The 134,249-nt window shown below is 42.0% G+C and overlaps 1 protein-coding gene across 1 annotated transcript; it reads right to left on the bottom strand.

Moving 5' to 3' along the window:
- Positions 1-18,550: 18,550 nt before the first annotated feature.
- Enpp3 (ectonucleotide pyrophosphatase/phosphodiesterase 3) lies at positions 18,551-98,411 on the bottom strand. Its single transcript, XM_006986696.4, has 25 exons — positions 98,243-98,411; positions 93,944-94,019; positions 89,698-89,820; positions 87,870-87,995; positions 81,872-81,932; positions 75,534-75,631; positions 67,752-67,831; positions 66,273-66,392; positions 65,645-65,754; positions 63,444-63,509; positions 61,775-61,847; positions 55,355-55,463; positions 54,151-54,279; positions 53,752-53,783; positions 50,574-50,701; positions 47,940-48,006; positions 43,034-43,121; positions 39,273-39,451; positions 37,817-37,868; positions 36,165-36,319; positions 24,464-24,599; positions 23,555-23,632; positions 22,538-22,670; positions 20,539-20,695; positions 18,551-18,804 (listed from the first exon to the last, which is right to left on the bottom strand). The coding sequence occupies exons 1-25, from the start codon at positions 98,318-98,320 to the stop codon at positions 18,634-18,636; spliced, it is 2,625 nt and encodes an 874-aa protein (XP_006986758.1). The 5' UTR covers positions 98,321-98,411; the 3' UTR covers positions 18,551-18,633.
- Between the last annotated feature and the right edge of the window lie 35,838 nt (positions 98,412-134,249).

Here is a 134,249-nt window from a genome sequence, read left to right as displayed (position 1 = left end):
GCTGCTTGACTGGAATGGGCATCGCCCCAGATGTTAGTTGCACTATGATGGGTAGTGCATGTTTTGCCAAGCTAGGAGGATTATCCTCTATCCAAACTAGGTATTTCCTGGATCAGCAACTTTTTCTATTCCCCTTCAAGGGAATGGGTTGGATTTTGGAGGAGCAGATATTCCTCACTTATTGGTCAGGTTATACTTAAAGCTTTAGCAGGGCCTCCCAGTTGCAACCTAGGAGAGTCTCCTGAAAATGATATTGTTGCCTGGAGCTTGTTCAAGAGGTCCTCTTCCAGTAAAGTGTTATTCAGGAATAACAATAAAAAGATGAGTTATAGTTCCTTGTCCTAGGTTAGCAACAGTCCAGTCACTGGTCCATTTGTATTATTTGACACCCCCTGTTGCCCCCTGTACTTCCATTGTTTTTTTGGTAAGGGGTCCCAGGGACTCCTATAATACCAAATGAACAGCCCCTGTGTCCACCAGAAATTTTATAGTTTGCCTTCCTATGGCAAAGATTACCATGGGCTCCTGGAGACCCAGTTAGAAGGAGCCTGGGCCTCACTAATCCTCCATAGTTAGGATTGTCTTGGGTTTGGAGGAGGGGTACCTGTTTCTCATATGGACATTCATTTTTCCAATGACCTATTTCTTTGCAGCAAGTACACTGGTCCTTTTGTAAAAGGTCTCCTCCTTCCATCATGGTGTGCGGGGGTGGGGTGGGGGGGTGGTGCGGGAGTGCGGGGGGGAGTGGCTGGGGCTTGCAGTGCAGCCACAGTGGCACCCCCCATCTTCTTTATCAGATCTTCTTTGCTGTCAAACACTGTCTGGGCTCTCTCTAGTGCCTCTGACCTGTTCTTTCCTGCAAACCCATCCATCTTTTGTATCCTTCTAAGTACGACCCGGGCCAGCTGAGTAACAAAGCCTAGGTTAATCACTTTAAGATTTGCCAGGTTTTCTGAGTCTACAGGAGTGTGTAGTCAATAGGCATCCAGGAGGCACTCCTGAGAAGCTGAAGGTGATTCATCTGGACCCTGTTTCACATCTGTTACCTCAGATTGGTTAGTGGGCTTCTGGGCTTTCATTCCTCCTAGCAGAATCGGGTGGTATTCACTGAGTGACCTCCTACCTCTCTCTATACTGTAGACACATTAGGGTCTCCTTCTTGGCAGAGCACAATCACTTCTGCCCTCTGGTCACCAGCCATTGATGCTTTTCCGGGGAGCGTTTCAGCTGCTTTCCATGAGAATCTGTTCCCTTTCTTTGGTAGGGAAGAGAATATGGAGAATCTGCTGACAGTTGTCCAACATGGGGAGATGATTGAAAAAGATAGAATCAATTAGAGAAATTAAGGAATCAGTGTTGGTGCTGAAAGGGGGGGGGGGGGTTCTGGTTCTTCCAGTTTGTAGAGTTTGGTGGAGAAAGGGACATACAGGTAATGATCGTCAGGAAATGACCACAGGGGACCGAGGACTGAAGGAGGTGCCACCCCAGAACCAGAATCGGAGGAAATGTTGGGAGAGCCATATGGGACTCCCTGGTGGGTGTGGAGAGTGGGAGGGACAAGGGGAGGTAGAGAAGAACTGGAGGAGGGGGGCAAAGGTAGGTGGAGGTAGGGAAGAACTAGATGGTAGGATGGGGTAGACATGGACGGGGAGCAGAGTGAGACCTTGGTGGTGGTGACTTGGGTGGGAAAGTGGAGGTTGAGCTGAGGAGGGGAGAAGATGGTAAAGATGGTTATATGAGGGAGAAGGGGTTCTTCCTCCTGTGAGTCCCGCAGAACGGTCTTCAGAGGGGGCTCCTTGGTCACCCTTGAACAGTCCATCTGTTGACAACCAGGGATTGGCCACTTTGCCCATTTGTAGACCATACAGACCATTGGGGGGGGCAGGCTGGAAATTGCTTCAGCCCAAGGCAAGATGTATCCAGTTCAATCTGGGTGGCCGGTGAACCACTGCCCAGGCGATCTGAGAGTCAAAAATACCCTGGGAGTCAACCCAGAATGTGGGCCATTCAGTTTCGCAGAATGTTCAGAGGTGACTCTTGGTGATAGGATAATCATAATCCTTCTTAACTATGGCAGGAGGTAGGAGGCAGGGCCTGGGGGTGAAGTTTATCAAAATTCTTTAGAACACAGGTTAGAGGCCTATTAGACTTGCTAGTCTTACGACCCATACTGTCTGTCAGTTCAGTCACCCCAAGTCCAAAGTAAATCAATTAACACAGGAAGTATAAAAGGCAGAAAGAGAACAGTAAAAATGAAGCCAAGACAAGACGCACAAAGACAAGAGAAACTGGACATAAAAAACCAGACTAAGAACCTCAGGTGGGCAGTGCAACATCTTGCTTTTTGCCCTAGATGGGAGAATATTGGGGTCCCATCGAACCCTCTCCATATTCCAGATAGGGAACCCACAAAGCAGATCCAGACTGTCACTCACCAGGAGGCCTCAGTAGATGCTTGCTGCTTTTCTCAGCACGAAAGCTCACCCCAAAGGTCTGCAAACTGAAGGCAGCCCCAGCGGAACCTTGGAATGTTTCAAGGCATGTGCCTCCTGAGGCAGATCCCCAACCTCCCCACCCCGCTCCAGGAGTTCCAGAGCAAAGTTCTGGGTTTAGAATTTGGGTGCGTGGTGTGTATCTCCCTGGGGCTCTCAAGAAAATGCTAATCCCAACGGTAAGCAGAAGACGACTACCACATTTGGAGCCAAATTTGAAGCAAGCTTTATGTTTCTTATTGGGGTGCACCCAAGAGCTGGCCACCGACCGCCTCTTAAGTCATGTTGAAGAGAGGAGCCTAGAATCCATCTCTTGAGCCCCTTTTAAGGAGTAAAATCACAAGCAGTTTTGCAGAAGGGACACAGTGGGGTAATAAGGAATTTTTTTTTAAAAAAAAAATCTTTAAAAAATATTATGTGATTAGGGAAGGGTCAGGGAGGGTCAGTGTGTTCTCAAAAACAAATCAAAGTTACAGGTTGGGAAAGGTCAGGTTCCAGGAAACAGAGCTACTCTCAACTCTCACAGTACCTAGAAACTTACTTTTAAAAATACAGTTGAGGATTTAGCTCAGTGGTAGAGCGCTGGGTTCAGTCCTCAGCTCCGGGGGTGGGGGGTGGGGGTTGGGGGGAGGAATACAGCCTAATGACTCCTGCCTTCGAAATGGAGTCAGGCAGGTTCCTCAAAGACCCTGTATTTTTTTTTCTGAACTTTAGTCAGCGTCTTATCCGATGAGCAATAGAATATAGTCTTAAATGTCACCATATTCCAAGCTCTCTGGCTTCTTGTCTCTCTGCAGTTGATAGAGAAATTAAACCCATTGTTGCATTATTTATTTATTCATCTGCCCACTCACATCCGTGAACCTGTGCAGGCTTCTTCTATGCTGCTTACCAAAACAGCCTTGGGCTCTCTCAGTCTAAACACACACACACACATGTACATGCATGCACACGCATTCACACACACACACTCCCACCTCCCACACACACCTGTGCACCTACGCACACAACTACCATCTGCAATTCTGCATTCCTCTGGATTCCAGATGACAAAGTATCACCACGCCTGCTCATGTTCTTTAAACTCCTCGAGTGGTTGTGTTTTTAGGATCTGAATGTCGAATCCTCCAAAATTCAGATGTTAGAATCCTAACCTCCACAGTGATGTTCGAAGGTGGCGGTGTTGTGCTTGCACCGCTGGACACCCAAGCAAGACCACCACAGAGCCAATGTCCAATGCAAAACACAAGGGGGTTTATATAGGAAAGGTTTACATGCAGCTTGGGATTGGACAAGGGGGTGAGGAGGGAGATAGTTCTTTGAAGTTACTGGCTGAACTATAAGCATGAGGTTACTGATGGCTAACAGGATTCAGCGTATCTACAGAGACATACATTTTTACTCCCTATGTCCTGCTTTTGTTGAACCCAGGATAGATACATTCAGATTTATTGTTCCAGTCCTACTCTCTCCTGAGTTCAACTTCTGGTCAGCTGAGCCCATTAATCCCCATATCTTGTTTTGCCAAGCCCAGAATATATAGATTTATTGTTTCAGCCTTATCTTCCCATAAGTTCAACTTCTGGTCAGTTCTAAAACTGCTGGTCAGCAAATACCTTTAGCTCTGGGGTTACAGATGTATGCCACCATGCCTGGCCTACAAATGCATCTTTGACATTATCATCCATGTGAGCAAACAAAACTTAGCATGTTACTCCCCTTCTCAGTATGCTAGAAGTTGCCCCATTGGCCACGAGGTCCAATCGAAGTTCTTTGAGATGACATGCGAAGCCCTCTGGACCTGGCTAATCCCACCTTTGCAGTCCTCCCATCATTTGCTGGATTCTGGCTACAGAACTGCCCTTGGTCCTGGCATGCTTGGAGCTTATTCTGCCTGGGACATTGCTGGTCCCATCATTTCTGACCACTCTCCCAGATGCATGCATGGCTAGCCATCTAAGTCTTCATTTTTCAGGATTAACTGGATGTCTTCCTCTGATAGACCTACCCTGTGTGTTCTCTCTATAGGACCCCCAAATCTTCACCTTGTCCCTGTTTCTGCTCTTCACGTCACTTTCATAATTTCCATACACCTTGTTTATTTGCATATCAGTTTATCATCTAACTTTCCACTAAAATGTACTTTGTATGAGAGCAAGGCCTGCTTATCTACATACGGCCTTAACAGTTTCTGTTAGTGGTTGGTTGTTTTAAAAATATAAGAACAAAAGAAAGAAATGAATAAATGTCAGAGCAATTGAATAAACAAACCAATGAGCAACTAAGCCTGTAGGCATGAATTCCAACTTTTGCTTCTGCACTTTCTTAACTTTGCCACCACCACAAAACAACAGACTGGAAGCTTTTTTGTTTGTTTGTTTTTCTTGTTTTGTTTTGTTTTTTTCAAGACAGGGTTTCTCTGTGTAGCTTTGAAGCCTGTCCTGGAACTCACTCTGTAGACCAAGCTGGCCTCAAACTCACTGAGATCTGCCTGCCCCTGTCTCCCGAGTGCTGGGATTAAAGGTGTGTGCCACCACCTGGCCAGACTGGGTAGCTTAAGCAGCAGATCCCAAATTCTGGAAGTTTAAAGTCCTATTTCAAGGTGCTAGCATGATCAGTTTCTGATGAGGGACCTCTGTGTTCTCAATGCCAAGAATTTATTGATTTGTATAAAGCCATTGAATGCCATCTCAAAGACCCTACTCTCAGGACTCCATCCAATTCTGACTACCTTTGAAAAGCCTTTCTACAAATGCCATCACTTGAGGGGTGGAGCTTTAATGTATAAATTGAAGGAGTACAGTTTGTTTATCCCGTTCTCTTCCCTCTGTGGGCTCAAGAGCGATCATTTCTGTTTTCAATAAAGTACTCACTTCTTCCTTTGGTCCTTGCTACCATCCTGAGTACTTACAATCTTAAGCAGCAACTAGTTTCTTACATGGCTGCCTCCACAATCAACATTGTGAAGTCTCTGAGGACTGTGCCATCTCTTCATTGTGTTACATCTGGTACCATGACTGGCAGGTAGAGAGGATTCCAGAACTATACATTGATTGAACGTATTGAAAAAAATTGAACGATTGAAAAAAAAATCTTCAATGAATTCCAGCACCTAAGAAGGCACTAAAATACAACCCAGGCAGCTAATATTCATATTATAAAGCAAATAAGAACTACTCAGAGGAGATTAATATTTAAACTGTCCTACAAAGTCTGCTTATAGTACACTATCATGCATTAAGTTGTCATATGATTTCTAAGACAATTTACATTGGTGATGTAGGGCTATGATATTAAATCATCACGGACTGTGTTACCTATATAATAGAATTTTATTTTCTCACAATTCTGGAAGGCACTTTGAGATAAGCTGTTGGCAGGGTTGGTGTTTCCAGAGGGCTATAAAGCAAGAAACTGTTTCAGATCTGTCTCGTCAGATTATTCATGGCCATCTACTGCTTTATTGTCCGTCATTTCCCACCCCCATAATCATCTATGTCTAACTTCTCTCTGTAAGACAGTAGTTGCACTGGATTGGGACCTCCATAATGAGCTCATGGTCACTTATTACTCCTGCAAAGATCATGTATCTAAATACAGTCACAGGCTGGCATCCTGTGGATGAAGACTTTAACGTAGGAAATCAGATAGAGACTGTATTCAGTCTACAGCACAATGTTGTGAAGATGAGAAAAATAAAAGGCAAGGGATATAAGCAGTCACCAGAAAGCAAGGAAGGAAGAAACATGCAAAAACCAGAGTCAAGGACGGAACATACTTGCAGTAGTGAAATACAAAAAAAAGTTTATGCACGTGAAAAAAAAAGTAGAAGAAGACTAAACAAAGGGCAGAATAAACTCATGCTAATGAACAGGGGCTTTGGTAAATGCTTGGGTATATTTAGAACAGCCAATTTAAAGGAGCAGGAAAGGCTATAATACATTTTGTAAAGCACAGTCCTTCAATTGTGGCCACGTGGTTTTCCTGATTGCTTCTAAGAAGGGAAGCCTCTAGGCACATGATAAACTTTAACTACTTAAGAAGACTCAGTTTCTATTGGTTCTGGTGGCTTCTGACTGATGGCTTATATTGCAGAGTGAGCTATCCCCCACAGAGGAGAAAATGAAGATATACTAGGAAGTTCGAAAAATTAATAAAAGAGCAGGAATTCTTTTTCATTCAATTTTGGTTCTTCCTCCCATGTTTTCCTCTTTGCCACCCATCTTCTAGGGTACCCAGTTGGCTCTCCAGGAAGAGTGACTCGCCATGTGTAAGGAACCCCAGGGGATGGGGATGGAGGTGGCTTAGGGGTAGACTAAGAGGAAAGACTGGCTTCGAAGGTGACTCATACTTCCTAGATTGTTGCCAGTAATGATTTTATTTGGCAAAAACCTCTCATCACACTTTGTGAATATGCTGGATGTCTGTTAAAATTTAAATTAGCATGTTTTTAAACGGTGAAGAAGCACACAGCTCGTTTAAGCTGCAAGATTTACATCTCACAGTGTTCTTACAGTGACAGAGCAGGAAGATGTGCCTGCTGCTCTTGGTAAGGGCCTGCTGTGATTTTGTGATATTATGAGTGCTTGTTTCCTTTGCCTATTTCTGGTTTATAATAATAATTTAAAAATAATGTTAGTTTTAGATTTTAAGGTGATATTTTAAAATCAATCCAGGTGTCTAAATTCATGTCCTTTTAACTCTGATTCCCCCCCTGTTAGTTGGATTATCTAGCACCCCCCCCCATTTGTAGTGTGTATCATTTCCTCATAAGAAATTAAGTGTTTGAATTTTTGTTAATGACATGGATTTTTAAAAAAAAGCATGTGTGAGAAAGAATAACTAGGAAAGTAATCACCTCCTTTTTTGTTTCATTCCTAAAAATACAGAAAGAAAGTATGAATGGTAGATAGCCAGATAATTATAAGAGCATTTTTCAATTAGTAAGAATTGGAATGCTGCCGGGCAGTGGTGGTTCACGTCTTTAATCCCAGCACTTGGGAGGCAGAGGCAGGGGGATCTCTGTGAGTTCGAGGCTAGCCTGGTCTACAAAGCGAGTTCCAGGGAAGGCGCAAAGCTACACAGAGAAACCCTGTCTCGAAAAACCAAAAAAAAAAAAAAAAAAAGAATTGGGATGCTATCTTAACATCTAAGAAACTCAGACGTGCCTGAATTTCCCGGGTCACGTCTCTTCTCACCACGTGCTCATCCTAAAGTCAAACTCAGCATTTCGCTTCGTCTCTAAACGGATGCTACCATTCTGTGCATTTTTAAGTAACACCAGGAACTCCTAAGGAGTTCTAGGAGGGATGAGGGCAAGGCACATAAATCACATCAGGCATCACCCAGGAGAGTGTAAGAAAAGTTAAACTCCCTAGTCACCCCCAAACTCCTTATTCTCTTCTGCCCATCGGAAAAGAAAATCTTTTCTGTGGTGATAGAATTAAACCTATCACATTTGACTAACTCAAGTCTAACTCGAATGACTTGAGTTCCTCAGCTACCAGAAGGAAAGTCAACAGTATCTTTCACAAATAAGTCTCATCAAAACTGCAACAAAAACAGGCAACAACAACTGGCTAATGATTGTCTTTTTTCTCAATCAAGTCTGACCCGGGGGTCTATGTAAAAATGAATAGGGAAGGCGCCAAAATGAAGTAAAAATATTTGCTATAAAAATGTGTGTGGGTGTGGGTGTGTGGGTGTGGGTGTGTATGGGTGTGAGTGGGTAGATGGATGAGTACATGTGTGTTTTGTGTGTATGTATGTAGTATGCCTATGTACGTGGTGTATATGTGTGTCTGTCTGTCTGTCTGAGTCTGTATATATATATGTGTGTGTGTAATAGTGGTAATGGTGAAATCCTGAAGTTAAGAGAAAATTATTTTCACCAGCGAATACAGATGCTCATATACTCATAAAGATATGTGGACAGAATCCTGGAAGAGGCAAGGCAAGGACTCTTTCAGCCTGACCTTAGGCTGCCCTTGTCCTGAACTTTGGAGCTGGCGACTTTGGAGCTCCAGGTGATGAGACCAGGGGCTTTCTAAGCTAAGCCGCCTCTGCGTGGAAATATTCTGCTGTACAGCCTCTCAAAATTCAGGAGTTTTGTAAATAGGGGAGATTTTAGATACTTCTGCCATGAGAGACAATGAATATGCTTTCTTGACAATATAACATTTCCCCGTGTATACGTACATCAAAATATGCCACAGAACTTAACACAGAAGTTACATAATACAGTACAGTGTTTTTTTAAAGTACATTGCAATAGTGTTTCTTAGAACATGGGAAACCTTTCAAAACAATTTTTTTATAAAGAAAACCTAAAAACCAAATCCTATACTGCTGTATAACTCATTTGGCTGACCAAGATGAATTTTGGTTAGAAAGACAGATACAGTTTCCTTTCGTCTGTGACCACTCTAGGCCTAAACAGCATCTAAAACTATGTAGAGCAAAAGGGTAAAAAGATTTACCTTGATGGCTGTCAGGAATCCAAATTTGAGCTTTTTTCCAGCTGTTTACGCCATCCCTCGGCAACCATTTAGTAATTGCCCGGTTACTGTTTCCAAGCATGTGGGCCGTGGCTTGTAAAGTCAGGGTGGTAAGGGAGGAAAAGCCAGCCTGCAAAGTTTCCATCAAATACGTCTGAACTGCAGACGGGGAATGAGTCACGCTGACTCTCCTTGGTCATTGAAGTTATACGGAAATTTTCTTCCTCACCTTGGCACTGCTTGCTACCAGCTCCGATGACTGCTTCCAGTCTTTGGGTGCTCTGTGCTGCCTCCCCCAAACTGGTCCTTGAGACACAAGATAGCTTTGTTCCCCTCCCTTTGCTCTTGCTCTTTTCAAAGTATATGCTTTCAAAATATGTGCTTACAGATTATCTCTGTCGTTCTGATTTTAAAATAAAGACATATGTTAGATTTTGATACTTAATCTTGTAGTTAGTGATTGCCTCCCAAAACCAGTTCAGCTATGCCGTGTGAGTTGTCTGCTTGGCTGCTCCAGACCGTCTTGATGAGTACAACCATCCTGCCATGTTCCCTAAACAACTCTTTCCTGTTCCTCCCCTAAGTGTAGCATCTTGGCCTCACAGACTTTTCTGTGACTCTCAAGCAACTGTCATCCATTCTGACCTGGGGCGTGGGGTTAAGAACCAGAGAAATTAGTTTCTTAAAGGATGTATGTATTTCTGAAAGGCCACAAAGAACGAAAATGAATGTGGCAAACCTGTCTTATATGGGAACAGTTAAGAGTCCAGAGGACAAAGCTTTCAGGACAGTGGAATTAAGATGCTTGTTTGGACAATCCCCACACTGGGCAGAGGGGCCTGCACACTGGACCGTGGTCTGCTGTTTTCTGAGCATCGCTTAGGGCAATTGTACCATCTCTTGGGGGTTGTGTAGAAAAACTAGACTGTGTAAATGCTAAATATTGAAGCCTTGTGTGTGCATATAACAGCCAATGGCATCTGAACAAGGCCCATGGGACAGTTAACAGTACTGTGTCGTTTCTTGGGCTTGGTACTTCCCTAAAGGCACAGAAGATGTGGACATTGGGGAAGCTGGGCAAAGGACAACCTGGGCTTTCAAACTATTGTTTTTATTAACTTCGTGTCAACCTATAACAGTTTTAATACATTTTGAAAATTCCAGAAGACATTTAAAAATCTTCCCAGAAGTGTGTACACCACACTAAAGAAATAATATTAAAATGTAACTTGCCTCACTTCCAGTATATTTTTATGCCCCTAAGTACTATGGCTGTTATACTTTATTGAAAAATAAATGTTTTCATATCATAAATTCTGATCACAGATTTCCCTCCCCTAATCCCTCCCAGATCCTCTCACCTTCCCACACTGGCCATTTAGATCCCCTAGTGCCAGAATACAAAAGATTAAATAAACACTAAAAGAAGCAATGGACGCAATGAAATCTTGAATAGGCTAGACATGGCCCGAGGGACTGAAAGAGGCAGGTGGCCCCAGACAGGAAGGGGCAGAGAAGAGGACAGCGTGGAGTCTTTGGATGGATTTCCTCACATCAAAGCCATCAACTGGAGACTTGAGTCTAAATTGTTCTTGAGTTATGAAAGTTCGGTTTAAACACTGTGAGAGGCTGGAGTCAGAGCTCAAGGGGACAGCTGATGGAATCCTGGCAGAACAGTGTGTTTCCTGAGCTGTGGTCCAGATCATCTGAAGCATTTATCTAAACTGACTGCTGTGTCCAGTTTGTCTATCACAGAGTGTGGAGGATCAAATTGTCCTTAGAATTGAAGGATACACCAGTAAATAAGGATTGTCATTGACGGTGGCCAGAGTTAAAGCTCAGGGCAACCACAAACAGGATGGAGGATGCTTTTCATGTTCCTGACTCATCCTGCAGGAAATAAGAGAGTCAGGCTTCCATATCGGAGGCAACAAACAACAGACATGGTCCACAGACCTCCTGACACTGTGCCTCATTCAAGCAGAAGCAATTTCCTAGTTACTTCTGGGAACTTCATATGTCACCAAGAGTTCATAACGCTACCTTGTGGCACCCCGTCTGTATCTAGTAACGCATTCCCCTATGATGGAGGCACTAAGCAACCCCACCTTTTGTGGAAAGGAGAACATTCAGTTGTAGAATGTACAGAGTCTGTATGGGACACACCAGCAGGGAGATAGAATTAAACCCCACTCTACTGTCTACAACTTAAGAATGAAATCACAGCCTCTAGATCAGCAGTTCTCAACTGGTGGGTCACGACCCTTTCACAGGGATCATCCAAGACCCTCAGAAAGTGCAGATATTTACATTACGGTTCACAACTGTAGCACAACTACAGTTATGAAGTAGCAACAAAAATAGTTGTATGGCTGGAGGTCACCACAACATGAGGAACTGTATTATAGGGTGGGCAACATTAAGAAGGTTGAAAACCACTGCTCTAGACACCACTATCTTGTGGTACTCAAGGGAGGATGCTGTGTAGGTAAGTCTTTAGGAAAGTACCAGTAACAAATAGAGCAGGTATCATCTTACAGAAACAAAGCAGAAGGATTCACTGCAACAGTCAATAGGCGGGTTTCCTTAGCATTGAGAACAATAAACTAATTGTTCTATAGTCCTTCGTTGCTTCCAAAAATTGCTGTTATTGACATTTAAGCAATATAACTGGCCTCCCCAGACTTCTAAACCTATGAACCCTAATTTGCACATTAAGGAATCTAAAAATGTCAGAATAAAGGAGTTCCTTTAATCCCACATCCAGTGGCATACTTGACTGGTTGTTAGTCCAGCTACATTCATCCTGTGGGTTTGGGATGATTCTAAATTGCCCTGATTCTCTGTCATTGAAGGGCTGATGTTTATCCAAATCCTAGTCCCCTGATTGAGGGAGTGATTGTGGTCCACCAGGGACACGGTGTAAAAAGGAAGTCGTTTCCTCCAAGAGCCTTGTTTGTGTTTTTGACAACTGTTTTAGTTTATAACCTATTTCCACCCCCATCCCCTGCCCTCCAAAAGTAAACAGACCACAAGTCGTGGTGCTGTGGGGGTGTGGATGGAAGAGGAGGGAGGAAAGAGCTCTCCCCGGAGCAAGAGGGTTTTTCAGTGAACCAAAATTTAATTTGGAAACAAACTCAAGTGCCCAAACCAGATGGAGTCGACATGAAGATCGGTCCAGTTTCTAAACATAAACATAGTCTCCCGAAACTCCATTTGCTGGTACAAAATGGTCAGACACCAATGGGTACTCATATTAGATTCCTATAACGTTAGTGGCTAAAGATGCATTTCATCGTGTGAGCAGGCACACCTCTTTAGCCCACCTGGCCTCATCCGTCTACCCAACCATACGTAGCAGGGAGAGTCGTCTATACTGGACCAGGAGATGGCAGTTATTTCTGATTCTTTCTGGGAACAGACTCTTTTTTTTTTTTTTTTCTCTAACTGTGACACTGAAAACCCTTCCTGGAAGTTTTTTGGTTTTGTTTTTTGTTTTTGTTTTTTTTTTAGGATACAATTTCACTAAGAAAATACATTTTCAAAACTTGAACTAAGTTTAGAAAATAAGCCAACTTTTAGAGTTTCTCTTCCTTCCCACTCTGTTCCCAAGACCTTAGGTGACTTCTTTGTGTTACAACAATAGTTCATTGTAACAATGATAATTCATTGTAATTCTTGATTTGGTAAAAGAGGAATTCACATAAACATCCCTTTTCCATATGCCTGTTTATCAAACTACATATAACCAAAACTACCAGTAACATGTGGTCTGCCCATTCCATTGCAGGCATTTCAGTTAAATACCCATCTATATAAAAAGCCTACCAAGGGTGCTGGAGAGATGGCTCAGTGGTTAAGAGTACTGGCTGCTCTTCCAGAGGACCCTGTTCAATGTCCAGCACCTGCCTGGAAGCTCGCAACCATCTTTAACTCTAATTCCAAGTGATCTGATGCCTTCTTCTGACCACCACAGGTGCCAGGCATGCAAGTGGTGCACCAATGCATGCAAAAATCTGCAAAATAAAAATTTTAAGCCTTTTGAAATTTGTTTGATTACATATTTAACTATCAACAGGGGGAAAAAAGGAAAGTCACATTGTCTGAGATGACAGAATTCTATTATATAAAACACCAACTTGTAAAGACCAATGAATGGAGGACCTGTCCGCGGCACTTGAGCTGGCTTTTGGGACCTATTCCCTATGCTGGGTGCCTTGTCCAGCCTTGACGCAGGAGGAGAAGCTTGGTTCTGCCTCAAATTGATGTGCCATGCTTTGTTGACGTCCATGGGTGGCCTGCCCCTTTCTGAACAGAGATGAAGGAGGAGTGCATGGGGAGGGAGGTAGATGGGAGGCAGGAGGAGGAAACAGGAGGAGAGGTATAGCTAGAGTTTTCCTGGTCCTGCCTGACCCATGGTCAGGACAAATCTCTCTTACCCACCAGTCCCGTAGCTGCTCAGACCCAACCAAGTAAACACACAGAGACTTATATTACTTATAAACTGTATGGCCATGGCAGGCTTCTTGCTAACTATTCCTATATCTTAAATCAACCCATTTCTCTTCATCTATAAGTTGCCACGTGGCTCATGGTTTACAGGTACCTTACATCTTGCTTTTCATGGCGGTGGCTGGCAGCGTCTCTCTGCCTCAGCCTTCCACTTCCCAGAATTCTCCTCTCTCCTTGTCCTGCATATGCTTCCTGCCTGGCATCTGGCCAATCAGTGTTTTATTTATTAACCAATGAGAGCAACACAATTAACATACAGAACATGCCACAGCACTTCCCCTTTTCTTTTTTTAAGAAAGGAAGGTTTTAACTTTCACATAGTAAAATTACAGATAACAAAACAATTATCAAGCAAGAATTACAGTTACAATATCTAGTCTGTTTATAATATCTAGTCTATTTGTATTTGGCAAAATTAAAGAAGATATCCTATCTATCCTATAGTGTGAGTCTAAGGTTTCATATATAATTTATCTTTTATCATAACTAAGGAAATTTATAACTGTTTAGTCTTCAACTACATCAAAGACCTCAGAAGGATATAATATTACCTGAGAAATGGAAGGATGCAAGCAACTTTCAGGAGTCTTGCGAGATTAGACAGAAACAGCTAGCAGCCTGGACAGTCATCCAAAGTTTCTTTGTAAAGTTGGGGCATCTGTCTTCAACCCATAGGCTTAGAGTCTCTCAGTCATTTCTCTCTGTGTCCTGTAGAATGTCTGACAGTTTCCTCTGCAAAGCAGGAACCTGAAGGACCATTTCGCCAAGCAAAGTTCAATGGTTACCTTCTGATGGGTCCTGCATGTCCAGTCAATCAAGCAGTCCAGGCAAGAACAGTTTCTTGCCAAATGGATATTTTTGCCAAGAGGAAGATAAACTCCATATAGAGTGTCTTCAGTGCCCATCCTCCTCTCTGAAGTAAAATGGTGCTGCCAGGAGCAGATATGTCTCATTGTCCAGAAAGTCTAAATTTTTAAAAATATTGTAAATACCATATCCTGTAGGTCTTTGAAGTGTTTGAAGATTACCTACCTAACTGAATTATATCTATGTATACCTAGAAAACTTAACTAACATGACTACAAGTGTGAGTATCATAGATGACTAATTATTAATCTATTTCTTAATTATCCATTACAATTTAAATGAGTTATATAAACATAATACCTCAAACAAGAGTAGAAATATACATACAGTATAACAAATTTAACTTTAAGCCGGGCGGTGGTGGCGCACGCCTTTAATCCCAGCACTCGGGAGGCAGAGGCAGGCGGATCTTTGTGAGTTCGAGGCCAGCCTGGGCTACCAAGTGAGTTCCAGGAAAGGCGCAAAGCTACACAGAGAAACCCTGTCTCGAAAAACCAAAAAAAAAAAAAAAAAAAAAAAAAAAAAACAAATTTAACTTTAAATTTATATCAATAGACTAAAATCCATAGCAATGTAAAACATTTTTAAACAAGTTGTTACTCTTTAAAAGTAGGTTCAACAATTTACCCTTTTATCCTATCCTATATACCAAGTGAGCCACCATGTGGGTAATGGGAATTGAACTCAGGACCCTTGGAAGAACAACCAGTGCTGAGCCATCTCTCCAGTCTGCCGAGGGTGTCTCGCCCACCACGCCCCACCCAACCCGTCTTGAAACACAGACCAAGGAGTCTAACACATGCACTAGTCAGGGGCTCGTCCAAAAGCCACTGTGGAGTAATGAAGGTGAAGGGCCCCGCCTGGGGGCCTGAGGTGGGATCCCAAGGCCTGAGTGCACAGGGTTGGCGATGTATGCAGTTTTATCCAGTAAAGCGAATGATTAGAGGTCTTGGGGCCAAAACAATCTCAACCTATTCTCAAACTTTAAATGGGTAAGAAGCCCAGCTAGCTCAGTTGGTAGACACGAGATTCTTAATCCCAGGGTCATGGGTTCAAGCCCCACATTGGGTGCCAAATGTAGATGTAACAGTCTTATTAAATAAGAAACATGGAACCAAATGCAGAGTTAAAAGCCCAAGAGGTCAGATCAGTAGTTAAGAGCTGATACTAAAAAAACCTTTCTTACCCTTCTCTCCCACTATCGTCCTTCCCCTCAGAAAGAGACCTACTTCCTGTGTATCTGTCTTTTCATTGACTTTCTGTTCTGCCTTCTCATTGGTTGTAAACCCGACCACATGACCTCCTTGTCACTGCCTGTCTATACAGACCTCCAGGTCTTCTATGGTTGGTATTGAGATTAAAGGCATGTGTCTCCATGCTGGCTGTATCCTTGAACACACAGAGATCTGTCTGTCATATGATCATGATTAAAGGTGTATGCCACCACCACCCGGCTTCTGCTATGGCTTGCTATTAGCTCTGACCCCCAGGCAACTTTATTTATTAACATACAAATAAATTCACACTTCAGTACAAATAAAATATCACCATAGAGCAGAGGGAGGGGAAACTTGGTCAGTATGTAAAATAAGTAAGTAAATGTAATTAATAATTTAAAAGGTCGATGTATGATCATCTTGGATGCTCAGATTATTCTTTCTCACCATACCCGTGCCATGTACAGTGAATGATCAACCACACAGGTCGTGGGTACCAGACTACAAAGCACATGTCATTTATTGAAATGTCACACAGCAGTTGCCCTGCTTGCTCCAGTAATTTCCATTTTCTGATGGAAAGAGCTTTTTTGAATTTCTCCATGTCTTAAATGAGCATGTATTAGTTATATAGTGGGCTTTGTTATGTAATTTTGTGCATGTCTACAATGTATTTTGAGCGTATTTCCTCCATTACCCTCTCTTGTTCCCTCCTCTTCTGACTCATCTCTTCCTCCTCCCAACCAGTCCCTTTCTATTTTCATGTCTCTATTTTACTTTTTAAGAAAGGGATTTCTTAATCTTTAAAACATATTTTCCTAAAAATTAGAAATTACCCAAGGGGAAAAAAACAGTTGCATCTGAGCCACAGTAACATGAATGGACATTTCCCCAAATCCCATATTTAAAAACTATGCTTCAAAGGAGAGCCATGCCAAGGGTCATGGGTCAATAGGCTTTAATCATTGTAAACATTGATTGAGAAGATTACATATGAGTTTAATATTTATACATGCTAATGTATAATTATTTGTTATTTAACACATGACAGGTATGTTTATATTGCATGAGTAGTCATATAATAAATACATACTACTTTTAAAATGAAAATTTCCATTTTTGGTTGGATTGAAAACCCTGCTTCATTGAACTCAGAGCTAAAGAAACTGACCTGATAATTAAATCTGTACCAATATACTCTAGTTTTATTTTAAAATGTACACATACATATTCCTCATTTTAAGGAACTCACCTAGAAGATACACTTCCCAAAACATAAAACGTCATATTTACAGTGTTATTCATTGCTGTATCTTAGTAATTATGTTGGGAACAACGTAAACATAATATGTCTATGATCTCAATAGTTTCTGCACATACAGCATATATTCTAAAAGGAGACTACTGTGTTTATAGATCAGATATCTGTGACCACCAACTCAACCAAGTGAGCAGTGTGCTGTCAGTACCAACCACACAAATCAACAGTGTGTGTTTCTGCCAAATATAAAGTACTGAGGACAAATGTCACTGCCCAAAGTGGAGAGCAGGAGACTAATCGTGAGAAAATGTCCCACAAATCCTCATGGACAGGAAGCCAGGTTTCTTTCTTTCTTTCTTTCTTTCTTTCTTTCTTTCTTTCTTTCTTTCTTTCTTTCTTTCTTTCTTTCTTTCTTTCTTTCTTTCTTTCTTTTTTTCTGAGACAAGTAACCTCAAACAGAACAGAATGCTTGATGCAGTAAATGAATCTGCCTCAGATCCTGGACCAGAAAAGAAAATATTATAAAGAATATTATTCAAATATGAAATTTTGTCAGTCAATAAAGTGTATGTCCATATAGTCTTGACATTAAATTCCTGGTTGATTGTGTTAGTGCCCTTGATCTTAGAAAATATACACTGAAGGATTGGGAATAAATGGGTCAGATGACTGCAGTGCACTTTTATAAAGCTCTTTTAATACATTTATACAATATGTAATGTATACACACACACACACACACACACACACACATATATATACACATATGTAGTGCAAATGTTCACAATCGCTGAGGCTCTAGTGAAGGTGACACAAGGATACTTCAGGCTATTTTTGCAACTTTCCATGTGTTTAACAGTCTTTCTAAATAATAGCTTTACTGCCACTAACTTCAGTGTTTATATTTTTAGATTTAAAAGGCAAAATCTTATTGCAGAATAAAAATGAAATGCTGAAAATTATAGTTGCAATTCCCATTAAGTCCATGGCCCTTTAAATCATGACATTCATTCTTTCAGAATAGTCTTTCTCACAAACTTCTTTTTTTTTAGTTTTCTAAGCTTTTCTTTTTTCTCTTTTTCTGGCAGTGCTGGAGCCTGAACCCAGAGCCTTGCACATGCTAGGGAAGCATGCCCCCATCACAAAGCTACAGCCTAGCTTTTCATATTTCTAAGGTTTTTGTCTTATTTGTTTATGAGACAGGGTCTCACTGTGTAGCTTTGGCCGGCCTGGAACTCACTATACAGACCAGGATGGCCTCAAAGTCACAGTGATTCTCCTGCCTCCGCATCCCAAAGGCAGATTAAAGGTAACACCATGCCACCCTACATATTTCTTTATAATGAATAATGAGGTACAAAAAGAAGGTAAAGTTTTACATAATCTCTAGGTGAAACACTGCTTAACTTTTTATACTCAGGCTGGGAAGATGGCTTAGTGTTTAATACCACTCTGTGCTCTTGAAAAGGACCCAGGATCCTTTCCAAGCACCCACACCAGCAGCTCACAACCACCTGTAACTTCAGCTCCAGGGGACCCAACTCCCTCTTCTGGCCTTCTTGGTCACCAACACACATGTGTGTATATGAGGCAGGGGTGCATGGGGGGGATGAATAAAATTACATTCAAAAAGATTTTCTAACAACTGTTTACAGAAATGAAAAAGATAGATTAGAATGAAAATATGCAATAAGACTTTAAGGATTAAGGAAAAATAGAAAATTTTATTTTATGATTTTTTTTGGCAGAAAATTTCTTCATGTTGTCAAATTGCTTTATACATTCATTCAAATAACAGTTTCAAATGTGGGTAAATATGTCTTCAGTTGCAGAATCTCAGAGACAGGCTGTGTTTTTTCCTGATAAAAGTCAAGGCCAGCAAGGAGTTCCACATCACGGACCCGGGCAACGTGGGCTTTAAACCTCTCTTCCACCCAGAGGTCTTCTGCTTTGTTTTCCTGGAAAATGAAACACAAACCTGTTTTCCATGCTCCATCCCTTTTCATTAGCATAAAGATATTGTATTACTTAGGTAACAATCCTTTTGTGATTTTTTTTATTGCCATGGCTCTTCATTGATACAACTAAATTTTGTTTAATCAAGCAAAAGTACTAAAGTACTAAAAATTACTAACCACTGTAAACTCACACCCACAGTGTACTTGCTGCAGTCACAAGCTTGTGTGTGTGTGTGCATACATGGTCATGTGTGTGCATGTGGAGACCAGATGCTGATACTGTGTTAAGCTCCAGGGATCTTCTTGCCTCCGCCTTCCCAGGGTTGAGACTTCAGGTATGCAACACACCATTCAGTTTTTTCATGCCGGTGGTGAGGATCTGAACTCAGGTCTTCAAGCTTGCCTGGAAAGTACTTTATCAACTGGGCCTATTTCCCTAGCCCCTAGATGCAAATATTTTTAAAGACATGTATTTTAGGTATTGCTGCTTTGTTCGGAGCAAACATTACTAACTTACATGAGTCACTGAGAATCTAAACAGTTCTCTACCTGTTGCTACAGATCAGTATATGGTACACAGCATTGGTTTGGGTTTTTGAACTTACACCAAAGGCACTCTAAGTGCTATCTTCCAGTTACTTTTTCATTCAAGGCCAAGTTTATAATCTATCCATCATGATGGATCCAGATCTAGATGGGTCATATTTTTAGATGAAATCTCTGGTATTTCTTCGTCATAATTTAATGTAGCTTCTCAAAATTGCCAAGCTGATAGGAATGGGTATTTTCACTATTATAAATAATACTGTGATGAATAACTTGGAATGTTCTCCTTGTGTTTAAGAGCATAGATTTGAGGTTATATAAATGAAATTGCTAGATTATTGAACACGTGTAGTTATAACTCTACAAAATATTAAGCATAACATTCCTTAAAATGTTTATGTCAATTTATGCTCTTGTAGGTAGTGGAAGATGATCCCCATGTCACCATATCTTTATCCAGTTGTGAGTATGAAATAGTGGTTAATTGGTTCAAGTGTCTCATAATTACCATTATAAATGTCTCACCCATATTGCTATATTCCAAATTCTAATTCCCTCTACTTCCCACCCCCTGTGAGTGTGTGTGTACTTAACACTTTATGCTTCAACATGCTGGGATTTTTGTTTACATATTCTTTCATTCAGGGAAACATTAATTTAATGCCAGCCTCAGTGTAGAACTTCAATGCTTGTGTCCAGAGTAAAAAAACTAGTTATATTACCCTAGTGAGTGTTAACTATACACACACACAGACACACAGACACAAAGACATTCAGATATAAATACTTGTTTACATGTGCAGATTTAATGTTTGATATTAATTCTATAGCTCACACATCTACAGACAAGCAAAACTCTATCCATAAAGCACTAAGACATGTTTTAGATAGAATGCTTTTGTGGGGGCTGGAGAGATGGTTCAGCGGTTAAGAGCACTGACTGCTCTTCCAGGGGTCCTGAGTTCAATTCCCAGCAACCACATGGTGGCTCACAACCATCTGCAATGAGATCTGGCACACAGACAGAGCACTGTATACATAATAAATAAATAAATAAATAAATGAATGAATGAATGAATAAATGAATAAATAAACAAATAAATAAAAGAATGCTTTTGTGGTAGCCCGGATGAGATAGATATGAGTAATAATTTTCTGGGCCCCAGGCTCTCTCCCGGGCATACTCACAGGACAGCTTTCTATGTTGGTGGGTCGGTGAGGGATGATGAAAGGCAGGACGTCTAGCCCGTCAGGGCAGTTGTCGGGTGTGTAGGCATTGTTTTTACAGCTTGTCAGCACCACAAAGTAGTGTGTTGGGATAGGAACATCAGTGTCAGCTACATGTCTGGAAACACAAGTGAAATGATTTGACATCCTTACAAATGTCTTTTTTTTTTTTTTTTTTTTGCATAGCTCTAAGGAAATCCCCACGTGAAGACTTGCCAGAGGGAACAAGTGGAAAGCATGGATTGTATGGGAATTGTAGTTTTATCAGTCTTCCACTTCAGTGAGCCAGAAATCATTCTAGTCCAATGTTAAGTGTGATCATTGTAGCATTGTAGCAAAATATCAGAATACAAGGAAAGACTACACGGAATCCTGCCGTCTGTGTTTCTCAAGTCTGTTGGCCTCATCCTTCACAAGGGTATCTTCTGATGGAGGAGGTGCTAAAAACAAAGGAGCCCACTCCCTGTGCCTGTGCTCTCCACTGTGTGTGGACTCATCTTCTCCTCTAAGACTCTCATTTAATAACTTTAACATGGAGGTGTCCACAGGGTTTACCTGGGGATAAATCCACATAACTGGTGCACGGGTTGCCTTTCCAGTAACAAATAAGAAGGTACATTTTAAAGTTTTGAGTGAAAAATAAAGGTATTAGTTGAGTCCACTAGAAGAAATGTGTGAACTCGTATGCAGCAACATATTACTGATTCAGAGTCAGGCTGTCTGGATTCCCATTCTGGCTTTTCCAACTTATTTGGTGAAGAATCTATTAGACAAGTTACTTCATCTCTCTTAGCTCTAGTTTCTTCATTTCCAACTAGGGATTAAGGGAACCTAACATCAAGCTGTTTTGTAGATAAACCAAGTCTGTGTAAATGCTTAGAGAAGTACCTCCTATGTAGTAAAGAGCTCTCAAAATACTTGTTAGAGTATTTCGATGAGAATATCTGATGTTAGCAAATGATGAGTAGACTCAACTAAACAATAAAACACAAGTCAGGTATGGTGGCACACAGCCTATAACCTCAGCACTTGGGAGACAGAAGCAAGAGGATCAGGGACTCAAGTACATCTTCCGCAACATAGTGAATTCAAGGCCAGCCTGGGTTACGTTTGACCTTGTCTCAAAATCAAACAAATAAACAGCAGTGATATGAAAGAGCAGGAATCAACACAGGGGCTGGTTCCATCCTTAGCCTGGCTTTGCTTTATCAGAAGGCATAAGTGGAAACCGGAGCTTGGCGTATCTGGGCTGGGGTGCGGCGGTTATCTAGTTTTAACCTCCTGACATTTTGGTAGTAAAAGAAGCAGTGGATGGGACTTCTTTATGAAAGAGTCAAGCTCTAAAACACACTAAAGCACAGTAGTCATTCTTAACAGTCTATGATAATCAGGCGTGTGTACTTTGGTCCAGATGGTTTTCTAATGAAATCTATTTACATCCTCTGTTGAAAAATACTTTCGTAGATTGCCCACTGTATCTGTGAAATTTACTAAGGTAAACTTAGTCTTTATTTGATTTTTTTTCCAAATTACAATTGGGTCAAATCTATATTCATTGAAACTACACTGATTTGCTACATCTCTTTTACAAAAATCTCATTTTGTCTTGGCTCACAGTTTATAACTTTTTCAATGGAAATTTTTACTAAAGTTGGCCTGCAAACTTTTGCAGTGGCTATTAGTTTAAATTTTGGCTATATGATTTTTTTTTGCTAAATATTTAGGAAGTTTAAGTTGAAAATTGGCAGCTATTATGTATATACTCTATAATATTGAGATTATTATAGATTATACATAGATTATATTATATATATTATATATAGATATATATATATAGATTGTATATATTATGTATATACTCTATAATATTGAGATTATTATATAGATGATATAGTACCTGAAGTATTGAGATTTTCTCTTATAATACTCTATTACTAAATCAAGAAGTCAAATTACTTACTGTGTAATTTCATCTGGAGCATCAAAATGGCCATCATAATTATAATCAAATATTGGTCCACTAACTACATTCACTCCATTTCTCTCCACAGCATACTTTATAAGGAGAACCTCATGGAAGTAGTCCCACATTTCTTAAAAAAAAAAACAAAAATGAAAAAAAAATGAGGTATTTTAAAATATCTGCGTCTACTGAACACGTGGAAATATTTTCTATGATGGGTGCATTTAAACGGCATCACATTCTACTTCAGGAACCGGCAGTGGTGATTGGATGATTGCACACATGCAGCAAAAGGAAGCAGCCATGTTTATGACAACTCTTTATTGCTTTAGTTTCAGACTTGAAATTAGAGCAAAATATGCCTCCAAATTCCTTCAACTGTGGATGTTAACCATAGTCAGAACACACATGCTATCTTATTGATCATCATTCCGGGATACATTTACATTACTTATGTGATTGTTAGCAAAATTCAGCTTTATGAATAGCTCTTAACAGTTAAGAAATAAAACCAAAAATTTTTTAGTTATCAAATTCTAGCAGCAAGTCTGGTTGAAAAGAAACTACATCAAGAGTTTTGCACCCATATTTAAACTTAACAGAATGAAATGATTCAATATCAATAGCAAATTGCAGTAATAAAACATAGGTTCCATTTGGTAGTCCAAGGAGTCACTCTATTAGTTTAAGGTGACTATGTATGCACCACCAGGCCTGCAATCCCAGCTACTCTGTGGGATTAGGAAGAAAGATAACAAATTCAAGGGCTGACTAGACTACAAAGTGAGTTCAAGGTCAGCCTGGTCAATTGACCCAGACCCTATTCCAAAGTAAAGAATAACAACGGGCTGAGCTTCTGGGTCCAGGTACATAGGTCAGAGCGGACTTATAGGTCAGGAAGAGTGCTTGTACATAGGTCAGTGCGGACTTATGGGTCAGGAAGAGTGCTTGTCCAGTACGTGTGAGGCCCGGAGCCTAACGGCCCGTGTGGGGCTGGGAAGGCAAAACACTTACTTTTGAATTCTTCATACATTGGAACCAAATTACTTGTAATTAAAGCATCATATTGACTCTCAGAAGTTCTTTTGATTGCTGTAAAACAAACATATACATATGCTTTAATACAGGATTTCAGCTGACTTGTTTTCTTTTTTGCTTTCATGAAACCTCTTTCTACTATAACTCTCCAAATCTCTAAATCATGAATCTCTTAATCAACCATCTTTGTTCATGACTTAAAAAAAAAAAAAAAACTAGAGTCACATACCAGGAGTCAACCCATTCCCAGAAAGTGAAATTGTTAGAATTCTCATGAAAACTACGTTCCCTGACAAACAGAAAAAAAAAAAAAAAAAAAAAAAAAAAAAAAAAAAAAAAGACTTGAGTTTTAGAAAAATCCCACTGGCTTTCATGTGACCCCATGAGAGATCCTTTCTTTAAAAAAAAAAAAAAAAAAAAAAAAAGCAGTTTGCAATTCATTTGGCTGGTTAATCTCCAGTTCAAAACTCTCGAACCCAGAGCCAAGCTGACAGGCCAGGTTCCAGGCCCAGTTCTTTGCACTAAGAAGCAGCTGAGTTCTCTGCGAGAACCTTAGTGCGGGCATGATGCCAGAGATAATGTTTTCTTAGATGCTTGTGTCGCTTTCCAAATGCCCCTCAGTTGTAAAATTAAACTTAAACCTGATGAACTCTCTAAACATCTGGGCCTGATTAGAGCGAATGTGTGGTTCCCACAGAAAGAAAAATTTATTAATCTTTAAGGGAGCTTAAATCTTTAAGGAACCTCTGGCCAGCCCATGACCGCCAACGCCTCTTAGGCAGCCCAAGCAGATCCTTTGGGCAGGGAATATATGTTTAACACACACGCCACATCCAGCTGATTGAGGGCTTTCTAGCTGGTGCTCTAAAAAAGAGTCTCACTAACCAGGAGGATAGAGGAAGCCATGGACGATATTCTTGTCTGCTAAATAGAAGGAACATTTTTGGCTTTCAGAAGGAGGAACCCTGACATCAGCCCGCAGACAGTCTGGGACAGTGGGAGGAAGAGGCGATGTGTCTCCCTGTTGAAAGAGAGAAAAGGGGGGAAAATTTACACCCACAGTTGTGGCTGACCCATTGCCTTATTTGGTTTACGACTTCCCTGGGCTGTTTTTCATTTACCCTCTTCCTATTTTCTTAGTGAATCAGGTCTACGCCAGCCATGGGAATGGATGTATTCAGCTATGTTTTTTTGTGTGGTTCTCTTCTGGCTAGGGGACATTGGGAGGACAAATCAAATATACCTTGGAAAAGAACATTTGCAGAATAAAGCCTGAACTGAGAGCAAAGGAATAATGGGAACTATTGCTGAAAAAGAAAAAATCTTTTTGAGGATTGAACTTTTCTGTAGGGACATGTTGTGTACGCAAATAAGAAGTGGGTGGAAAGTGTTGGGACTGGAATGCTGGTTCCCTAGTTAACAGCATTGGCTGCCCCTTGGTGCAGTTCCCAGCATCCACATGGCAGCTCATAGCTGTCTGTAACTTCATTTCCAGGGAATTTGACACCCTGTTCTGGCCTTGTGGGCACCAGAAAGAGAGTTGGTGTACATCTGTACATGTAGGTAAGAATCAGCTACAGTTTTTCTAAACTGGGCAAGAAGTTCTAATCAGCCTACAAAGAGCTATAGTTATATAAACACACACACACACACACACACACACACACACACACACACACACACACACACTTACATATTATATATAACACATGTGTTAAAAACATATACAACTATGACTATGTATACCAGGTTGGCCTTGAACTTGCCATATAGCCAAGGACGACTTTTAATTCTTGATCCGCATACCTCTACCTTCCAAGGGATTACAGGTATGTTTCACCAAATCTTATTTTATATGGTGGTGGAGAATGAACCCAGAGTTTAACGCCTGCTGGGCAAGCACTCTACCAACTGACCTACATCCCCGGCTTCCAAACATTCTTATTTTTGAAGTAAAATAAGTTTGTGAAATAAATCACAAAGTAGATTTAAAAGATATCATTTCCCTTTTAATCACATTTGAAGACTAATACTGAACCTGGATTATTCTGCAAGTGTGATTGATGTGTGGGCTCCACATGGATAATGACAATACATTATGTGGTCATCACATCTGATGAATATATACTCATAAATAAGTGAAAAATATATACTATTTGTTTCCATTTTCAGAGGCCTTGATTGATTTATTCTGCCCTGTACTTGATGGACATTTTCCTGGAGAAAAAAAAAGAAAACTTGAAACAATACATTTAAAAAGAAAATTATGCTAAGGTTGTCCTGTTTCTTATTCAGTGTGCTGTGCTTACAGCAAATGTTAGCTATGTTGTCTCTCTGATACACGTGAGATCAAAGGCAGTGTTCTCTCAGGCAGAGGAGCACATGCCAAGGGTCTAGAGCAGGAGACAGCTGAAGGGAAGGGAAGTCGGGGGTGGGGTGGGGGGCAGGGACTGGAAATGCTGGCACACAGCAGTGCTTTCCTAGGAACTCAGCACAGTTCCCATCTTGATTAAATATACACCTTTATCTTTGCTTTCTTCTAAAGCTTGTGAAGAAACATTAATAACGAAGACACATAAGAAATTACAAGAGGCAGGCCGTGGTGGCGCACGCCTTTAATCCCAGCACTCGGGAGGCAAAGCCAGCTGAAATTCTCTGAGTTCGAGACCAGCCAGGTCTATAGAGCGAGATCTAGGACAGGCACCAAAACTACTCAGAGAAACCCTGTCTCATACCCCGACCCCCCAAAAAAGAAAAAAAAAAGAAATTACAAGAAATGTTCAGAAGTTGTTAATGAACAAGATGAAACTTCCTTTAAAAGACAACTAAAAGCTAGATTTACCATATATATGACTCTGCTCTATTCTTACGTGTCTACCTAAAGGACTCTTAGCCAACATATCACCCAGAGGGTTAAATTTTATGTTTACGACAGGATGATTCACTACAGCTGTGCAGAGGCATAGAGAAAGAAAACACACTACATATGCGCAATGGAATTCATTCAGTCATAAACAAAATAAAGGTATGGTGCAGCAAGAAAAACAGATGCAGCAAGAGATAATTAAGCAAATCCAGGCAGTCTCTGAAAGACGATATTGTATGTTTTCTCTTATGTGTGGCTGTTAGATTTACATAGATACATAAAATCATGTATGTATATATGACAAGAAAGTAGAGGCCCAACTGTCCAGGGCAGCAGCTCTTAACCTGTGGGTCATGACCCTTTTGGCGATGGCATATCAGATATACCACATATCAGATATTTACGATTCATAACAGTAGCAAAATGACAGTTATGAAATAGCAATGAGATGATTTGATGGTTGGGGGTCACCACAGCATGAAGAACTGTATTAAAGGGTCTCAGCATTAGGGAGGTTGAGAACCGCTGCTCTAAGGGGATGAAGGGACTAATAGGGATGGGGGAGACCTGAGGAAGAGGACAGAAGGAGGTGGGGGAAGAGGCTCTGTGGGGTGTGTGTGTGTGTGTGTGTGTGTGTGTGTGTGTGTGTGTGTGTGTGTGTGAAAATGTCTTCACGAACACAGCACCAAGAACAGTGACTATGTAAAGTGAAAAGGTAATTAAATGTGGCAGAGAGAAAAGCTATACAGAAGTTAGAAAGCATGTAAACAGTACGCAGACGCAGACAGAAGGGGGCCAGTGGAAAATGAGAGCCGACAACCTGCGCTTCGGGGAAGCACCGAACAACAGCGAGAGCGCAGAAGGGTAGAGTTTGATGTCTCCCAAAAATAGAGGACTGTGTAGGCCTGACTGAAAGCAAGAGGGGAGCTTAAACATATGTGAAGAGGGGGGGACAAACAGAACACTTACCTTCCGGGGAGCCTAGACTACAGACAGCCATGGCACAAGGCATGGCGAAGAGCAGACATGCCATACTAATAAGAAGATGGAACTCTGCCTGAGTGACAGACCCCCACCCGCATCCCATGACTCCATGTAGACTGTAGATGGTATACACCACCAGTGGTTTGGATTAGAAATGCCCTTTCTTCTAAGAAAGACACAGGGATCGCCCAATGACGGAGAAATAGCTGAGATCTACATGAACAACCTGGACATGAGTGGGAGTAATGAAGGGTGAGGGTCGAGGGAAAGAGAGCCTGTGGGAGTAGGAGCGGGAGATCCCAGCTGGATCAAAAACAGAGAGGGAGAACAAGGAATAGGAGACCATGGTAAATGAAGACCACATGAGAAAAGGAAGAAACAAAGTGCTAGAGAGGCCCACAGAAATCCACAAAGATGGCCCCACAATAGACTGCTGGTAATGGTCGAGAGACAGCTGAAACTGACCTACTCTGGTGATGGGATGGCCAAACACCCTAATTGTCATGCTAGAAACCCCGTCCAATGACTGAGGAATCTGGATGCAGACATCCACGGCCAGGCCCTGGGTGGAGCGCCAGGAGTCTAATTAGTGAGAAAGAGGAGGGTTTATATGAGCGAGAATTGTTGCAACCAAGGTTGGATAAAGCAAAGGGACAAATAGCCAAAGGTATGGAAACACATGAACTATGAACCAAAGGCTGAGGGGCCCCCAACTGGATCAGGCCCTCTGAATAGGTGAGACAGTTGATTGGCTTGATCTGTTTGGGAGGCATCTAGGCAGTGGTACCGGGTCCTGTGCTTATTGCATGAGTTGGCTGTTTGAAAACTGGGGCTTATGCAGGGACACTTGGCTCAGTCTGGGAGGAGGGGACTGGACCTGCCTGGACTGAGTCTACCAGGTTGATCTGAGTCCTCCAGGAAGGCTTTGCCCTGGAGGAGGTGGGAATGGGAGGTGTGCTGGGGGGGAAGGAAACGGGGGCAGGAGCGGGGAGAACAAGGGAATCCGTGGCTGATATGTAGAACTGAATGGTATTGTAAAATAAAATAAAAGGAAAAAAATGCCCTTTCTTGGGGAAACAAATTAGTCTGATAACAAAACTTAATATTTATAGTTAGCAGTACATGACAAGATGGCCGCTCCTCTTTTTAATCAAACTATGGAATCCTGTTAAGTCAGAAAGCACCAACCACATAGTTCGGTGCCTGGTACCTAAAAAGTGAGTGGACAGCCAAGGAAGGTCCAAAAGATATTTAGTGAGGGGGGAGAAAGAGGAATCAAAGAGATAATATAGAAAGCAGAAGAAAACCTTGAGACAGGTATGGGGATATACAGCATCTATATACTAAAAAAGAAAGAAAGAAAGAAAGAAAGAAAGAAAGAAAGAAAGAAAGAAAGAAAGAAAGAAAGAAAGAAAGAAAGAAAGAAAGAAAGAAAGAAAGAAAGAAAGAAAGAAAGAAAAAATGATATGTAGAAAAAAAGAAAGTAAAAATAGTATGCTCTAGAAGATGATGTTGAAGATATATCTCAAAAAGTAAAATAAAGACAAATAGGTGAGGAAAAGTAGGAAACTGCAATGTTGGCCCATTAATATAATATCCTATAAGTTTATAAAGAAAAAAAATTCAAAGATTCAAAAGCCTGCTAAACCACCAATTAAGTATAAAGCCAGAATAAAAACATTTTGAGAGCCGGTGGTGATGGCACACACCTTTAATCCCAGCACTCGGGGACAGAGACTGGCAGATCTCTGTGAGTTCAAGGTCAGCCTAGTCTACAAAGTGAGTTCCAGGACAGGCACCAAAACTACAGAGAAACCCTGTCTCAAAAAACAAAAACAAACAAAAAAACAAACAACAACAACAAAAAAAAACATTTTGAGATCTGCATAGTCTCCAAAACCGATCACCCTGAGCTAGGGATATAATACATTCAGTTGTGGAATGCTTGTCTAGTACAAATGAAGCCCTGGGTTCGGTTCCCATCACCTCCCCAAACGGGATGTGCTAGCACATGCCTGTAATCTCAGCATTCAGGAGGTGAAGACAGACAAGGAGGACAAGAATTCTGGGCTATATGAGACCCAATGTCAAAAAAAAAAGGGGGGTGCCTTTTCTTCTTCCTGTCTAAGAAAGCAGAAAGAAGCAGACCAAGAAACAGGAAGATGTTTGGATAAATGCAATAGATTAACAATAACCTTTTTTTTTTTTTTTTTTTTTTTTAACCCTACTTTAAGATACAGGGTCCGGAAAACTCATTTAATTTGCACTGTTTCAAAAGCATAAGAAAATGTTCCAAATGACTAGTCCCTTCACTTGGCTATGTCATGAACTAGGACAACCTCGATGCCTGAACCAGTCAGCTCCATAAACACCTGGGACATCGTGAGATTTTTAAATAGATTACATTTCATGATTTTATCCTAACATCTCCCATGGTTAGTAGGATTTTTTTTTCTTGAATAAAGCTATTAGAATGTTAATTGCCTACAGCTGCAATCATGAAAATGTTTAGGAGGGAAGGCTATCGTGATACAGAAAGAGACTGTAGCTTAAAAATTGTGCACTAGCGATTCGGTCAGCCCAAGTGTTCACAGTATTATGAAAGTGGAATTCACACTGGACTGAGGGAAATGGATCATGATGGCTGAAGCTCGAAAGTATTAAAACATAGTCACACACTTTCTGCTAACTGAAAAATTTCAGACTTATTTTTCATATATCAAACCTGAACCCATGAAGGGCCACACATTAAGTCTAGGAATGACAGGACACAGCCTGGTTTCTGAAGGAAGGATGAGGCAAGAGACAGCCCAGTCCCGGAAGGATGCAGAAAAGCTTGTCATGTCCTCCCACCCTGTCCTAGGAAAAGCGATGGTGACTGGTGACCCTCCTACCACTCACCATCTCCACCCCACCCCCACCCAGCACTCCTACATAGCTTCGACCCCACATCTTTCCAGAGACCCTGAGATTTCTGAACCCCAAAGAGAGGCAGGAAAAACAATAAAGAAAATGTTGTCAGAGACTCGAAGAAAATATAGACCTCCCACCTCTCAAAATCCTTCAAGAACAGTGAAAATGAGGCATGGACAACAAAGAGATGCTTTTCTTTCCATTCTGGTATGGGGACCAAACAGATCTTGATCAGCAAGTAAAAACAACTCCAGTAAAGTGATAGATGCCCCTTATCTGTGTGCTGCCCACAAAAGCTATAGTGTTGTAGAATATTATTTTAAGATGTGTTAACACTTGTTTGTTTATGCTGGGGAGTATTTGTTTAACGATGCAAAGATGTGTTGCATTTTTTTAGTGTTGCATTTGCTTAGCTCTGTGAAGCTGTGTTACTGTGTCTGTCTAAAACACCTGATGGTCTAATGAAGAGCTGAATGACCAATAGCAAGGCAGGAAAAAAGATAGGTGGGGCTGGCAGGCAGAGAGAATAAATAGGAGGGGAAATCTGGGAGAAAAAGACTGAGAAGCCAGAAAAGGAGAGGAAGACTCCAGGGGCCAGCCACCCAGCTACACAGCAAGCCATGGAGCAAGAAGTTAAGAAAGGTATATAGGATAAAGATAAAAGCCAAGAGGCAATAAGCAGATGAGATCATTTAAGTTAAGAAAAGCTGGCTAGAAATAAGCCAAGCTAAGGCCAGGCATTTATAAGTAAGAATGCGCCCTGTGTATGATTGGGAGCTGGGTAGCAGGCCCCTCAAAGAGCCAAAGAGTAATAAAACAACCAGCTACACTATAGTGTGTCTTGTGGTAAAGTCAACAACTGCACACAGCGGTTGATTATTTACCTGATTGTATCATTTCTTTTTCGATGGAAAAATGACTTGTAGTTCAAAAAATGTCTGGGACATGTATTATCCTTGGTTATTTAAAAACTTACAAAGAATAGCCAGAGAAACCCTGTCTCAAAAAACAAAAAAAAAAATAAAAATTAAAATTAAAAATCTTACAAACATGATTAGGTCATAGTTTATAGAACCCAAGGGCCTTTTTAATAGTTCCCACTCAGAGGCAGGGATTTGATTCAGTAGCAGGGACTTGCAGCAAGTGTAAAGCCCTGAGCTCGGATCCCCAGAATCCACACAGAGCCTAGCACTGTAGTGCAGGTCTGCAATCCCAGAGCTCCTGCAGCAAGATGGGTGGAGGCAGGAGAGACTCTGGAAGCTTCAGGTCCGATATCTTCACTTCCTCAGCCATGGACAGCAGTGGCTATGTCTCCAAAAAGGCAGAAGGTGAGGACCAATACCAATGACTTCCACATGTGCATCTACACTTAGATATATGAATATACAGACACACACATACACACACACATACAGAGAGATAGAGATAGAGAGATTTTAAAACTTCCCAAAGGTGTGGGAGATGTGTATGTGTGTGTATATATATATATATATATATATATATATATATATATATATATATATTAACAGTATATTATATATATAGTGCTTATGTATATATAGAGGAATATAATATTATAGAGTGATAGATTTATTTATTTATTTATTTATTTATTTATTTATTTATTTATTTATTTATTTTTTGGTTTTTTGAGACAGGGTTTCTCTTGTGTAGCTTTGCGCCTTTCCTGGAACTCACTTGGTAGCCCAGGCTGGCCTTGAACTCACAGAGATCCGCCTGCCTCTGCCTCCCAAGTTCTGGGATTAAAGGCATGCGCCACTACCGCCTGGCCTGAGTGATAGATATTTTTACTATTAACTTTTTAATCAATAAGAGTTTCAATTTCATACTAAAATTAATGGAGTAGCTCCTTTAAACAATCATCCCAATTTATTTTTTATCTAGTTAGACAAGTAACTCAGACTTTCCTACGGAGTAGGCCCAGAAGCAAACCCGAGTAAACCCTGACCAGATTTCATGCTTCCAGAAGCTGTTGTGGGAGGACCATGATTTCAAGTCACAGTTCCTCCCCCGGAACTCCTCTGCGATAACAAGCAGAATAACAACACCCACCCAAACCACAGAGAAACAAAGACGCCGTAAAACTGAAAGACAAACCGATTGCGCCCATGCTCCAGAAATGCTTATTTAGAGCCTGATTTCGCAGATGCAGAGCTGATCTACGACATTTTATGTGAAGCTCCAAACATCCTCCTGTGTAATTTTCTTGAACCACAACACACAGGCAGAGTAATTTCTGAATTAGAAAGCAGAAAATTGCTAGAAGCCCATCCTGTCACGTGTAGCGGGAAACACACACTCACCTTTGTGGGCTCAGAGAACGCACAGGGTCTTTTGGTAATGACGGTGACGACGTTAGTTTTAGAATATAACAAAGACCACCTAGCCTGAACCCAGTTACAATCTCTCTGCCTTTGGCATCCTCCACTGCTCTAGTAAATTCAGGAATGCCAGACAACAAGGGGAAGCATCAAAAACATAAACATCCCCTTAACTCCAAGCAAGCCCTGCCTGCCTGGACTTTTCATGGTTCAGGGACTAGACAAGGAGACTGACCTTGAACATGCTGTTGCTCTCAAAAGCAAACACAAACTAGAGATTATTCTAAGGCAAGCTGAAAACACACACACACACACAAACACCTGAATAGTGTGCCTATTAAGAGAGTAATGGGGCTACCAGCCCACATAGGAACTCAAGTAACTGTGAAATATTTACCCACCTTGGGAAACAAACATTAGCACCCTGTTAGTAATGGCCACAACTGAATCACTGTTGGCTGTGAAGCTGACTTTCAGAACCCAGACAGCTTTAATTGGTAGTAGAAAAATATGCTTATTTTTCTGCAAATGTCCCTAACTGGACCAAGAAGAGGAGATAAACTAGATGCAGCCAGTTACTTCCTCTCTAGAAAGGAAGTGGTGCCCTTAGCAAGACCAGTAATAGCTAGAGTTTGTCATAACTTTTTGGCTCATTAATACTATGATTTTTCTACACACACACACACACACACACACACACACACACACACACACACACGCACTCACGGTTTTCTGGTTATTTATTTGCCCTTCTGCTTGGTGGTATAGCTTTGTCCTTACAATGTTAAGACTAATTCACCCAATACACACCGTTCAGTTAGCAGTGCCCAGACAGTGCTGTTGTCCTGTAGACTTGAAATAAAACCCTTCCCTCCGCTAAAGAAGTTCATGGATAGATTTTGGGCAGACTTTGCTTTCATCTACAGTTCTCCAATTGCTAATGAGACTGAATCACTGGGATCAGTTTTACTGTGCATTTACTAAGATGTTTGCCTTTCTCTTGTTTATGTAGAGGGCTTGGTTAGACCCTTAGACCCTAATTACTACTCATGATATTCATGACATGTTTCTATATCCAGTGCAGATGTACTGTCCCGTCTATGATTTTTCCTTTCCATACACATTAACACGAATATAGTCTAACTCAATTCCCTTTTTAATTTTGTTAGTATTACCCCCCCCAAAGCCCCAAGGTCATAAAAATGTAAATGAAAAAAATATGGATTTGCTATTCTCATTTAGGCCTATAAGTCAGTCAGCAAGTTAAGTTTGTATAGAGCATGAGGCATGGATCTAATATTTTCTTCATGATGGGTACCCAACCATCCCAGCACCATTTAAAGGATCAGGAGTTTGCCAGGTAGTGGAGAGGGTGCTGCAAGCCACAGAAATATACCAAATAGGATTTCAGCTGATTATGACAAAGCTAATACCTGGAAGAAGCCAAGGGCCTTCCAGAGGTCAAGCTAAGGTCCAAGGAGCCTTGGTGATATTTGGCTTTTGATTATCAGCCGTTTCCTGCTATGAGTTTCTTGTGTGCTATTGTGGCTTTTCCATCATTTATTGGGCACCATTTCCCCTCTACTAAAGGAATATTTAGATAACCTTGTGTGCTGACAGCTATGCACAGCCAGAACCCCAGTTCAAGCCTCCCTGTAATTATCATCAATGGCAGCATCCAACCAGGACCATCCCCAGAAGGAAGAAAGTACCTTATCAGAGATACCTCTGTACTCTCTAAGAACAGATTTAAGCGTCCAGGCTACCTGTTTGAGAAGGCCTGGCGGATGTGCCAATTAAGCTTAACTACCTCCTTTCTCAAATCTTACCTCTAGTTCCAGATCTCCCTTTAACTATGACCAGAGGCATCTAGCTGTACACAGGTTGCCTAGCAACCGAGCACACTTTCCCCGACCCCGCAGTAAAAACAGCAGATAGCTTGGACAGATAGGAGCCACAGAAAAAAAGAAGACAGTTTTATTTTCTCCCATTGACCTAGCAACTTATAGATTCTATTTTTTTGTTTTGTTTTGTTTTTCGAGACAGGGTTTCTCTGTGTAGCTTTGGAGCCTGTCCTGGAACTCACTCTGTAGCCCAGGCTGACCTCAAACTCACAGAGATCTGCCTGCCTCTGCCTCCCGAGTGCTGGGATTAAAGGTATGAGCCAGCAACTTATAGATTCTTAACATTTTCTACCAATCATGATTAAGGTTATAGTTGAGCACATAAGATTCCTCTTCTTAGATATCACCCAAATTTAGTCTTTAGTTAATTAATTTCCCATTAGTCACTTCCCTTTGGGGTTGCAAATGATAATTAACAATTACTGCCTCTCTATGTGATTCTTATCACCCCTCCGTTTGACCCTGGAAGCCTGGCTTTGCACTGCTATGAGAATACTGCTTGTAAGTGTATATATACCAGGACTCCCAGGGCACAGGGAGACAGAGAAGAGAAAAGAGAATGGAAGAACTAGATGGGTAAGAACTTGAGAGGAACAAACTGAGATGGGAAGAACTAGGCTGAAGGGCTAGAAGAGAGGACTAGAGGAACGAGATGGAAGATAAACAAGAGCCAGTTGGGGAAGAACAAGATAAGAAAGAAACAGATGAGAGAGAAGGAGATGGGAGAGGAGATGATATGGGAAAGAACAAGATGGATGAGAACCTACAAGGGGCAGAACTAAGATGAAGGAATTAAGATAGAACCTAGAGGGGACTGCAGATAAGTGTAGAGAGAAATCAGGCAAGAAAAGAGCTAAAAATGAGAGCAGAATAGAAGCTGTGTAGACAGAGAACTGACACAGAATAATAAAGTATATGGACTAAGGAGTTTCGTGTATATAGATTCATTTCTTTTCATCAAAGATTAATTATCAGCTGGTTATAGATTCTTCCCAGAGCCTGGGAGGGGACTAACGAAGGGATGGACCCCCATATCCCCCAATAAGAGGGGAGGAGATTTACATCAGCAGGTTCTCAACTTCAGACTAAAGAGACCTGTGATGCAATGCATATATACATATAATATTCTAGAGTGCTAGACCGCTCAAGGGAGGATTGGATAGCATTTACATTGTGCCTTTCACAGCTCACAGCACACAGGAAAATGCTTATTAAATAATCAAAGAGACAAGAGCCTTATGTAAGTCACTATCACCTCTAAGGTGCACTGGCCGCCTACTCCAGGAAGTAGGCAGGCAAGATCGCATGATCCTCCTTTTGCTTCTGTTTGGAATGTCCTTGTCTCCCTCCTCACCACTTAGCAAACTGGCCAACATTGTTACTTCTAATTTCTCCAGGCAAACCCAATGTCTTCCTTCTCTGCACCCACACACCACCTATAGGGCCTTTAGGTCATAACTGCAGCATTTCCTTGTGAGTGACAGGGAGTCTGTACTCAGCAAAACCGAATCCAGCCTTTGCAGAGTTCAGAGTTAGAATCATTCCACCGTGGGCTGGCGGTGGGGCTAAAAGCTTACCGGCTTGGGAACTGTGTATGAGCTCCACATGGGCATCTTGATGGCTTTTCCAAACCCACTGATGTATCCCCTGTGGTAGAGGAGACAATGTTCTTTGTTCTCCTGGGTCACCCTGGGCCTTCCAAATGGCAAGTTTGCTTTCACTGTTCCTGCGACTAAAATAAAAAAGTGACATAAAACTTCTGGGACATCAGCAAAATGGCACACAGTAGCTACCATTCTCTGACGGTGGGTTCTATGTCAGGTCATTGGATTAGTATTTTGCAGCAGTCCTGTGAGATATATTGTTATCTCGTTACACCCACCACAAAAGTCAAGTTCAGATACGTCACTGGGCCACCCCAGGGGCTCAGCAAAGACCGGAGGAAGCCTTCCTTCCTTACCTCCCCATCATTGAAGAGCTCACAAGCTATAGCCTAAGAGAATTGTTAGAGAGATTCATTATCCATTTCTGCTATGTGAGGTTAGGATAAGGAAGCAGGGCCTGGGCTGACATGGAATCTGCTGGCACCTTTGCTTTAAACTCAGTTTCCAGAACTCAGTGAAGTGAACTTCTGTTGTTAGGTCATCATGTTTACAGTGTTTTAACATCCTGAAGAGCTGAAGAGAGTTTCTTTGATAAGTATGTATGTATGTATGTATGTATTTATGTGTTTGTACTTAGTATGTTGTTATAAACTCAACTGTAAAAACTTAATAATATCAGCCGGGTGGTGGTGGCAGTGGTGCACACCTTTAATCCCAGCACTCAGGAGGTAGAGGCAGGTGGATTTCTGTGAGCTCAAGGCCAGCCTGGTCTACAAAGCGAGTTCCAGGAAAGGCTCAAAACTACACAGAGAAACCCTGTCTCAAAAAACCAAAACAAAAAAAAAAACTTAATAATATCTAGAAAAATTATATTTGAACTGCACATATATGAGTTTTTTCTTATCATTCACCTCCAGATAATATACCACAATAACTATTCTCATAGCCTTGATGTCATTATTGGATATTATAAGTAATTCAAAAATGGTTTAAAGTTCATGCTGGGATATGAGGAAGTGACATGCACATACTACACCATCTTCTATAAGGGCTTCAGCATCCTCAGATCCAGGGTATCCACAAGGGGATCCAAGGACAACCCTCTATAGATATTAGGGATGACTGTATCCCTATTTTGTAACTGATGCAACTGAGCTACTGTGACTTTAATACTTACAAAATAATGCATCATGGTAATACTAATGCAAAAGACACTTGCAAATTCTCTCCATGGACTTAAAAAACAAACAAAAAACCTTTACAACTACATGAGGTCGATACAACTACTGTCGATGAAGACACAGAGGCATGACAAAATTAGATTTTCCCAGGCTAGACAGTAGGAAGGCTCCAAAGGACAGGTTCAAACTGAGCATTTCCATTTGTTCATAGCTTAGAAAGGGAATGGAAGACATGGATGAGGCACAACCATTTCAAGGGTGTTCCTGGGAACACTGTAGCTCCAGGCTGGCTACTCTGTTCCTAGAAGTCTATGTCTGTTTGCCTGCTCCTCTTGTATATTGTCCACAAAATCTACATTCAAAAGTCTTTCTGAGTTCAGTCTGGAAAATCATCCAAGGGCAGTGTTGTGTATTGTTGTTAGCTCTAAGTATCTACTGACTTACTTTCTCCTTCGGTGAGATTGAGCATTTGATTAGCTTGTTCTAGTTGAACATTCTGTAAGATGAGAGAGAGAAGGGAAGACATAAGTCAGAGTTAGAAAGAATGACCAAGAATATTTCTGTAAGCAATGGTACAAAATGTTTTACTACTGGACAATGAACCCAGACTAATCTGTGATTAAATTCCAATTATGTCGCTGCTTAGAAACACAGAGGTATTTCTGCCTGTGTGTGTGTGTGTGTGTGTGTGTGTGTGTGTGTGTGTGTGTGTGTATGTGTGTGTGTGTGTGTGTGTTTGCAAAGATATTGTTAATGCAGAAAAGCATCCTGATACCAGCTGGAATTAAGTCGGGATTACCACATCCAGATGCTTCTCAAACTTGGGTGTGGATACAGATGCCTGAAGGACTTGTTAAAGTTCAGATTCTGATTCAACAAGCCTGGGGGAAGGCCTGAGTTCCCACATGTCTTTCTGACTTAGAAGAGATGGTAAGCTAATTCTGAGGCCACATTTTGAACAACAGGTATTCTTTCCAGAGGAGGACTCTGGGGTTACAGTCAGAGTAGGATCGCAAGATTTTGAATAGTAGTATATCTAACTTCTCTTGGGCCCCTTTTATCTCTAAAATATGGAACTGATTACCTATTTTATATTATTAATGATTTTTCATGGCAGTTCCATTGAAGCTGTCTGGAACAGAAAGCAGGAAATTGCCATCTGAAGATAAATACACAAAAAAAGAACTCTATACCCCTCCTAGGATCTTTTCCTACAGACTTACCATTTTTGAGAAATTTTACTGGACTTCTATCCTTCAGAGTCTTCACCCATAGCAATGAGGAACAGTTCCTACCTATACCACTTACATTTTAAGTTACTCTTCTGATCCTTGTCCTTGGCTCTCCTAGTGAAGTTTCTCGTAGTGAAACTTTACCTTATCAACAGTCTCCTACAATCTGAAGCCTTCTGAACTCAGCCCAGAGCTTAATCTATTAAAAAGACCTTCTCTGTATATATTGCCAGTTTTCCAGTCTTCAACTGCCTCCTGACAGATTCTGCACTACTGTTCAGAAAATGCCACACAGCACACGCACACACTACTGAGTGTGTCTAAAGCCAGATTATAATTCCCTTTCCCTCTGTTCTAAATAGCCGAGGACACCATCTGATTCTTAAACTGTAAGAAAATGGTTTAAAAGAGAACTCAGAATGCCATGATTACTATGTTGAATGTCTAAGGTGAGTTCACCTGCAGTAAAATGAACAATTCCTTTCCAAACAATGCTGTCCAGTTCACAGAGTGTACTCACATACTTAACCTTATAGCATACGCACTATAATATCTCACTTCCAGATACAGGTCAGAGAAACAAGAGGTATGTACTCAATAAGCATCTAAGTCAGAATGTAAACCTGATGGCTCTTTACGTTCCTGTAAGGCACGAAGCTGTTACTTACAGAGTTCAGCTCAGGACATGAGCAGTTCAGTGTGTCTTCAGGCAATGGGGTGGTAAAGCCACAGCCGGAAGGTGTTGACAATTCCCTGGCATGAGATGGCTCATAAAACGGTGCCTTCAAAAGATGGTTTAGACTACCATGTGTACCATTGTTTGGTGCTGGTTGAATGCGTAGGAGATCTGTTATTTTTTTAAAAAAAATAACAATAATCAGTTCAAATTAGCTTGGACATGGAAGGCAACAACTCCTTTGTGGGGTATTGGGGGTGGGGGAGAGTCACCCAGAGTTTAATGGCTGTTATAAAGTCTGCTGCAGTGTAGTTATATTTTGCAGATATGACTTAGTTTCATGACTTCCATCCCTAAAGTCTCCAGCCTCTTGTCTATACTGGTGATGAACCACAGCAACTTCCATGAACTATTCCTCTAGAGAAAAGAGAAAAGCTGCATTGTTTAAATGATCTCTTTGCTCCTTAAACATACCATGATTGTGGAGTATATAAAGCTATACTCATTGTTGTTTATTTGTTTGTTGTTTTTGTTGTTATTGTTGAGACAGAATCACCGTGTAGCCCTGGCTGACTTGGAACTGGCTGTGTAGACCAGGCTGGCTTGGAACTCCAGAGATTCACCTGCCTCTGCCTCCCTAGTGTTGGGATTAGAGGTATGCGCTACCACGCTTGACAAAAACTATGTTCTTGGGGCAGAGAGATGGCTCAGTGGTTAGAAGCATTGGCTGCTGTTAGAGAAGACCCTAGTTTAACTTCCAGCATCGATATGGCAGCTCCCAGCTGCCTGTGACTCCGCTTCCAGGGGACCCAACACCCTGTGGCCTCTGCAGGTATCTGTACCTACACAGTGCACAAAAATTCATGTAGGCACATATATATACATAGAAAAAAATTTAATAAACTTTAGAAAACTATATTATTAATAAAAATACATTTCTGGAAAGTTAATTTAAAACCTTACAGTCTATTTATGTAATTATATAAAAATTCTCTAAGGATGAACATTTGTTTTTAAAACTTAAATTACAGGCCGGTGGGAGGACTCAGTAGGTAAAGGCAGTTGCTGCCAAGCCTGATCCCCAGGACCCACATAATTCCTGTAAGCTGTCCCTTGACTTCCACAGGTGCTCTGTGGCGCACAGACACACACACACACACACACACACACACACACACACACACACACACACGCACGCACATACACTTAGCTTAATAAAAAATTAAATAAGCAAAATTTGTTCTTTATTTGGAGAACTTTTTCTATTTTTCCTATAAAAATCATATCAAATATTTTACAGGCATCATCATTTTAGAAGCTCTGATGATAACAGGGTCATTTGGAACTGGGCCTGACTAACCCTTTGTGCTGGAGAGGCTCTTTCTCAGGGCTAGTTAACTATCTTTGGTGACACTTTCCCCTGAGGTACCAGGCAGGTATTAATATTGTCAAAGTTGTTAAAATCTATTAAAGATCACTATTAGTGTTGATAATAAATTCTTCATTTTCCTCTAAATGAACGAAGACATTGGGGAAGGGGGATTACAGCTCCCCATTTAGCAGCCTTTGGATTGTCTCTTGCTGTCCTTCCTGCCTTGAGTGAAAGGACGCCAGGACGCCATCTAACAGCCAGCACGAATGCTTTCGTGCTAACACCAGTTACCTCAAACACTTCACAGATGCCTTCCTGCCAAAGACTGTCGCGGATGTCCTCAGCTCCTGAAGGCAGAGCTGCAGCCAAGTTTCAAATACTTCCTAATGAACTTTGTTTGGTCAGAATCCACTCTGAACTGTAGCTGATTCTGCAGTCATACCCGCCTGGGTCAGAGAGAAGCCGATCCCCTGCCCCACCCCACCCCACCCCCTCCCCGGTCCCCCTATCTAGCTGTGACCAGGACTACAATTTGTAAGAAGCACAAGCCTCAAAAACTGTGATTGGTGCTAGGAGGCAAAGGTGTGATTGGCCCAAACAAAGGGCTGTGATTGGTCCAAACAGACTGCAGGTCACTGTGAGTGAGCTGGAAGGCAATCTCCAGCACTGCCTCCCCTGATGCTACAGTATCAGGCCCCCAAAAAGGCTTGTCTTGCATGAGTGGTCCTTTTGGTCTATGGTCAGTATTGCAGACCCAGCTGGTAGCACAAAGAACACAACCACAGAGACAATGGCGGAGACCGCAGAATACCAGAAGCAATAGAATAGAAATGGCAGCCAACGCTGAGCAGTCCACAAACCAAGCTGTGAAAGCCTCAAGGTAGAGGATTGCTTGACAGCTGAAGAGGGCAGCGGCAGTGGTACCCCAGCCTCCTGAGCGACCTGTCTAGATGCCCCCAAACAGTCCTGGCAGAGGCTGCCACCCTGAGTAGTCTGTCACTAACCAAGCTGAGGACGCAGTCTGGGCAGAGATAAAGGCAGTGGAAAGAGAAAAAGATACACACGGTGAGAAAGTGGACAGTCCACACTGACGAAAGATAAACAGCTCTGTGGAGTCAGAGAAGAGAACATGTAGACCTTGGCCACCAAATGAGCTCCAGAGGGCTGTCAAGTCTCACAGCCTAGGGTCTCAGACCCATGGCCACGAGCGGTAACACCCCCAGCTGCCAAAGGCCAAGAGGTCTCATACACAAGACCTGCTTGAGGACTGAACACCAGAGGGCGCCACTTGCCGCTGCTTTAACTGGTGCTGCGGCTGCTGCTCACCAAACTATGGTAGAAATAGAAATAGAAGCTGCCAAGAAGCCAGGGCTCTAAGCGCTCCTCCCTGCCTACCGGTGACTTCTGTCTGGGTAGAGCAAAGGGCCTGGCAGACAACTGACTCACACACGCACACACGCACATGATAGCAAAATCCGATGTCCACTATGGGGCTCTCATTAGAACAAAAAGCACAAGCTTCCTGGAATGAGTGAGATCACACGCAGCCACGCAGCGCACAGATTTCTGACCACTGTCTCTCTGGCCTCCCGCCTCTCCCTTCCTAGAAGCTCTTTGTAGCCTAAAGTCCCTGAGATACATGTAGAGAACTTTGTGTAATAAGAAGTGTCCAGCAAAATGAGACTCTGTTACCCTTTGTAGTTCCAGAGGACTTCTCCTTGTAATAATAGAAAAACATTTTTAGCTGAGTTTTTGTGCATACATATGTATGCATGTGTGTGTTTTTGTATATGTGTATGTGCATACACGTGCACATGTATATGTGTGCATATGAAGACCAGAAATTGATATCAGGTTTCTTCTTCAACCTCTTTCAACTTTATTTTTTGAGACATGGTTACTCAGTGAGACTGAGCCAATCCATTAGACTGGCTGGCCAGTGAGCCCCAGGGATCTGCTTGAGTCTGTTCCATCAATAACTGTGAGGAAACACTTTACCACAAGGACTGAGGATCTGAACTCAGGTCCCCATAATTGTGCCGCAAGCAATTTACTGACTGACATATCACCTTGGACTTAGGTATGTTTATCTTTTCAAAAATTAGAATTGTTTTATTTTTCTACATTTTATTAAATTATCATTTAGTAACTAAAATATTTAAAAAAATCTTGGCTTCCTAAGATATAAGATTATCATTATTAGTAAAACAAAAGAAGTTACATTTGTAACTGAAAAAATCTCAATAAGAAATTTTCCTTATCTTTCTGCTTCCCATCTTCCTAATACAGGGCATGTAGCCTTCAATTTATCCCCAACTTCAAATAAGAAATTTATTACAAACTCCTGCGCCCTTGCTGTGAGCTAACTTAAACATACTCACCACACAGTAGATTATAAACTTCAATGTTTTCAAATGGTTCAATTTCAGTGTTCTCTTTAAAGCTGGGTCCATGTGCCAAAAAGATTGCCTACATGATAAGAGTTACATTATTACTAGATGACATCTAACCTAACTGACAAAGTATATGAAGAGACATACATTTCTGTTGCAGAATATTTGTTTATACTATAAAGATGTGTCTTTGCCAAGGTACCTCCTGATTGGTTTAATAAAGAGCTAAATGGCCAATAGCTAGGCAGGAAGAGGTTAGGCAGGACTTTGGGGACAGAGAGGACTCTGGGAAGGAGAAAGGAGAGATGAGCCAGATGCAGAATGAGTTGGACACACAGAATGGGATAGATGTCAAAGCCACATGGTAGAATGTAGATTAATTTTACTAAAGTTATAAGAACTAGTTGAAAACAAGCCTAAGCTAAAGACCAAGCTTTCATAATTAGTAAGTCTCTGTGTCATTATTTGGGACCTGGATGGCAGGACAGAGAAAGACTCATTACATGTTTCCTTCTGGGACAACTCTCTATTTGTTCCTTAGACCTCTGTAAGAATTTCTTTTAGAGATGAGAAATGTTTTTTAAAACAATTTGCTGCCTTTTAATCCCAGTACTTGGGAGGCAGAGGCAGGTGGATCTCTGTGAGTGTGAGGCCAGCCTGGGCTACAGAGTGAGTTCCCAGAAAGGCTCCAAAGCTACACAGAGAAACCCTGTCTCAAAACAAACAAACAAACAAAAATTCCACTTGTGATCTTAACTTGCCCAGCTCCTCCCATGCAACAGATTAGAGGAAGCAAGCAACAGTAGGAAACCTATATAGGCATAATTCCTGGACATCTACAAGATACACATTAAAAGTTCATCATATCACACTATGCTCTTATGCTCTCTGCTTATTTCTTACATATCACTGCTCAAAGACTGCCATGCCTGAGGGGAAATGCTGATGCTTTGAGCATTAAGCATCGACACAAATTCCTAAACTCATCTCTTCTCTGACACCTCTTCATTTACTTGTGGGGTAGCGAGACCTAAATACGTTGATTCATATTTAATTAATCAATTCTAACTTGACATTGTTTGACAGATCTCATTATCTAAGATTGAAAACAACTAAGGTAAAGCAGCAAACACAGAATTTTTTTTTTTTTTTTTTGGTTAATGGAGTACCCCAAACAACTAATTTTCCAAAGGTAGGAGAACCAGGTTGCAGAGACCACAAGTCCGGTGAGGGTTTGTTACAGAGGAGTGTGAGCTGTGCCTTCTCCAGGGACCCTTCTTCACGGCTCCTTCCCTGGGCTTCAGAGCTCCACAAGCTCCTTGTTTTCTTCCTCATTATCACCTGCTTCTGTGTCTCTTTGCTTGTGAGTGTTTCCTCCACGGCTTCAAATAGAGATGCCCTGCGCTGAGTCCCTGGTCTTTCTCTGTGTCTGTACTCAACCCCCCAAGCGCAGCACCTGGATCTCTATGTTTTAAACAGTTTCTGTGCCTGAGACTTTCCAGCATAGACTCTCAACTGATCTTCAACATCTCTCCCTGAACATTTAATATGCACTGCAGACTTGCATGCCCAGCCTGTCTCTTGCTTCCTCCTTCCCAATCAGTGGCAGCCAGAGTCAAACACCTTCCAGTAGTTTGCCAAGGCTCCCTTGTCCACAACAAATGATGAACGCCAAACTAGGGTCTCTGTATTGGTTATTTCTTCTGCATAGGACACTCACTCTTCCCTTAAATATTGGAAAAATTGTTTCATCTTCGAGTTTCTGCTCAAATGTCACCCAGGATCTCTGACTCTGTCTCACAAAAGTTGCACACCACCCTCAAAGATACCCCAAACCTTACTGGGCTCTACGTTTTCTCTGTGCAACACAGCAGTTCACCCACCCTGCCAAACCACACATTCCTTCTTTATTTGTTAGTTATTTCTTATTGCACTGTTGATGTGTGCTGTGGATATTGTTCTATATAAATAAAACACTGGTGGCCAGTGACGAGGCAGGAAGTAGGTGGGACAAGGAGAGAGGAGAATTCTGGGAAGCGGAAGGCTGAGGAGAGAGACACTGCAGCCACCGCCAGGAGAAGCAGCTTGTGAAGACGCTGGGAAGCCACCAGCCACGTGGCAAGGTATAGATTTATAAAAATGGGTTAATTTAAGATAAAAGAACAGTTAACAAGAAGCCTGCCACGGCCATACAGTTTATAAGTGATATAAGCGTCTGAGTGATTATTTTATATGTGGATTGTGGGACTACGGGGCTTGGGGAACCTGGAGAGAAGCCCTCCAGCAACAAATGGCGCCCAACGGCTCGAGTTTCCACCTTAAACCTGAGAATATTTAATAACCAATTCTAAACAGAGCCAAAACCAGGTTCCTGCTTCTTGTCTCATATGAGCAGCTAGACGCCGCAAAACGCGGGTTTGAACACTGGCGGGTTCCTGGCATGTGCATTTGACCGGCAGTATGGCGGGAATGAGGGGTCTAAGACGCCAGAGGCACATTATGCTGTGTAGTAGATTTAGTCTTTACTAGTATTTAAAAAAAAAAAAAAAAGGTTTCTGGGCTACATGCTGCTTTGATAAAAGCTTAGACCCACTATTTCTGAGACTTGATGACTCCCAGAGCTGGCAGAAAACGTACCACTGCCATGTTGGGAAGCTGAAGTGGGCGGAGCCAGCAGCCACAGCGCTGTTTCAGGCTTAGAAGGATGCAGTTTAAAGCAATAGGCTCACAAAAAGACTGATTCAGATAAAATCGTTTACAATGTGTGTAAAATATACGTAGGCTTGAAAGAGACAAAAAAATTAATATAAAAAGCCACGTAAAGATGAATATTACACAGACAATCTGGATTGTGTTGTCTTTGGGATTTTTAACTACAAAAAAACATTTGATCAAAAAAGATGTTGAATTAAACCAATATGTATATTTTAAAGGTACCTTGACTTCAAAATTTGGATTTAAGGATATGTTGCTTTGGAAAAGAGGTTCTGCTTTTGTTTCCACAGAAAGCCAGAGGCTATGGATTTGTTCCAGATTAAGATACATCAGGTTTCAACAGCCAAGACCCCCTGAAAGGTCTCCGATGACACCATGGCCCAGATGATCCAGCATCCAGAGCGGTTTCAAGGCAACTGGTTCAAACAATACAGCCTCACGGACTACCCCATAGGTCTAAAATTTTCTTTGCATCCCCATAAGATACAGCGCCCCCCTCCAGCAGGAAGTAGTAAGAGATGCTACGCTCAAATTCCCAAATATACCAAGCTGGCTTTAGAGGTGGAATTGGCTCACTCCCCCTCTAAACCCAGACATATTGCTTTAAAAAAAAAATGGTTAGACAATTCTTGTGTCCCAAATCAGAAGAGCCCTCTGGTGTGGGACAGAGAAAGCCAATATTTTTATTTAAAACAGATTGATTATAAATGTGATCTCTTTCTAAAAAAGAAAAGGGGATATAATATAGATATATAGGAGGATATAGAGATGATAAGATAAAAGGATAGATTAATTAACCTACTTTTAAAGAACAACTTGTTTAAAATGTTTTACATTGGTATAGATTTTAGTTTATGTTTAAAATGTTTTACATTGGTATGGATTTTAGTTTATTGATACAAACTTAAAGTTAATATTGTTATACTGTGTATATATATATTTCTATTCTTGTTTGAGGTATTATGTTTATGTAACTCATTTAAAATTGTAATGGATAATTAAAAAATAGATTAATAATTAGTCATCTATGATAATCATATCTGTAGCCATGTTAGTTAAGTTTTCTAGGTATACATAGATATATTTCAGATAGATAGGTAATCTTCAAACACTTCATAGACCTAGAGAATATGGCATTTAAATAACTTGAAATTCTGTTGATGTGAGACACAATTGCTCCTGGCTGCACCAATTGATCCCGAGAGAATGTTGGGCTTCTAAGACATTTCCATTTGGAAGTTTGTCTTTTTGGCACAAAATGGCCTACTGGGCAAAGAACTGCCCTTGCCTTGATGGCTGACAGTACAAATGCAATGCTGTCCTTTCTGGACAAGCGGGACACAAGGAAAGTGACCACTGTACTCTGCCAAGACAGGGTAAGATGGTCTCTCAAAATTCCTGCTTCTGAAAATGGTCTGTCAGATATTCTAGGCCTGTAGCCAATCTGAATGCACCAACAATGCTGAGAAACATTAGGTGACTGTCCAGGCTGCCAGCTGTCTTGGTCTACTCTTGCAAGATTCCCGAAAGTTGCTTGCATCCATCTACCATTTCTCAGGTACCATTATGTTCCTTCTCAGGTCTTTGATGTGGTTGAAAACTAGATAGTTGTAATTTCCTCAGTTATGATAAAAGATAAGTTAGATATAAAACCTTAAACTCACAAATATAAGATAGATAGGACATCTTCTTTAATATTGTAACTATAATTCTTCCTCGGTAATTGTTTTGTTATATATAATTTTACCATGTTAAAGTTAAAACCTTCCTTTTTTAAAAAAAAAAAAAGAAAAAAGGGCAAGTGCTGTGGATATTGTTCTATATAAATAAAACACTGGTGGCCAGTGACGAGGCAGGAAGTAGATGGGACAAGGAGAGAGGAGAATTCTGGGAAGCGGAAGGCTGAGGAGAGAGACACTGCAGCCACCGCCAGGAGAAGCAGCTTGTGAAGACGCTGGGAAGCCACCAGCCACGTGGCAAGGTATAGATTTATAAAAATGGGTTAATTTAAGATAAAAGAACAGTTAACAAGAAGCCTGCCACGGCCATACAGTTTATAAGTGATATAAGCGTCTGAGTGATTATTTTATATGTGGATTGTGGGACTACGGGGCTTGGGGAACCTGGAGAGAAGCCCTCCGACAACAGATGTGTTTGTTCTTTAAAGCTGTAGTATTACCTCCATGCTTTTAAATTCATTGTTGTAGCCGTGTGTGCCTCCTCCACAGCTTGAACTTGTTGGGCTCCTGTGAAGAGGTAACATTATTACACACTGGTCAGTGGACTGATACAAGTTGTTATTCTAAGTCAAGCTTCCATGGCTATTTATATAGCTTCTGTGTTCGGAGTCACTTTTCTGATAACCAAATACACACCTTTTAATGGTCAAATCCATGCCATCGATAAACCAAAGAGCAGGACAGAAAGAATGAGGATTCTAGCTTTTACAAAGAGAACTTAAGGATTGCTACCTCTAGGACACTGACAAAGGAGCAATAGTAGTAAACACAGATTGGAAGGTTCCACCTTCAGGATGGCTCAACAGATGAAGGCACTTGCTATCAAACCTGATTGAACTCTGATCAATCTCCAGGACAAGCACAGTGGAAAGTGAGAACCAACTCCCGAAAACTGTCCTCTGCCTCCACATGCACACCATGGCACATGTGCCCCCACACACATACACATGTTTGCTTATGTTGGAGAATATCATTTTAAGATGTGTTACAGCCAGGCGGTGGTGGCGCACACCTTTAATCCCAGCACTCGGGAGGCAGAGCCAGGTGGATCTCTGTGAGTTCAAGGCCAGCCTCGTCTACAGAGCGAGTTCCAGGACAGGCACCAAAACTACACAGAGAAACCCTGTCTCAAAAAACCAAAAAACAAACAAACAAACAAACAAGCCCCCCCTCCAAAAAAAAGCCTGGCATAATTGTACACCTTGTATGTTCATGTTAGTGCTGGGTTGGGGGTTGGGGAGATATGCAGATCGCCAGAGCTTCCCAGCTGGTCAGCCTATAGCCAGTTGGTGAACCCCAGATCCAGTGAGAGTTCCTATTTCAAAACGTAAGTTAGAACGCAATAATGGAAGATATCCTCTGGCTTCCATCAACACTTGTGCACCCATGTGCACACAAATGCACCACACACACACACACACACACACACACACACACACACACATACACACACAGTTGCCAATGAAATTTATTCTACAAAAGAAAAACACTTGATAGGCAAAAGATTAGGGTTTTTTTTCCCCAGTCAGTCCCATAAGTAGCTACATGGGCAGGCAAGCCTTGAACGCACAGGCTGATACTGGCCAGACCTCATTGCCAGTTTTTGAAAAGGATACAAAGCCCGTCATTTGGAACTGGGCTTTGGCACATGGTACCTAGAGGCACTGTGGTGGTCGGACCCACCTTTTATAATCCTAGGTCATTATGTACCAATGGCTCCTGACTTCTTTGATTTTATACCCCAAACAGTAAATATTTAGAGACTGTACCTCCATTTAGATATATTAAATTACTAACATCTTATGTTTAATAGTGGTTTAATTTAAGGCAATACTTTTAGAGAATGTGGTCTTGAACCAGGATACCCAAGCAGAAGACACAAAGGACTAAGAAACCCATTCTCAAGGAGAGTCTATTGCCATCTAGTGACAAAGTGAGGAACTGCATATGCTCTGGTCAAACTGCATTTCCAGGTTAAGCTGCACTGATACCTACTAGGCCAGAAAATACAGAACAACACTGATTCTGCTGATATTCACTCATACATTAAAAAAAAAAATGCTAAAATAATATTTTAAAACTCAGGATCAGTCCAGGTGTGGTGGCACACACTTTTAATTCCAACACTCAGGGGGTAGAGGCAGGCTGCCTCCATATTGAGTTTCGGGCCAGCTAGAACTACATAGGGAAAACCCATGTCAAAAAAACAAAAAACAGCCGGGCGGTGGTGGCGCACGCCTTTAATCCCAGCACTCGGGAGGCAGAGCCAGGCGGATCTCTGTGAGTTCGAGGCCAGCCTGGGCTACCAAGTGAGTCCCAGGAAAGGCGCAAAGCTACACAGAGAAACCCTGTCTCGAAAAACCAAAAAAAAAAAAAAAAAACAAAAAACAAAAAACAAAAAACAAAAAAAACAAAAACAAAAATAAACAAAAAAAAAAAAAAACAAGGCCAGGCAGTGGTGGCACATGCTTTTAATCCCAGCACCCAGCACTCAGAGGCAGAGGCAGATGAATCTTTGTGAGTTTGAAGCCAGCCTGGTCTGCAAAGTGAGTTCCAGGACAGGCTCCAAAAGCTACACAAAGAAACCCTGTCTCAAAAAAAACAACAAAAATCGGAATCCCTTCATGACAAGAAAATAGATCTGTATTTGTTCTCTGGCTTATGTACTCAGATGTGTCGCCACCAATTAGTGGCCCGGGCCATCAAAAGACTATTTTATGGAAGCCAGGAAGACAATGGTCTTAAAGAGCCAGCTAACCATCCCGGCGATGGCCACCCTCAGCCTGGATGATGACAAATCCTTAGCTGTCTGTCTATCTGTCAGGGTAGAAATGTGCTGTCACTCATATCTCAGGAGCACTTGTAAGCATTTTCAACTCCCCCTTTATGTTTGATCTGTATTATGAAAATTAAGATGCTAAGAGCAACTGTCTAACAAAAGTATCAGCAAAGAGGAAGTCCTGGGTAGCATAAAAAGGTCAAGGCATTGTGGGTGGTCAGAGAAGTTCACCCCTAGTGGGAGGGGAAAGCTGAACAAGCACACCACCCAAGATCTCTGCTGGGAGTAGACAAACCTCATAGCCAGCCACTGCCGATCCACCATGAGATGAGCTTTGTCGATTCTGACATTGTTGGCATAGTGCAGTCGTTTCGGCAGATCAGGAGTCAGGTAGGGTTTGAAATGTTGAATGGGTTTCCGGCACTGGGAAAGAAAAAAAAAAAAAGATGAGCATTTCTCCATGACACCTCAAATACGCAGACTAACTTCTAAAACTTCAATTTAAGCCAGGCAGTGGTGGCGCACACCTTTAATCCCAGCACTCGGGAGGCAGAGGCAGGCAGATCTCTGTGAGTTCGAGGATAGCCTGGTCTATATAAAGTGAGTTCCAGGATGGGCAGAGCTGTTACACAGAGAAACCCTGTCCAAAAAAAACCTCAAGGCAATTTTTAACGATTTTTAGAAGTGGATTTGGTGCTGGAGCAAGAGCTCAGCTGTCAGAGCACTTGCTGTGCCTGCCAAAGACCGGGGTTCAGTTCCCGGCTCCCACGTGGTGGCTCACAATCACCTGTAGCTCCGGTTCCTGGGATCCCATCCCTTCTTCTGACTCCCTCAGGATCTTGCAAGCCCATGGGCACATAAACTCATTCAAACATACACATAAATTTTCAAAAATGAATATTTTCCAAGTAAGTGGCTTTAAGATTAACCAATAAGGTAGAAATGTTAACCCTCTTATCCACATAGCCAAATATAATAATCATGTTATATTTATCATTATGCAACATTACTGCAATCATTATGTTGAAATTGAAATTTTGTTTAAATGGTTAATGTCTGTCTTAAATTTGTATTCTTGGGTGTTGATCTTACATTACCACAAATTTCTCCTCCCTTTTTTTGACAGAAAATTAATTATGTGTAGATTTATAGTGACAACTTCAACTTTTGAGTCTAATTGTGTATGTTAATAGATATGGATACAAATATACAAGTCAGTTTAATTGTGCCCAAAAATCCCATCAAAATCGACTCATCTGACCTTATAATAACCATTCCCTTAGCTCACAAATCACTTAAATAGCTTTTGAAACTAAATACATTCTCCTATTTGTAAAAGTGCACAGGTTCATCACAAAGTAGTAAAATTTTATTTTAAAAAACTGTTCAATAATGATCATTTTAAAACTTTAAAAATGAAAATAACATTCGTGTCTGCTCATGCAAAGTAAACACGGAGAATTGAGAAACAGAATTACAAAGAAACTTTCATAACCTCTATGAGAAACAAAATTGGAAAAAAAATATACACATAAGTAAGAATATGAGGAAATGAAAATTCCTCTTTCTTATTCTCGTGAATTTTATTTTATTTTATTTGTTTTGTTTTCCGAGACAGGGTTTCTCTGTGTAGCTTTGCGCCTGTCCTGGGACTCACTTGGTAGCCCAGGCTGGCCTCGAACTCACAGAGATCCGCCTGGCTCTGCCTCCCGAGTGCTGGGATTAAAGGCGTGCGCCACCACCGCCCAGCTCTCGTGTATTTTAAACCATAGTATCTCATCTTAATTATCAAGCTTGTGTCACTCTTATCTCTTAGGCAACTTACAGGAGGAAAATGAGGGACTATGAGATATGACATAAAGACAAAATTTTAAAAAGGTGCCGGCAATGGGAGAGTAAGGAGACATGATCAAACCAAGGAGGAAAGTGAAGGGCCCTCTAACAGGCCCCGGCATTGCAAGCATGGCTCCAGCAGACTAGCCCTCCCTCCTCCCCTCTCCCTTGCTAAACTATTAGATGGCATACCTAAAGCTAGCCCCCAAGACCTAGTCCCTCATTTTACCACCGACTCAATCCTGAGACTGAACACCAACGTCCAGCAACCAAAATCCATCATTTGACCACACTGGCTAACTTGTCCAATCAGGACCTACCAACTCACCCTAGACTTAGCCCTTTCTCCTCAAGAAACACCTGCTGAGCCGGGTGGTGGTGGCGCACGCCTTTAATCCCAGCACTCAGGAGGCAGAGCCAGGGGGATCTCTGTGAGTTCAAGGCCAGCCTGGGCTACAGAGTGAGTTCCAGAAAAGAACAAAAGAAGGAACGAACGAAAGAAAAAAAGATGTCCGATCTAGATGCAGCATCCCTACCCCGTTCCCCACTTGCCCCTGGGGTAATAAATCTCCTTGGGGCTGAGAAGTTGGTGTCTGGACGTGTTCTGTACCCACTCCGAGGCCCCCTTACAGAGGGGAAGTATTTATTGCACACTTCTGCCAGGTTTCTGCTTCTTTGCTTTGTTTCTGTTCGGTTGCCTGTTTCGGTATCTTTTCTAGACTTCGTACTCTACATCAGTGTTTTTGTTACTTCCTGGCTGGCACGTGGCAATGCTGAGTACAGCTCCCCACAAGAGAACAGCGCACCGTCTCTGAGATCGGCAGGTAACTGGACCGATCACACGTTTTCTCTGGGTGTGCAGCTGAGGTTAAATCAGGAGAAGACAGGTTCTGAGGAAGCACCTGGTTATTCTTCGTGTTTTAGAATTTGGTGCACAGACATCAAGTTTAAGGTTAAAACGTGTCTCTGATCGTCGCTAGCACAGTGTGGAGGTTCCGCTTCAGGTCTGCTTGAGACTGCGCTACCACGGGTTTCCAGAAAAAGCAAACCACTTCGAGGAGAACTGCAGCCTGGTCCTCCCAGGCTATGCAGCTCCAACCAAGCCTGCACATGTGAAACCTTGGGAAGGACCTCAAAGCCTGCGTTCCTCAACTCTTTGCGCCTCTCGGATATCAGAGGTGCGCTCCTCTTCCCCAGGATAACTTCAGCTGCATGCAGATCACTGAGCGATGGGACACAAAGAAAACAAGTGTGTGTAGAGAAGCCTGAAGAAACTTTGAAGCACAAAGCCTTCCAGTATGAGCGCTGCATTACGCAGTTCACCGGTAGGGGGCGAGGTTGTTTATCAGTTCTGAAAGGATTACTGTGCTAGCATCTCTGAATTTGCAAGAGGTTACAGATGACATTAACCATGTATTCAGTGTTTCTTTATCCTCAATAGTTTATATTCCATCTTCCTGTTTTTGTTCTGACTCTTTGCCACGCACACTTAAAACAATTTAGCGTCATTCATAACAATAATAAACTAATAGATTCCATACAATAGGAATATACCTGTATTTTAACAGCAACAACAACAATACACATTAATAGATCTTAAACATGGAAATTCACCATAAAAATTTCCAAAAGGTACTTACACTGAGGTTCCTGACAATTTCTTCAGAGTTAACTGTTTCAAAACAAAAAGATAAATCACATTACATATAAGTCACTGACCCAAATGCACACACCTATAGCAAATTTGACACACATATCTATTTATCCAAAGCTGTGATCTCAAAAAATTAGCTTAAAATTTCTTAAATCGAAGAGTTACTTTAGAATTAAAGACTGGAGTACGATCTGTTTTGAACCAACGGTGTGAGGGGGCACCACCGATCACGTAGACTAACTACACTTAAATGGGGGGATTTCTCATGTGCTTCTGTGTGGTTTTCCCAAAAAGCCACAAAGGAGCCTGTAGTCTTGATGGGCTCTCAGAACATGGTAACTACGGTTACTCTTTCAATGTTTCCCTTCATTTTCTTCATACTTACAGGTAAAAAAGTCCTGAGGGATATTACGAGTCCTGATTCGAGGGGCGGGTCCTTGGTACATATAGAAGTTTATCTCAGGGAAATAATCGGTCATGTACTCCACCTTGTCACAGTAGGTCTGGTCCATTCCTAAAATAAAATAAAAACATCAATGGATATATATATATATATATATATATATATATATATATATATATACATATATATATATGATAACAATCGTCTGTCTTTGTTCATGTCAAATATATGTGTCAAAGACAAGCAGAGTGAGCATTTGTACAGTTTACTCAGTTGTTATTCTGCAAATGGCAGAAATTGAAAATCGAGGCGATGGATGAGAAGACTCCTCATCATGAAATGAGACCCAGTAGGAAAAACTAAGTAGGTCATTTGTTTAATACAGATGAATTAAAGGATTCAAAAGATACATTTGACATTCATGTAAGCATCGTGTTCTCTAGAACCAGTTGTTAATTTTTTTTTAATGGGCAGATTCTTAAGACTGCACACAAATTTTTTAACATCTTCCTTTAATAAAAGGTTCGTGAAAAGTCCTTCCTGTAGCTTCAAAGCAGCAGGCAAAGATGGAGGGCACCATTTTAGAAGCTTTCAATGCACTTTGCATTGGACATCAGTGGGGCAAGGAGGCGGTTTAAGCATGAGCACATTGGTGTGCAGGAAGAGGGGTCTGCTTCCTTTCCTGTTTAGCACAAACAAACTCAAAGTTAACTTTGAGCTGGGTAACAAGAGGAGGCAGGGCTTTTGTAGATAAGAAAAATGCTTAAACGCACACTTACCACATAATTTAAGAAATACAGGGAGCTCCGTAAGACACCCCCATGCAATAAAGTGCGGCAGCCACTAAAGCGTAGCCAACTACTACAAAGAAATCATGGCTGAAAGGCCTCCTGAAGGACTTTGTAGACTGAGCAACATCCCTGGCCCACATCCCTGGTAACTGCTATTAACCCTATTTGACTCTGCTTCTCAGAGAGTAAAGCATATGGACAGATATGCAGAACTATTAAATAATTAAGGCAGAAATTTTAGACCTCTTTCCATGAGTTACCACAAAATCCATTCTCTACTTTTTCAATAACGTCTACATCTGGAAATCCAGATTTAAAATTTCACCATCTTTTCTTATTATCTTTGGAGGGATAAAATATAATCAATGATAAAATGTAATTTTAAAAAAGCATACCATGATCAGCCAGAAGGATTATATTGACACAGTTGTGTAAATTCCTCTGTTTCAGACCCTCCATCAACATTCCGAAGGCATCATCAACTAACTGCAAGGCTTTAATTACCTGGAAAAAAAGTTTTTAAATTTCAAGTTGCCGTTTCAAGTTGTTTCAGTTAACTAAGTCATTGCCCAATCAAGGAAAAATTAAGCATATCTTCCTCTCTAAAATTGTTGCAGTTTGAAGTACAACATGAGAGACAGCACCTGTCACCACAGTTACCAAAGATAAATCCTCTCACGTTCTATAAATAATAACAAAAAAGTTGGACCACATTTCCTACAAAGAAAACCTAACTAAAGGCTGTAATATAGGAAAGAATATTGAATACCAACAAACACCATTCATTACAGATGTTTTCATAAGAATGACTGATGGCAGAGGCATGAATCTGGGTACTTCTAAAAGAGCCAAAGAGTTGTATACATTCTGAAAGGTCATGTGATGGTGGAGACCAGACCATTAAAAAGCAGTATGTTCCACAACCTGATAATTCAATGTCTATGCAAATATTGCATGCAAAGAAACCTATCATGTTATGTGGAATATTCCTTTACACTGTGTGAATATATGTCACTGTGGCTTAATAAAGAAGCTGACTGGCCTATAGCTAGGCAGGATAAGGTTAGGCAGGAGAGCCGAACTGAGAGGACCCTGGGAAAAAGAAGGACAGAGTCAGAGGAGGCGCCAGGAGACGCAGAGTGGGTAGGATGGGAAGGAAGTGCATACATGAGGTAAATGAGCCCCAGGAAAGCACACAGATTTTTAGAAGTGGGTTAATTTAAGTTATAAGACTAGCTAAAAAATAAGCCTATGTTATCGGCCAAGCATTTATAATTAACATTAAGTCCCTGTGTGGTTATTTGGGGAACAGCTGGCAGGACACAGCTGATCAGCGGTCTAGATAGAAAAATTCACCTACAATGTTATTGACTTGCAAATTTAATTTAGGAAAAGTAAATTATACCCAGATTTTAAGATGCATATGCTATTGTCCTTACAAAGTGTGTGTGTGTGTGTGTGTGTGTGTGTGTGTGTGTGTGTGTGTGTGTGTTTGTTTTTGCTGGAGCTCAGGTTCATAACCACAAACATGCTAGGCAAGACAAACTACTCTCCCTGCCCATAAAACATTTTTAAAGAGAACAAAGCATAGGAAAATGCTCACAACACCATGTTAAGCATTAACAAAAGAAAATCAAATTGTAAACTCGGCCATTCATATTACATAACCCTGGTTTTGTATGTAAGTATCTCGCCCTTTCTAAGTAAAAACAAATGAACAGGAAACTTACAGAAATATACCAAATCACATAAACAATGCCTATCTCTGACTAGCAAGTTGGGGTTCATTTTCTTTTAACTGTTCATAGCCTCTGTGTTCTACAATTTCTCTTAACTTTATCAACATAGTACATTGAACTGACCTAAAGTTTAATGAAATTTCAAAGTTGTCATTTTTCAGTATTTTTTAGTGAAAAAGAAAGTATCGTAGTAATGGATTAGGAAAATGAGTCTTGTTTCTCATGTTATTACAATTATCATCTTTGTTTTCTTCTTTAGAAACCGCATTTTACAAATCAGACCGAGCTGAAGACATTAGCTAATTCTCACATGGAATCCTCCCTCATGGATGTGGAATGTCCCCTTGAAAAGACTGAGCACTCTCATGGGCCCACAGTTACTAAGAGACAGAAAGACTGGAGCCAACCCAGGATCCGTCTTAGACTAATCTGTCACCACCTCCAAGCTGCTCATCTGACTCTCAGGCTCAGGGTGTTTCCAATCTAACTGGCCAGTGTCCCAGATCCCAGTGTCCCTTTCCACGTCATCATCCGACCCACGTCTCCCAGTCACACCAAGAGCTGGCTCTCATCCCCTGTCCTCTCCCGGCGCTTGCTACGCTGCTGCCACTGGATGTCCCACAGTCTTGAAATCACGCATGCGTGTATCCTTCCTACTCCAAGGTCAACGTGAGCTCTTGCAGGGCAAGATCCATACACCCCAACTCATCACACATCTGCTAACTCACCTTGGCATCTTTTAGGAATTTATGCTCTGCAGAAGGCAGAAGTGAGCAGCATTGGGACTACTTTAATGAAAAGGAACAGAATGTTTATAGCTGTGGTTTGGATGGTAGGAAGCTCAGCTTCTCTTTTGTATTGCGGGCATACACAGGGTGCTGGGGCTCTAGCACCAGGGGAAGAGAAGAAAATGAAAATTCTGTTTTGCATAGAATCATGATGGTTCACTTTCACAATGATCACTGTGGGAATAGTATATGAAATCCTGGTGAGGGATTGTGCTTTGCATCTGCAACTTCTTTCCTGTAAGACTGAATCTAAAGCCGCTGAGGATCTAGCTGGCTGGAAGCTCTACATAGCAATGCTTTCCCAAAGCCCACCACCCTCCCAGACATAACCTCCTCCATATGTCTCTCCACAGTAGCACTTGCCAGTACTCTGAAACTCTGTCATGTGTGTGAACCTTATCAACACTGAAGCTAATCTGTCTCTAATTCTCTCTCCGGAACAACTTGTTCCTCCCAACTTTTCATCCTACTAAAGGTGTAAAGATTCCTTACTGGATAATGAGTAACAGGTGACTTTTACTGACTCGTGAAGACCAATCTGTGTGAGTTTCATCTTCCATACTAAGCCATCCTGACAATAAAGCCACACTCAGGAGACTGAGGCGAGAGGATTGAGAGTTCAGTGACAGCCTGAACTACACAGTAGGACTCTGTGGGAAGAGGGAGGAAGGAGGAAAGGAAGGAGAGAGAGAGAGACAGGAAAGGGAGCAGGAAGACAGGAAAGAGGAAGGAGGAAGAAAAGGAGGAAGAGGAAGAAGAGGAGGAAGAAGAAGAGAAGGCGGTGGAGGAGGAGGGAAGGGTGAGTGAGGAGAGTGGAGGGGGCAGGAGAAAAGGGGATAGAATAGAGGGCTGGAGGGGAAGGAGAGAAGAACAGGATTGGGAAAGGAAGGTAAGGAAAGGGAGGAAGGGCAAGAAAGATAAAAGAAGTTTCTGGACTCCTATGGCTTCCTCACTAGCCAAATCCCAGCACCCTCTAAATCACCATTTCATTAAGCCCGCTCAAGTGTAACTTTCCCATCACATATCACTTAAGCTATCAAAATTTCAGTAATTTAAAAATCTTAATCTTAAAGGCTTCCTTTAACAGCAAAAAATTTCGTGGTATTAACTCGTTACTTCCCTCACTCTTTCCAGGAGGCTTTCTGAACTGAGACATTACCTTCTCCACCTAGCACTGCCTCGCAGAACATTAGACCCACCAGAAACTCTTCAGAGTAGCAGAGGAAGATAGGTTTTGAGGAGTGCAAAATCTAGAACAAATTAGTGAGCTTAGTGCATGGGCCAAAGCACGCTAAAACAGCCCTCGCGCTTTTAACTCACAGGTTTTAGGAACTTTGATTTAAAACGTGATTACAAATAATGATGATGATGATGATGCTAAAATTGCAAAGCCGTCAACGCTTCTGCACCCATTTTTCCTGTTGGTTGTGAATCTTACATAGGGTTTTGTCTTCATCTTTACTCCCTCCACGTGACATTTCCACCTCTGTGCTTATCTACCTGCTACTAATTTTCAGCTCTTCATCTGCTCTCAGCTTTCAATACATAGTCGATTGCCGTTTGGAAACTTATATTCATTTGGACATCATAGTTACCTCAATTGCATAATGAGCATCCCCCCACCACTCCAACTATCCCCCTGTGGTAGGCTTATGAATGTCAAGGGAACCACCATCACTCACCTATTTGCATATGACAGAAAGCAGAAGTGCATCATTGCTCATCCATCTCACACCTAGTCATGTCACGTCTACCCTCTAACTGATTCTCAAACATACCCCCTTCCATCCTTGACGTTGGCCTCCTCCCTGGCCCAAGACTACCCCCTCTCTGTGGACTACTGCAGAGACTAGGATGTTTCTCCCTCCTTCTTTTGCATTCCTCTTGCCCGGTAAAAATGCTCTCTAAAAAGACATGGAACTGGCCCTTCCACTTTGCTAATAACAATGCCTCGGTACTGCCCACCGAACTCTGGCCTGCAGAGATCTGCATGACTGGGTGTTGGCCTCCTTCTCTAGGCTTCTTTAGAGCCTTCTCTCTGATTCTCAGTGCCCTAGTCAGGGATGCGAGGGACTATTCACACTACACTTCCAACAGTACCCGACACAGAGTAGCTCACCATAATGGTTTCCCGCTATGACCATTCTTTCCAATCATGGTGCTGTCCACTTGGGGAAGGGGGCCAGTAGTCTGTCGGCATGTGGTCCTTCTGGGCGTCACTGTAGGAGATCCTCAGCTCCCTCTATCGGGACATTTGTACATTTTCTTTCTTTTTTTGGTTACTCAGGGGAGACTCTCCCTTAGGTTGGTTGTAATGTCAGCTGGGCACAAATTAAAATTGTCTGAGTAGGAGGCCTCACCCAAGGAATTGTCCTGACTGATGTGGAAAGGTATTAACTCATTACTAATGTTATGGCATTAACTCATTACTTTCTTTATTCTCTCCAGGTGGCTTTCTGAACTAAGCCTCCTTTACAGTGGGCAGCACCTTCTAGTCGCAGCCCAGATAAAAAGGGACATTTCAGAGAGAAGATCATCTCGCCGTTTGCTTGGTTGGCTCTCCCTCTTACAAGTTGATTTGCTCTGTTGTTGCTTCTGATTTTCTGGGCTCCCGGTGCCAGGCTGAGAACACTGAGGCCTCTTGCCTCATGGACTGAGTAGCTGGCTGTGTGGCTGCCCAGCAAGAGGCAGCCGTTCCGGGACTTATCCCAGTTACCGAGGCACCCAGCTTCAAGGACGGAGTAATGCCTGAGTTCCCAGTGTCTCGGGTATGATTGAGCTCTCATTGCCATTTTAAAGCTCACTTTGTAAGTTATTTGGGAGGTGTGTGTGTGTGTGTGTGTGTGTGTGTGTGTGTGTGTGTGTCCATTCCCTTGGCTCCGTTCCTCTAGAGAACCCTGACTAAAACACTCCTCCAACAAACCGCAATCCCACCCACATCGGCTAGAGCAGGGCCTCTTCATAGACATCTCTGAGCACTCTTTACTTGCAGAGCTTTTCATAATTACTCTTAAAACTTAAAACTCAATACTTTTAAAACTGGAGCACGGAAAAGAAGGAAAGAGAAGTAGGAGTTAATGGTACCTAATCTAAGCAGATGCAGAGGCAGATACATCCAGGACAGTGTTCCTCCTCAAATGATTCATCTTATCAAACACTCGGAGCAGCAAACATAGATAACAGCTAGACTAGAGAATAAACAGAAGAAGGGGTTTGGAGTTGGTGAATTATTCACCCTCAGATACACCGGAATAAGTGGAAAGTTCTGTATTAAGTTCAGAATGGTACTGGAAAGAGGCCCCTTGGTGGTGAGAACTCAGCAGGGCCTTGCCTTCGGAACCATTTCGGCTCAACAGGAAGAAAGAAAAAGGTAAATAGCAAAGGAAGAGGCCCAAACAAAGATGCTTCCATTTCAGCTGAGGACAGTTGTTAAATGCGTTTCCACAGGGCCTCTTACTCCCGGGAGCTTTTAAAGCTTCCCGTTATGGCCAAAACAACAGAGGTTCAGGAAACAGCATGGCTTTGCTTGTTGGAAATAGTATTTAAGGACAATGGCCATGTGGAAAAGTTGTATGAGAATGGTCTAGCTAATGAAAAAATTGGTATTAGCAGCCACTCCAGTGATAACGAGGGCTCGGAGAGGAATCAGTCCCCTGAGGTGCCTGGGAAGAGCTGTGAGTGACAGTGGGTATGGTATGAGTGACAGCTGGGACACACCACAACAGTCTGGCAGGTGACTTCACTTGAAATGTCCATATTACAGTGCTGAGTGGCCATGCCGTATCTCGCCTTGAGTTCTCAGTATGTGAATTAGTAATGCCACATCAAAGTTTTCATCAGATTGCCAATCAAATGAATCAAGATATGGTTAGTTAGGCAGTTATCCTTCCCAGAACTTTTTAACAACTTCATGATTGAACTAGTAAACTAAAAATACAGATTTTAGACTTTTGATTACTTGATCTCATGTATTTCTTTCTTTCTTTCTTTCTTTTTTTTTTTTTTTTTTTTTGGTTTTTGGAGACAGGGTTTCTCTGTGTCACTTTGTGCCTTTCCTAAAACTCACTCTGTAGCCCAGGTTGGCCTCAAACTCACAGAGATCCGCCTGCCTCTGCCTCCTGAGTGCTGGGATTAAAGGTGTGCGCCACCACCACCCGGCTCATGTATTTCTAAAATGTATGTGTCCAGTAGAGATTTTAAAAAACCCATCTTACTTTGTAGGTTAGAGCTGGATGATTCTCCATTTGTTTGGAAACAAACAAACAAACAAACAAACAAACAAACTTACTCCAGCACTGACTGGTCCACTGTTATGCCCTGCAGAATCAGGTTCTTCCACGTATAAGGTATAAAAACTGGGTCTAGGGGTAAAATTGAAACAAAGGAATGCATTTACAATGTGAGAAAAGCCTACAGATAGATTTGAGCATCTTGCAGATCATGAGCATGCCGGCTGTTCCTGCCTCTTTCTCTCTGTAAGGCCCTCATCCAGGTGGGTGGATGCACTTGGCTTGAGTAGAGTCTCCTAACGGGAAGTAAATAATACTTTCCCAGAATCAGCACTATTGTGGCTCAGTTGTGAGAACATATCTTGCTCTTGTAGGTAAGACCTCTCTCAATGCATCCAGACCTTTCTACTTCCTGGTGTCTGGCCTTTGGCTGACTCTTTGATCTATGCCTAGTTCCTTTGTGAGCAGCTGGTCTCTGATGTGATGGTTCCTGTTTACTTGGTACTCTCTTTCAGTATTCTGACTCTAGTCTATGGCCCTGGTCTTGCACCTGCCCCTCCAGCTCCTAGAATCGATCCTCAGAGACAAGTGGAAGAGCCTCTATCATTTCTGCCTCGATTCTATATCTTTGGGATATCTGCCTCAATTCTATCTTTGTGAAATCTGCCTCTCCTCTTAGGGACTGACTGTACCTCAATTGTTAATGTCAACAAGCCCCCCATCCCACCCCAGAGCACCTGTTCTCAGGAGTAATTCTTGAAAAGTGCTCATTAAAAAGCAATGTCAATTGTTGGTATGGTGACACGTGCCTGTCACTCACATCTCTCACCTCAAAGAGGATAATAAGAGAGTTTTCTGTGGAGCCAAATATGAGTGACCAAATCCTACATTCCAGCACGGAAGCAGTTTCATGAAGTTCGGATAGTATCAGAAGAGAGAAAGTCATAGATCAAGAAGACACCTTCAAATACATTGGTGAGAACATCAGAGAGGTGGGTAACGGAAAATATGGAGACACCTCTGCTATCAATCCTAGAAGCTGTTGATGGTGTTCTTAGCCCTTTGATTGGTGGAAACTAGGGTCTTGTTAATAAATTCCTAAAGTTGTTTTTCACCCGTTAGTCACAGGATGTTAGGTCTGACATAGAGATGGACAAGGAGTGGCCAGTTATAGAGCTACATTTGGCTTAAAATAAATTGTAATTTGGTTCTAGACGTTTCCAAATCTTCACAATCATTGAAGTGCCAATCAGTTAATCGGCCTTGGAGAAGGTTTCAGTTGGAAAGAGTAACTTCTTTCTAGAAACATCCGTTCATACTCAGCACTCAGTAGGCAAAGGCAGGGAGATTGCAAGACGTTCAAGGCAGCCTGGTCTGTATAGTGAGTTTCAGGCTGGCATCTAACTAAACTACTCTTAAAATACCAGAAGGGGTTAGAAGGAGGAAGAGGAGGAAGAGGAGGCAGGAGGAGGAAGAGGGGAAAAGGCAGACAAACAGACAAAGAAAGAAGGAAGGAAGGAAAGAAACAGGAAGGAAGGAAGGAAGGAAGGAAGGAAGGAAGGAAGGAAGGAAGGAAGGAAGGAAGGAAGGAAGGAAGGAAGGAAGGAAGGAAAGACAGAGGACAGACAGGGAATTTCAAGATTTTGAAACCTCGTCAGTGACGGTACAGAAAGTCCCCTTTCACCCATATGCACGTCACAATGGAGCCCTCTTCCACGGAGGAGTTACCTTTCAGCTTTGGGCAGATCCAGCCAATTTAACAATGTAGAGATCCTCCTCTCATATGGGACAGAACTGGAATAAAAAGTTTTGAAAATTTAATCAAACAATGTCAATCTATTCTTCCTTAGGGAGGGGACTTAATACCTTCAGGCATTCATTCTGCAGCGCGTGACCAGAACACTGAAAGGGTGTGGCATACTCAAAGGGTCCCGTGGTTAACACTTCAGAAAGACTTTCAACAAACTCTGCCTAATCAATAGAGTTCTTTCTTTCCTCCTTACTCATTCCCCCTTTAATTTTCCACAACGAAAATGAAAACCATCAATTATCAACAACTCATTCTATTAACTTTTACTCATTTTTGCTTTCACAGTTATTGGTTGTCTACTGGCAGACCGTAATATGCATTTGAAGTAGAACTTAATCGATGAGTGAGAGGCCTGAAAGACTTGCTCTCTGGCTGATATATTGTGATGGTGGGTTTTATATGTCAACTTGTCACTTAGAATCACTTGAGTGGTATCTCAATTAAGGAATTGTCTATATCAAGTTGGTCTGTAATTATATCTACAGGGGATTGTCTTGATTATTCATTGATGTAAGAGGGCCCAGACATTATAGGTGGTACTATCCCTAGGCAGATGGAAAAGAAAGTTAGCTAAACATTAGCCTGTGGGTAACGCAGCAAACAGCATCCCTCCATGGTTTCTGCTTCAAAGCTCTTGCTTGAGTGCCTGTCCTGACTTTCCTCAATGGTAGACTGTGACCTGGAAGTATAAACAAAATAAACCCTTTCCTCTTGTAGGATGACTCTGGTCATAGTGTTTATCACAGTAAGAGAAAAGAAACTAGAACACATAGAAATCCATTTAAAGTGGTTGAAAACAGTGTCTGCCACTACCTCTCTTTGATCCTGCTCTCACTAGCTTCCTAGAATACAGTAGCACATTAGAAAGAATATGCAGAGTGTACTTAGGAAGAAGGATCTGAATAGCTGAAAGATCTAAATGTTCTTTCGATGAATGTCACATCAGTAGCTTTCTGGCTACAACTCTCTTACAACAATACACCTTAGAAGCTATATAGAGAGCATGTGCTTCGAAAGGCGTTGAAGTCTTTGGTGCAAAACAGTGCTGTCCTTGGACTTGGACTTTTAAGGAACCCTTTTGACTGATGACTGAGAATAGATGAGAAGGGGGGAAGAAGCAGGGGGGTGTCTAGAGAGGAGCCCCAGGGACACAGGCAAGGAGATGGATGTACAAAGCAGAGCAGTATCAAAAGACTCTCAGGTTGCATCATCTGTGGCTAACACTGGATGAGGGATATAAGAAAGAGGACAGAAACAACAACTCTAAGATCTTGGGCCTCTACAACTGAGAGGAGAGAATTATGACCAAAACTAAGACCAAATGCGGCTCAGTGGTAAAGTGTAGGCTTAGTATCATGTGACCCAAGATTCAATTACTAACACTGAAAAGAAAAAGAAAGGGACAGCAAGATGGCCCAGAGGCTGCGATCATTACTTTTAATTGTCTACCTAGAATCATTTAGAAAGAGAATTAATGAAGGATTGACTACATCAGGTTGGCCGTTGGGTAAGTCTTAATAAAATTAATTGATGGGGGGAAACCCAGACCAATGTAGGTAGCACCAGGCCCTAGGCAGGGGCTCCTGAACTCTATAAGGATGGAGAAACCGAGCTCGGCACAAGCAAGCAGGTGAGCATGCAGGCGTTCATTCTCCCCCAGCTCTCGACTATGGACTGCCTCATGTCCCTGCCTCTGTGGCATCCCTCAGTGACAGATTTTAATCTGGAAATGTGAGCTTAAATAAATCCCTTTCTCCCATAAGTTTCTTTTTGTCAGCAACAAAACATCAATAAAAATGAAGCCACAACAGAGAAGATGTCTGCTACTGAGCCAGGAGATGAGTTCAATCTCTAGAACCCATATGAACAAAAGATGAGAACTGACTCTCGAAATGTGTCCTCTGACTTCTATATATGCTCCATGGCACACTTGAGCACAGTACACACACACACACACACACACACACACACACACACACACACACACACACACACACCAAACAAACAAACACATAAATGAAAAAAATCTTAAAGATAAATAAATAAATAAATAAATGAGAAAGCTGATTCTATAGATCTCTGCCTAGATGGATTCTTATCCAGAAACACCTTTCACTACCTGCTGTAATTCCTGTACATGGTAGGGAAGGAGCCGTTGATAGCCACATCAGATCCTGGCCAGTAGTAAGCAGCAGCTTTTAAACCTTGATATATTGCCGTTAGCCAAATCTAGAAAGAGTGAAAGTCAATACAGTGACTGTTTTGGTACAAACACTGTAACTTGCTGCTAACAACTATTTTTGGGCGGGAGGGGGGGAGGGGGTAGGGGGGGGATTTGTTCACAATCATTCAATTTTGTCTTTACAATAACTTAAAAATTTACAATCCATCAATCGGCCTCCAAAGAAAACATCTAGTAAGGTGGTAACAGTTCATTATTTCTTTCACTCTGATAAAATTGCACAATCCTTCCCCTTGGAAGGAACTGCGAAACAGCGTGGGGGGGAATAGATACCTTTCCGAGAAAATTGAGGGTTGGTACACTGATGATACAATACCCAAATTTCAACATAAAGGACCATAAGTGTTTTTTTAAAATTCAAACGATAATAAATAGTAGTAAAACCTTCTCATCTGCAGCCATTAGAACGTACATGGGTGATGTGAAACTCGGGGTAAACTCAGAAACCTCAGCCATTGTCACACAGAAAGCGAGGCTTGGAGGCCACGAGCGGAATGGTACATACCGGCTGCCCACTCCACCAGGCAGGGTTATTTTTCTCCACCGAGGAAAGTGAAAAGTTCTTGTTGAAGTGCACATCGTACATGTTATTGTCAATGATGCCGTGTGACTCTGGATACAAGCCCTGTAATGTTTATTACAAAGGTAAAAGTATGGAGAAGTGTACTTTAGTACATAAAATACAGGCAGGTTGCAATAGCAACAGATTTGCATTCCTTCCTACCTAGGAAGAATGTCAGACTTTTCAATGTAAAAGTCTAGCTCCAAACCTAAACACCAGGAAGATACACAGATCCTCATCCTAGAACCCTGTTTCTTGGCTTCAGCAGCAAATGGCTGACATCAAGCAGCTGGTTTATATCGATGCCTGTTGTGGCTTCACTGTTAAATGTCCCACAGAGGCTGTTGTTTGAACACTTGGTTCCTGGCTGATAGTACTGTTCTGGAAGACTGGGAGACCTTTAAAAGGTAAAGCCTTGATGGAGGAAATGGGAATCTGGTCCCTGGGTATGGGTCTGGAGGTGTGTGTTTATTTATATATTTATTATCTCTTTGTGTGTGTGTGTGTGTGTGTGTGTGTGTGTGTGTGTGTGTGTGTGTGTTGTGGGGGTATGGACACTCCACAGCAAGCACAAAGAGGTAAGAGGACAATTTGCAAGAGTCAGGTTGTCTCCTTTCACTAGGTCGATCCTGAGCATGGAACTCCAGGTGTTAGGCTTGGGGACAAACACCTTTACCAGCTGAGCCATCCACCAGACCTTGGAGCCCTGACCTACTTCCTGTTTTTCTCTCTCTACTTCCTGTTCTCTCTACTTCCTGACTACTCATGAACATGACCAACTGGCCTCCCACTCCTGGCAACATGCCTTCTATCATGATGGAACATGTCCCCTCAAACTGAGCTTAGAGTAAGCCTTTTCTTACATGCTTTAGTTCCACAGGGCATTTGTCACAGCAGTGAACAAAGTCACTAACCCAACTCTTGTGTGCTTAGGAACTCTTTGTTACCTATATTTTTTTCATGTACTGAGGAGAATCCATTTGCCTTGGCTGTTTAATCTTTAAAAAAAAAATGTCACTAGAATGAGTCCATTTATGAAACAAAATTCTGTCGAGTAAAAATCATGAAAAAACTAGAAGACACTAAAATTTTCCACAGGGAAGTTCCCAGCTGACCTTTAGCTAAGTAAAGGACAATCAAAAAGTCCAGGAGGATGATATTTCTCACATGCCGGAGGTTGCCATGGCCTCACAAAGGTGAGTTAGCCTAATGCTAGGCATTTTGGGTTAATGAATGCCTCATGGCACTCTATTGGCCTCACACTGAACCATGCCTTTCCGGCGTGGATTCAGTCACGTAGGATTACACACGTACTTATGAAGTGTGTGACAGAAGCTTGCCCAGTTCTTGCTCAATATTCCTGTGTGATGTAGTCAGTTTCCTGTCCGTGGCATCAACTCTTCACCAGGGTCAAGCACTTACCGTGACAATTGTATAGTGATTTGGGAAGGTTTTGGTAGGATACATTGCTCTCATGTATTTTGAGTGAATTCCACATGTTTCTGTCAGAAAATACAGTAAGAGATTAGAGAGTCGAAATATTTTTGCATAATTAAATACCAACATGTTTCCAGAGAACTGAAAAGTGGATTAAAGATGGAAAGAGGTTGAAATTCTGACCCCTAAACTTTGCCCATTACTTAAAAAAAAAAAAATGTCCATCTTTAGGAGACCAGTAGGCTCTCTTCTGGGAAGAGCCGGGAGGGTTTGCAAGGCCCTGTGGTTTCTGCTGCTGCAGCTTGCCTGTGCTTTGACACCGCAGGTAATCCATGCACAAGTGACTGTGACCGAGATACAATAAATGCCATCATCAGTGGACATCAAAATTGGAATTTCATATAATTTAAAGGCTGCAAGATTTTCTTCTTCTCTTTTAAATCACTTAAAAAATTTTCGCCCGCTGGTGGTGGCGCCTTTAGTCTCGGCACTTGGAGGCAAGCGGATCTCTGTGAGTTCGAGGCTAGCCTGGTCTACAAAGTGAGTTCCAGGACAGCCATGGCTACACAGTGAAACCATGTCTTTGAACAACCCCACACACCCAAAAAAAATTTTTTTAAACCTATTCTTAGCATATGTCAGATCAAATGAAATAAAGCGGAGTGATCATAATGTAGCCCAGGAGACCCAGCTTGTTGACCTTTAAGATAAAAGTACCCTAAACTACACAGCACTGGCATCGTTTTCTTTGGACTCCTCTCTTCATGTATCTGGTCACTATGGCAACCATTTCTACACAGTATTTAGCTCTCAGCTGACAGCTTCTATATTTAAAATAGTCAGCATGACAAAAATCACCAGACCTGTCTACACACCTGAAAAGGCATTTGAAGTATACAGCCGCAAAACCCCAGGCCACCAAGTAATGTTTGCAAAATGAGTTCACTCTCCTGCTTATTGTTTGGAGTTCCCTTTCCATTTGCTCTATGAAGCTTCCTGGAAGCTGTTTTTCACAAAGTACGGTGTTAATTGTGCTCCCATTGTTGGTCTGTTTTCAATGTGAGCAGTAACCCCGTGAAAGGAGGTCATCACTGCTAGAACACATTGCTATTTCCTTTGCGCAGGTGAAGCACACAGAATGTTTCCATCCCAAGTGCCACAACCCCTCCTGAAAGCCAGCGCTCCATTATAGATTCTCTTTAAGTTAAAGCACAAAGTGAAATTGGTTGATGGCCAAAATGTCACATGCTCTGCAGCTGAAAACAATGTTCTTCCAAACGGGCACGAGCTTGGTCTCCTTCCCAGCCTTTGTTTGGTGTTTTTTAATAGGATCCAGAAGTTTCCCCCTTCAGAATCTCCTGGGGACCCACCCATATTGAGTCCACTGTGTAGGGCCCTTGATAGGAAGAGGAGAGGTGGAGGTGTCCCCTCCTTAAGAAGTTATACATTGGGTGGTCAGGAAGTTCTATGATAAAATGAGATATAGTCTACTTTAATCATTAAAAGAATGACATGAGAGGAAAATTTTATATAAGGAACAGAAATGTAGAATCAGTTCCTGTTTTGATTTCCTTAGAAAATGGGTGGGGCATCTCAAGTTTCTAAATGCTTGTAGATACCGGCTATAAATGAACTGTAATTAAACAGTCACCACCCTGGTTATAATGTCCCAAACACCTATGGCCACCTTCAGACTCAGGCTACCCTTTATGTCATGTTTTATAACTAGGACACTAAAGGACATGCTACAGAAAGCATGGCCTTCTAGAAGTGTTTCTTCTGAATCTAAATTATGACCCAAAAGAATGCTGCTAAAAAGACATGATGTGTTGCTTCCACAGGGAAAGAAAGGCTGTCAGGCCAAGGTTTTGCTTTGACTCTGTATTTTCTAATGTTGCTGTAAAATATCCATTGTGCACATAATTGACTTACAGAAAACATTTTCAGAGAAACAAAATTTTTGGGATGGGGAAATGGCTCAGACAGCTGCAAGAGCATGAGGAACTGAGTTTGGACCACCAGTACCCACATAAAAAGCCAGGTATGGCCATGGGCGCCATTAACCCCAAGTCTGGGGAGGCAGAGACAGGTAGATCCTTGGAAGTCACAGGCCACCTAGCCTTGGTGAAATGACCTGCTCCAGGTTCAGCTAGAAAACCTCTCTCAGGAATTAAGATGAAATTCGATTGAGGAAGATGCCTGATCTCGACTTCTGACTTCTAAATACACAAGCACACAAGCGAAGCGAGCGTACCATGCACAAGAAAGGAAAGAAAATTCCAAATAAAAAAATCCAAAAAACGTAACCAAGATCATTACCTATAACCAGACTTATAGCCTTTATGACTATAAGAAGAACAGAAAACTAAATGAGAAAAAAGACCAAGTCAAGGAATGTACAGATTGGAGCTTTAAAGCAGTCGTGATAAAATATGAATTATTTTGTGGCATATCTGCATGCCACAAACTGATGATACACAAACAGCTCAGCAATATTTACAGGTTTGAGATACGTGCCTTCCATTTTTCACATATCTTGTACCCTCTGCAAAGACTGGTCAAATGGGCTAACCTATGTCCTATCCCAAACTCAATAGACTAGGTAAGCTCTGTAGGGTGTTGATCTCTCAATGGTCCCAAGTATGTGCCTAAGCCCATAGAGCCCAGGGAGAAGAAAGGGTTAAAGAGGGAGCAGTGTTGAGAACTTGAAAGAGTAGGAAGCCCTGTTCCTCTTCATCCCGCCACAGGCACAGCCCTTTGGTAGCAACTTAATCAATCCCCTGGGTGAGAACTCCAGGATCCTCTTCAGAGGCTCCTGAAAGTCTGGCAACGGAGAGCATAGCCACCTGGTAACTGCTGTAATTCCTCCTCACTCAGCCAGCACTATATCCCATATGATCCACTGGGAACCTCTAGGTCCCAGCTTCCCCCAGGGAGGAAGAGAATTAGACCACACATCTAATGGCCAAACATCCCACTTAAAATCCAAGTGGCAAGTTTTTCACTTGTCTTGAAGAACTGGGGTGACCTAGCCTATACTAATTCTCCAGAGACCAAAGAGAACAAGAAGGATTGAGCTAACATGTGCACATACACCCCAGTTCCCCACTCTGCCTTAGCCCAGAGTGAGTAAGGAGTGCACCCTTGCTGGGAACATCCCCCGGAGCTTGTCTAATCGTGTATCTCTTTCCTCAAAGGAATAGCTTCTGTTTTGCCCACTGTCAGAGTTACTTTTCCTGACACTGAAATAAAATACCCAACAAAGGCAGCTTAAGGAAAAAGGGGTTCACTTCAGCTCACAGTCCTTTGTTGTGGGGAGTTCAAACCAGCAAGAGCTTGAGGTGGCTGGTCTCATTGTATCCAAAGTTGATAAACAGAGAGCAGTGAATACTTGTGCTTTGGCTCGGTTTGTGGTTGGTTGGTTGGTTGGTTGGTTTGGTTTGGTTTTCGGTTTTGTTTTGATTTTTGTTTTCTTTTCTTTTCATGTTTCAGTCCAGGATTCTATCTCAGAGAATGGAATTGCCCCTTTTGTGTAGGTCTTCCTACATCAGTTCACCTGATCAAGCCCCACAAGTATGCCTAAAGACCCATCTCCCACATGGTTCTAAATCTCATCAAGATGACAACGGAGATTAATAATCAGACCTGCCTTTGTAGCACTAATAGGAACCAGTCTGCTTGCCTGGAAGCCAATGAGATCAACGATAATGAATGCATCTAGAATAACAATTAGTAAGCTGCCTCTCCCTTATCACAAGGAAAACGGGCAAAGAATACAGGATTCCAGCTTATTTTTCTGGGGTCACAGAGAGTTAGAGGAATGCCTGATGATGACAAAATTGTATTTTGGTCTTGCTTGTTTTGATGAGAGCTGATATATATTTGGTATTTTCACATCCCCTAAGAACAAAGAAATAAGTTGAACCTAATAAGGGTTTGAAAGGCCGCTAGCTGTATGATCAGGCTAATTGGTAAGTTTCTCTTATACAAGCTCAATATACTGTGACTAAGAGAAGTGACTGTCTTGTCTAATTATAGACATGAATACAGTCTATAATTAGTAAATAAAAACAATAAGGAGGGCTGGAGAGATGGCTCAGAGGTTAAGAGCACTGACTGCTCTTCGAAAGGTCCTCAGTTCAATTCCCAGCACCCACATGGTGGCTCACAACCATCTGTAATGAGATCTGGCACCCTCTTCTGTATACATAATAAGTAAATAAATCTTTAAAAAAAAAAAAAAAAAAAAAAAAACAATAAGGAAATAAGTTCAAAACAAAGGAACAAGACAAATTTTCAGAAGCCGACCTTAATGAAGCAGCAAAGTAAGATTTGTCTAACACATAGTTACAAACAGCTACTGCAAGGATGCTCAGTATTGATACATGTACAAAACCAGATTTCATAAAAGACGTACACAGTATTCAGATTTACCAAAGAATGCCATAACATCACTGAAAATTTCACTAGAGGACTACAAATTCAGAGTAGATCAAGAAGAAATGGCCAGAAAACTCAAGGGTTTCACTGAAAATTATTCATACAGAGAACAAAATTTAAAAGTAATGACAAAGAGAATATAAAGACAAAGTGTCTTATAATACACCATTAAGAGGACCAATATACATACCATGGGATTTCCAGAAGAGGAAGAGAAAGAGAAGGGGCTAAAAGATTTATTCAAAGAAATACAGGCCAACACACCCAGATCTGGGAAAGAGGATATGCATTTAGTTCCAGAACACCTACAGAAACCCAGAGGACAGGAACCTAAAAGCATGGGCAGAGGTAAACATACAGACAAATACAGAATGTCTTAATTCTATGCAAGGAGTAGGTAAGTCACATTTAACTCCCACATAAAAGGCAAAACACAAAATATTATAATAACTGCAACTAAATGGTAAGATGATGGATAGACATTATGCACAGTTATAAATTGTGGTGTAAATTGTATGTTGAGGAAAAAGTATGGAGTTTTGCACATAATTAAATTTGTTATTGTGAAATAGGTGGTTGTAATAGGATCTAAAAATGTAAATTGCCATGGTGACCACAAAGAAAATCTGTACAGAAATTATACAAAACAAAAATGAAAAAAAAATCAAAGCAGATTTTAAAGATTAAGAACAAAAGAGGAAAAAGGGATCAGAAGAACTAACAATGTCAGGCAGAAAGCAATGAGTAAAATGGAAACAAGGAATCTTTCCATATCAGTGATTATATGAAATGTATACACCCAATAAAAGATAGAGAGTGGCGGACTATATTAAAAAAACAAACAAGCAAGTGTATGTTAACTAGGAAACTCAGTTTGATTTAAGAGCACGGACAGTATGGAAAAAGCTATCAAATTGTGTACCAGTATATACACAATTTGTTGTGTAAAATGAGTGCCTTTCAGAGGTCCTCTGTAAACTGTGCTCACAGACTCGTGCACTTAGGCTGGTAGCTCTAGAGCCAAGTGTTCTTATCAAAATGCAGCAGAAGACAGAGGGCAAATGGCCTGCTGCAGAGAACGGAAGGAACTTACTGTTCATACATGCCACCCTTGCCAATTTGAATCCCCCCCCCAAAAAAAATCAACAAAAGGAACCTGCTGGATTTTTACTGTCTACTAGATACTTGTTTTATTTGAGCCTCAGTTTCCCACCTAACTTTCCAGAAAGGCAGCTTCCAACCCAAGCCAGATCCCTTCCATCTCATTGGAAAAGTCCCTGGGTCTTGTCTCCAGCCATTCTGTTTCTACAGTCTTTCAAGTTAATCTGAAATAATGCCATAATCCCATCACAGTATGAGTCTGGGAGCCATATCCTCATCCATTTAGTAGTTATTAATATGACTCACTGCTGTGCGGTTTGAGTTGGTGCTCAGTTTCTACAAGCATTGTAGTTCAACCTCAGCAGCTTGATGAGATGCTAGGGAGGGGTACTTGGACTTTCTTAAGAGAGATGCCTACTTCACCTCCAGGCTACTATAATGTTGACCCTATTTTGTAATATCTGCTCTTAATGGATTAGTTAGTTTTGTGTCAGTCTAACCATAACCTGAATACGCAACAAGAAAAGCAGGATTTAGTCTGGCTTCTTAAGTGTCCAGAGGATTCAGGGTTCAGAACACACAAGAATGTGTACTGAGGAAATTCTCTTTCTCCTGTCAAGAAGGAAGTGGCAAGGGAGAGGCAAGAAGAAGCCAGGAACAATACTCCAAGGACCTGCTGACTTAATTCTTCCAGCTAGGCTCCAAACTTTTTGCGAAAGTTTCCGAACATCTTGCAATAAAGCCGCCAGCTGAGACCCAAGTATTTAAAACACCAGCCTGTGGGGGAGGGGTATTTCAAATCCAAACCATAATACTCCAGTTCCCTAGAAACTAACAAGGAGGTAGCTGCATTGGCAGACTTAAGAAGTAAGATCTTGACGCCTTGGCTATCAAGATGGACTAAATACATGACTAAATGTATTCTTTAAAGGAGAAGCCAGAAAGCTCTGGTTGAAATATTTGTTAATTCCATTTCCAGTTGTTGGTGGGGTGAGAAAATCAACTAACTCCACTTGAAGAGAGATTCAGTTCAGCCTTCTATTGAATTCCCTTTTGAAAACATGATTTCATATCCGTGTTACCAAATAAATTTAGAGAATGAGGTAAAAACTTCAAGGTGTCAGTTAACTTCCCAGACCCTAGTAACTCTGCACTTGGGAAATTCTCAGTCTCTTTGCCAAAGATCTGTCTGAATGAGGGGACGCTGAAGGCAATGGGCCGCTGTGTTACAGAGAGAAGCAGGCTGCCTTTCCAGGTCATCTTGGCATGAGGTTAACCAAAGAAGTCATCAGATCTTGTCTTTTCATTTTACCAGCAAGAAAACTGAGGCTCAGAAAATTCAATCCCCTTCCTCGGGCTTAAAGAGCCATTTCCTAATAATTTGGAGAAAAATCAAAACAAGAAACCAATCAAATTGTGACTGTACTTGAGAATTTGGGAGATAAGAGTCTGGGGAAACAGAAATGAAAGACCGGAATTGCAGAGTAGTAGACGCTATGAGCCCCGGAATTTGGGCTGTGACCTTGGGCATTCAGATTTTACTTATTATTATTGTGTTGGGTTTCATGAAGGCCAAGTGCCCTAACTCAGAAGCATAGCGCTGTGATAATCAAAACTGTTTGTATCATAACTTGCAACCACAGTGAGCTGACAGCAGTCCGACCTGCTAGGAAAAGACCATCTTACAGAGAAACAAACCAGGGCTGCAAGGAAGAAGGGAAGCTGCCTGAAGTCTCTTAGCAGTGAGCAGAGGAGCTGGTTCCTAGGCAATCCGACACCAGAAGTGGAGACGGAGCCTGAACATGGGAGGCTCTAGTGGTGTATTAGTAGATGCCAGATCTACCCAGCAACCCAGGCTCCTTCAAGCTCTTGTCTTCCCGAGTCACAGCCACCTTGCTGAGACTCGGAACCCAGTTCCGACAGATGCCACGTTTGAGTTGGTACACATAACGGATTTCCACAGTTCGGAAGTTACCTTCAAACATGGGTCACGCCAAAATAAACAAAATGCTGAGCGTGCTACTTCAGAAAAAGGCAAGGAGAACTAACAAGTAGGAAAACCTTTCCCTAGTGAAAATAGATAAACCAGGAGGCTAAATCATTGAGATCTTGAGAGGACCGGGGGCTAAGCCAAACCACCAAAGCTATCAGAGAGGAAGTCCTCCTCCAGTGACAAGCTGAGTGGGTTTCTTTGTCATTTGCACTCAGTTGGCTGTCAGGACTTACTCAGTTTGTTGATGTTCGGCATGAGAGTACTCCACGTTTGTAAATACTCAGCTCTAAAGCTGTCCATGGAAAATAAGATAACAGGCGGCAGGTCAAACCTGAAAACGGAAATCAGAAAGTTTATCCGTGACCTTGGCACTACTTAACCATTCTCTACATTAGAAAACACTTAATAAATAAACAAGGAAATGGTTCTGGGTCAAGCAACAGTCTCTGAATTTCAACCGCCTTTTGGATGTTCCCCTGACATAAATTTGGTAACTAGTTCATGATGTGTTTCTTACTCTAAAGCTTCGGTTTTTTTTTTTTTTTTTGACTTTGTGCTTGTATCCTAGGATATTAACATGTATCCACAAATTTTAAAGCCCTTTTAGACCTGTATTTAATATAAAATGATCAACAGCAATTTGGCAGTTACAGCCATAAACTGTATTTTTAAAATTTGTTGTTTATCTTCACTTGTTGACTTTGGCTTGCATGATAAACATGTTCGTGTGTGAGATGCATACTTTCATGAATTTTTACTAGTCAAACTCTGCCATGTAACCATCACTGATCAAGAAACAGAACATGAATAATACCGCAGAAGCTGCCCAGATTCCTTCCTCATTCCTGACCTCAGCAAACCCCATCTCCAACCAGGATGAGCAGTATCTTGACTTTTAGGAATAATTGTTCCTACTTCGATACTGACTTTATATATAAATTGAATCACATCGTATGTATTGTAGGGACTATACTATTTTTTGCTTGGCATTCATCATATTTGAAATTAATCTATCTTGTGGCTTAAAATTATGTCATCCCTTGTAACATTTGGTTAGTTTCTAGTGCATGAATGAATCACAACTCATTCTTCCCTCCGTTGACAAGCATTTGGGTATTTTTCAAAGTGGGTTTGTCACGAATAGCAACTATGAACACAGTAGATTTGTTTTTCATTATAGTGCTTGAAAAGTGGATATGATGCCAGGCATGGTGGTACATGCCTTTAATCCCAGACCTTGGGAGGCAAAAGCAGGGGGATCTCTGAGTTCCAGGACAGCCAAGGGTATAGAAGAGAAATCCTGCTGGAGAGATGGCTCAGAGGTTAAGAGCACTGGCTGTTCTTCCAGAGGTTCTGAGTTCAATTCCCAGCAACCACATGGTGGCTCATAACCATCTATAGTGAGATCTGGTGCCCTATTCTGGCCTATAGGCACATGTGCAGGCAGAGCACTGTATACATAATAAATAAACAAATCTTTAACCTGGGCTATGGTGGCACATGCCTTTAATCCCAGCACTCGGGAGGCAGAGCCAGGCAGATCTCTGTGAGTTCAAGGCCAGCCTGGGCTACCAAGTGAGTTCCAGGAAAGGTACAAAGCTACACAGAGAAACCCTGTCTCAGAAAATAAAAAAAAAAAAAGAGAGAAGTCCTGTCTTAAACAAAACAAAACAAATGAACAAAAAGACTAAATAAACAAAAAAGAGAAAAATTAGTATGGAAAACCAATTTTCACCTCTGTGCTAAAGCAGTTATATATTCCATTGCTTTTAACAAAAGCATACTTTTTAGAGAAATTTGGTGAGAGTAAATCCTTAAAATTCTAATAAATTACCTAAATATGACTGAAAACAAAAGTCTGAATGCCAGGTAAAATAACAAAATGGCTTCCACTCCTTCAGTATAACTGAGTAAAGCTAAAAAAGTCACCAGTACGGCCATCACTTTCCTATTGTAGAAGACACCATGAAGGGGATCTAGAAAACGAGTTTGTTTGGTTGCTTAGAATATTTATTTATTGCAGAATAATTAATAGATTTTTGAGTAAGACATTGTGCTAGATGCTGAGTGTGAAGGCATAACGGAGTCATAGGAAATGAAATCGAGAGGTAGCTCACCATGGCCAAGGTCTGATTCTCAGTAGGGTCAAGCACACAGAAGAATGCCCGGTTAAATCTCCACAAGGTAAGAACAGGCTTTCTAGGAAGTGTGCCTGCTAAATGATCAATAGAAATTACACAACAAGAGAATGGGTCTAATGTCCAAACGGGGCAGTGCCCTGCCCACGTGCCCAGAGGGAGCTGCTACCTACAAATACATGTTTGAGTCTCAGAAACAATGTGCTAAGCCAGAAGAACCAAATGTGAGAGGATATACAGCAAGATTCCATACAGCATGATTCCATTGATGAGAAAGTCTAAATAAATCAGGGCTCACTGGGGAAAGAAATCTGAAGCCTTTAGAGAGCAGAGGCTGGGAAGTTATATGAGGCATCTTATTGGGGTGGTGAAACTATTCTGTGTCTTCTAAGTGTTCTGACTGCTAGTTGCTGAGGCTTGTGACTTTCCAAGTTTTATTGTACCATATGCTTAAAATAGGAGTATATATGAAGCGTATCTTGATTTATAAATAAAAATGAAAAAAACTGGGACTGTTTGAACTTCAATTTGCAGAAAATACATTTAAAAAAAAAAGGCATTGGTGGTGCACACCTTTAATCCCAGTATTCGGGGACACAGGCAGGCAGATCTCTTTGAGTTCAAAGCCAGCCTTGTGTACAGAGCAAGTTCCAGGACAGCCAGGGCTACACAGAGAAACCCTGTCTTGAAAAACAAACAAACAAGCAAAAGTAGGGGCTGGAGAGGTGGCTCAGCAGTTAAGAGTGCATACTACCCTTCAGAGGGTCTGCATTCAGTGTCCCGCACCCACATCAGATGACTGACAAGTAATTGCAGCTGCAGGAAATCCAATATCATCTTCCCGCTTTTGTAGCCACGGCACTCACACACGTGTACCTGCTGCTCACGGACACACACTCATCCACGTGATTACAAACTAAAAATAATTTTTGTTTTTTTTTTTTTGTTGTTGTTGTTTTGTTTTGGTTTTGGTTTTGTTTTTTTTTCCCCCAAGACAGGGTTTCTCTGTGTAGCTTTTTGGAGCCTGTCCTGGAACTCACTTTGTAGACCAGACCGGCCTCAAACTCACAGAGATCCACCTGCCTCTGCCTCCTGAGTGCTGGGATAAAAGGTATGCACCACCACCGCCCTGCCTAAAAATAAATACTTTCTAAAAATTAAATGGCGTGGTGCAGCTTATATTAGAAAATATCCGGACAGCTGTGGGCGCTGGGCACCAAACTTGGGTGTTTTAAAATGGCAGTGAGCACTATTGACCACTGAGCCATCTCTCCAGCCCTACGTTGTGAATATCCAGCTTCAGGGATAAAGCTCAGAGAAGTGCCTGGTGGAAAACCCCATGGGGCAAAACCAGTACTCAGGCTTTGCCGTACATCCTTGCTGTTTTTCTAGAGGCTCCTGAAGAGGGCTGATGAATCTAAGAATTGGCACAAGCCAAATAGCATGACATAGAGACAGACATGTTATCTCTCAATGAGGGTTTCCCTAAATTTCATCACGAGAAGACAGAAGAGGTGGGAGATTAATCAGAGTTACACCACCAAAGCAAAAGGATGATTTGTCCTTTTGAATGTAGGGGAAGGGGTTGTTATGTTGGTAGATGGGCAGGCTGTGTCTATCAAATTGTCTTCTAAATTGCTACGTTTATGATCAGCACTGTAATCAGTTTTGGTCAGAGAACCATCTTTCTGCAGCGGTCAGCAGTTAACTCAAGAGACTTGTAACTGGTCAAAGTGCTGAGAATAAATTTATCAATGCTTAGTCACAAATGAGATAGATGTCCATGTCACCCACTCCAAGGCTCGGGGAACACTGTGAAAAAAAGGGACAGATAGGATATAAAAGCCAGATGAGGGTGTGTGTGTGTGTGAGTGTGTGTGTGTGTGTGTGTGTGTGTGTGTGTATGTGTGTGTAATACTGACTTCCAGACTTGACTGCTGCAATCTCACAGCAGCCATGATTACCTTCACAAAATCCCCACGTGACTGGGCCTATCAACACCCTGGCATGGGAGGGGAGGGCCTCACAGTACCTCATCCCTTCCCTGAGGATATATGCAGATAATGGTTGATGGGGAAGGAGACATTTTTCTTGAGTGATGTAGCCAGAGTGAGGGGCTCTTGTAAACCAACTCCCACCCACACCCTTACAAACATCGGCAATCAAACTCACTGGGTCATAAACAGACACACGGAAGACTGAGAAGGGGCGGGGGAGGTGCTGGTTGGGAAGAACAAAGGGATTAACAGGAGTGAAAGAGACAAGAGGAGGTAAAGGGGTGAACGCTGAGGGGGATCCTGCAGGTGTCCAGGCAGAGGGGAGAATGAAAACTCACTTCAGACTGACTTTGTCAACCTGTATCAGACTTGGGGAGTCTGATGCCAGGTGGTTCATTGTCAGCATATTTAAAACACAGTGCAATTTGGTGGGGGGGGGGGGGGGAGTTGTTTCCAGGCAACGATGATTCCAATTCCAGGTACACAATCAGCTTAAGCTGTAAGTACGTAGCAGAAACTCCTTTACAAAGTACATGTGATCCTGAGGGGGAGTTCTATAGCTAAAGGACCTAGAATGGTGTGGTCTCTTACTGACAGCATAGAGGTCATCATAAAGAACACGTAGTAGCTCCCCGAAGGATGGGAGCTAGGGAGGGATAGAGGCCCCTCTGTGTTTAGCATTCCTGGTTTCACCAGTGATCTGTGGACACAACCTTTGTACCCCCAAAAGAACACAATCCAAATATACTATGTACATGTATAAAAATGTCAAAGTGGAATCCATTATTATGGACAATTAATATATTTAATAAACATTTTTATAAACCTAACTTAGATCCTACCCCTGTCTCCTTCATATTTCTGTGTTGTTTGTGTACATATAAATTAAAAATATCCTGCTCTCTTCTCTGGGTTTGTGAAGACTTTCAAACTTCTATCTAATTTTTCTATTAAAAGTTGTGGCTTCTTTTTTTTTTTTTTTTTTTTTTTTTTGGTTTTTCGAGACAGGGTTTCTCTGTGTAGCTTTGCGCCTTTCCTGGAACTCACTTGGTAGCCCAGGCTGGCCTCGATCTCACAGAGATCCGCCTGCCTCTGCCTCCCGAGTGCTGGGATTAAAGGCGTGCGCCACCACCGCCCGGCCTTGTGGCTTCTTTTTTTTTTTGGTTTTTTTGAGACAGGGTTTCTCTATGTAGCTTTGTGCCTTTCCTGGATCTCGCTCTGTAGACCAGGCTGGCCTCGAACTCACAAAGATCCTCCTGCCTCTGCCTCCCAAGTGCTGGGATTAAAGGCGTGCACCACCACCGCCTGGCAAGTTGTGGCTTCTTATCCAAGAACCTGGTCTTTTCAGGCTCGTATAAATCAGCTCAGACCATTTATTTCCGAGATCTCTGTCTCAAGAGCTTGTGATTTTATTTTATTTTTTTTTTTAAGATTTATTTATTTATTATGTATAGTGTTCTGTCTGCACATATCCCTTCAGGCCAGAAGAGGGCACCAGATCTCATTACAGATGGTTGTAGGCCACCATGTGGTTGCTGGGAATTGAACTCAGCAACCTTTGGAAGACCAAGCAGTGCTCTTAACCTCTGAGCCATCTCTCCAGCCCAAGCTTGATATTTTATATGATATAGTTTTTTAAAGAAAGACAGCATTCCTCTATGTTGCTCCAACTGGCTTCCAACTCCTTGGCTCAAGTGATCGCCCTGCCTCAGTTTCCCAAGTAACTGGGACTTCTGATGCTGGCATACCACCATGCCAGGTTCCCTACATAAATTTTTTTAATGAAATGATGCAATTTTAAAATGCTAATTCTTCATAAAGCCAGATATTCCTTTCATCTTTTGCCACCCCATTGCCATCTCTAACTGCTGGGCCCAGAAAAGTGAGGGCCGGGGCCGGGGACAGAGGAGGGAAGGGAAGTTCACCCTGACGGGGAGGTGACAAGGGGCAGGTCTCTAGCCATCACCAAAGCCCTGGCAGCAATGGCTATACCCATGGGAAGAGAGGCATGATGGTTAGACATCACTTGACAAAGGTCCTCCTGTCATTGTGAGCCTTCCTTCCCATGATTCCCATTCCCTGCCCTCATTTGGAAGATACTTTGATTGTAAGGATGTTAATTGACTAGAAATAGTCCTGAGGGAAGTAAACTTAGTCTGAATTCCAATCTTGCCCATAGGACGCTGGGAATGTGGGTATATGCCAACAAATAGGCTTCAGTTATTGTGAGGCATGACTATAATAACACACAAAAGTAATTTGTCAACAGCAGAGCAAATAAACATCTGCTGAGTGTGAATCCACAAGGAGTCCAAACTTCTGTTAACGATTATGTTGTGAGAGGGGAGTGTGGAAATTCTACTTGGCCTCTCCCTGTGCCTTCATGTGCCTGTTAGTTATGAAAGGATGGTGAAGTCTCATGCCATTCCTGCTTACCCTTCTGGACACTGGAACTCCTGGGATGTGGCACAGGCGTCTGTCACCCATGGGGTCTCTCCTGCAAAGCAGATGGCACTGTTTAAGGCATCTGTGCCACACACAAACAGAAAGCAGCAGGGATTTGCGGGGTGTGTCTTCTCCAGCTGTTTAACTGTTATCACTCGGATGACTAACTTCTTCCAGGACACAGTATGCGCTATCTCATGTGGCGACAGGGGCCGTGGCCTCTAAAGACTGGAGATCAGTGATCTACACTGCTGAGTGCCAGGAAGGGAAGCCACTCCATCCAGAAAAACAACGGAGAGTCCTTAAGTGGAAAGACTATTTCTTCATTAATGGGTTTGTTTTTCTTACACCCCACCTGAAGGATATTTTCACAATGGCCGAAATAACAATAACAGACTTAATAAATACTGACACAAAACCTAAAGAAAAGAGGAAGACAACCATGAAGAAAAGAAGTAGCTAACTGGAATGGTTGGTCTCAAATGGAAAATACTGAAAAATCTTAACAACAAAAGTTTGCTGCATGAATGTTTCCCTTTATAGAACATTCCAGCTAACTAACAAAACAGAAATGACAGAAGACCCATGTGACCCTGTGGAACTCCTCATGACATCTACCACAGAAGATACAAACCGACATAATACACAAAATGTGGTTTGCAATAAATCAATAAGTACCAGAGTTTCCACAGTGCTCTAGCTCTAATTACTAAATTTCTGGAAATATATGGAGTGATAAATTACTTAAGTTACAAAGCATTCAATTAGCAAAACGGAGACTAGGAAACTCTTTAGAACAAATTATCTCATTTCTCCAGTATATAAAAAGTCAGAGGCACAAAAAAGAGGAAGCATAGTTTTTTGTTTGTTTTTTATAAAACTTGAAATGTATCAGTCACTTGCAAAAGTAAGCACCTATTTGAATTTTACTTCAATATTTTAAAACACTATTATGAAACAAAGAGTAAATTTTGAGCATAGATTAGATATTTGACAAATAGAAGCAATTATATTCATAGTTAATATTATAATGTTATTAAATCTTTATCTTTTTTAGACACATACTTTAAATATTTCAGTGCGGTGATGCTAATGCCAGCTTTAAAATTATCTAAACTTAGAGAGGAAGAAACAGACAGAGAGAGACATAGATGGCAAGGAGGATGGCAAGAAAAATGATGTGTATCCTTTGGTTTTAAAAAACTAAAATAAAGAAAATATAAGGCCGGAGAGATGGCTCAGCAGTTAAGAGCACTGGCTGCTCTTGCAGAGGACCAGACTTCAATCCCCAGATACACCATTTTAACTGGGGTCTCAGAACATCTGACACCTTCTTCCACATTCCACCGAACACAGGCATAGACTTGGTATACAGACATACATGAGGAAAACACTCATACACATAAAACTCTTTAGAAAGAAAAAGAAAAGGGAACACAAGATTTGGAGATATACAGATCATGGTCCTAGACTCCATGCTAATGTCACACTGGAAATCACCTAAAAGACTAGTCTATGCATCACTCAGTTACCTAGATAAATATGAATCTTTATCTGGGTTATTCCTTTAACAAATCATAGTAACAATTAACTAGTAGAAAACAAGTAAAAATATACAGAGATGAATTCTTACACAATAGCAAATAAATACCATATTGCCCTGTAAGAGGACAAGCAAGTAATTTCAACCCTGCCAGAGGCTACAAATTCAATGACTGTATTTCAGCATTCTTTCTATCCTTTATATGCTCTTCTTTCTGAAGCAGGTTTAAAATCCAGTTGCTTATCTTTCTAAGTCACCAAACTTTTCCTCGCTCACTCTGCATTTATCTGCAAGTCATGCTACCTTTATAAAAACTATGCTTTGTCAGCATGAGATGGGATTGGCCATGAAATGGTAAGTGCTGAAGATAAGTGGTGGACAGACATGAGGAAAACACCAGAACACTCTCTCTACCTCTGCTTGATAGAGATTAACCTGTTGGGCGGTGGTGGCAGATGCCTTTAATCTCAGCACTCAGGAGGCAGAGGCAGGCGGATCGCTGTGAGCTCAAGGCCAGCCTGGTCTACAGAGTGAGTTCCAGGACAGGCTCTAAAGCTACACAGAGAAACCCTGTCTCAAAAAACAAAACAAAACAAAAAAAAATAGCGGAAATTTTTAAAGTTTTCTGAATTTGTCAAAATATAAAAGCCATGAGCAGGTTCTTGCTCCAAAATGATTCTGATTCTCTTCAAACTACTCTCTGAAGCTGTTTATTTAAATCTAAAAAATTTATGACTTTAGAGTGAGAAAGCACCAAATTTAATTTGAAAATAAACAGGCTATTAGCCCTACCAGACTAATGAATCTGGAGAAGACTAAACTCCACACTGCTTATAATGAGCTTGTCTCCCATAAAAGTCAAACAAGGAACTCGGGTGAAAATTCTACATGATCTCAGCACAAAGCCTGCAGATACAATATTAAAGTTACAAAACTGGGACAAGAGAAGGAGACTATAAGGACAAGAAAAATTACAGCCAGTGAAACTAGAAAACTAGGCCAACCAGAAACCATACTTGCTTTTCCAAATACTCAGAAAAAAAAAAATTTATGACTCAATATTCACTACTAAGTATTTGGAAACTGTTACCATTTCAAGCAATTTTCTCAGTAAGCCTGGTTTTGATTATTTTTAATTATTTCTCATATAAAATGACTCATATATCAATACAAAACATACTTTCTATTCTTGACTAGAGTGAGTAATGTTTCTAAAGACTGTTAAGAATCACCCAAATGTAACTGTTGCCTTGCTTGCTGACCTTGACCTTGATATCCTCCCCATACTAATTCCCTGCCCGGTTCCACCCTCCTGAATACTTAAGGGAAGTTCCTTGTCTGTGTATCCTGCATAATGGGCGTTAACAGCTTAGATGCAAGATTATAAAACATCAGTAGTGAACTTCTGCCCTCCGGGGTTCTCCCATTGTGCTGTAAGCCTGTATTTAAGACCTCCTACCACCTTCAATAAATGGCATTCGGCATTAAAAAAAAAATCTAGGTTGTTTCCAGGTTTTGGCTATTACAAACAATGCTGATATGAACATAGCTGAGCAAGTGCTCTTGTGGTATGATTGAGCATTTCTTGGGTATATGCCCAGGAGTGGTATAGCTGGATCTTGGGGGAGATTGATTCCCAATTTTCTAAGAAAGCGCCATATTGAAGCACAGGATCTATGAACCAAAAGCTGAGGGGCCCCCAACTGGATCAGGCCCCCTGAATGCGTGAGACAGTCATTTGGCTTGATCTGTTTGGTAGGCAGCTGTGCATTGGTGCCGGGTCCTGGGCTCGTTGCATGAGTTGGCTGTTTGAATCCTGGGACTTATGCAGGGACACTTGGCTCGGTCTGGGAGGGGGGGAATGGACCTGCCTGGACTGAGTCTACCAGGTCGACCCCGGTCCTCGGGGGAGACCTTGATCTGGAGGAGGTGGGAATGGGGGGTGGGCTGGGGGGAGGGGGGTGAGAGGGGGAGAACAGGGGAATCTGTGGCTATTATGTTGAACTGAATGGTGTTGTAAAATAATAATAAAAAAAAAATTGAAAAAAAAAATCACCCAAATGAATGATAAAATGGTAATGTGCTAGAAGGGGGTCCCAAGGCTCACATCCATATTGTACAGTCACGGAAAAGCCATAAATAAGAAATTAAGCAAGGGCCCAGGGCATGCCCCCATGCCCTGTGTTAAAAGTGCAGCAGTGGCAAATACATCCTACTCACAGAGAAGCAGAATATGCCTCTTGGAACCTGCCTTGCCCCAGTAGCCACGGCTGACCAGTAAGCTCAGACATGGGCCAGTAGGGACTGAACACTCTACCTGTTGAAATTCTTTGTTTGCACAACGGATCTAGATGGGAACTTCTCTGGTAGCCATGTTGTTTCCTGTTTTGCAGGTTGTCAGCGCTATATATCTTATCTACGTTGAAGAGTTGTCCTCCTTGAAGAAATAAAGAAGCCTTGCCTGGAAGTCTCCTGGCCTGGGCTTGTGTGTTAGCTTCTCTGTCTGCTGTTGTCGTCAAACATGGCGGCCAAGACAACTTATAGAAGAAAGAGTTGATTTGAGCTTAAAGTTCCAGAGGGATATGGATTTGCTGTGACAGGGTAGCTTTAGACCCAGGTAGCATAGCGGCCAGAGCCAAGAGCTGAGCGCTCAGATCCTTAACAAAAATACAAAGCAGCAGAAGAAAACCGGAAGCGATAGGGGGACTTTAGCTCTGAGAGTCCACCCACAGTGACACACTTCCTCCAGCAAGGCCATACCGCCTGAGCCTTCCCAAACTGCACCACCAACTGGGGGACCAAACATTCAAATTCCTGAGACTATGGGGGACATCTCTCGTTCAAACCGCCATAGCTCCTTTCTACCATTTCTAGGGTATAGCACCTAGCTCTAGCAACATTTCCACTCTAATTTCTGTCCCTTGCTTCAAAACGTAGAATTCAACTTAATTTCTCTATTTTGTTTAAAAACATTAAGTCAGTAGAGTGTAGAATCACAGGAACAGGATCTTTAGTGTAAAGAAGATTAATGTCTGCTTGATGTGCAATTTTCATAATGCATTGGGGGCGGGTTCTGAAGCATTAGCTTCCAACAATTTCAAATCTCTATGAAGTGAGCTGGAATGGCCAGGAGGAGTCAGATGCTTGCACTAGTTTCCTGTATTGGTAAGAATTCCCTAAGGACTCTTAGTCCTTAGATTGTGATACCTCAGTAAAACCCCCCACTCTATCCCCTACAGACGAAGAGAAGCTTAAACCAGGATTCCTAAGTGTAGATAAGAACTTAGACCCCTTTTCCCCAGGTGGCTGTATCTGCTACAGGGAATTTGGAAAACACAGTCAGGATATTCGACCAAAAGACTAAAAAGGGAGGCGGGTTAAAATAAATTATATGGTCTGTGCCTTTAAGAACTAGCCTCACAAAGAAAGGGGAGCACTCCTTCCAACCACCCTGCTGTGAGTGAGAGATTTAGAAGAGCCTCCCTGGAGGCTTGTAAACTTAGAAAACACTTTACTTTTGCATTCTGTACCTAAAGTCTCCAGTGGTGGCTTTGGAGACGTGATCTAGGCACAACAAGACCCTCACTCTATTGTCTCAAAAAGGGGGCCTTAGACAAAGATATCTCAATATAGATAGACCCAGGCCAGTTTCAAGTCCCCAGAAATGATTGCGCCAGCCCCAGGAACAAAAGAACAGAGTCAGGATGTCTGATGGTAACCAATTAACCACGAGATGCCCCTCTCCGGAGATAACATGACCAGACCCCAGAGAGGAGTTGTAAAACTCCTGACAGGGCAAACAGATAAGCTAGAATAAGATAAAGTCCAGGCCCGGGAAAAACTGGACCAATCAAGGATGGACCCGTACTAACCCCCTCCCCTCTAAGAAATTTTATGGGTTTTGCCTATAAAAACTAACTTCCCCAAGAAAGAGTAACTCTTCCCTGCCTCACTTGAGATGGCTTGAGTTGAGTTCCCTGTCATGACTTGTAACAGATAAACCTTGCTTTTGCATTCTGATATGCTCGTCCTTGGTGGTCTCTCTGGGGGTTACAATCTGGGCACAACAAGATGACTCAGGACACGGATCATTCAACATTTGGTTGATAGCTCTGTTATGTAGCCGTCTCAGCACACTTTAATTATGGAATCTGCCATCCAGTGTCTCAAACCACGAGTAAACATGGCATGGTCACTGGACTGGAAACACCTTGCTATTACATGATAGTAAGGCTATAAGCTCTTTTATCTGTCTATGAAAGAAACTTCCTTTCTAAACCTCCTTTCATCTCAAAATAAACACATTCCATCTTTTCCTGTACGCAGAGTAATAGCTAAATTCTCTCTGTCTCTCTCTCCTTAACAATCTTTGTAGCTCAGGATAGCCCTGAGAAACTGAGTTCCGGTGAACCCACAGAGGCAAATGCACCAATACCCTCTGCTTACCCTGGCAAACAGTCTTGTAGTCGGCACAGCAGTCCTTCTTCTGCAAACAGTCATCTGCACAGGAACAGAGGCTCGTCTCCAGTCTGCTCTCCCCACAACGGAATGAATTACATGTCCATATTTGAGCTAGAAAAGCATGCAAGTCAGTTCTGAGCGCTTACGTGCACAAAACAAAGACTACAAATGCCATGTGTTCTTCCCATTGTCATTACAATACAGCAGTCAAACTCCTGATTTACCTGCTTTTTTTTTTTTTTTTTTTTTTTTTTTTTGGTTTTTTGAGACAGGGTTTCTCTGTGTAGCTTTGCGCCTTTCCTGGGACTCACTTGGTAGCCCAGGCTGGCCTCGAACTCACAGAGATCCGCCTGGCTCTGCCTCCCGAGTGCTGGGATTAAAGGCGTGCGCCACCACCGCCCGGCTTTTTTTTTTTTTTTTTTTTTGGTTTTATGATTTACCTGCTTTAATAGATGAAAATACATCATACAAAAAAAAGATGCCATGACTCCACTTTCCTTGCTTGGGTAGCAGACAGAAGTGAGGCTGCTTCATTGGCTGAACTTGGGCTCTGAGTCTGTAGATGTTCTATCTAGACCCTGGTCCTATTTCTACTCATCTGTAGGAATTGCAAATGGTGAAGCATCATGAGCACTGATGCAATATGAGTGTACCCAAGAGCAGCCTTGCCCAGCCTTGTCTGAGGACAGTCAATAGAGAAAGAAAGTGATGACAGGAGTAATAAGGAGCATCCTACAGTTCCGTGGAAACCCAGGGCATTGTGCAGCATCTCACTTTCTGTACGGTTCCACCCTAACTGCGGTCTAACTGCAAGCTTCTGTGTTTTGCACCGAGGAGGGGCAATGACAATAATTAACCTGGTGCAGACACCCAGAAAAGATGCCGTGGGTCGAATTGTGCCATCTCAAGAGGAGATCATGAAGGCCTGATCCCCATTATATGTGAATATTATCTTACTTGGAAATGCGTGCCAGTCACTTGCAAAGAATCAGGTAAAGTGAAGTCAGTGTGGCAATCCTCAAAGTCAGTATGGTAATCCTCAACGCAACGGCTGGCCTTTTTCTCTCCCTTTTCTCTGCTCTTCTCCCTCTTTCTGCTTTCTATTTTCTTTTGATAACCCTTCGCTCTAGAGCCCCATCTGACCTCGTCTTCCCAGAAGCCCCTCTTGCTTGGCCTCCTGAGTACTGAGAATACAGGCATGGACCACCCTGCCCTGATTTGGTTTACTTATAAAATCGGGGCAAGCTGGAAACGAGGACACACAGAGGAAGGCTATGTGAAGAGATGCAGATCATGTGACAGTGACAGCAGAAGTTGAAGCTGTCAAAGAACGTCAACGCTTGCCAATGACCAACCAGACCCTAGAAAAGAGGAACCCAACTCTTCTCCCTCACAGACAAGGCCACCAACATCTAGATCTCGGATTTCTCACCTCCAGACTCCAGAGAAAGGACTTCAGGGTTTTGTTTTTCGTTGGTTTTGTTTTGTTTTGTTTTGTTTTTCTTGTTTGTTTGTTTGTTGTTTTTTGTTTTGCGAGACAGGTTTCTCTGTGTAGCTTTGCGCCTGTCCTGGAACTCACTTTGGAGACCAGGCTGGCCTCGAACTCACAGAGATCCGCCTGCCCCTGCCTCCCAAGTGCTGGGACTAAAGGCGTGCGCCACCACCGCCCGGCAGGACTTCAGTTTTTTAAGCTACCTAGACTATGGTGCTTTGTTACAGTAACCCTGGAAGCAAACACATGGTGGAAGGTTGTAATGCCAGAATGATGGCAGCCCAACTAATTCGCTAATCAGCAGGTTGTCAAGACCCGTACTTGACTTCACGCAGGTGTCCTCGAAGTCCCAGCAGCAGTCCCCTCGGCCCGTGCATCCTGAGTCACACCGGCAGCCCTCCAGTCCTCTGTGTGATGAGTCAAAGCATTTTTTCCTGCAGCTGCCTGTCAAATAAAAGGCAAAGGACAGCAGCATTGAGCAGTTAGCCAGGGTTTCATCCCTTAGGCGGGTGAGCACACATAGATGTCCTTAGCACAGACTGAGACTAGATTGATGATGCTAGAGCTCAGGATGACGACGCTGTGCTGAAGAAGAGAAATGGGTATATACAAGCCATGTATGAGAGCACAGAGGTAGGACAAAAGCTAGCAAGGGGCGGGGCACAGGATGACGCCACTGAATCTCAGGTCAGGGGCGGGGCTTTTGCAAATTACCAAATTAGCAAAGCCGAGAAGGTCAGTGTGCAGTTTGGAATGGCTAACAGGTAGAGTTCAAGACTCAAGACGGACTGGTATAGGGAGAGGGAAGCTGCTCAGGCCAGGCTAAGAAGAAGCCTGAGGCTCAACTGTGCTGAGAAGTCACTAAAGAGTAAGGGGGAAAAAAAGAGCAACTCAGATTTGCATTTTAGATGCTCATTCCAGAAAAAAAGGGGCAGGCAGGGAGCGAGAAGAAGGAAACTCTCAAATCCAGTAGGGGATTTTAACCCAAACTAACGAACAAAAAGAGGAGTGTCTCAAGGAAGGCAACAGCAGTATACACAAAGAAGACACAGACACAACCTAGAAAAAGTAAAGTGCACTTGAAGACGCTTTATGTGTAGAATAAAAAAGAGGAATAAGTTAAAAATGACTCCTGGCATGCAGGGCAACGTATCAAACAACATAAACTCAATTCCCATTGTACTCAGAATGAAAATCCCAGCCCAAGCTTTGATATACCAGCCCCTATGGATTCCCTCCTCTACCTGGCTGAACCCAGCGTGAGACTGCCTCCCTCTGGTCCCACTAAGCCTAGCTCATGACCTCCCAGTCATCCCTCCAGGGGAGCATGCCAGGCATTCTCCTGGATTAGGTGTTTGCCTTTGCTGTTTCTAGCTACCTAGAAGGTTCTGCTGGAATACATGGCTGGCTGGTTAGAAGTCACAGTCTGCCTGGCAGCTTTATCTAAACTCTGCTAATATGGAAACTCCCTCCCTCCCCAGCAAGGCTTCCTGCTCTCTACCTGCCCTTATCTGAAAAATATTCCTGGCCCTGGAGGACTGACTTTATCTAAAAGCTGTCTCTAAACCAGCTGCCTGATTCATCTTTAGCTTAACTCTTGGCACAAATCCCTGCAGAGAAGGCTTGTGCTAGGAGCTCTGCTATAGGACCCTACTGCCACATCCTAAGCCTTGGGATGGGAGCATGCCACTCAATGTAAATTAGGATTTGTCCCCAGGCTCCCCAATCCTATATGTTCCTTATACTCTAGAATAAAATTGAGCTGATTCACCGAAGTCTGTCTCCAGAGGCAGCCCTCCATTTTTGTTCATGAGCCATGGATAAAGCTTTCTGTCACCCTGTCTGCCTCTTTCCTCTCACAGACTGATGGCTGACAGGCCAAGAAGAAAGAGGACCCCCACATTCTTCCTTGGAGAGTATCCCTGCTTCTTCATTTCCATGAGCTCCTAACTCAAAAGTTCCTTCACACTCACATCCATTCCCACACACTAGCCTGACTTAACGTTTCATTTTCTTGGTTTTGGTTTCACTCATCATTCCCTGGAAAGCCCACCCCTCCACCCCTACGCTACATGGCTGAAGATGGCCTTCAACTTCTGATCTTCCTGCCTACTTCCCTCTCAGTGCTGAGACCACATCCGGTTTATGTAGTCCTGAGTACCAAATCCTGGGCTTTGTGCATGCTAGGCAAGTACTAGACCAACTGTATCAACAGGGCGACATCTTCAGCCTAGAAATGGACACTCTTGAAAGGACCTTTATTTGTTCTCTTCACCACTATATCTTAATTAGAAAAGTATGGGACAAAAGACAACGTTCAATTTTTAGTGAATAATTAAAAGATATGTGCACACATGACAATAAATTTGTAAGAATACACACACGGTTTTAAAATCCACACAAGGTACAATTGACATTGCAAATGAGGAAGCGTTACATGGAGCAGAGAATGGTTAAAATTGTTCCTCATTTGGGTTGAAGGGATTGGGCACAAGAGTGAATAAGTGATAACTGGGCGGACTGTGCTCAATGCCAAGGAATACGGAAAAGAATGAACGAGGTGGAAGGGGCCTCGAGTGGGAGAGGAAGAAAGACTGAGATGCTGGTAGGAGGGTTGAGGACCTGAGATGAATGGGGGAGGAGGAAGGAGACCCATTCTGGGAAGCCAGCCAGTAGGTATAAGGAAGTAAGGAACAGGGGACAGATCTGAGACAATAGGGGATTTTGTTCAGAGATTAGTACATGCCTCTTGCAGTCAACTTGTGCAATTTGGAGGATAAAATAGCCAAGAAATGATGCCCATGTGTATGCATCAGCACCAGAATGATACCAGTGAAATGGCTTGCTGACATTGACTCCAGCCAGGAACAGCTGCACCTCTCTGAGACACAGCAGTCCAGTGACCACAAGATGGCAGGAATTTTCCAGCTAACATGCACGGTGTTTTGTTGTTGTTTTTAATCTCTGCTGTGTTCCTGTGTTGCATGGAAGAACTGCGTGTAAATTCTTAAATGACAGAATAGCTGGAGAATTGTCAGTTAGCTTCCCCCACGGGCATCCCTAATGAAGAGAGGCTAAGATTTTTCTCAGTGGAGCTGGATGGAGTATATTAGTCACATTGAAAGGGGCATCAGATGAGTTAAAGACAGACTTGTATTTCACCTTAGTAAAAACACCAACACAATCTATTAAAAAATATAGGAGACTGGCCAGTAGGATGGCTCAGGAAGTTAAGAAGTTTCTCACACGAGCCCGATGATCATTCCCGAGAACCCTAGAATGAGTGAGAGAACAAACTCCCCAGATTCTTGTCTTCTGCTCTCCACACATGTGCTGTGCACACACACACACACACACACACACACACACACACACACACACTCATATCATGCACATATGCATGATACTAAATAAAATTAATTTTTAAAAAAATTATAGAAAATGCTGATATCATCCCTTATAAATGGTATATTTGCTATTCGCACCAGTAGGATAAAAACAAAGTAAATATGATTTTAGAGTTAACGGGATGTATCTCCTATTTTTCTTTGCTTCTTATAAGAAAAAAAATGAAGCGTTTATTATGTTCTACTTTTGAAGAATTTAGTATTGATTAACCACATCGTGGGGTGTGAAAGACGTGACAATACTAACATGCTGTCAAGGCACAGAAGAGGCAGACAGTGTAACAAAGACTTTGGAAGGTCAAGAGGCTGATACAGTGGAAGTCAAGAGGCTGAAGAAAGCGGAGGTCAAGGGGCTGGCCATAGTGGAGGTCAAGGGGCTGACCACAGTGGAGGTCAAGGGGCTGGCCACAGTGGAGGTCAAGAAGCAGACACAGAGGAGGTCAAGGGGCTGGCCACAGTAGAGGTCAAGGGATTGGCCACAGTGGAGGTCAAGGGGCTGGCCATAGTGGAGGTCAAGGGGCTGGCCACAGTAGAGGTCAAGGGGTTGGCCACAGTGGAGGTCAAGGGGCTGGCCATAGTGGAGGTCAAGGGGTTGGCCACAGTGGAGGTCAAGGGGCTGGCCACAGTGGAGGTCAAGGGGCTGGCCACAGTGGTGGTCAAGGGGCTGGCCACAGTGGAGGTCAAGGGGCTGGCCACAGTGGAGGTCAAGGGGTTGGCCACAGTGGAGGTCAAGGGGTTGGCCACAGTGGAGGTCAAGAAGCAGACACAGAGGAGGTCAAGGGGCTGGCCACAGTGGAGGTCAAGAAGCAGACACAGAGGAGGTCAAGGGGCTGGCCACAGTGGAGGTCAAGGGGTTGGCCACAGTAGAGGTCAAGAGACTGGGCATAATCATCAGATATTTATAGCGACAATAGGATGTCTCCAATTGGTTACTTTGTTTTCCATTTTGTAGGCGAGGGTGAAAGAGTTAAGTCCAGAGGAACAATGAATAATGTCGATTATGAGGGAGGTATGGACGGGAGTGGGGGCGGAGAGCGGCAAACAGATCTGGCAAAAGAGAAGTCTGAATGAATTAAAGCCAGAAGGATGAAGAGACTGTTTATCTTGTTTGTTGGCTTTTGATTTTTTTTTTTTTCTTTCAAAAATGCTAGGGGACATACCTTGCTGTTCAGGTTTCCTGAGCCCAAGTCCCAGGCCTAATCCGAGCGACACAATCACCAGCAAAGCAAGAAGAACCTATTACAAAAAGAAGAAGAGGTCATCTCTGGGTTTTTTTTTTGTTTGTTTGTTTGTTTGTTTGTTTAATATAGACAAAATGACAGCCAAGTACCTTTCCTTCACAGGTCAACACGAAGTGCATGCGGCTTACAAAATCTATCTGATTACAAAAGATACCATATGCAACAATGACGGGAACATGATAAAAAGAGATTTGGGGGAAAAATTACTTATTTTTATTTGTATCCACTTTTGAAAGAAGTTCTTCTGTAGCCTAGGCTCACTGGGTAGCCCAGGACAACCGTAAACTGATCGCCCTGCCCCCTACTGGTGGGATTACAGGTTTGTGCCTCTGCTGGTGCCTGCTTTATGTAGGGCTGGAGATCAATCCCAGGACTCCATGCATGCTAGACAAGGACTCTAGTAACTAAGATACATCCTAATCCCATGAGAACATGTTTTGTACACCAATTACCACAGATGTCCAAATTCAAACCCTTTCGTAATTCAAATACGTGTTTGACTTCAGGTGGAGTGAAAGCAGAAATTCAAACCACAGGAGCGATTTACCCACCCCCACCCCCTCGCCCCCATACCCACCCCACCCCGCTGTTTATCTCACTAGGCTTGGAGAATATCTGGAGGAAATGATTCCCGGCATCCAGTAGAACTGTGAAATCCTTAAGCGCCTCATTGCTAATTAGCCACATCTTTTGTTGTGTCCCGGAGGACGAGGGAAATAATTAACACGGGTCAGCACACAGCATACTGGTGATTAACTGGAAGGGTCTTTTTTGGTCTGCAGTCCATCCACACAGCTGATAGGATTTGGAAGCTTCTGGACCACAGACTGTTTAGGTCATTGTGATAACTACTGTGACAAAGCCATGCAGCACAGGACACTCCCTACTTCCACCAGATCCAATGGTAACCTGATTAGATTCTTTTACCTAAACCATGAATTCAAGTGGTAAGAGTACTTGCTAGTAGGGCTGGACATGCTGTACGTGGCCACAAAGAATGGTAACAGGGTCCAGTGAGATGGCTCAGTGGGTAAAGGAGATTGCTACCAAGCATGATGACCTGAGTCGGATCCCTGGATCCCACAGAATAGAAGGAGAAAATAACCCCCCCCCCTACCAAGTATGCTGTCTTTAGACTTCCGCATGTGTGCTATGGCATGTGCTTGTCCCCATCAATAACTGTAATTTTTTTAAAAAATTTAAAATAGTGGTAACAGACACAAGTTCAAATGACTTTTGAAAATAAAATAATCAGCCAGGCGGTGGTGGCACACGCCTTCAATCCCAGCACTCGGGAGGCAGAGCCAGGCGGATCTCTGTGAGTTCGAGGTCAGCCTGGTCTACAAAGCGAGATCCAGGAAAGGCGCAGAAACCCTGTCTCGAAAAACCAAACGAAGAAGAAGGAGAAGAAGAAGAAGAAGAAGAAGAAGAAGAAGAAGAAGAAGAAGAAGAAGAAGAAGAAGAAGAAGAAGAAAATAATATTGATTCTAATTTAAAAGCAAGCAATAAACCTTGCAAAAGAACAAATGTAAAATTGTTTACATAATAAGGAACTGCACAAACTATTGACATTGAAGAGTTTGAATTTTGAAAACCAACTGAAAATTTAACACATTAACTTTTTTGTTCAATGAGAAGCAGTGAGTGTAAATAGCTACTTAAGAACATCGTTAGTGGGCGGTGGTGGCACACACCTTTGACTCCAGCACTCGGGAGGCAGAGGCGGGCAGATCTCTGATTTCAAGCCCAGTCTGGTCTACAGAATGAGTTCCAGGACAGCCAAGGCTATACCTGGAAACCTTGTCTCAACCCCCCCCCACCAAAAAGGGGGGGGGGACATTAGGAGTTAACCCCTAGTCACAGTGCCCAGGAACCACAGGTATCCTTTGCAGAATTATTAGAAAACATAAGCCAACTAAGGTCAACTCCTTATGGGAAACCTAGTGCATTACAGATTTACAGATGAATATGTTTTGCCCTACGTCTTTTCTTTGTGTTTTCTCCATTTAAGCTTGCTAAAAACCAGTGTCTGTCTCCCCTTTCTATGCTTTAAAATTTTGTAATGTTAAAATTCACATTTTTCATGATTTTGTATTTGTGGTTTCCCTCCTCCCTTCTTTCCTTCCTTCCTCCCTCCCTCTCTCTCTCTCTTCCTCTCTCTCACACATTCTGTAAGTTCCTTGGCAGCCAAAGATTCACAATCACTTTCAATGTGTAATCTATTGACATCTTTTTGATATTGAAGTACACATGCATCTTGAGCTGTCTTATGCTGAGCACAAAGTAGGAAAAAAGATTCTGGACTCCGAAACTTACTGAGAACTCAACATTTGCCTTCAGCTTTGCTGGATCAAGTATAAGAGAAATGTGTAGAAACCTTTAAATGTGCTAATTTTTTAGTTTAGTTTTGTTGTTTTGTTTTTGAGATGGGGTCTCATGGAGATCAAGCCAGCCTCAAATTCCATTTGTAGCTGAAGATGACCTCGAACACCTGATTCTACTGCTTCTGCCTTCTAAGTTTTATGAGTATAGGCATATACCACCATATCCACTGAAATCTTGAGAGGGAGAGAGTCACTTTTAAGGTATAATTTTAAAATAGTGAACTTCCTAATATACAGGGAAGAACAAATATGCCATAAAGATTCAAAAAGAAATCCCCAGGTTAGAGAGAGAGCTTAGTCACTCCAGTGTGTACCTTATAAACACAAAGACCTGAATTCAAAATCCAGAACCCAAATCAAAAGAGTGTGGCCTGGTGGTGCGCTCTGCTGGGAAGAAGACACAGGAGCATCCCTGTGGCTTAATGGTCAGCCAGACTCTCCTAATCAGCAAGCCCCCGGTCCCTGTCTCAAAAAGAAAAAGAAGTGGAAGTCTCCTGCGAGATTAAAAACCTATGCTTGTGTTCGTGCTCACGGGTGTCTCAGGAAGAAAAGGAACAGAAAAATACACAAAGCACCCAAGTTTTGTTCCCAAGGGATTTTGATTCCTCGAGTTGACAAGAAGGGATAAAGAAAACAGCATAAAAGCTGCACGAACTTCTCTGTAATTCCTAGAAAGATTAAACACTGAGAACTTAATGAGGATTTGGTTTATTGTAGTCGCTGCGCTGAAAGCCCGTGCATTGTTTCACTAAAGCTAGAGAAAGGAGTGGGGACATAGGCCAGCCCTGAGGAGTCAGAGGAAGCCACAGCAAGACAGACATGATGCTGGGTGTGTAGTCAGGTAGGAGCTATCTGAAGCTGAGGCAGGAAGACCCAGCAAGCAGTCAGAGATAGTGGCTTAGGGGGAAGTCCTAGGCTGGGGGCAGGTATGACACAATATCACAAGAGATTACGGAGACTGCCTAAAGAAAAGATTGTCTGATAAAATGTGGGGAATGCTTCTCAGTAACAGTCAGTGAAGATAAAGGTAAATCAGCCGAAAGACAAGTTTTAAACGTGAGCCTTTCCATATTGTCAAGGAGGCGAGGGGACAGAACATTAAAAAAACAAAACAAAACAAACAAACAAAAAAACCCACCAAACTTCAAAACATCCACATATTGTTGTTAGGGCCGGGGCCATTCAAATTGGAAGTGGGGGTGCATGGGAGGGAGAGGCAGATCAGCTGCTAAGGAAAGAAAGCCAGAGCAGACATTTGGATGAGCCATGAGAAACTGGGGTGCTGGACAGAGTCTCCCACATCTCCCAAAGCTTGATGAGAAAGAACAAAAACAGACTAATGAAACCAAAGAGCTTTTTAATGTTATATTTTGGGACAGGGTAGATAGTAGAAAAACCATATAAAAAGATGAACATGAGGAAGGAGGCAAAAGAAACTCTCTCACATGGAAGTTAAATAGAATAAAATATTGATAAAATCAACAGTTCCTCAAAAAGTATACGGTAATGATTTCATTCACTAAATCCTTGCTCTTACCGTATTCATGCCATTCAAAAAACGGCTTGAGCTCCAACTATAAACATGTGGAAAAAATCAGTGCAAAGTGTTCTCATAGTTTTCTGTCTTCTAGCGGAATACTAACCCGTTGTAATTCAAAGTTGCGGTGGAATGCAATTAATAATGCTAACTTTCATTACAGTCAGAAAAGATAAAGCTGTGGACAGTTACTTAACGTTTTGACTTAAATAGCAGCCCAAACAAACAGGAGTGGAAAGGCATGCAACTCACATCTGCCACCAGGCTTGTAAGACTAAAATTAACCGCTGTACTCACCACACAAAGGATTTTGTATTTCCTGAGACTGCCTTTCTTAACGGGCTCCTCCGTAGCTAACGTGAGCTGGGAGTCCATTGTTCCTGCAGCCCTGCAAACCTGTTTAGCCAGAAAACAACAATGCTTTCTTTCCTCTAGCCAGGGAAAAAGAAACTGTCCTGAGTGCCACAGCTGTGACTGCCTTTTAAATACCGAGCGGAGCTCTGTAGCGATTGGGTAATCCAAGAGGGGGAAAGCCTGGTCTGAGAGTATTGCCTACAGAGTAAAGTTCGTTTCTCCGGACATTGTGGACAGCTGTTCTTTACAGCCTTAGACATTATCGTCTACAGTAGTCAGGACATGGAGATAGCAAGAACAATATGTTAATCAATTTTTAAAAACCTTACCCTTTGGTTTTGTTTTGTTTGTTTTTTTTTATGACAGGATCCCATGTCATCTCTACCTCCTGAGTACTAGGATTAAGACAGCACGTGCCGCCATGCTCAATTTACAAAGTCCTGGGAATTGAACTCAAGACTCAGCTCCACCCCCCAGCTCAATGGTTTTCTGGGTTTTGATTTTATATTTCTTTTGAGGCAGGATCTTATACAGTAGCCTGGGTGGCCTCAAGTTTCCCAAGTCCTCCTCTCTCAGACTCCCAAGTGCTGATGTTGCAGGCACGAGAAACTGATCATTTATTCGCCTTAAAAGTAACTTCAAACAAGAAGCCTTGGGACAGGGAGTTTGTACATTTATACAAATGTATGAATGTATATCGTGTTGCGGTTGAAAATGCGTACATTTAATAAAGAGTTTGGGGAGCTCGAGAGATGGCTTGGCGGTTACGAGCACACTCTGCTTTTGCAGCGAGTTTAGATCCCAGCGCCCATGTCAGGCTGCTCACAACTACCAGCAACTCCAGCTCCAGGGGATCTGATGCGCCCTCCTCCGGCCTCCAAGAGCACTGACATACATGGACGCACACAGATATACATAAACAGTGCTCCAAGAGCACTGCCACACACACATACACGCAAATAAAAATAGCTATTTTAGCCGGGTGGTGGCGGCGGCGGCGGCGGCGGCGGCGGCGGCGGCAGCGGCGGACACCTTTGATCCCAGCACTCAGGAGGCAGAGGCAGGCGGAACTCTGGGAGTTCGAGGCCAGCTTGGTCTACAGAATGAGATCCAGGACAGACACCAAAACTACACGGAGAAACCCTGTCTCGAAAAAATCTAATTAATTAGTTAATTAATTAATTAATTAAAATTTAAAAATAAGCTATTTTAAAAATACAGGGGCTAAAGAGAGAGCTTAACAATTAAGAGTGTATATGGCTCTTGCAGAGGACTCATGTTGGATTTCCAGCATGAAATCCCTACATCAGACAGCTCACAACTGCCTATAACTCCAGCTTCTGGGGAATTCACAACCTCTGACCTCCAAGGGCACCTGCACTCGTGAATACATAACACCCCCACACACATATACATAATTAAGAAAATGAATCAATTGAAATAAAATAGAAACGTGTTTGACTATAGTAGAAATCCTGAAACTACCATCAAGTGTTTTAATTCTGTGAAGATTGTGTCTTACATTTTATAAGGTCCACAATTTAAGAATTATTTTAAAGCAGACAACAAAATAGTGTGTGTAGGTGGTGGTTTGGGTAAGAATGGTCCCTACAGGCTCATGTATTTGAACTATGCTCATGCATAGTCACCAGGGAGTGGTGCTATTTGAAAGGATTAGAAGGATTAGGAAGTGTGGCCTTGTTGGAGGAAATGTGTCCCAGAGGTTGGGCTTTGAGATTTCAAAAGTCCATGCCAGGCTCATCTTCTCTCTCTCTCTCTCTCTCTCTCTCTCTCTCTCTCTCTCTCTCTCTCTCTCTCTCTCTCTCTCCCCATGGATCAGGATGTGGAACTCTCAGTTACTTCTCCAGTACTGTCTGCCTACCTGCTGCCAGGCTAACTGCCGCGATGATAATGGACTAGCCTCCGAAACGGTAAGCAACCCACAATTAAATGTTTTCTTTTATGAGAATTTCCTTGTCATCATGCTGTCTGTTCACAGCAGCAGAACAGTGACTAAGACAGTGTGTTTTCGCTGCTTACTGCAGGATATGATATTTAGCAATTTTCAAAGCAGGAGGAAGCTGGACTGGACCAAGATTTTGCTATCCACCGGGACACTGTGAATGTGGATGAGAATGAGTCACAAATTTGCTTTATGACTCTAAGGCTGGGTCCAGTAACTACTGGCTACCAAACTTGAGTCTTTGATGTCTTCTTCCCTTCCCTGTCTCTTTCCCCCTCATTGGGCCCTCTAACGGCATCTTTGTAGTCTAATTCCTGGCTTCCTTTGGTTTCCAGACAAAAGGAGCTCCCTGGTCCCAGGTAGAAGATAGTTCCTGCACTCTGTAAGCTGACCTGATTGATAAAGGAGTGCTCATTCCTGGCAACTGGAGGCTGCTCAGCCCTGTTTGAAGGGATACAGTTCTTCATGGCAGGAAGGGTCTGATGACTCTGTGATGGCTGCTTTCTCACATCTTGTTCTTCATTTTTTTTTTTTGTTTTTGTTTTTTGTTTTTCGAGACAGGGTTTCTCTGTGTAGCTTTGTGCCTTTCTTGGAACTCGCTTTGTAGCCCAGGCTGGCCTCGAACTCACAGAGATCCGCCTGCCTCTGCCTCCCGAGTGCTGGGATTAAAGGCGTGCGCCACCACCGCCCGGCGCTTTCTCACATCTTAAGAAATGTTTTCATACATGTTATCTCATGTCAAGCTAAAGACATCTTTAGGGATGTTTGGTCAATGGTGGAGCACTTGCCTAGTACATATAAAATCCTGGGTTCAGTTTAAGTACCTAAAAATGACCCAAGTGTCCCTTATAATGATTTTATTCTTGCCTCTTAAGTGAGTAAATTATAGCTCTGGTTGCCTAAATTATATGACTAACTCTCCCAGTACTACATATTTACTAAACACCAGAACTAGACCTGGAACCTAAGTCTTCTAATTCCTTTATCCAAGCCTAGTTTAGTTGATCACACAACAGGTTCTTGTAGTGGTTTGAATAAGACTAGCCTACATAGGCTCATATATTAGAATACTTGGTCATCAGGGACTGGCATTCCTTGAGAGGTCTGGCTTTGTTGGGTAGGTATGGCCTTGTTGGAGGAAGTATATCACTGGGGATGGGCTTTGAGGTTTCAAAAGCTCAACCCAGGCTCAGTGTCTCTCTCTTCCTGCTGCCTGTGGATACAGATGTAGAACTCACAGCTCCTTCTCCATCACCATGTCTGCCAGCCTGTGGCCATGCTTCCTGCCATACTGATAACAAACTAAACCTCTGAAACTGTAAGCCAGGCTCAGTTAAATGCTTTTCTTTTATAAGAAAATTAGGCATTGAGTAAGACAGCTCTGTTTTCCAATGCATATAGACTGAAGCATTATAATATGTTTACTCGGTGCTGAGATGAAGGTTCAGGTTGATGGAATCACTAAATTACTAACAGCGGGGTCAAGTCATAGCAAACTCTCCAGGTTTTGATGACACTAAGCCAGTGATTCTCAGAGTGAAAAGCTAGTGCTATAACCACTGCTTGCCTTGTCAAAGAGACCATGAGAACTCCTTCTCTGGTATAAAGATTATTTAAAACCCTCCAAGCTGGAGTACACCCTATGGGAAACACTGCTCTGGGTAAACTTGTCCAACTATGACACAGTAGAAAATCTACATGAAAAGAATATGCTTTGCTATACAAATACCCAGAAACATTAAGAATAGTTCCAAGAATCATATCAAACCCCTTCTTCTGTTATTAAAGCCACTCTCTCAAGCAAAATGTCTGTAGCACAAAGCCAGGTTTGTGTAATTTGTTCATCTAATTTTTTCCCATCATTTCCTTAGCTTATTATATGTCTTCTACTCAAGCCTGGTCTTTAGAAGCAGGATCATTAACTGTTAAAACAAAAGAAATGCTTTTCAGAAGATTCTGTTGAGATCATCAAATCCAGGGTTTGCATACTTTTTTTTTGTTTGTTTTTTGTTTTTTGTTTTTTGAAACAGGGTTTCTCTGTGTAGCTTTGCGCCTTTCCTGGAACTCACTTGGTAGCCCAGGCTGACCTCGAACTCACAGAGATCCACCTGCCTCTGCCTCCCCAGTGCTGGGATTAAAGGTGTGCGCCACCACCGCCTGGCGTTTGCATACTTTTTAATTAACAAATTCTGTTCCTTGACAATTTTATATGTGCTTATAATGCATTCCGGTTATACTCCCCTTGATACAGCTTCTCTTACCTCCATTTCACTCCATCAGTCTCCCTTCTTCCCCACAAATCTGGTTTTTTTTTTTTCATATTCATGACATTTTATCTTATTTTATATCCCAGAGTTTAACAGGGTCTGTCTGTGTCCATGTTGCGGTAACGCCCGCGATACCGATACCCGTTGACCATGTCCAAGCGAGGGGCTGTGGATTAGAAAATAAGAGACAAGAGACAGCAGGTCATTCGCCTCAGCAGAATGCCGAATGCCGTTTATTGAAAGAAGGAGGAAACCTTAAATACAGGCTTACAGCACAATGGAGGATCTCCGGAGGACAGAAGTTTGCTACCGAACATTCTTGCATCTAAGCTGTTAACACCCAATATGCAGGATACACAAACTTCCCTTAAGCATTCAGAAGGGTGGATATCGGCAGGGAATTATCATAGGGAGGACATCTGGTCAAGGTCGGCAAGCAGGCAACGGCTTTACTCAATGTGGGAAGAGACCAGGGCCCTACATGACCATGAGTTTGGAACTACCTACTAGAGACTGGTGGACTCACCAGTAAGTATACAGCTAGATACTATGCCTCCCTCTGTCCCAGAATGCATTAGCTGGGCCTGACTTGTGTAGACCGAGTGTCAATGAGCACACCTACTACGAGTTCATGATTGCCATGGCCATGTGATGCTTAGAAGATGGCGCTTCACAACTCTTCTCTCTGTCTCCTGGCTTATACTGTCTGCCTTCTCTTCTGTAATATTCCCCGAGCCTTAAAGAGGTGGTATAAATGGTATAAGTGGGCAGCCATGAGTCTCTACCTTCACCTACCTCCATTCACTGCAATCAGAAACTTCTCCGGTTATGGCTGAGAACACCCTTTTCCTTGCATGTGTTAATGTAGATATTAATAACAAAATTTGATGCTATGCCAACTCAGCTAAGCAGCACGAGTTTACTTCACCCGAGAGCTTAAGACCTCTTTAGTCATGAGGTCTTGACTGGGTTTACAGTCTGGGCAAGGATTCCCTCTCATAGGGTGGGTCATAAAATCTAATGGGGAGCACCAATGGGCACATTTGCCTGGACATTTGTTATTGTAGTTAGGCGTTCCAGAGCTGGGTCAGATAGTTTATGCCTTTTCCTCCCGGGCAGGTTACATGATACCATCTGACACTGTGAAAGCCATCTAACAGAAAGGAAGGGTCCAGCTCAGTTACAGCTTGGTTTACTTATATTTTGTATTCAAGATGTCTGGTATCTCTGACAGTAGAATCATCTTATCTGTTTCCGGTGGACAATCAAGTGAAATTACAAAAGCGTACATTTAGGGGCGGGGCCTTTGAAGCCTCCCTGACCAACAACTCCCATGGCAGGATTCCATACCTGGCACTGGAGTTTTCCTTTGGTGACCCATTAATTACAGAATCAACATTATTTAGCCATCTGCCACCAAACTTATTTTGTTAACCAGATAGTAGGTGACCTTCTTTGCTTTGTATCATTGTAATAATTATGCACCATAACCAAAAACCACTCAGAGAGGAAAGGGTTAATTTCATCTTACACCTTACAATCAGTCCTTAAGGGAAATCAGGACAGGAACTCAAGGCAGGAATTGAAGCAGAGGCCATGGAGGGGTGCTGCTTACAGGCTTGCTCCTGGTGGCTTGTTCATCCTGCTTCTTTATACACCCAAGGTCACCTGCCCAGACATGGCACTAATTACAGTAGATTGGACCCTCCCACATCGATCATTAATCAAGAAAATGCTCCACAAATTTGCCTACAGGCCAAATCCTTGAGATTCTCTCTTCCCAGATATGTCTAGGTTGTGTGAAATCGACAAAACATACAAACAATGGGAAGTAGGTTTGCATACAGTTTTTTCACAGCCCCCTTCATATTAATTTACACTCTCTCCAGTTGTAGTCCAGAGGGGGCGGAGACTTCATCTGAAACTTGCAGAACTTGATCATGTATATGAGTCTCCCACATTACTGGTTTCAGAGCTGCAGGGTTGAAGGGTGGTGGTGGTACGTGCCTGTAATCCCAGCACTTGCAGGTGCATCTCTGAGTTCAAGACCAGCCTAGTCTACAGAGTTCCAGGCCAGCCAGGACTACACAGAGAAACCCTGTCTCAAAACAAACAAACAAAAATAAAACCAGAAAACAAAAAAAAAGAGCAGCCGAGGCTGGCCACTGTGACAGACTCAGGGGAAGGCCATAGACTTGGGGAGGTACAGTGTTGTATGATATTTTGTTTGTGTTCTGACAAATAAAGCTTGTCTGGAGGTCAGAGGGTGGAGCTAGTCACTAGTTAATCACAGAGGCCAGGCGGTGGTGGTGAGCTCCTTTAATCCCCGCACTTGGGATCTCATGCCTTTGATCTCAGCACTTGAGGAGGTGGAGACAGGAATATAGGGTGGGTGGAGACAGGATCTCCCCCATTCAGTCAGAGGATTCATAGAGATAGAATCTGGGAGCCCCTTAGGTCAGGGGATCCGGAGAGGTAAGAAATGACTGTGGCTGCTCTGCTTCTCTGATCTTTCAGCTTTCACCCTAATATCTGACTCTGGGTTTTTATTTAATAAGAATAATTAGGATTGTGCTTCGCTGCAGTCTCAATTACAGTGGAGATCCTGGGATTGAAGGGGTCATGGAGAGATGACACTGAGGCTTGGAGTCAGATGGCAGAGCCAGAGTCTCTGAAGAGAAGCCTGGAGGTCATTGGTGGGTGTGGGTGCAGTCTGTAGAGATGTCTGCCTATCGGAGTTGCCAGGACTGTGGGATGACCACCACAAACAGCAGCAGTTGTGGAGGAGAGCTGGCCTGAGCCTGTAAGATAAGCTGTGTGTTCTGTGAATGGCAGAGCCAGAGACATGGAGCTGTCCAGGCGGCTGGATTTTAGAAGATTGTGAGTAAGCTCCTCAGACCTCAGACACTCAGTTACTTTCTCTGTTGGATTTTGATTTTGCTTGGACCTGACTGTAACCGTGCCCTGGTTCTGCCCTTTTGTAATAAGAAAATATTTAACTTGCTTTTTATTTTGTGGGAGCCTACGGTTCAAAGATTTTGGACTCGCAAAGAAATCTTCAACTTTTAAGTCATTGGAATTTTTAAAGACTGTGGGACTTTTAAAAGTTGGATTTTGTTTTATATTGTGGTGTTAATATTAATGAGATCTTGAGGACAAACAAGAAAAGAAAGCTTACGATTTCATAGCAATATATTTATGTGTCAAGCTGACAAGGAGTCAATTGTGCTGGTTAGTCGTTTCTCAACTTGGCACAAACTAGAGTCACCTGAGAAAAAACGGTATCTCAGTTGAGAAAATGTTTCCGTCAGATTGTCTGTAGACAGGTCTGTGAGGCATCGTTGATTAACGATTGATGTGAGAGGGCCCAACTCACTGTGGGTAGTGTCACTTCTAGACAGGTGGTCCTTGATTGTACAAGAAAGTAGATTGAGCAAACCATGAGGAACAAAACAGTAAGCAGTACTCCTCCAGGACCTCTGCTTCGGTTCCTGCCTGCAGTTTCCTACACTGCCTGAGTTCCTGCTCTGACTTCTCTTCATGACAGACTACAACTGTAAGATGAAATAAACCCTTTCCTCCCCAAGTTGCTTTTTATAATGGTATTTATCACAGCAATAGAAACCTAACTAAGACAACATCCATCGATGTGTCTTGATTTGTTTTTATGTTTTGTGATTGTTGCTGTTGTTCTAAATTTTGAAATTCAGCTTCCTTAAGTAGAATCTTCTATAGTTGTGCTAAGTCAGTAGTACTTTCTAATATCCCTTCAGGAATTTTTACATATAGCCAGTGCCAGTCTAAATGTTCTTTTTTTTTAAATTATGGATTTATTCCCTGCTGCAAACATCCTCTCTATGTAATCAAATTTACAAATATTACAGATAAAATTAGAAAGGTTTGGTCACCTGTGTAAGATATCTTGACTAGTGATATCTCAGAAATGAGATACAATTTATAATTTTTGCATGATCCTGGCTTTAGGAAAGATTGAGCCTGTATCAAAATGTGCCTTAAAAATTGGGAGCCACTGAGTTTTAAAATGTAAGCATTTGTCGTTTGGCTTGAACTCTTGCAGGCTTCTGGGTTTTGAAAATCTCTGCTATTGCTGCCTGGGGGGCAGCCTTCAGGCAGCAGAGGGCTCAAAGGGAAATCCACAAAGAATGAGTTTACTAGTCTCTTATCTGAGGGGTTAGGGAAAAAGACACTCACACACTCTCTTGATGGCTTCCTTCAGAACTTTTCTTTATTCTTCTTTTGCATTTTCTAGTCTGTATTTTCCTGGTGATTTCCTTCTCTCATTCTTGATGTTCTCCTTCTAACACAATCTTTATTCTTGATGTTTCCCTTCTAGTTCCTTCTAACTCTCTCATTCTTGTTGTTTTCCTTTCTAGCTCATTTTAACTCTGTCATTCTTGATGTTTTCCTTCTAATTCTCATTCCTGATGTTTTCCTTCTAACTCTCATTCCTGATGTTTTCCTTCTAGCCCATTTTAACTGTCTTTAACTCTATCTCTGTTTCTTCAACTGTGTTTTTACAACTTACATACCCCAGCAAAATCTTTCAGGCATTGTAAAAATTACAATGTGGTTATGTTCTGTTTTTCAAGTGAATGATTACAATGAATACAAAACAAACAGTAAAAAATAGCATATTTTCCATATCCCTTACATGATTAAACATTTTACATATTACAGGTGAAAAATCAATTATCCCAAGAACCTACATACACTCATATCCAAGTAACTTGTTATAGATTAACTGTGTGGGCAAGCAATGTATTCTTTCCAGTCAGGTCTTTTACTGGCAGGCTGCATTTTGTAGTTACAAAGAAAGGACCAATTACTTTATTATTTATCTTGAAAGATAATCTTATAAGGAATCATAAAGGAATCACAAACCTAAATTTTTATATATGAAAATGAATCAGTCAGCTGTACTTTAAATCTTTAGGGATGCATACCAACTCATCAATAGTTGTTTATATCAGGAGACTGAGGGCAAAAATGGGTGCAAGAAATTAATCATCACCTTTTATCAACCAATCCTAGCAAGAAAAGTGTGTCAGCTAGTAATAACTGGGCTGCTTTGTTCTTGTTCCCTGACCTTAAAGAGTTCCTCACTTAACTACGTGCCTTTCTAAAACTTTAAATTATCTTCTTGGGTTTTTCGCCTCAAAGCTATTTGACAAAAATATCTTAGTCTCACTTTAAGTTATTTTCAAAGCTTTGTTTCAGCTGTGATGTACTTCAAAACCTATTAACACACCTCTCAACATTCAGATTAAAAGAATTTAAGCTAGCTGGGCTAACTGGGACTCAATTGTTTTTCTTTTCTTTTTTTTTTTTTTTTTTTAATTCGGAGCTGAGGACGGAACCCAGGGCCTTGTGCTTGCCAGGCAAGCGCTCTACCACTGAACTAAATCCCCAACTCCCTCAATTGTTTTTCTTAATCATTAAGCTAAGCCACAGTCTATACAGCTCCTCAATAGAGACTCATGTGTTATGGCAGTGTGATACATCCTTGTTTATATTTCTTATCATCAAAACTCTATTTAGACTAACATTATTATTACCATTTAGACAGTACAGCTTAAGAAGAAATCAATCTTCATAATAATCCACAGGTTAAAAATGCCCAGTGGAGCAGGGTGTTTCATGAGGTAAGCACACTACATTACAGGCAGTGGGGAATCTCCCCACACCCATTCACACCATGCCAGATACCAGAGAAAGATAGCAGAGCAAGCATGTAAAGGCATAGTAGAAGCAAAAGACATTCCAGAGTCTGTGATCTTGGGGCCTTGCCTGTCCAAGATTGACTCCACAGAGACTTTCCTCCAGGTAGACTGACACCTTGAACTTCAATTGCCACCTGCTGCTCCTCTGACATGGCCACCAGTGCTCTGCCACTTGTGCCATTCTTGAGGCTCTTGCGTGCATCTGTGATGGCTAATTTTAATGGTCAACTTGGAGAAGCTATAATGCTGTTATTGAATTAAGCACTATTCTAGGATGTTATTGTGATGGTATTTTGTAGATGTGGTAGCAACTACAATCAGTTGAATTTTTTAAAAAAAAATCAATAATGTAAGTAAAGGCTGAAGAGAGGGCTGAGTGGTTAAGAGTGGTTGCTGCTCGTCCAGAAGACCTGGGTTTGGTTCCCAGCACCTGTATGGCAACTGGTAACCATCTCTGTAACTCCAGTTCCAGGGGATACAATACCCTCTTCTGGCTTCAATGAGCTTCTGCACAATCTTGGCATATGTTTGCACCCACAAATGCACATACATATAAATAAATAAACATAAATACTGAAATAATGATGATGATGGGGATGTAAGTGGTCCTTCTTTAATCACTCAGAAGTGGTCAGAGTAAAAACTGGGGACTGAGCCATACCTCACTTGGTAGAGTACTTGCCTAGAGTTTGCAAAGCCCTGGGTTCCTTCCTCAGCACCCCATGAAACCAGGCATCATGAAGGCAAACACTTGTAATAGTGCACTTGGGTCATGGAGTCCAGAGGATCAGACCATCCTCCGTTTCACTGGGACTTCACAGCCAGCCTGGGCTACATGAGATCTTGTCTCTCAACAACAAAAAAAGGGAGAAAAGGAGCAAAAACAAAACTTTGCTAGGTAGAATATTGAATCTTGAGATGGTAGCTTTAGCCTGCATTCTGTCAGGCCCATCTGGTCAGTTTTATGGGTTTTGGACATACCAGCCCACAAGACAGTGAGTGAACCAAGTCCTTCACACCTGTATCCCCCTGCTTCCAATTAAATTTCTTTGGAGAACCTTACCTCTGTTTCCATTTGTTGTTGTTGTTGTTTTGGTTTGTTTGGGGTTTTGGGGCCTCACTAAAACAAACAAACAAACAAAACTCCCCCTTTACTTAAAACACCAGGATCTGTGTTCTTGGTTTTTTTAACTTGGTTTTAATCCCCAACCTTGACAGTTCAAACAATAATTTGTATGTCTTTGCCCCCAGATAGTTTCTCCTGTCTTTCCTCCCTTCCACTCTCATCCTCCATGTTAGCTCTCTGTTAACAGTCACAGTGCTCCAAGATCACTTAAGGGAGAAGGGTTGATTGCTCCTATGGTTTCAGTCCATGTCAGTCGGCCTTGTGACTTGGAGCCTGTGGCACAGTAGACATTGGGGAAAAGATGCTTTGACAGAAGAAGCTCCCCAGCTCATGGCAGCAGAGAGGAGAACCCCATCCTTTTTAAAATCTGGGAACTTAAAAAATACAGTTTTTTAACTGAACAGATGAGGGCAGGTTTGTGGAATATTTGTTTATACTATAAAGATGTGTCTCTGCCTAAGGCAACTTCTGATTATTTTAATAAAGAGCTAAATGGCCAATAGCTAGACAGGAGAGAATAGTGGGACTTCTGGGCAGAGAGAGGGAGAAACTGGGAGGAGGAATCTAGGGGCGTGATTTTGCCAGTAGACTCAAAGCAAGTTGGACATGCTGTACTAAGGAGAGGTAACTGAGCCATGTGGCAAAAGGTAGATTTAAAAAATATGGGTTAATTACATTATAAGAGCTAGTGGGAAAACCCAAGCTTTCATAATTAACAATAAGTCTACAGGTCATTATTTGAAGGCTGGCAGTCCAAGCATAGTCTGACAAGAAAACTTGCTACAGGGCAGTCCCTGCAGGTGTCAGAGAGAGGAGCAAACCTGTGAAGAGATGAGAATGAAAACCCGGTTCAGACTGACTTCATCAACCTGGATCAGACTCCAAGGAGTCCAGTGCCAGGCAGTTCATTGTCAGCATATTTAAAAACACAGTGCAATTTGGAAAAAGGTTTCCAGGCAACAGTTATTTTAATTCCAGGTACAGAATAAAACTTCAGGTGTGACTACTTAGAAACTCCTTTTACATTTACAAAGTACATGTGACCATGAGGGTGGGTTCTATAGCTAAAAGGCCTAGAATCTAGTGTGGTCTCTGATTGATAGCACAGAAGTCAAGCAGGCCATATAGAACATGTGGCATCTCTCTTAAGGATGGGTAACGGTCCAGGGAGGAAGAGTCTGGGATAATCATTCTGGGGGACTTGGGTGAAATCTACCTCCACAGATAGCAAAAGTGTCACTCGATCATTATTAGGGCAATCCACTCCCAGTCTTCTGGGCAGGAAAGCAGATATTTTATCTCCTCCCTTGTGTGTTTAATTGATTAATTTCTGCTAATATTGTTGCTGTAAGCAAAATGGGTATAATATGGCCTATTCCACAAAAGCCTTTACAAACAGTCCTTAGCATGGCAAAACAATATCATACTGTCTCCTATGACAGGTGTGTGTGTGTGTGTGTGTGTGTGTGTGTGTGTGTGTGTTTTAATCTCCCCTGATAAAAGGCATTTGGATTATGCATTGACAAGAATTAACATGCAATACAGTCATTAAACATAACACTATCAATTTTGGATTAGTCCTTGCTGTTTCCCCAAAGTCTCAGCTTAATGAGTTAAAGCCCTGGTGTCTCCCCAAGTTATCAGCTTACTCTCCCTCTTGGGATGATGATGATGCTCTTGACGGATTTATCGTCTGCCTTCAGATGTTCCATTCGTCTGGTGGTCTCTGAGTGTTCTTGTTGGATGCATCAGATCAGGAGCCATCTGTGACTTTGTTCATTTTGGGGGAGATATAAGCATCACCTCAGTGTTAGAGCACCAGACTCTTTCTTCTTATTTAGCATTTACTTTAGATTGTGCTTCCTTTAGGACAAATGCCTTTGGGCAGCAGAAAAAAAGCATTTTTCTTTTTTTTTTATTTAAAGTTAGCATAGATAAATGTATGTGAGGATTTAGGTGGGTGTAAATACCCACTCTTTCTTTCTTTCTTTCTTTCTTTCTTTCTTTCTTTCTTTCTTTCTTTCTTTCTTTCTCTCTCTCTCTCTCTCTCTCTCTCTCTCTCTCTCCCTCCCTCCCTCCCTCCCTCCCTCCCTCCCTCCCTCCCTTCCTTCCTTCCTTCCTTCCTTTCTTTGTCTATTTAAATTTGCCAACTAAGTAATCAATGGTGTCATTCCACAATAGCTTGACCCTGTGGATAATAAGGGATTTTAGTAACATGACTAATATTAACATTTCTCTAACAGGCAGTGGGGGCGCACGCCTTTAATCCCAGTGCTCAGGAGGCAGAGCCAGGATCTCTGTGAGTTCGAGGCCAGCCTAGTCTACAGAGCAAGATCCAGGACAGGCACCAAAACTACACAGAGAAACCTTGTCTCAGGGGGAAAAAAAACTCTCAAATCATTTGCAAGCAGGACCATTATTAATTTTTAACTGTAATGAGAGTCCTATAAAGGAAGTGCCTAAAGAGCTATTTGACAAAGCTAAGTTTCAGATATAATACAATGGCATTTCACTGGCATTTCCAAGGCTCCCCACTATGTCTGTGGCTGTGCTCTGTAGCTGACTAGCTCGGGAGAGGTAGTGTGCAAGCCTGTCGTGCACACCGAGCACAGATTTTTATATTTATATATATATATATATATATATATATATATATATATATAATTTTACAATTTAAATTAAATTTACAATACCATTCAGTTCTACATATCAGCCATGGGTTCCCCTATTCTCCCCCCTCCCACACCCTCCCCTTACCCCCCATTCCCACCTCCTCCAGGACAAGTCTTCCCCCGAGGACTGCGATCAACATGGTAGACTCAGTCCAGGCAGGTCCAGTCCCTTCCTCCCAGACTGAGCCAAGTGTCCCTGTATAAGCTCCAGGTTTCAAACAGCCAACTCATGCAATGAGCACAGGACTTGGTCCCACTGCCTAGTTGCCTCCCAAACTGATCAAGCCAATCAACTGTCTCACCTATTCAGAGGGCCTGATCCAGCTGGGCCCCCCCCCCCCCACAGATCTTTAAATGACAGCAGAGAACGTCTAAGACACAGACAACCATATTTTCAGATGTTAGGCTGATGGCCATTCACTATTAATTATGCATTAGAAATTTGGAATACTGTGTAAAATTTGTCTTTATGTTGTATAAAGCAATGCTTTTAATAAAGGACAGGCTCTTGTGAGCCGCTTTTAACTGTTTGCCTTACCAGAGTCTGATCTTTTATCAGACCAAGGGCAAGCATAAAACTAAAGAACAAACAAAACCTATTGAATTAGCAGTGGTCATTAACCTTTAAAGATTTAAATGTAAAACTCTGGGATCTTTACATTTAGAACAATTTTAATTATGAGTTTTAAAAGATTTTTCCTACTAGGTAACAGGATATTTAGAAGTACCTGAGAAATAGTAACAGATAATCCTGAAGTAGAAAACAATTGCTTCCAGGTTCTGGCTATTACAAATAGTGCTGCTATGAACATAGTCGAGCATGTATCTTTGTGGTATGACTGAGCATTCCTTGGGTATATGCCCAAGAGTGGTATGGCTGGGTCTTGAGGTAGATCGAATCCCAATTTTCTGAGAAACCGCCATACTGATTTCCACAGTGGTTGTACAAGTTTACATTCCCACCAACAGTGGAGGAGTGTTCCCTTTACTCCACATCCTCTCCAACATTGACTGTCGTTAGTGTTTTTGATCATTGGCATTCTGACAGGTGTAAGGTGGTATCTCAGAGTCGTTTTGATTTGCATTTCTTTGATGATTAAGGATGTTGAGCATTTCTTTAAATGTCTTTCAGCCATTTGTGATTCTTCTTTTGAGAATTCTCTATTTAGCACTTTAGTTTATTTTTTAATTGGATTGTTTAGTATTTTGATGCCTAGTTTCTTGAGTTCTAACACGGTATATACTCACTCATGAGTGGATTCTAGATATAAAGCAAAGAACAATTAGACTGCAACCCACAGAACCAGGGAGGCTATATAGCAGGGGGGACCCTAGGATGATTGTGGATTATAATAAGTTTTGGTTTTACTCAATTACTGGGCAAGCCTCAATCAAACATTTCACTATTAGGATAAGAATTTATACTGGCCGGGCGGTGGTGGCGCACGCCTTTAATCCCAGCACTCGGGAGGCAGAGGCAGGCGGATCTCTGTGAGTTCGAGGCCAGCCTGGGCTACCAAGTGAGTTCCAGGAAAGGCGCAAAGCTACACAAGAGAAACCCTGTCTCGAAAAACCAAAAAAAAAAAAAAAAAAAAAAAAAAAAAAAAAAAAAAAAAATTTATACATTTATACTGTACCAAGCTGATAATAGAAAAATAAATAAATTAATTAAAAAAAAAGAAAGAAAACAATTGCTTGTTACCTCATTTTGTACACAGCCTGCTTTCTCTCTGTATCTGGCTGGTGACTCCTCTGACCCCACCCTTCTTCCCAGCATTCTCTCTGCCCTGAAATCCTGCCTAGCTATCAACCAATCAGCTTTTTATTAACAATAAAAGCAACATATGTTCACAGAGTACAGAAGGATTATTCCACAGCATTTCCCCCTTTCGTCTAATTAAAAAGGAAAGGTTTTAACTCTAACATAATAAAACTATAGACAATAAGAACAATTATTAAGTAAGAATTATATTTATCATTTTTCATGAGCTGCATAAGCACAATAGCCCAAACAAGAGTAGAACATATAATATAGACAAATAATTTTTAATTTTTATCAATGAACCAAAATCCAAACCAATATAAAATATTTTGAGATTAATAGTTTCTTTTAGGATTAAAGTTGATTTAATAATTTACCCTTTTTTCCTATCATTCCTATATCATATACCTTTTTTATTTTCCTTTAGAAACAGATATTTGAATTTAACTCCTTTGGCTAGCTTTTTTCCTGACCATGACCAGTAACAACTTGTAACCAAGCCCCATTAAATGATAACAAACATTCATAACCCATCTTTTGGGAATGTGAGCATTGTTTTTTCTAGACTGCTTCCTGTTGTCTGGGGGCTCTGGCATCTTTGAGGTAAGCTGAGAAAATTCAGGATAATAGTTAAGTCTTGGCTGAAGTATTCTGTGAGGCTGGATCATCTCAGCCAGCAGCCTTGAAGCTTTTCTGGATGCAGAACTCTTAGGAATGCAACAGAGACATTTTGAGATGCTGATCACCTGGGCCATTCTTTATTGCTGTCTTGTCCCCCTGTTCTAAAAATACATTAAGTTTTCATTGTAGCATACATACCTGCATTAATACAAGTGTTAACTGTGCATTGTACACAAGTCAGCCAAAAATGACTTTTTGTTTTGTGTTTGAGCAGGTAAAATATGCATCATGTGTCTTGTAGTACTTCTAGGTTTATTTCTGTATGTCTGTAGTCAGGATTTTCAGGGAGTCTTCCTTGTTCAAACCTAATCATCTTTAACCTTGAAGGAATCCACAGTTTTTTGTTTTCTGTGGGAACAAAAATGGAACCTCTTCCCCAAAGCAACACATTTTTTGACTTCCATTTGGAAGTCAGAATTTTAAAAAATATATAAGTTGGTTTAATCTAGCAGCTTCCATAATCCAATGTGTCTTAGCAGCTATCACTTGTTCATCAGCAACCAAAAAATTTAAAGACAGCACAATAACACACAGGATCCAGACCCCCTATATATTTTCCATCTTTATGTGACTTATTATTGTTGTTGTTGTTGTTGTTATTATTATTATTATTATTATTATTTTGGTTTTTCGAGACAGGGTTTCTCTGTGTAGCTTTACACCTTTCCTGGAACTCACTCTGTAGCCCAGGCTGGCCTCAAACTCATGGATATCTGTCTGACTGTGTCTCCTGAGTGCTGAGATTAGAGGCATGCCCAGTGGCTTATTATTTTTTTATTCCTTTTTAAGGACTTTATTATTTTTAAACTGTTTTTTAATCTATAACTGTGTATACCCTTTTTCTTTTTTCTTCCAAGCCTATATATATATGTATGTATATATATATTTAAATATATATGTATGTATGTATGTATATATTTAAATATATATATATATTTAAAAATACTGTAACCTGTTTAGAGGTTTCTTTTGTTTGGATCTGTCTTTATTGAGTATCTGTATTGTTTTTTGATCACATTAAATGAATCTGAACCTGCTGTGTCAGCTGCTGGCACTCCTTAGCTTAGCGCATGGCAGCTGGTGACTGGTTCCATCCCATAGGCAGCTGCTGGGAGACACCTCTGTTCTGTGGCAGGTATGAGACTGTGAGACTAGGAAGCCATGTTTGGCTACATTTTGTGTGTTTGGAACCTTTTTTTTTTTTTAAAGCTTTCTGAAGTTTTATGCGGAAGTAGGTGCCAAATGTTTGGGTGATATTTATCAAAAGAAGTTTCTGTGTCTGCCAATCAGCTCTGTCCTGACAGCTGCTCCCAAAAAACCATACAGAGACTTACTACTGATTATAAATGGCTGGACGATAGCTTAGGCTCGTTTTAAGCCAGTTGTTATAACTTAAACTAACCCGTATCTATTAATCTATGTGCTTGCCCAAGGCTCGTTTACGTCATCTATGAACTTCCCATGTTTCTTCTTCAACATCTCATGGTGTCTCCTCACACTCTGCCGTTCTTCTTCCCAGTGTCTTCCCAGTCTGGCTCTCCCACCCAATCTCTTCCTGCCTAGCTATAGGCCAGTAAGTTCTTTTATTAACCAATGAGAGAAATACATATTTATAGTGTACAAAGATTGTTACACAGCAATCTTGAAAAATCTTAGCAGGTATAACTTTGTTGGTGATCCAATCTTTTTCAAAACCCAGAATTCTAGAGCTAACTATTACTGCAGGGGAAGCTAGATCCAAGAAATGAAGGGGCTTTTAAAGCTTTTATGTCATTGATGGTAATGAATTTATTAATGTGAACCACCAAGCCACAAACTTTGTGCTGGGACTTAGCAGGTGTAAGAATGTTGATCTTCTGAATTTACTTTGAAGAGCTTTAATCTGAAGAAACAAACAGTGTAGGCTATAGTATAGTGTGGTGTGTGCTGTGGTAGTGGTGTTGATGTACCAAGGGAACAAAGGAAGAAGTACATTTTTTCTAAGGAAAGGAGTTCATAGAAATAATTGAGTTCCTCTTCAGTCTACCAAGATACAGAAAACAGTATCTGTCTTTCTGCCTATCTATCTATCTATCTATCTATCTATCTATCTATCTATCTATCTATCTATCTATTTATCTACCTACCCACCCTTCTATCTATGTATCCATCTGTGTGTATACATACATATATAATACATATAGAGTGCTAGAAACTCTGCACACATTGAAAGCTGAAAACACAGACCTCTTGCTCTATTTGGAAGCAGAGATTTGACAGCCTTCAGAATGTTATCCACCTACTTACACTGAAGGTGTCTGTTCTGCTTACTCAGACTTGCCAAAGAAGGAAGCCTAGAATGCCCAACCTTGGGAATTTCCCCAAACAGCATGCCTCAAGACACCCCATATTGGTGTTTAAAGTCAGCCCAACCATCACCTCAGAGTTTCTGAGTAACTCTTTCTGTCTCTACACTCAATCATGAACACAAAGGAAGAATTTCTAGGCAGCTGAAGAAAGGCAATAACAATCAAGATAAGGTAACAAAGAACATACAAAGAGTGGAGGGACTTAAAAACTATCACTAAAGTGGCATATATACCTGTAATCCCAGCACTATGGAAGATGAGGCAGGGGGATCCCAAGTTAGAGGCCAGATTAAGTTACATAGTAAGATATATTTTAGTAAAATAAAATACAGTCTAAAATTGCACTAATGGCTGCAGAATTCAGTGAACATATGAAGAGTCAACGGATTCTTGACTGGGAATGTAACTTAGCTGATAGGGTGCTTGCCTAGCACTTAGCTTGCCATGCACTTAGCCCAGAGTTCAATGCTCAATACCACATAAACAGGGCGTGGCACTGCAAACCACAATCTATCACCAGAAATGTAAAGGCAAAACAACCAAGAGTTCAAGATAATCTTCAGCTACAAATTGAATTTGAGGCCAACTTTGGCTATGTCCTATACCCTGTCAGGAAGAAAGGAAGGAAGGAAGGAAGGAAGGGAGGGAGGGAGGGAGGGAGGGAGGGAGGGAGGGAGGAAGGAAGGAAAGAAGGAAAGGAGGAAAGAAGGAAGGAAGAGAGAAATGAAGAAAAACAAGGAAGAAAAAGAAAGAAAGAGACTATAAAACAAGTACAAGGAAATTTTTGAGAGAAAAACAAATTTAATATATTTTAGATACTTGGTGCACTAAATTGCTTTTTTGCTGCTGTGATAAAACACTGACCAGAAGCAATTTCATGAAGAAAGATTTTTTTCCTCTTACAGTTTCTGATCCATCATTGAGGGAAGCCGAGGCAGCAACTCAAGCAAGAGCTTGAAGCAGAAACAGTAGAGCATCACTGCTTATTTGGGTTGTTCCTCGTAGCTCACTCAGCTTGCTTTCTTATACAACCCAGGTCCACTTGCTCAGGGATGGCACTGCCCACAGTGGGCTGGGCTCTCCTGCACCAATTGTTAATCAAGAAAATGCTCCCACTGGCATGCACAGGACAACCTGATAGAGGCGACTCTCCAATTGAGTGTCCCTCTTCCTTGGTGACTCAAGTTTGTGTCTCGTTGATAAAAACTAACCAGCACATATGGTGACAGATATTTAAATTTTAACCTAGAGAATTTTGCCTCTATCAAATAATAAAAGTTGAGGTGAGACAGAAGTGAAACAGAGGAGAGAGAATCACCCACAAAATAGTTGAGGACATTTTGCTAGAAGGAAAGGAAATGTGTTTTATGGCTTAGAGGGCCACTGCATGACTAGTTAATGAGTAAAATACAGACATCTACCAAAAATCTCTGTAGTGATGCTTGGATCTCCTAAGCTTCAGGCAAGAGAAAAGTAGGTACCTGTAATGTCTCTAGAATCAAAAGAGTTTAAGATTTCCCAATAGCCATGATAAAGAGAGAGGACAGTAGAACAATGCCTTCAAAGAAAAGATCTTCAACTTATAGTTCCACATGCAGCCCACGCTCACGTTCAAGAGGAAAATACAAGAAGAACATTCTAAGACATGCGTTTTTTTTGTTTTTGTTTTTGTTTTGTTTGTTTGTTTCTGGTTTTTGTTCTTTTGTTTGTTTGGTTTGGTTTTTTTTTCTTTACACCAAAACAAGATAGTACACTATAGAACAAGGAGACTCCGCTTTTACAGGAAGCTGGTGGCCTGACATTACATCAAAGCAGAACAGCCCAGAAATTAAACACAAGGACAACAAAGGAAAATACAGCACAACAGATGTGCAGGGACAAAGGAAGAAACCAGTTCAGACTGGTAGAGAGTGACCCAAGAGTCTGGTGGTGTGGCCAGTTGTCCAGGGAGAGTGGACTTTGTGCTTTGAGTAATCCTGCTTTACCAGGTTCGTAGGAAACTCTCCCTCATCTCTGGCAGTCTCACTCCTTAAGTAAGAGAAGGACAGTCATTGCATTTCATTGCACAGGGAAATTGTCTCTGAGATCTAGAGACAGCTGTGTAAGACTAGAACCTGGGAAACACATCATTGCTCTCTCCAATGGCTGTGTTCACACTAACTATCCAATAGGCAGTGTGGGACACCCAGAGTGCTGTGTACTCTGTGTTTCCCAAGTCTCTCTCTCTCTCTCTCTCTCTCTCTCTCTCTCTCTCTCTCTCTCTCTCTCTCTCCTGTTCTACTGACTTTTCACAGAAGGGAAACCACCACAACAAACCTCTGGGAAACTAAAGCCAGGCTGTGGCTGAGACACTCTGCCCAGCTTATGTTTTCCTGGGAGATTTTAATAGCAATAGTCACATAGTCCTTACTTTGTACCTCACTTTTCCCCTTTCTACTCACCTTTGGCAAATGAAGACACATATATTAGTGGATGAAAATATAAAGACAGTGAAGGGAATGACCAGCCTCTAAAAGTTGGGACAGTGTTGTCTCTGGGAGGAGGAAGGAGATGCCACTAACAAGTGGCACATTAGGGTGTTGGCAATATTCTTCTTTTCATCCAGTGAAGGCACACTAGATATTTGTCCCCAAATATTTGCTTTATTATTACTACTGCTATTATTACTTGGAGTTTTATTTGAAAGAGACAGGGTCTCATGTCACCCAGGCTAGCCTCAAATTCCTTATGCACCTGAGGATGACTGAACTTTTGGTCCTTCTGTTCATACCTCCTGACACTGTATTACAGGAGTGTACCACCATGTGCAGGTTCTACAGGGCTGGGGAATTGAACCCAGGGCTTTGTGCATGCTAAACAAACACTCTACCAGCTGAACTATATTCCCTACCCTCCATTAGGAAATGTCAACAGGCCTTAGATCTGGTTAAATTATGTTTAAGTTGTACATATGTCTCATATTTTCTTCCTTGGGGATGACTGATTCCATTATTGAAAATATAATAATCCTAAAAGATAATGTTCATACCTGAAGCTAAGACATAAAATAACAAATTTGAGTCCTTAAAAAGTCTCCCTGACGAGAGCTGCCCCTGCCCACCACCAGCTGCAACATTCAGGAGAGCAGGCCCTGCACCTCACCTGGGCAGCACAGTAGAGCCAATCCTGTTGGCAGAGATGTGAGTGAGCCAGCCCTGAATTAGTGAGCATGGGAGAGCTGTCTCCATTACTTGTTATGCCCCCACCATGACCCTCCAAGAGACCACCAGGAGTCTGAGTTCATGCCAAAGCAAAGAACCCTTATTGCAAGCTCTTTTGGGCCTCCCATCCATTCCAACACAGCGGTTGGATCAGGGAAGGCCTCAAGCTCAGTTGAGGCAGGGTTTTTAAGGAGTAAGGAATGGGGCGGGGGGATTCTGGATTCAGATGGGGGTTGAACTCCTGATTGGACAGGAGTGGGGCAACAGAAATCTTGTCAAACAGGGATTAGTACTGGCATTGCTGCAAGGAAATTGGCAACTTATATACAAATGATGTAAACTATCCTTTATGTTCTACAGCATCTAGTAATTGTTTGTCTCAATTCTGATTGGCCTCCCGCAGGGTACAGTTTGTAGCTTTTCCTGGTTATTGTAGTGATGAGGCCTAGTCCCAGCATTGTTAGTCTGTAGCCTGTCATGGCTGCACTAATGTTAAGGTAGGCCTCTTCATTCCTGCCTCTACAAGTAACTAGAGAGAACACAATCGTGGGTCCTGTGTGTCCAGGGGTTCTAGGGGATGATATTGAGACCAGAGGACCATGAGTTGGGCTGTGTTGACTCTGCCACACAAAGACTGTCAGCCTGTTAATCAAGCAGGGTCTCAAGGCCAGTAAGTGGATCAAGATTAGAAGTGATCCGGTTAGTGCTGAGAGTAGGTTGGTTAGCCAAGGGGACCAATTAAAAAGACCCTTATACCATCTAGAATGTTTCTGGATCTCCCATTCTCTGTCTTTAATTTTTTTCTTAGGTTAGCCACTGAGTCATGTATGATCCCTGAGAGATTGACATAAAAACAACATTCTTCCCTGAGTGCAGTACAGAGCCCTCCTTGCTGTATAAAAAGGAAATCCAGTCCCTGTCTGTTCTAAGGGGCTATTTCAACTAGGGAGTCTAGAGACCTTTCTAGTTTGCCAATCGAGTCATCAATATGAGCCAAGTCTGAATTTATGGCTGATTGTAAAGTCTTTGTAATTTTGTCTTGTAATATCAATGCTAAGGTCCCTGTACCTGTGGCTCCTGCTAACCCAACTCCGACCAAACTGGAGAGCATTGTTGCGGCTGCCCCTATGACTCCCTTAGGTTTGAAGTAGGGAGACAGGGCTAATTTCATCTGAGTCTCTTCATAGTATTTTATGTTGGAGAAGAGCTGGATCATCATACACTACCCCCTTCCTGCATTTAGGACTGTACTATGAATGTATGGGGTCAACCCAGTGTTGTAGGTCCATCATCCAGATGGGGCACCATAATGAGTTTCATTCTGCACTTTCAAGGTTTTATTTTTGCTGGACTATCCCAGAATTATTGACATATAAGCAACAGGTTTCCCCCAAAGGGAATTTGCCTTTGACTTTGCATTTTCATCCTGTTAAGGGGACAGGGATGATATACTCTCTTCTGTAGCTGCTTCCAGTTAAAATTGGGGTGTCAGATTTCAGGGCCTAGGAAGGTTGAAAGGCTAGTCAAAGGCTGGGCAATGGGACATTTATCAGGAGCATCTGATTAGCTGTTCCAGGTGAAGGGACAGGGAGCAATCATTTCTGCTGGACTGGTTCACATCAGCTTTCAGCAAGTTCAGAGCTCAGCAGTTTGCAGTCCATAGGTGTTCCCTGGATGGTGTCTGTTAAATATGCTGAGACAAATATAGACGTTAAAACCTAGGAGCTTAAAAGAAAAGCTTATATTTGGAATTTTTACTTATTTTAGAGTTCATTTGACCTGTGACAGGTGGATTTAAGCCTTATGGCTGTTTTTGACTCTGCAACAAGTGTCTGTAAACAGCTGGAACAGATTTACATCTTGGAGAAACAGCAAAAACTATGGATTTGGGTTAGCCTGATGAAAAACATCTTTAAGTCTATAAAGGAAATTTAAAATCTTGAGCTTATGGCTGAATGGTGAGTACTCAGTGCTCTATCAGTCTTTCCAAACTCCTTTTACTAATGTTAAAACTCTAAACCTTTGAAATCTCAATGTAACGATTTACTTTTAGTCAAATTTGCAAGTCATACAGGGTGTGTAAGATTAATGTCCAAGACCAATTGTCCTGTCAGGCTTTCATGGCACTTGTAAGCAAGGCAAACTTGTTCACCTATTTTATGTAAGAGACCTAATATCTTTAATTCATTAATGAACAAGCAAGATAGCTGCAGCCTTGAGGGAAGGAGCTGATTGCCTGCTGTTGTCTAGCTGACAAAGCTACAGTTAGCTTAGCTGTCAATGTCAGAGGTCTGAGAAGGATTAACCAGAATGACAGAGGCTGGTTTATAGTCTTTACCTAGACAGCTATCCCAGGCTCCTATGGACTCTGTGGCGATGAGGGCAGAGTTATCAGGAAAGCAGTCGTGGCTGCCAGACCTAGAGGATGAGAGGCTTTCCTGTGGAGGAGGAAGGTGGGGAGATTGGCCTCACCTTGTCTAGGCAAAGTGGGGCATCAGCTCTCCAGTGTCCTGCTTGTCCACAGTTTGGGCTGAGCTTTGGCAGAAGGTGAGGCATTGGGGCAGTCTCACCCAATGGTCAGCTGGTTAGCATTACCATAGTCCAGGTAGAGTTGCCCATTGCTGTGCCAATTGTCTGTCATCTTGGAGCCCTTGGGAGTCACTGCTAAGATCTGCAAGTCTCTGTCTGTCATACAAGTTTATCTTAAGTGCCGTCTTCAGCAAATCTCTGACAGTTTGATCACTTGAGCCAAATAACTCCTATATGTTTTCAGTTATTTGGTTTAGGCTGTACCTTGAAAACATATAAGAGGGTAGATAAATTTTTCCTGTACTTGATTGCATTAGTCCTTAGCATGACTTATAAGTATAGTTCTGAACATCTTAAGAGGCGTAGTCATCTCCAACAGTTTATAATAAAAATAAAAATTTTTTAATTAAAGCTCTTTTTAATATCAAGACAAGACTTTTAATTCATAAACATAATCTACAAACAGACTGGGAATCTTTCATAGTGTACCATTATAGAAACATAACAGTTTCTTACACAGTGTACCATTATAGAAACAACAGTTTCTTGTATGACTCAGTTTACCAAAATAGCCATAGCCTAAAAATGCTAGCAAGAACAAAGAGGTTAGACATATATCTTTAAACCAGTTTTTGTAAACTTGAATAACTCTTAAGAGAGACATTCTTTAAGTCACTGGTTTTTAACTTTTTGTGGGTCCCTGTTATACAAACTTTTGACATGTAGGTGACCCCAGGCTACTCCTGTAAAAAGGTCTTCTGACCCCCAGAGTCTTGAGGTTGAAAAATTGTTCCAAGTTCTTTGTCAGATTATTTAAGGTCATGGTCTTATTGCATCACAAGACAGAAATATGCCAATTTTTGGTGCTTAGTAGTTGTGGCCCTGACTTTAGTTGGCCAGCAACATATATTGGGTGTTTGGGATTTCAGTGTAGTATTGAGCCTTTCTCAGGGTAAGCCTTTAAACATAAAAACCATGTTCTGGGGTTGACACATTTCAGTTGACAAAACCAGTTAGTCAGAAGCAGTACTAAAGGGGTTAAAAAGCAAGGTTAGCACATTTGAATATTTGCCCAGAACTATAGACATTGATGGATTAGATCTGTTTTAAGGCTACCTATGTAGCCTTCTGATTATTAACCCTGTGTTAAAGTTTTGAGTTAACCTTTTGTTATAAATAGTATAGATTTTAACTATGTCTAATACATTTATTTATTTTTTTTTTTAAATTTATTTATTATGTATACACAGCATATATGACTGCCAGCCAGAAGAGGGCGCCAGATCTCATTACAGATGGTTGTGAGCCACCATGTGGTTGCTGGGAATTGAACTCAGGACCTCTGGAAGAGTAGTCAGTGCTCTTAACCTCTGAGCCATCTCTCCAGCCCCTGTCTAATACATTTATAAACCAATAATTTTTTGGTTGTTCTGCTCTGGTTCTTTTTGTCTGCCAATTTTTGACCTCAGACATAAGGACTTTAAAAGCAAGTCTGGGTCTGAAAAATGGTGGGCCATAACCCAATTTCAGAGCCAGCTTTTTAATAAAACAGAACAGTACAAAACAATTTTTATACAGAGTGTAGTTCTAATGGCCAGAACGCCCAGAGATAAATTCTGAGCCCAGATGGCTGGCTGCAACACTAACAGCTGAGCTGTAACCAAGACATACAGAACATAGTAAACACATACATCTAGTATCAATAGTGTAGCAGAAACCAGAGGCCTCGAACTATGCTAATGACTCTTTGCAATGAACACTTGAAAGTAAAGTTATAAGCATAAAAAGGTTTACTGTGTGACTCACTGTGTCACACTACAGCTTCCATGACAAGATTGATTTTTTTCTTTCTTTTTTCCCTCCTCTCTTTCTTCTTCTTTTCTTTTCTCTTAAATTTTATTTTATTTTTATTTTGGAGGGGGAAACTTGCAAGGGCAGAGGGTGGATATGAAGGTACGTGGAAATGAATGGGATGGAAATGCATGATGTAAAAGACATAAAAAATAAATAAAAAGAAAATTTTTTAAAATGTTCCCTTAGGCCAGGTGGTGGTGGCACATGCCTTTAAACTCAGCACTCAGGAGGCAGAGCCAACTGGATCTCTGTGAGTTTGAGGCCAGCCTGGTCTACAGAGTGAGGTCCAGGAAAGGCGCAAAGCTACACAGAGAAAGCTTGCCTCGAAAAAACAAAAACAAAAACCAAAAAAAAAAAAAAAAAAAAAAAACCAACCTAAGACTAAAAGAGAATATAGCTGATTTTTAAAAGTCTAATGTCTATGGATCCAGTAAAATCTCAGAATATTTAAGTAGGACATGGCACTGAAACATGAAGTATGCAATTTTATATTAAAGAGAAATTTTCAGTGACGCTAATGAATTTTTGCCACAAAAGGCATAGATTTAAATGCAATTGGATTCTAGCACAGTTTCAAATAAAGTTATGGCCATAACACCTGTCACAGTGCATAGTATGTATTAAACACACACACACACACATGTACATACAGAGAGAGAGAGAGAGAGAGAGAGAGAGAGAGAGAATACAAATAACATGTTGATGAGCAGATTTGACCGAATGCTTTCTAGTGTCCATTCAAGAGGCTAGAAAGGGACAATGAATCAACTCAGAATGAGAACACTAACATATTCTGAAAAACCACCTGAGAGAACATTACACATGATGTTTTACCCAACTTTCCTTAAAGTACATGTTTGTAGATAAAAGAAAATTATATAGCTTTTACCATTTAAATGTTTGTAAGGAAATATACTAATAACCCTCATAAAATTCATAGCAAGTCCCAAATTGCTTTTATGGGGAAAGGAAGAAAGGAAGAAACAGATATAAAAGGAAGAGAGGAATGAGGGAAGGAAGGAAGGAAGGGAGGAAGGAAGGAAGGAAGGAAGCAAGGAAAGAAAGAAAGAAAAAGGGAAGGGAGAGAAAAGTAAGATGTATAGTTAAACAAAGGCTTTCTTTTATTTTATAGATAAAGGAAGGAGGAGAGAGGGGTTGAAGAAGGAGGGAGGAAGGGCCTAAGGGAGAAAGAGCAGGGTAAAGGAGAGGGGAGCAAGAGGAAGAGAAAAAAATGTAAACACAAACATTAAGCTAACTAAGCTCCAACGATGACCTCCTGTGTCCCCTACCTGCACCCCAGCTCAGAAGCCATATGGCAGAAAGAGAGAACTGACTCCTACACCACTACAAGTGTACTGTGGCATGTATGCAAACACACAGATATGCACTAAACAACGTCAGAATGTGTTGAATAACAATATGTTCACAAGGTACAGTGGTTTTAATGGAAGCACTTTGCCCAATGGTCCTGCCTACCTTGATAATCTGGCCAGGGTCAATGTAGTTGCTTTTATTCTAATCTCAATTAGTAATATTAGCTCTTATATCACATATCACACAGTGAACATAGATATATGGATGGGTAGGAATTAATTAATGTGAGTTACACAATGAATATAAGCTGAAGAGGTTGCAACAGAATTGGAGAGGAATGGGTCCGTTGTCTGTATTGAGCAGATCACGGACCCAAATCTGCTGGAGGAAGGAGCGTGCTGCAGAGACAGTAGGGCAGGACTGGGTTCAGAGCCAGAACTGTAGGTCCAGGTCCAAAGGGGTGAGCAGATAAGCAGCAGACAGACTTCCAGTCTGTCAAAAGAGGGGACAGAGCTGATCTGAAACCTCAGCATAGTTGAGAGTTCTCTGTTGGTCCCTGACACACACTCACCTGGTATCAGACAACAGATGGGTGTGAGGCCATTGGATAATCTTGCTAGTTGTTCATCAATTTAATGGGCCCAGATGAGGGAGTTACACCCTTTCCTTGGTCCAGCATGTCAGATAAGTTTTGGGGCCTGGTATCTCTGATATGATTGTAATATGCCCATATGCCCCTACAATCTCAATTCAACATGAGAAATTTATAGGGTGGCACTTCCAAGAACTAGTCATTTATCAGCCTGTGATATGTGGATGGTGCTGGATTGATTGCGTTGTTTCCTCAACAACTCTGGTGTACAATCATCCTCCAACGTCACAATGGAGTCTAAAGCTGCCTGTAAAATGGAGTCCCATGGGGCAAGGCACAGCCTGAAAAGCCATTGTTTTATAGGAGGTAGAAAAACTTAGCACACAGTATAGCCTAAGTTCAACAAAAACAAGGAGTTTTCTGCTACTGATATTGCAAATGGCCATGGATGCATCAAAGCAACACAAATTTATTACTTTATAGTTCTGTTTATTATAAGTCCAGTATTAATCACTCTAGGCAAAAGTCCAGTTATCAAGATGCCTGGAGCCCTCTGTGGACTTGCTAGGGAAGAGTTTGTATGGCCTTTCTGGCTTTATTGGAAGCACACACACTCTTTAGCCAATAGTTTCCTTTCTCCACCTTCAAGTCCAGAAACTTCCCAGATTTTTTTCACCTTCCCCCTGCCCTTATTTACATCCTTTTCTGACTCTCAGGAAGGTGAATGCTCCAATTGAAACAAAGAAAATGAGATTTTCCATTCTTCCATTGTGTTTGAAAAAATGCTAGCCTCTATTCTCATTCCACTAATGCAAAGGCTAAACTCTGTTTACCAGACACAACCACAACACTGTACTGTTTTAACTGGTTCCCCCAAATCTCTGACACAACTTCAGCACTGAGTTGCCAGAAGTTGCCAACCTGTTCTTAGATTTTCTACAACCACTTAGTATGTATAGATTCTAAAAACAAAGGCACTTTTCCATATTGTCATAACTATCAAGACCAAGAATTAACATCTCTGTTTTTTTTAAAGATTTATTTATTTATTATGTATACCGAAGAGGGTGCCAGATCTCATTACAGATGGTTGTGAGCCACCACGTGGGTGCTGGGAATTGAACTCAGGACCTCTGGAAGAGCAGTTGGTGCTCTTAACCTCTGAGCCATCTCTCTAGCCCCATCTCTGGTTTTTAATTAACATTAAAACCAGGGTCTGAAGGCCGGGCGGTGGTGGCGCACGCCTTTAATCCCAGCACTTGGGAGGCAGAGCCAGGCGGATCTCTCTGAGTTTGAGGCCAGCCTGGGCTACCAAGTGAGTTCCAGGAAAAGGCGCAAAGCTACACAGAGAAACCCTGTCTCGAAAAACCAAAAAAAAAAAAAAAAAACAAAAAAACAAAAACCAGGGTCTGCATCTCCCATCCAGTCTTCAGTTGACCTTTTAGTTTTGTCAACTTTTCTTTAGTGTGAAAAACTCTGCAGAGAGTCATGTTCTGTGTTTAACTGTCGTTGAATAGTTCTTTCATTCTCAAAGGCTTACTCGGCCATTCCTTAACTCTCTTAACTCTGATGTTTTGAATAGTCCACACCAGTTGCTTGTAGAGTACCCATTAATCTTCTTAGCTTTGTATTTCTCCGTGAAGTATACAGTTGCTTTTAAGATGTCCCTGAGTAGTCAGTTTATTTTCTCCATGAAGTAGATTAACATTGAGCAATGTTGGCAGACAAGAAAAGAAATGCACAACGTTCTCATGACGTCCTATCAGGCTGGCGCATGATTCACATATTCTCATTGCTGATAATGATAATGTCTGATCACCTGGTTAACGTGGTGTCTGCTATACTTCTCTACTGTGATCTCTCTCTCTCTCTCTCTCTCTCTCTCTCACACACACACACACACACACACCTCTCCTCTCCTTTCTTTCTTTCCTTCCTTATTTCTTTTTATTGTTCTTTTTTTTTCTGAAAGGATTGGTGATCGAACCCAGGACTTTGAGCATATTGGTAAATGCTCAAACACTGAGCGACATCCTCAGCCTGGAACTTTCCTCTTGTCCTTTTGTATTAAGAAGTACTGTTTACATTTTCTGCTGCCAGAAGTGGCCAGGACAATGTTCCTGGGTGGCTGAATCTCTGTTGTGTGACCTACTAGATGTAGTGCTGTGGGACGGTCTGTATGTCAAATTGCTCTGATTGGTCAATAAATAAAACACTGGTTGGCCAGTGGCCAGGCAGGAAGTAGGTGGGACAAGGAGAGAGGAGAATTCTGGGAAGCGGAAGGCTGAGGCGGAGAGACACTGCAGCCGCTGCCATGACCAGCAGCATGTGAAGATGCCGGTAAGCCACCAGCCACGTGGCAAGGTATAGATTTATGGAAATGGATTAATTTAAGCTATAAGCACAGTTAGCAAGAAGCCTGCCACGGCCATACAGTTTGTAAGCTATATAAGTCTCTGTGTTTACTTGGTTGGGTCTGAGCGGCTATGGGACTGGCGGGTGACAAAGATTTGTCCTGACTGTGGGCAAGGAAGGAAAACTCTAGCTACAATGTAGTCTACATAAGAAAGACACCTGGAAGAGATTTAAGGAGGCCGGGACAGAATGGTTGTACACAATTTTCAGTGATGGCAGGGATGGAGACTTACCTCCATGCTGTGATCCTCGGTAACTTGAGTAGTTTCCTAATCTTTTAGAGACCTTGACTGAGACAAAACTGGATCTTTGGATTTAACTTAGAAAATATTTGTAGAAGGAACAAGTATGAAGTAGAGTTGGGGTTTATTTTAAAATAGGGCCAGCAAGCTGGCTCAGGAGGTAAAGGCAAACGTTAGTGATCTGAGTTCAATCACGGCGACCCACATATTGTCCTCTGACTTCCACACCCATGCCATAGCACTTTCACATGAATATATAGACAAATGTATAATTTCATCTTTAATTTTTTATTTTTGAGAATTTCACATATGCATACACTGAAATGTGATCCTATTCACCCCCATTTGCCCCTCCCATTTTCCCCATATTGTCTCGGCATGCCCCTCTGCCTACGCCATCTCCTATTCTTATAACCCACTAGATCTAGTTAGGACTGATCATATGTGCATGGATGTAGTGCAATCCACTAGAGCAAGGAAAACCTGTCAGTGGCCATATCTTCAAAAACGAAGGATTCTCGCGTCCCTCAAAATTATCCACAACATATAGCTACTCAGTGAGGGATGGGACCTGAAGATCATTTAGTCTCTTTATGCCAGGATATTGGTTGGCTTGATATTGTTCTGGTCTTGTGAAGGTATTCATCGGGGCTATGAGTTCATTATGGCGATATCCATATCATGTCTAGAAGACACATTTCACTGCATTCCTCTCTATCTTCCGGCTCTTAACTTCTTTCTGCCTCCTCTACAGCTGTGGTGACAGATGTTCTGATAGGGCCAAGCTCATTCTCTTATTCTCAGCCCTCCAACCAGTTCTGCATCTCTCCATTGACTGATGCCCACTGCCAAGAGAATCCTCTCTGATTAAGGCTGACAGCAGCCTGGGTTTGTAAGTATAAGCATACATATATAGAAGGCAATTTGACAAAAACCAGTTCAAGACCAGCCTAGGAGATGTGAGACCTTATTGAAAATTAGAAGAAGGGGGAGGAGAAAGAAGAAGAGGAGAAGATGAAGGAGCAATAGCATCAGCAGCCATCCAGAGGGAAGACCATGAGAAAACTCAAGCTGTCCATCTACCAGTCAAGGAGAAAGGCCACAGAGGAAACCAGCCCTGCTGTTGGTGCAGGTGCGGATGAGACAGTCCTGAAGTAGTGAGCAAGGGAATGTCCCCATCCCCTATCTGTCCTGTGGCAGCATGGACAGGGGAGATTCCCCCCCCCCCATCAATGCCTGAGGCAGGTGTATGAGAACTGGCCCTGAGGTCACAAAGTGGGAAGAGCTGTCCCTGCCCCCCACCAGCTGCAACACTTGGGAGAGCAGGCCCTGCACCTCACAATAGAGCCAATCTTGTTGGTGGAAGTGTGGGTGAGCCAGCCCCAAAGTTGTAAGCATGGGAGAGCTGTCCCTACTTCATGCAGTGGAGTGGGAGGGGGAGATTCCCCTCCCCCACACCCCCACACCTCCACCCCTACCCTTCACTCCTTACCAACTACAACAAACGAGAGAGCTGACCACCCTCCGCCTGACCAGTTGGAGCACTCAGGAAAGCAAGCCCTGCCCCTCAGCACAGCATAGCTGCCCAGTGGTTGGACGTGAGGGTGCCCCAGCCCCAATGTTGTGAGCAAGGGAGAGCTGTCCCCGTTACTCATCTGACATGTGGCGGCAGCATGGGCAGGGGAGAAATGCTCTCCTCTCCACCCCCTGCCCAGCAGTGCCTGAGACAGGTGGAGTAGCTGGTCCTGGAGTCATAAGAGCAGGAAAGTTGTCCCTATGCCATGCCTGGGCAACACAGGAGAGCTGGCCCTGAAGGCGTGGGTGTAAGAGATCCGACCCTGGGGACATGACCTGCAGGAGAACTGGCCCTGCTCCTCCTCGCTCATTGCTCTAAGAGGTGAATTAGGCAGGGCGATGCAGGAGAGCTCCCCCTGGTGGTGACGACAGGGGAGAACTGGCAGACAGACCAATTCTGCTGCTGCCCAGGCCCAGATCCAGGGTTATATGTCTTGGCCTGCCCCAACGTCCACCCCATCAATGATCTGCTGGAGCACGTGAAGGGACCTGACCCGCAGACCCAAAGCTGCGGGATCTCCACAACACAGGGCAATGACAGGATATCCAAGGAGAGTCCTAGTGAGGGCCAGCATCAATAGTGTAGTTGAAACCAGAGGCCTCGGACCAGACTAATGAATCTTTGCAAGGAACACTTGCAAGCAATGATATACGGACAAAGGGGTTTACTGTGTGACTCACTGTGTCACACTGCAGCTTCCATGATGAGATTTTTAATTTTTTCTCGTAAATTTTGTTTTATTTGGAGGGGGGGTGCAGGGGTAAAGGACAAATGTGAATGGACAGGGAAATGAATGGGATCAAGATACAGGATATAAAGGACACATAGAATAAATAAAAAGAAAGTAAAAAAAAGTGTGTGTGGGGGGGGATAAACCCTGACTACACGTTCATCTTAGATTTCTAGCCTCCAGGTTTGTGACAACATAAATTTCTATTGTTTAAACTTGCCAGTCTTTCTTATTACATCGATAGTAAACAACACACTGGACATAAGTCTTCAGGTTATTCTCCAACAGGAAAACTGAATAGTTCACCTCAGTGTTTAGGAGCTATGGCACGGTAAACAATGATATACAATGGTTGTACGTGCCCATTACATTTGCTGGGAAAATGAGTTTCTGCCTGGCTATACTGGGAATCACCAGCTTCTCGCCTAGCAGCTCTCAGGAAGTCATGCCTGTTCAGCAGTCTGTACTATTCCATAGGACACTGCCCCCTCCCCCACAAAAAAAGTTAAAGGAACTTTAACAGCCTATGACTCCAACTAGTGATTTTCCTCATGATTTAAAGAAGTTGATCCTCTAAGAGATATAAGAGATAAAAAGGAAAGCATTTGGCAAAGTTCCACATCTATTAACAATAAATCCTCAGTAATAAACTCAGGTGTGATGATGCATTCAGGTGTAATCTCAGCATTCAGAAGGCTGAGGCAGGAGGATTAAGAGTTTGAGACTAGCTTGGGCTACCATCACTGTCAAAGCAGAGCAGTTTCAGCTGCCAGCATGAAACCCACCCGTAGGCTAGGGATGTGTTTTAGTTGGTAGACTACTTGTCTAGCAAGCAGGAAGCCCTGAGTTCAGTCCTTAGCACCACATACACCAGGTGTGGCAGCACAAATTTATAATCTCAGCATTCAGGAGGCAGAGACAGTGTGGTAAGTGCGTTCTTTTAACTAAGGGATGGCAATGTGGCATAATTAATATCTATGAGGGTGTTCATGACTCTGTCATAACCCTGTAACATAGATCATCTAAGCTGAATGCACGTTTCCACATACGGGAGACAAAGGGGGATAGAATGCCAAGGGGGACTAAGGAAGCCTACATAAGGCTCTCTGTATCCTGCTGCTATGCTAGAGGCTCAACCTTTGGGTGTAAATCCTCTGAGCTAGAGCTGGCACAAACAAAACACTGCCTCCTGGCAGCAAGTCTCAGCGGTGTCCCATCTCTCTGCATGAGAATCCCACAATAACAGAAGGATTAAATCTTCAAGACCGTTCTCTGCTACATGCTGAGTTGATGGTCGTCTTGGATAACAAAATACCCCGTCTCAAAACTATACAATAAAATAAAGACCCCCACACAGAAACTCAAGGCAGTCTTTACAAGATACCCAGAAGTTCCCTCTACTCCCCCAACATTGTTTTTTTGTTTGTTTGTTTGTTTTTTTTTTTTTTTTTTGGTTTTTCGAGACAGGGTTTCTCTGTGTAGCTTTGTGCCTTTCCTGGAACTCACTTGGTAGCCCAGGCTGGCCTCGAACTCACAGAGATCCGCCTGGCTCTGCCTCCCGAGTGCTGGGATTAAAGGCGTGCGCCACCACCGCCCGGCCCAACATTGTATTAAAAGTAATTTATTTACTTGGGGTTACTCTCCAGTGGTACATCTTTTTATAAGTTGTCCATGCTTCAAGTAGGAGTTCCCAGTGATGAGGCTGCCCAAGTTGCCATGCTGCCATAAGTTACTATCATAAACTCAGTGGTTCACCAAGCTGGACTTGAATGGAACCCTTTCTTTAATCTGCCAATGCCCTCTGTTTAAGGTTTGTAAACATTTATTTACATCTCCCCCAGGAAAAATCACGTGATAATTTGTCACCAGCCAGGGAAGATAGTTTAAAAAAAAACAAAAAAACATGGACTTAAATATCAAAGCTAAAACTATTAAGTTTCTGAAAGAAAACATTAATGGATAGCATCATGGCCTTAGAAAAGATGAAAATGTCTTGATACTAAGACAACAAAACACATTTAAAGTATTCATTAAAATTAATCTACAGTGAAAGAAACTTTTATAAAACAGGAAAACGTTCCAGCACTCAGGTGGTTGAGGCAGGAGGATTGTGAGTTCAAGGCCAACCTCGGGAATATAGTGATCTCCAGGTTGAAAAGCAGGAGGAGAGAAGGAGACAGGAGACAGGAGGAAAAGAAATGAGAGGGGAGGGGAGGGGAGAGGAGAGACTAAGGGAGAGGGGGGAAGAGAGAAAAAGAGGAGGGGAGAGAAGTGGGGTGGCAGAGGGCAAGCTAAGGCAAGGAAAATTGTTGACTATATAAGATGAAAGACTTGAATACAGAATGTATTAGAACCACAAATAAGCTTATGAAAAACTGTCTGATTGATAGTACACAGAAGATGTAAACAATCCTATCATAAATATTAAGGACATGGAAATCTAATGGCAGTAAAAATAAAGAACAAGTGCTTTCTGGATGTAGGGCAGTGTGGCTGCGCAGCTGGCTGCACAGGATGTCAGAAATTTTCCAGGGCGATGAAAAATAGCCTGTTTTTAAATCATATGCTTAACACCACCACTCACTTACAAATTAAAAATAATGCCTTTAGCCGGGTGGTCTTGGCGCACGCCTTTAATCCCAGCACTCCGGAGGCAGAGACAGGTGGATCTCCGTGAGTTCGAGGCCAGCCTGGTCTACAGAGCGAGATCCAGGACAGGCACCAAAACTACACAGAAAAAACCCTGTCTTGGAAGAAAACACAAAAAGCATTTATTCCGTGCTCTTTAAAAAAAAAAAAAAAAAAAAAAAAAAAAAAAAAAAAAAACATTCATTGAAAGGTGGTGACATGCTCACGTACTAGCAACTGAGGCTACCATAGAGAAGATATGGTCCACGTGGGCAAGAATAAAGTGATGTCAACTGCTTCAGAAGACCAG

The sequence above is a fragment of the Peromyscus maniculatus genome, chromosome 16 (genome assembly GCF_049852395.1).
Source record: "Peromyscus maniculatus bairdii isolate BWxNUB_F1_BW_parent chromosome 16, HU_Pman_BW_mat_3.1, whole genome shotgun sequence".
NCBI lineage: Eukaryota > Metazoa > Chordata > Mammalia > Rodentia > Cricetidae > Peromyscus > Peromyscus maniculatus.
The sequence above is the reverse complement of the archived record's forward strand: the minus strand, read 5'-3'. Positions and strand labels throughout refer to the sequence as shown.

Bases quoted from the DNA above. Each gene is read 5' to 3' on its own strand.
- Enpp3 (XM_006986696.4), bottom strand. From the start codon at position 98,320: ATGGACTCCCAGCTCACGTTAGCTACGGAGGAGCCCGTTAAGAAAGGC. The intron at 63,510-65,644 runs GTAGTGAAAGGT...TTTTTATTCCAG, and splicing joins ATGTACAGGAATTACAGCAG to TTCTGTCCCATATGAGAGGA. The intron at 20,696-22,537 runs GTAAGTAATTTG...TTGTGTTTCCAG, and splicing joins GCTCCAGATGAAATTACACA to ACATGTAGCTGACACTGATG.